Source organism: Strigops habroptila, chromosome 9 (genome assembly GCF_004027225.2).
Source record: "Strigops habroptila isolate Jane chromosome 9, bStrHab1.2.pri, whole genome shotgun sequence".
In the NCBI taxonomy this organism is placed as follows: Eukaryota; Metazoa; Chordata; class Aves; order Psittaciformes; family Psittacidae; genus Strigops; species Strigops habroptila.
In genome coordinates this window covers 24,473,046-24,594,941 of record NC_044285.2, presented here as the reverse complement: position 1 = coordinate 24,594,941, position 121,896 = coordinate 24,473,046, and the positions used below count along the sequence as shown (strand labels likewise).

General features: G+C 43.7%; 4 protein-coding genes across 7 annotated transcripts in view; 2 read left to right on the top strand and 2 right to left on the bottom strand.

Moving 5' to 3' along the window:
• Window positions 1-6,767: 6,767 nt before the first annotated feature.
• LOC115612833 (ubiquitin carboxyl-terminal hydrolase 12-like) lies at window positions 6,768-36,658 on the bottom strand. 2 transcript variants are annotated; one of them, XM_030497624.1, is made up of 9 exons: window positions 36,543-36,657; window positions 24,574-24,654; window positions 20,208-20,421; window positions 19,047-19,273; window positions 17,755-17,831; window positions 16,779-16,862; window positions 15,932-16,129; window positions 14,105-14,183; window positions 6,768-9,093 (listed from the first exon to the last, which is right to left on the bottom strand). In XM_030497624.1, exons 1-9 carry the CDS (start codon window positions 36,588-36,590, stop codon window positions 8,992-8,994), a joined length of 1,110 nt encoding a protein of 369 aa, XP_030353484.1. In that variant the 5' UTR covers window positions 36,591-36,657; the 3' UTR covers window positions 6,768-8,991. The 2 variants fall into 2 exon arrangements, with proteins under 2 accessions (XP_030353484.1, XP_030353485.1); XM_030497625.1 differs by lacking the exon at window positions 14,105-14,183 and having other exon boundaries at window positions 36,543-36,658.
• A 6,129-nt stretch (window positions 36,659-42,787) lies between these two features.
• On the top strand, window positions 42,788-53,982 carry LOC115613189 (ras-like protein family member 11A-like). Its single transcript, XM_030498342.1, has 4 exons — window positions 42,788-43,262; window positions 44,631-44,687; window positions 47,015-47,097; window positions 51,271-53,982. Exons 1-4 carry the CDS (start codon window positions 43,118-43,120, stop codon window positions 51,736-51,738), a joined length of 753 nt encoding a protein of 250 aa, XP_030354202.1. The 5' UTR covers window positions 42,788-43,117; the 3' UTR covers window positions 51,739-53,982.
• A 35,034-nt stretch (window positions 53,983-89,016) lies between these two features.
• On the top strand, window positions 89,017-117,837 carry LOC115613121 (ligand of Numb protein X 2-like). 2 transcript variants are annotated; one of them, XM_030498216.1, is made up of 10 exons: window positions 89,017-89,221; window positions 101,575-102,035; window positions 104,542-104,768; window positions 106,188-106,384; window positions 107,723-108,091; window positions 110,398-110,577; window positions 111,645-111,819; window positions 111,996-112,206; window positions 115,070-115,228; window positions 116,055-117,837. In XM_030498216.1, exons 2-10 carry the CDS (start codon window positions 101,635-101,637, stop codon window positions 116,188-116,190), a joined length of 2,055 nt encoding a protein of 684 aa, XP_030354076.1. In that variant the 5' UTR covers window positions 89,017-89,221; window positions 101,575-101,634; the 3' UTR covers window positions 116,191-117,837. The 2 variants fall into 2 exon arrangements, with proteins under 2 accessions (XP_030354076.1, XP_030354077.1); XM_030498217.1 differs by lacking the exon at window positions 89,017-89,221 and having other exon boundaries at window positions 101,374-102,035.
• Window positions 117,838-118,738: 901 nt separating this feature from the next.
• LOC115612702 (pre-mRNA 3'-end-processing factor FIP1-like) overlaps window positions 118,739-121,896 on the bottom strand; it is a 24,756-nt gene continuing 21,598 nt past the window's right edge. For both annotated transcript variants that reach the window (XM_030497307.1, XM_030497309.1), the window contains one exon: window positions 118,739-119,361. In XM_030497307.1, the coding sequence (XP_030353167.1) occupies window positions 119,229-119,361 (133 nt within the window). In that variant the 3' untranslated portion in view covers window positions 118,739-119,228. The remainder of the gene's footprint in view (window positions 119,362-121,896) is intronic.

Genomic DNA, 121,896 nt, shown 5'->3' with positions numbered 1-121,896 from the left:
TGAGCTGCAGCATGACTCACGGGTGGCGCGGGGACCTGGGATGCTGCCGGTGCAATACGGCTGCAAGCGCCCGGGAGCAGGGATCGAGGCTCAGCACGGGGCTGGCTCCCTCTGTCCCTGCCCGCCATGCCCAGCCCAGGGGGGACACACAACACCCATCCCACCCGCACCAAGTGATGGGGTGCAATGGGACACCCCCTTTGCTCAGGAGACACCCGTTTCCCCCCACACTTGTGCCTTTGGCCCAGCACAGGAGGTATGGAGGAGGCAGGAGGAGGCTCAGCCAGTGCCACAGCTCTGCAGCAGCCTGGAGCACCATTTAGTTGATTCTAGGCACGGTTTATACTGTGGGTGAAACTGCTGCAGAGATGACAGCGGAGAGCAAGGGCCGGGGTGAGCTGCAGAGCCACTGGCACCCCACAGCACCCAGTGCCAGCACCACAGTGGGTTTGTCCTCATGGAACCCACACTGGGCATTGCCTGGTGGCCATATGCCAAGGCAGCTACCTGCTGTCTGAACTGCACAAACCAGCGCCAAGGTCATTTTGATGTTTCATGCACCATATGTGCCTTAGTGCTACACACAACCCCCCTGGGATGTTTTCAGGCAGCTCAGGGAGAAGGATATGTGTGAATCCTGTCAACTCATCGCAGTGTGATGCTGCTCCTGTGTCCGTGCTCCTCTCACAGACCCCACTGTCCTCAGGGCCGGGAGGGCTGCTGCAGCCAAAACCACCCCAGAGAGCCCAAACCTCTGTCCTTTGGGAAGCAAGCAGCAGTTCCCATCTGCTTCATGGGGTGTCTGTCCCTGAATCTGCCTCATTGGGTGCCTGAGTCCCCCAAATCCTGCCCTGTTGAGTCCCTGCATCCCAAATCCTGCCTCGTTAGAGTCTCTTCCCCCCACATCACACCCTGTTGAGTCCCAGTGGCCCAGATCCTGCCTCAGCAAGTCCCTCACACTCAACACCTGCCTCTCTGGGTTGCTGCGCCCCAAGGCTCATGACCCCAGAGGGGACAGCCATGTCCACATCCCCCCCTGTCCCGTTAGGAGGGGGAGATGCTCTATGCCCATGCAACTAAATGATCATTATAGCTTAGTGCATAATCAAGTCTGATCCAAACCCACTGAGCTCAGGACAATGTGTGGCCAGGTGGCTATTTCAGCAAGGGAAAAACATCCTCCTGCCTTCCCCATCAGGTGCTTCTTGAGACACACAAGAGGCAAAAGAGCTGCTTTAAATAGCCGAGCACAAGCGGCAGCTCGCAGGGGGGAGCAGGAGGCAGCGGCGCTCCCGCTGCTGGAGCTGCGGCTCTGAAGGTCGGCTCCGCACGCCGCCTGCGCCCGCTTCCCGTCGGGATACGAGCGCAGGGCTATTTTTAGCCGCTCGGGCTTTTTAAGAAAACAAAACCCCATCCAGGAAAAACACCGCGGAAACATTAGGAAAAAAATAAGCCAAGCGCCGATCCCGGTCCCTGGGAGCATCCTGCGCTCTCCGGGGAGCATCCTCACACCCTCCTGCGCTGGGGCTGGGGACAGGACCCCCAGCCCTGGTTGAAATAGGGATTTCAGCCCAAGTGCAGACTGTTTGGAGTGCCTGTCTCTGTTTAACTGGAAACAGGGAGGTCGTCACTCTAACAAGGGTCTGACAAGGCCCTTTGGGGGTGTTTTGGATTTGAGCTGGACACCACCGGTCCCCATGCTGGTCTGGCAGCCACAGCAGAGGCATCACCAAGGTGCCTGCGAGCACCTTCTTCCCTCTGCTCCACTTATACAACGGGGCAAAACAGGGGCATCTTTTACAGCATTTTCATCCTCAAAACCTTTAATGGTGAGGGTTATCCTGGTGCCCACAGCATCACATGGTGTGACACAGTCCCGGTGCCAAGTCCTCACCTTCCCCATGTCCTGCTGCAGGATGGGTGCTGGCCCCTGCTGCCCACCCACAGGGGATGGAGGGTCTTTGGAGATATGTCCCCAAAACAGGGTGTTTTGGCTATACAAGATGCCCTGACAAGGGACAAAATCCTGTTGGGAGCAGGGCTGTGTCTGGGCAGTGCCACCGAGGGAGTTCATATCTAACAAGAGCTGCCTGGACATCCCTCAGCCCGACCATTCGGGTTCATCCCTCCATTTACTGCTCCTGGCTCATCGGCAGCTCCACTGCAAGGGCAGAGGGAGAAAAGGAAATGCTTCTCCCAACACCCAAAGAAGAGGTGATGCTGCTCGAGCAGCTCTGGGAAGCAGCAGCTGATGGTGCCAACCCGGAGAATTGGCTGCCGAGGGGTGAGCTGCAGATTGAATCCATCACAGACATACAAGTCAAAGGGAGACCTCCCTAAATGCCTCCCACCAGGCGTGGAAGAAAAGCAGGGCGGAAATAGATAAAACCCAAAGCAAGACATTAATCATCCCTAAACCTACAGAGGGGAGATGGAGAGGGGTCTGCGGGCCAGGAGAGCGGCTGCTCGGTGAGTTTGGGGCATCCCAGCTGCTGGCACGAGCGCTCAGAGGAGCCAGCTCCCTCCCAGCAGGATCTGCCAGCCTGGCGTGGTCTCTTTTTCAGTGCTGAGATATAATTAGTGCCAGTTCTTCAGGAGCTGCCACTCACCATCACGCAACGTTTGCTTTTCTTAGGGATATGACTAACTGGCAAATAATTAAACACGCTCTGGGAAGGAGGAGGAAAAAACCCAACTTCAGGAGCCACTTTGCTGTTCCAGAGAGTGGAATAAACTTTGACAGTGCTCGACGAGGATCCGTGAGCCACCCTCCCACCACAAGGATGCTCAGAGCCACGGCTGGTGTCAGAGCCACCAAGATGCTGCTCTGCAGGGATGCGATCACAACAAAGCCACCTTCCCACCAAGCTCCTGTTTTCCCCTTCCCGTTTTCCCCATCACTGGTACCCACACATGGTGCTGCAAAGGATGTTCTCTCAGCAGAGCCCCTTTAATGCAGCAGGTTTCGGCCCCCAGAGAGCCCGGAACTAGATCCTGCTCTTTCCGACGGGTTATTTTGGAGAGGTTTTATGTTTTGTTGGAAGGTATTTTTAGCAGAAGATAATGCGGTTGCAGCTCTCGCGGGAATCCTCCTGTCCCCAAGTCATTGCTGCTGCAGCGCTTGGCACGAAGTGTGGAGGAACAGCACAGAGAAACTGGTTTTCCCAAATCCAGTAACCTCCTCCTGACGGGGGATGAAACTTTGGCAAAACCAAAGCTCGGCTTTTCTGCCACGTCTGAGGCTCAAGAAACTGAGAGGCCCCAAAAGCTTAAACCTCAGTTTATATCCAGTTTAATACCACTCATGAGAAACCAGGCAAAGAAGGGGAAAATCTCAGTTCAACTCTTCACTTAACTGCACCTTAGAGATAAGTTAATGGAAACATCCCCATTTTGCTCTGTCTGGAGGCTTAAGACATCCTTAAACGTCCCTTCCTGGCCTGAAGACTCACTCTCTGGTCCTCACCACCCACAATATGTCCCCAAGCACCTGGCAGGAGGCTTTGGAAAGTGCCAGCGAGCACCCTTGGCACAAGGCTGCTTCTCCATCCCCAGCAGCAGCAGCAGGTACCAGCGTGGTTTGGCTCTTTCACTGCTGAATTGATGGCAAGGAATTTTGAAGGAATAAACTGGATTTTCTCCAAACCCGTGGCCTTTCGCTTGGAGAAATATTGTGACTCAAGATCTGAAAATGAACAGTGTAACATCCAAAAAAAAAAGAAAGAGAGAAGAAGTTGAAAAAGAGGGCTTGGAAAGGATTGCTGAGAATAACACTTTTTCCCCATCACCACCACATGCTCTCTCATGCTTCTCACTGCACCTCTGCCAGGGAGGAGCTGAGGGTTTGCTTCTGAGGGTGGAAGGCTTTGACCAGGGTCTATCACACAAAGACCTCTGAGATACCAACCCTCAGGGCACAAATGGCGCTGCACAGCAGAGCTTCCAGATGTGGTTTCCCTTCCCTTGGGCCATCCCTTCCCTCCCTCCATTCCTTCACAGCATGGTCCCTGCTCTGCCCTCCAGTGCTGCAGTGACTTGTTGCAGTAGATGCAGGCTGCTTCTCACAGAAGGAAACACTAATAGAGTGCTAATTAGGATACTTAATTGCAAATTAAGTTACTCAGCTCCTGCTGAAAACCACCTGCTATTTACTTGCATGTCTAGACCTAGGATAGACAGAAGAAACAGCTTCAGTTGCGTTTGACCTTATCTTCACCCATGGCTATGGTCTGGTGGGCAGCAGCAGTCTGAGGTTCAGTCTAGCTGGACAGCTTGTCCAGGGCTTCAAGCCAAGTAAATGTCTTTTTCCACCTCTATACTCCTCACACAATATGTTTTGCTAAAGCAGCTACACTCCAGAGAAAAAACATCTTGAAATGGAAACAAACTCTGGGTAGATCTGGGGATGTTCCTAACTCCAAATGCAGCTCTCAGCCCACATCCTTGCCCTTCTCCTCTTCTTTTGCAGGCTCCCTCTCGCACACTGCCTGGGAACAGGAAATCAGCAGGGAAGACCCAGCTGGGACACTACATTTTACACAAGTGGCAGTGTAACCTGTGCCTCCACTGCACGCCCCAGCTCCATGCACCTCCCTGCGAATGGGTCCAGTGGCTGAGGATGCTTCTTAGCAGCGCAGCACCAGAAGCATTTTGCCCTCAATAAATCTGGGCCAATGTATCTAGAGTAATACTATGGGGGCTCTGGTATTTTAAGGTGTTCATAAATCCTTTCTTAGCTTTGCCCTCCAGGTCCAGCTCCTCCTCTTGGGGTTTCTAAGCTATCCTCTACTCAAGGCCCCTGGGCTTCACTCCCACCCAAGCTGACATGGCTCACAGGTCTAGTCCCCACCATGGCACGTGGGTCTCAGACAGCATCTGGTCCTACACCCATCATCTGCCACCTTCCAGATCCACCTCCCCAGAAAAGCACATCCCAGCATGGCACAAGGTGCCCTGGCAAAGCGATGAGTTATCAACCTCACTGCTGGAGACTTCATTTTCATAGAGCCATGGAATGGTTTGGGTTGGAAGGGACCTTAAAGCTCCTCCAGTTCCAACCCCTGCCACAGGCAGGGACACCTTCCACTAGAGCAGGTTGCTCCAAGCCCCTGTGTCCAACCTGGCCTTGAACACTGCCAGGGATGGGGCAGCCACAGCTTCTCTGGGCACCCTGTGCCAGCGCCTCAGCACCCTCACAGGGAAGAACTGCCTAAGAGCTCATCTCAATCTCCCTTCTAATCCTAATCTACCCAGAATGTAGAAAGGATTGAACCGTTTTCCTTTACAACGCGTTGTATCCAGAATAAAAGTACAAGATGACCCTCACACCAACACTGTTTCATTTTTAACCATAGCTACCCTGAACTATCACTTCCAGATACCTAACCCCACTCAGCTACTGCTTCAGGAACCAAACAGAGCAGGAGGTGGAAACAAATTCTGTAGCTAGGGCTGATGCTGCAGGAGCTGGAGGGAAGCAAACACAAGTAGCCTGAAGGTTAATCAGTGCAACAGCAGCAAACACTGGCAGGACTTTACATGTTGAGAATTAATGATGTTTCAGGGGATTGTTTCCTTTTGATGAAGGCTGAGGACCGCAATGGGAAGGTTTTACTTGTCTCAGGGGCCTTTGTTAGTCTATTTTCTTTCTTGTACCAATCAAACATGATTTGTTTTAAGCACACGCTAACCCGAGCTGGCATGGTGACTTTAAAAGCTCCTCCTGGTAACCAGAACATGTCAAGCACAAGCACCAATTCATGAACAGCCTGTTCCTGAGGTCTTTAAGGCAGAATCTCACCACAAACAAGCTGTAGGATCTGCTGAAGTAGAAGGAAAATAGCGACACAGAGTGCACTTGGCTTCAGTTGCTGGTCAGCCAAGACAAGTCTTCACCCTCACTCCAGTTTTGGAGAAGTCCTGGAGCAACAAGAGCAGCCCCCAAATTCTACTATCAATCCTGCCTTACTGGTACACTCAAACCTAAAGCCATTTTGCTTCCAAATGTTCTGATTTTGGTTGTTTGCCCTCAACAAAATTAATTCAGGGTAATATGCTTTCTAAAAGTGACTGAAAGTCAAAATCACATTCACTGGAGTTAAAATAAGCTCCGTTTATTTATCTATCACTAATGTGTGACCCAGCAGGACAAAGACCAGCATTTGGCATTTAAAATGTGTTTTTAAATGCTGTCATTTCCCAATCTCATTTGCTTCTATTGCATTCTGACCTAGTCGCATGAATTCCTCCTCACAGGAGCAGCCTTTCATCAAATTTTCCCAATATAAAAGTGAACTCCCATGAACCACAGAGCAACGGAGACCTGGCCTGCCATGAACTTGAAAAGCTCCAAGCATATGGTGCTATTTTTGCTTTTAAATGTCTCTGTTCCAGATCAGTCAGATAATATTTGCAGCAGTCTTCTAGAGTCCGACAGCAAGGGGGGAAAGAGGGAGAAGGAAAAGGAAATCCCAGGGAAGGACAACGCCAGAGCTACAGGGGATGAGGACATGAAGGAATCCTGGCAGTGGGATGTGCCTGGGGTGTCCTCTCCTCAGTTTACCAGCACATCAATTATGTACAACACTGAATTAGTAATTTCTCTTGGTTTAAACTATTTATACACAGGTTATGAGCGTGCAAATACAACAGGGCCCACATCCCTCAGCCAGCACAGAGGGAGAAGCTAAGGAGAGCCAGCAGCTAACCGAGTCCTTTCATTTCTGCCTCGGATGGAAATGCAAGGAAAAGCCTTTGGGCCATGTGCATTTGATCATACATGACCTTTATTGGAGACAGGTGGGGTCATTTATTATACAGAAGTAACATCACACCATTCTCTTCCAATTTAATTCCTTTCAAGTCTCCTTATAAATCTGTAGCAAAAGTGCACTTTGTTTTTAATCTATAGTATATATCTTTCAATATTCTCTCTCAGTCAGGTATTTTTATCTGTAAAAATGTATCACCAGATATACAAAATACATGTCTAGTGTCCTACGTTAAGGTCTGTATTTACCTTTTAGATTATTTCACTCAGTGCTCTCTTTTAGTTTCATTTTTTGCAAGACTTGGTGATGAGTCTTCTGGGAGCGGCACCAGGAGAGGGCTCACAGCTTGTGAAGGGAGAAGACTCTTGGCCAGGAACAGTCTTCACACAATAGGAACAAGATGACAAGAACATTTGCTGTTGGTGAACATGTCTCCAAAAATGACAGTACTCTGTATAATAAAAAACAATTAAAAAACCCAACATCCATATTTTAACTTCTGGAAGAGGAGATGTGCCGGGAGAATGGAACCTGTACTCAGTTGGAATACAACGGTAATGGTTAATTTGCACTTTGAAGGCAGGAGTTAATTGCTAACATTCTGGTCATGGGAAGAAGAAACAAGAAACATAGAGCCACCACAAGAACCTGTTTGTGAAATGCTGTTTTCCTGAGGACAGTGTTTTGGTAAAATGTTTTCTATCCTGTACAAGCCACAGAATTGCATAAGTTAAAGGTCCTCAAGAACAAGCAGCACTGGTATACACCATGAAGGGCTGTGCTGGGAACAACCACATAGAGGACAGCTCTTGTCACCTAACAAGATGGAGAAAGGAAAATACTCATTTCCACTGGTAGTTTAGAGCCAGCTGCAACAAGCTTTGGCACGGCAACAGGACTTGTCAAACAGAAAGTTACAGAAGATCTTCTGAGATTCCTTACAAACTTCCTCAGTCTTTTCTTTCTAGTTATCCTTGAGATTATAATATATACACATGTAACGGAGAGTTACTTTTCATTTCAGTCTTCAAAAGACTAACAATTTCCCCTGTTAAGCAAGGCCTAGAGAGGTAAAACAATCAGAAGCATTTTCAGGGGGGTGTTGTGATTCCCAGATCAACACAAACATTAACAACAGATGATGAGAACACTTAGCAAGGGAAGGTCTGGGTTGGTTGATTGGTTTTCCTTCTTACATGTTCATTACCTTGAAGACTAAGAACAACTGGATTAGTGACATAAATAATGCTTCCCTTGGTTAACCCTTCACAATTAGTGCTGTTCCTGTGTATTAGCACAGATTCAAAATGCTAGTTGCATCAGTTTACTGCGTACTGAAATGTTGAACAGATCCTGTTTCAGAATGAGGGCACTTTTGGTTTATGCAATAGCTCCAAGAAATGCTTTAACTTCAAACTTTCTACAGCAACTGGTTGCCAGACTTGCTCTTCAAAAGGTAACAGCTTCTCTGCTCCCCTTAAATCTGCAGCAACATGGCTTTGAGTCAAAACCTCTGCTTCAAAAGAAAAATGCACAACATGGATAAAGTTCTATACCTTCTGAAGAAGAAACAGAACAGTAAAAACAACAATACAAGAAGCAGCAGTGCTGTTAGTGTTATCTAAATCCAAGATAATGCATAATGGGGGAGTTTACAATGCTGCAGAGAGAGTTTTTTGTCTGCTTTTTTATAAAAATTACAGACTTGACATTTCCAATACGTCTTAGCTTTGTACTGCTTCTCAAGTCTGAGTCACCAAAAATATCCAGCAACCAGCTGCTGCTCATATCCTAAAATATGCCTTCAGCTGACACTGAATATTGAAATCATTCTGCTAAAATACAGAAAAACGACGATGGTAGAAACCAAGGTATAGCCTCAGGCCAATATTAAATGGTAAAAATTCTACAATGCTACTTTTAAATCTCTTTTTCAGTTCATGAACAAATAAGCAGCCAGGTTTCAAGTAGAGGTAAGACAGATTTTGGAAGATAGCACGTAAAAAAAGCCCAGAAAGAAAACTGGAACAAAAGCTCTTCTTGTTATGGCAGTCAGCACTAATCCTCCACGAAATGGCAGGGAGAAACCTTTAGTCACCCCGCTGGATCTGTCCTGGTCCTACAGCAACAACGAGGAACTGCTTCTGCTGTCACAAATATGTTCCATTTGGACATATCTTGATCCCTTTTTTCTTTTCTTTGTATACAGGTATCTTTTGTCTTAGTCTCTTGACTGGTAGAAGAGGATATAGCCAGATTCTGAGTTTTTGGAAATGTCTGATGTTAACCCATAGAATTCTTCAATGGCCTGGGCATCAATTTTCTGGAAATTAATGAGAGTTAGAATTAGCCTCAGTAAAAACACCACCCTCAGAACCCCCTTCCCAGACAAAGCCTTACTTTCAGTTCTTGAAAGGGATGCTGGAAAGCCACGGACTATTAACATTTCAGTAACATTGAATCCAATCAAGACATATTTTCCACTTAATACCTTACCATTGAAAAAAAGGAAATCAAGATGAAATAATAAACCTCTCTGAAGTGGTGCACTCTTAAACTGGACTATAAAAGAGGGATCCATGAAAATGTATCCTTAAAAGAGTAAATGACATTTTTACATTAGCTTTCTCATTCAGACTCATGTTACCTTTCCTGACTCTAGGTTTCCAGTGTAAATGAAAAAAGCAGTCACTGACCATCATGATTCTATGATCATCAGCAAAGATTTTTGTATAGTTGGAAGTACATAAGGACCATCTTAAGCAGATTTAATATTCACCCAAAGTAACTCTGGATTTTGAAGTTCTTGTGACCCTTTTACATAGAGAAGTCCTGCAAGTGCCATTGGTAATTATACCATGAAACCTGTGGATCTCATCTGGTTATGATCTTCTGGTCTTACAAGAGCTTTCCTTCCTCAGGATCTGCTGGTAGAATGCCTACTGGAATATTACTACAAAGTTTCTGTTTTAAGAGAAATAAATTATTTGCCATATGAATAGAACTAAATGCTGTGCTTATATTTAAAGTTGTGAACTATGTGCAGAAAAGCAGTTTTTCATTTTACACTCCAACCAGCAAGGCCTGTAGGGCATTTGAAAGGGCTTTTAAAGATGCAAGTTTTACAGTCTTGATCCCACTCCTGAGAAGGACTGGCTTCACATTACTGAATTTGATTCTGCAGTCAGAGGAGAGCAAGCACAGAGACCAAACCACTGAAACAATATACTCCCAATGACCTGTGTTACTCAGCACTCCACTGTGTCTCAGTAGTTCAAAATACCTTTAGGACTCTGGATCCACGGAGATGAGGGGCTGAAGTAGCCTGAATTTGTTGTGGAGGACCAAAGGGAGACTAGCCTGAAGTTCTCCTTTATTCCCCAAGGAATAAAGTTGAGGAAGCAATGAAATGCTCAGACAACAAGAGGCTCTGGGCGGAACGCCTGCTTTGATCGTGAGAGGGAACAGCAGAGACCAACGCGTGCTTGTATCTTAAAAGAAAGGGACCACGCTACGACTCCACCAAGAAGCCTCCTCAGCTACAGAATCTATTTGGCAGTGAGCTAAATCATTGCTCACCAGACTTCAGCATCACCAGCTGAAACACAAGGAAGAAACACAAAAGCCCTGGTTTCTCTACGCAGCACTGCCAAACATGCAAGTTTAGTCCATCCTTTCCCCAGCCTTTCCGAAGCACAAGAAAAACAGACATAGAAGATGCTGCAGAAATTCTCCCTTGAATAGTTTCATTAAACACCTTCTGCTAAAATAAAAGAGAGGGGGGGAAAAACCCCCAAACAGATGTTTTGCCTTTCTCTCTTCTCCATTCAAGGACTTCAGGGAAGCTGAGGGCTTTTGCGTTTTCACACAATTTATTAACATAACGTCTACTACAAACTTAGATACACATTTTAACAGAAAAATAGCAAAAGAACATTCTTCAGCCCTTGCAATATATTTAGCAGACAACTCAAACATGTTTTATTTTAAGTGCCAACTAACTTGCCATGCAATCAAGCCTATTTCCAGGACTCATTTTGAATGCAACTCAAACATTTGATACAGATTAATTCATCCCACAGATATTTTTAGCTTTATCACAGCAAAATCAACTTCCTCCTTTATTTCACTATCCACAAAAAACACAGTGGAACTGAAAGAGGATTATATGGACTTTATTCTTCCCATCTTTAACTGGCCACATATATTGTGGACAGCAAATTTTTAACCAGTTGTAGCTTTAGAGTAACAACCAGTTAATGGTTACTTTTAGGATTCTCTAGCCTTACCTGGCATGAAGACTATCCTTCCTGTCAACTGAGTTTAAATATCCTTTGCTCATCTCCAGACAACTATACTGGTTCCCCAAATCAAATCCTTCTTTCCCATATGATTCAGAGCATTCAACTGGATGCTGCAGATTTCTGACCAAGTATTTAAGTGAATACATACAATCATTCTCCCCCTTTCCTCAATTTGGAGAGCTCCCTGGACGGACATTTTTCCCTGTTTCAGATAAACATTGTCACTGTGATGTATCACTTAGTTGCTCTAATGACAACATGTCAAATTAGCCAGAGATCATTTACTCGGGTTTCTCAATTAATTTTCTTGGCACAGGATCCCATTTGGACTGATTTGCCTCCTGGATTTGATGCAGCTCCTTTTCACATATGCTGTAATATGTTTGATTATCATCTATCTTCAATTTAATTGAAAGTTGGCTTTCCAACCAAATCCAAACAGATAAATAAACATGACTTCACTGCTTCTGACATTTACTGGGTAATAAGGATAAACTACTTCCTATTGACAGTTCAGAGCTATTAATTCATATCACTTGCCAGAAACGCAACAAAGCTTTTTAATGGTATTTAAGGGGAAAAAGCTTTCTCCTGGGTTCTCTTTCATTTGTGATATCTTTATATATTGGACTCATCTTCTGAAGTCTGCTAACTAATACCTGTTTTGCAGTGTAGCCAGTTCACACCTAGAACGTTAAAAGTGTCCAAGGATTTAAAAAAAGATAAAAAATAAAACCTTTCAGGTTCTGAAGAGTCTCTGAAGAGTAGAAAGCTCCTGTGCTTCGCCCTAAACCCACAAACTTATGCAGAACTCACATTTTAGGGGCTTTGGGGTGGTTTTACCCACTCCATTTTTGAGGACAACCTCTGTAATGTCATGATAGCAATATATTTCCTCTAGTGTCACCTTATGGCAGTCACGAGCAGTTTGAAAGCAGTACTTAGTCAACTTCAGAATAGGTATTTCAAATATCTAGGCAGCACATGAAGTGACAAATGTAGTTGTGGATTCACAGTTTCAGTGCATAGCCTGCAGCACTAGTAAGGAACTAATCCTCAAGAGTTGATGACTAAGTGGGATGAGAGAACAGATGAGTAAAACTGCAGCTACTTCATCGAGCAGGCTGTAGCATCAGGAGGAGAAGAGCAGTTTCCACTATTCTGTTCTCCTTGATCACTGAATCACCAGAATTCAGGTGACTTCTAGAAGGTAGAGGAGAGAAAAAGGGTGGTACTTCCTTGAGAGAGGGCAGCCAGAGGCAAACTTCATGTTCATCACACTTAGGAGGCTGGAGCAGCTATGGTGGATACTCAGTGAAAAGATCCTGTGGGAAAAACCCAGCAGGAATCCTTGTGTTACCCTCTCCAAAGGAGGTCAAGGAAGAGCTTGTTCATCAGAAAGGGTTAGGGATCTCAAATGAATTGTGCAAAACTCAGGTGCAATTTTTCATGCTCTCCTCCGGTAGGAAAAACAAAGCCTAAATTCCATAGAAAACAAACACCACATGCAAACACCAGCCAGGGGAGAGAATCTTCTAGCAGGAAAAGGAATCTTAAGCTTCCAGATCCACAGCCAGGACAGAGGTAGTGTTATAGGACAGAGCTACTGCTGATCATAATCAAAACAGTGAAACCATGGAAAGCACAAACAGATCAAAGAGCTTTATTTTTACAGCATTTTAGATAAATTCTGTAAAAGAAGATGAACTTAAAAAGAGCCATGATTAAAGTCAGAAAAGCAACTTAGAAGAAAAAAGAAAGCATCCCTGCAGGAGAGAGGAACTACATACTTGTGACAGCTCCCTGAATTTACTGTCCCGTAACAGGCAGTGCATATTTAAAAGCTATGGTTTGGCACATCTATAAGTGACAGGAGTGCTTGCAGATAAAAAGAAACTCTGTTTTGACCTAAATACTAAGATACAACATAGAAGTGACTGCTAGAAAACAAATATAGAACAACGAGATGGTTATTTTATATCTCCTTTTAAAAAGTTTAGTAAAGTTTATCTCCTGGATGGAAAAAGACAGTGAATATACAGATACAGTCTGTGAAATATACAGACTTGTATTTAAAAATATTGAGGTGAATGCTGTTTCCAAAATTAGCTGACACAATTACAGGCTTTGTCCATGACAGAAACAGAGGAAAATAACTCTCAAAATATAATAATGGGAGAAAGGCAACTGCTCATAGTCACACAAGCTATCCAAATTACCAGGAACTCACCTCTGATGCTCAAAGCTAAGAATAAAAAAGGAAAAACGGAGGATGTACTACATCTTATTTTAACACAAGCAAGGATTTTGCTGTATCTATTTAGATCAAGCCTTAACCTTTCCCATGAGATCTCAGAGGCAAACAGTACATTTTCATCTCTACAAAAAGAAGTTATACTGTCATATTTGTTCTACTGTTTGATATTTGCTTAATAATTATGTAAAAGACAGGGATCTATAAATAGTTTGGGTATTGGTCTTTACAGTTATGTTAGTAAAAAAGCTAAGGAAAAATTTGCTTGAGCAGACTGTTAAAACATTGCTGATAGACCAAACACCTTGGTACGCTCTCAGGACCTTACTACAGTTTCCCATATCTTTTTCTAACAGTTTTTCTACACTTGAATTTGTTGGGGAAAACTACCTACAAAAAAACGTCAGAAGTTCCTAGATGCACCACTGAAATGCAACTATCATAAAGCAAGTTAGCGGCAAAAAGGAGTCCTAAAGGTGGGCTGAAATTAGACCACGTCACATCTTGAATAAGACAATTTCAGCCTGAAGAAGTGCACACCACCCTGTGCCTGATTTGTCAATGCAGCCCTCACGTTTGTTTGCCCTTCTCCATACTAGTTCTACAACAAAGATGCACAAAAATGCCCAAGTTTACATTTGAAACATCCAGAACTATTCTGTGCACAGGTTTTGCTGAAATAATTTCACAGATGCAAAAGCTGATCCCAAACGTAAAAACAGAGCTGGACATTGATGGTGCCTACAGTTGTCTTCACCACGTCATAGCATACCTACCTCTACAATGTCATCATCAAACAGCAACCAAAAGCCATGGCTCTTCACAATGGTGATGTAATGTCCACGGTTTGGACCACTGCCAGAGAAAAGGATTGAAGACTTTATTACTCTTGTGCCTACAAAGGCAGGACCACTGCTCCCACATGACTCCGGCTATTACTGGCAGTTAGATTTCCCAGCTTCCTGTGTTGTCTAACATTACTCATACTATCATTTAAGTTCTTAGACTTTGCCAAATTGCTTGAACTAAAATTTCTGTCCTTGCTACTTGCCAAATACAATATAGCCAAAATACACAATTGGTAACTATTTTATATAGTCATTCTTATATTGAAAAAGCAACGTTAAAGCCAGTTTTTCCAATCACTGCTTTGTGGCATTCAGCACCCCGAGTACTTTGACCACTGTTCAAAAATTTGAGCTACCTACTAACCTCAAGTTCTGAGAGAACAGTCCAGGGATACAATGGAAAAAAAATAAATATACATCTATTCCCAACGTTCCAGCTTTACTTTTCACTTAGGATCGACATAAGGCTTTAAAACAACCTATATTTATATCAGCTTCAGGCCAAAGTACTTCTCTAGTCCTTCCTGAATTATTGTGTGTGACGTTACCTGTCACAGAATGAAACTTCTTTGTTTAGAGCAACTAAATGAAAAGTAAAACTATAAGGGCAAAATGTTTAAAAACAAGTTCTGAGAACTCAAAATATTTAGAAAAGAGTTCACCTTAAGCCTTTGGTAAGTTCCTAGTAAGAACTGAAACCCAAAAAAGTCACAGGACTCCTGAAAGCCCCATATAAGAAAATGGGCTTGAGAAGAAAAAGCAAAGCCATTTAATACATCTGAATTATTAATCACCATTGTTAAAACGTGCAAGTGTAGTTACGGGTATTGCAAATTAAGAATCTACAGAAGAAAATGAGCAAATTGGAAGGTGTCCCTGCCCATGGCAGGGGGTTGGAACTGGATGAGCTTTAAGGTCCCTTCTAAACCAAACCATTCTATGAAATCGCATAGGATGAAATCTTAAAGTGATAAATAAAACCAGCGCAACCGTACCACAATAGAAATCACCTAGAATTGTATGTAGTTTATTTATATTAAATCTGTCCAATATTAGCACCTTGCTTGCATTTGTGTTCTATAACAACTTATGACTTCAAAACTCCTACTTCCAGAAGGTAGTTATATATTTTTTGCCTTCCATGACTGCTTTTGTTTCCTAAAAGTGCATTAAAAAATTTCCTCTTTGCTTTTTAAAACAGAATTAAAGCCAATACAACGACAATAAGAAAATGTAATGAAGAGAGTAAGGGTATTTTAAAACCTCCGCAGTACACAGTTCATGCCACATGGTGGCACCAGCCTCTAAAAAACCTTCAATGGTTTCCAAAGTAGCACCATGAGAACTCCAACTTCATCCTATTTTAGTAAGTGTTTTTTCCAAGATTTGTTTTTATTTCACTTAACTTTCCTGTAAAGTAGGGTTGGGAGTCGGGTTTTTTCCTTGCTTTTGTTTTTTTAAAGACTGCTCTTACTTTGCTGCAGCTCAAAGGAACAACTTGTCTGAATTGCCATCATATTTGAAGGCTGATGAAAGAGCAAACCTTAGAGTGGGTACTCAGAAAGCAAAATTTAAACCAGTAAAAAAGTAGTAAAAAAGAGATGGAAACGTTGTTGGGCAACTAGCTCTGATGCTGCTCAGCATGTTCCCATACTGTCAGGCACCATGCTGGTACAAAATGGCACACAGATGACAGATTCCTTTGAAATTTCAAGGAAATACATTTAAGGTCCAGAAAGCACAAAACCAACGTACCTGCCACAGTGAACGACTACAGCCACGAGGTCATACATTCTGTCAGGATTTGTAGCATCTCCTGAAGTGTTAAAGAGCCGGAGCTCCAAGGGAAAGACTACCCGGTAGGAGAGTTTGGTGTATCGATGCAGCTGGTCCATGTACTTGAACCTTTTTAAGTGCAGAGCTAGAATCATGGGCAACTTTTTCACTCTCATTCTGAGCCACAAAAATATGTTAAACAAAGAACAAGGTGTTAGCAGATCACCTAAAACAAAGCTTTGCTCAAAACAGTTTCAATATGAAGCTTCTTAAAAGGCATCTAAAGTGTTGAAGATTTTCAAAAGGCTGCTTTTCTCATGTATATTCCAGTGAGAAAATGCAGTATTTATTCTGAATGTTTAACTACACAACTGGCATCTGAATGCAGGACAACTGCCTGTGTTGAAAACATCAGTTTTTCATCACATCGGTAGGAAGAGAGATGGAATAAATCTGTCTTGCTGCTCTGGCTGTGACCAAGTATGAGCGAAAAGTAACATTTTTGTATATAGTATTCATAGTGAAAGCAGATGGGATGGTTTTCAGTGGCTTTAAGCTGATTAATGCTAACTGGGGAAAATGTGAATGTCTGGAAGCACCAGATATAAGCTCTTCTGAGAGGAATACAAAATTAATCTCTTCCTTTCTCTCTGATAACATTGACATAAAGTTACTTCGTGTCTCCTCTTTTCTTTACTCCTTTCCCCATCAAACACAGACCTAAACAGTCTTAATGTTCTCTTTTCACTGAATTCACAAGGTGTATTTTTCCACCAGCTGCCCATTTTAAAGAACATTTACATTAGCCTGAATATTTGAACCTTACCTCTTCTGTGCTTCCTGTTTACTGCGGCACTGCTCACAATAGTATTTATATTCACTGCAGAGAGTTTCAGTATTACTAAATCCTCTGTGAAAATGAAAGAAAGGTCAGATAAGAAGGGATATTCAGACCATCCAGTTCAAAGTTACTGCTAATAATGCTGAAAACCACCAAAGTATACACAGAAAATGAAATTCCTCTTATTTATCTCTCTCATACCTCCCAAACACATTTTAGGTGTAGCTGACCCAGTCTTGAGATGTAGTATCAATGTTCAGCTGGAAAAATTACACCCTCAAGTATTAAGTGCATACTTTCTGGGCAGGAATCAAATACAGTATGTAATAAACAGCAATAAAGTGATTGTGTGTTGTTTCCAGAGGTAGCCACTCCATGTTTTCTTTACTGGCAGACATTAAATGTTAAGACTTACAGCCATTAGGAACTGACTAACAAAATCTGGATTATCTTTCAGCTCCTAGCAATTATACATCCATTATCAGCTATTAAAAAACCAGATGCTACATGCAACTCGCAGTTTCCAAGCATCTGATAAGCCTTGGAGCTAGCAGTTAAATACATAGGGCGAATTTCTAGCAGGAAAGAAAAAAAACATCAATCTGACTACAAACATCAGGACCAGGTAACTGAAATGCAGTAACGATGTTAAAATGAACAGTAATTTATTATGAAACCAAACATACCATGTTTAGTTTTGATAAAACCTGACTATATGTAACTAAAATCCCCATAAAAGAAAGTGAAATCAATCTTACATATCATTAAAAAATCACCATACTCATTAGCTACTAAAAACCACTGAGGAACCAGCAGCTTCAAAAACCCATGATAAAGATAAAATGAACATGGTTTACTGTAAGTCAAAGCCTAGAGCTGTCCACAACAGGTCAGCTACACCAGACTCTTTCCTTCTGACCAAGGGCAGGTATTTTTTCCATTCCCAAATACTTTCATTTACCTTAGACAGTGTGTAATTGATGTATTTTGTTCCACATCAACCGACAGATCCAGAAAGTCCTCATCTTTGCTACTAACCTTCAAAAAAAGAAGAAGAAATATTTCATAACAGTTTAGAACTGGCAGATTTCTTTTAACCCGTTGTGGAATGGTGCAATGTCCTCGTTGCAAGTAGAGAGCTTCGTGATAAAAAGTAAATATACACACACAGAGGCCCTTTCTTGAGGTGAACTAAAACTGAAGAAATAAGCTGTGTTGTTACAATCCAGAGAGGAATATTAAGGAAAAAAGAAGAAAAACCAATAATAAAACCAAAACAGAGAAAAAAAAAGCCACAAAAAATACAAGCCCCAAACCCCTTCTTGCAAAACATCTCTCCCCCTTGAGAATCCAAGACACATCTGCTCACTTCACTGGCAAAACCAAGTTTTTAACCACTCAGAGCTGGAGAAGCTTTAAGCGTATCCCACTCTGCTCTGCAGACTGATAGAGCTTCCTGCTGCATTTCAGAGTTTAACAGTAAATAGGAAGTGGAAAACCAGGCAGATGGGGTTTCATTTAATTGAGTTAGCAGTCAGGAAAAGCAGCTTTCCATTTGTGGAACAGTCACATTTCGTTTCAAAGTTCTTGAGACAATCTTAATGTCATTTTTAGAGCTTTTACTCACCACATAGCCCTAACTTAGATTGAAAATGCCAAGAACAGTCACTTCAGTTGTAATCACTCCTCTCTTTTTTCTCTCCCCATCTGGGTTTTCATTTTTTTTTTTAGAAATATTAAATCAGAGAACATGACTAACTACAATTTCCTGGTCTGAAGGTGGCGTGGTTCTTCTAATTCTAGATTCTGCAGCACTTCTTTTGCTCTCAAGTAGAGTGGTGATGGACCAGCACCAAGAAGCACAGATTTCCAGTTTAAGAAATTCAGTTCATCCCAGAATTAAATAAATAGTGAGCAACTCTCATGTAGAAACACAACATCAACTATCAATCACTGACACAGGAAATAACATGAAGACAAAAAGGCAGCTTATATCAGCCAGGTGCAGACTGCCTTGATGGAAACAGGGAGGAGGAACAGAAAAAACACTACGCTTTTTCTGAGAAACATACCTTAATGAGTATTGGTTTGAACATAGAGGTGATACAGTCATAAAATAGGCTATGCTCCATATTTTATTAGAGAGAGTGCAATTTCATCTATCCTAATAAATGAAAAAGTGTGCTTAGTATTAGGGAAAATGATCCAGGGCCTGTCAAAAATCTAAGAGGTTTGGTTTGGTTTTAAACGTACAGCCTCACAGTTAAGACATCTGGTTTCATTGGTTAGTGTTCCTTGGAAGATTTCATGGACCCACGTCAGATCAGGCTTGTCTCCTTCTTCACTCTCAATGCTGCCATTCTGGAGTTTGCCATTCTGTTTCTCCTGCTTTTTCTCTTCTTGTAGTAAGTCGGCAATAGTGTTAAGTAGGTAGTTTAGGAATTCATGTGCATCCTGCTGCATATAATTATCAAACAATTCTGCAAAGGAAGAGATCAAAGAGAATGAAAATACAGAGATACTTCATAATATCAATTACTGTGCTTTTAGCAATCAGTGCCTGCCCTTCCCCCTTCTCAACCATATCATACAATTGTGGGTTACGCTCTTTGAAGACTTGCACTTTGTTGTTCTCACAATAGATATTAGGTTACCCTCACCTATTCCTCAGCTTGCAAGAAATAAGCAGCTGAAAAATAACATAAAGGAAATTGAATTTGGGCATTTCTTGGAACTGAAGAAAACCATGATTGGTTTGAGGGGGTTGTTGTTGAGGCTTTTTCCTCTGGGGCGGGAGAGAACTAAAGAAATTCAGATGTGTTGCCTTGGGCTATTAGTTCATTAAGTCCAGTATCAAGGGGCAAAAATCCCCTACTCTAAGTTTGTTATCTTTCAAGTTCAAGCAGAGATGATAAATCAACACACAGAACTCTTCCTCACAAAGCAGCCCTGGGAAATAACCAGTTCTCATCATAAGGAATTCATCCCACCACAAATATAAGAGAGCAGGCTAAGAGTGGTTGAGCCTCCTTGAAGAGTTCAACTTTGCCCAACTCCATGACGTCTGTGCAGCCCATGACAATTTCTAGCACTGACTGAAGTGTGCTGACTTGCAGCAGACCTTCACAGAGCATGATGCCAATGGGGAATAACTGGAGCACCAAGACTTGTGTACATGCTCTGTACTTGGTCTGTGCAAGTAGAGAAACAAAGATATCCAGATAATCCTCTTTGACACAGCACAATTCTGATACAATCTCTGTTCCTATGCTACCGAGGTGGTAAAATTCACACCACAAACAGGAGTTCAAAAAACTTCTAGAAATCTGTTAAAACCTGACAATTTGGACTCGTTAGAAAGGAACTAGTGTTTACATGTTAAAATCTACATAAAAACATCAGTTACTCATTTACCATTTTCTTTCCTCAATCGGGAAATAAATTTCTTGGGTGGGATGACTCCCACCTTCTTCTTTTGCGTAGCAATACTGTTGAAGAGATCAGAGAGGCACGTCAGGAGGCTTTCCTTCTTTCGAGGCTGCACTTTGTATGCCAAAACTTTTTCCCGAAATGGACGACAAAAATAAAGTGCCTGTAAGACTGAGTTGCAGTAGCAGGTATTGCCGAACTGGTTGAAACAGAACAGAAAGGAAAACAAACGTTCTCAGATTAGGGGTCTGTTAAAAAGTGGTAACAGAAAGAGGCTGTTCTTTAAGAAGGTCACATACTGAAAATGGAAAAGTCGTCTGTTAGAGTTCATTTACTGGGGAAATACTAGGAGGCATCGTGTAAAAGACTCATCCTTGTATCTTCCCAGCTGGTAACAGCGAGAAAAGGGAGAGAAGACACAGCCACGGTGATACTGGGCACACAAAAAAGGCAGGAAACCACTGACAAAACAAATTCCAATAGAGGGCTCATTATAAAAATTAAAACTTCTGGAGACACAACATGCTGCTAATGCTGCCTGGGGAGATGCTGCTGATACTGATGTGAGGGGTGCCAATGGCACAGTAGAACAGAGGGACAACAGAGAAATGAAGAGACAGCATCAGTCAGCTTCAGTGTGTCTCAACTGTACTACAGCAACCAGAGGTCAGTGCATGAACTCGTATGTTAGATTTGCCTGTGTCAGATACACAAAGTACTTTCTAGAGATAGTTAGCAAGGTACATGTTAAATATTTCCTGTTTATAAGGAAATACGACGGGGAGTACATGATGCAGGCAAATTCAAAGAGCAGCTGGTTTACATCTGCCATATCTGAAGGCAGTGTCATTTCAGAGAAAGGAGGACAGTGATAACTTCCAGAGGCAGTGTTCCACATTGCTCAACAAGAAAAAACACTCAGAGCACGGACATACTAGTGCATCACCCACAAGAAATATACCATGGGTTTTCCAGTTGTTTCTTTGCAATTAATTGTGTAACTGCATTGTACAATGCTGCTGCATTAAACACTGAAACACATTCTGGGTTTGCCAGTCCCCAGATATTCTGGTGATGAGATTCTACATCTGAATAGCATTGAGAGCTAAATACTCTAAATAAACAAATTGAGCTTAGAAATCTGACTGCAGAACAGAGACTGTGTTTTTAAGTGGTGCTCAGAGAATATGGCCACTACTGTCCACCAAAATTTGGGGTGATCACTGTAAGCAGAATGATTTCAAGTTAATAATCAGAAACAGAAAATTAACAGTCCATACAGCTAAAAAGGTCACAGCATTATAGTTACATTAACATGAATTTACACCATACACAAACAACACAGAACAAGACTTAAAACTGATTGACATGAGGAAAACAAGTATGCAAGCTGAACACACAAGTGAACTAGGATAGAACCTAACTCATGTACTTGTTAGAGACGTAGGAAACAAACTAAACCCTAACTAAACAAATTAACTAAAACTAAATGCTAACTAAATTTAGCAAAGACAAAATAGGCAGAAGAGCTACCATAAATCAGGTTGTTTTCGAGGAAGTATCTAATGAATTTGTCTATAACAATCCCAGGAAATTAAGACAGTAGAAACTAGATATTAGCCATCTTAAAAAAAAATAATAATAAAAGAAGGTCACTGTGCATCTTAAGTCAAAGAAGTTTACAAAGCGAGTAGTTAATGAGATTTCAGGTCTGAATTCATGGAGAAATCATGTCAAAAAGCATGAAGTCAACTGCCTATACATGTCCTGCTGTGATGCTACCCACACAGAGAGGTACTCTTAAAACCAAACTTAAAAGAAGAATTAAAGGAGATAAAGAATTAAAATTCCAGCCAAGTAGCTTTGAAAATTCCTGCAAGATGCTTTGCAGCAGTCAAAGTGATAAGGCGAAAATTCACTCCATGGCATGCTTTAGGTTTTAAAAACACCCTTCTAAATAGTATTTCAACTCTCTGCTTGCTACCACCTTTACATAAAGTAATGTGGAAGACCTTTTATTCCTGAAATCAGTATCTTGCATGTCAGCATTTTAGCTATTGCACTGCATGCCAAATACTCTACAAAAAGACTGTGATGCATTGTATTTCAGCAATTCTGACTTTGTTTTGATGTTACAACAAAACCCTTCCAACTTTGAGCAATTCAGGGCCTTGGGAAACTTCTGAATACCTCGGTTATTGATCTACACATCTGAGTATTAGAGTTCTCCAGTATTACATAGCAGTGCCATGCTTTTAAACTGCAATCGGTTTGCACTTAGAAGTACAAAGCAGCCAGGTCTTTCCAATCATGACCTTAATTCTACTAGAAATGCTGCCTGGAAAAAAAAAGAGGGTTCTAATAACCCCCAAGCCCAGGCTGGCACGGCAGTTCTCATGGGCTGATGAGTATTTCCAAACCTGAAGCTACATGCATGCACAGATCAAATACACAAATAATGTACAAAGTCTAATGTGACCTTAAACACAAATGAAATACAGGTACAAACATGTAGGTTTTAAAATCTTTCTGTCATGGTTTCTCTGGTATAAACATTTTAATTCGATGCCAAAACATAGGGAGCTTTTGCTCCAAAGTGACTGTATTTAGAGTCAGCACTACCTAACTTCATGGGAACTTGTAAAATTGCACTCTGTCAATGTAAAACTAAAGTTTGAAAGGCTTATTTTAAGATAGAAGCTTCTTGAAATGAAAACTGAGATGAAATTTGGGAATGAAACCATTCTTCCTTCCCTCTTGCACTTCAGTTCAACATCACACATACCTATTTTAACAGGCTGTCACAGAAGGAACAGACAGACCCTTCTCCCATAGACTCTGCAGTGGCTTTAGCAATAGTTTGACTGCAGGAAAAGCTGGTTCAGCTCACTGATCCAAAGAGAAAATCACTAATAAGAAAGCAAGCCTTCATTGTCCATGGGTTCAACACCTCATTCGATCTGCAGTGCAACCACATGTACTAGTATTGATGCTGAAGCCACGAAACTGCCCTTTTTAAAGTTGCACTGATTATGACAGAACTAGAGATAACTTAGGACAAAGCTCTGCAGAACAACAGCATGAAAACAGTCATCCTAAAGAAACTGGTTGCAAGGAATAAGGCACAACAGTATTAGTCATATTTTGTCCTTCAAACCAGAGAATGGATGTGGTTATAATAATTCTGGTTATTTTTAGAATGCTATTTTTCCTCTTCACACTATTCATCACTGCTATTTCTGTCACAGTTGGAGATGTCTTCCATTTTTTCTCATTGTGGTGCAAACCCCAGCAGCTTTGGAATGGCCATTAACACCATACTTAAAGAACATAACTCAATGCGTTTAGATAGTCCGGTGTCTGAGAACGCAAAGTGCTAGAAACCCACACAGAAGTCAATTAAATGAGTTGGTAATGAGCTGCAATAAGCAACACATTAGTAGCTGTTAACCTTATTTGGTGTCAAAAGATAGGTCATTTGTCAGTGAATTCATGCAATGAAATGTACCTGGATGACCAGCAAACAGAAGTATACTTATGTTTCTAGTGAGCTTTACTGAATTGTATTTTCACACCATAAACATGATGCCACAGAACCACTGTCACTGTTCCTATTAACTGACTTCCCATATCAATTGGTAAAAGATGTCGTAGCACCAGCTGCCTTCTTCCTCCCAGAAGCACTGGCAGGATCAACATCAATGCTCCCTTCTCCCCAGAGTTAATGTAGGTAGACAATTGTTATTGCCCAACAGATTCCAGTCAAGTCAGATCTATGCAAACTGACAGATACAAAAAATACATCTTTTTAGAAGGTTTGTTACACAAGGCTGTCGAAAAATACAAACAGGAGTATTATTACATGCAAGAAAACTATCGACCAAGTCAATGTCCTTCATCTCCTGGCTATGCCCTTGCACACAGGAACTTCCACTAACTCCAGGAATAACATGTTTTTAGAGAAGTAATACATTTTCATTTTAAAACCTCAAGGCTCCCATCCACTGCAGCATCAGTGTAAAATCAAATCTCGCTTCTCTACAAGAGACTGTGAACAATGTACACACTTTATTAATGTCCTTTCCAGCTAAATATTAAAATCCTGTAACTGGAAATGTACCTGAGTAAGAAGGTTTCTCTCAAAGACTTTTAAATATAGTAAAAACAAGTATATTAAGATTAAATTTACATCTGGGTTAATAACAAGGCACGGCACCATGCTGCAGGATGTGGTGCCTGTGCGGAGTCCCACTTTAAGTTAGAAATACTCAAAGTTCTAATAGAGAATCTTCTTACATTCAGAATTAGGATGTGAATTTAAAAACATTTTAGCTATAGAAAATTCACTTACATTGACCAAACCAAAATAATGCTCATTCACAGGGAACTGTTCAGGACCAATCTCTTTCTCCAAAGCAGAGGCATTGGCGCCCTACAAAGAAACAGAACACTTAGGTCAGACAAAAAAAATCCAACAGAATTCATACTATCCCTATAAAAACAAAGCAGCTGAGAAAACAAGTTACTTCCATTGAGAATCAGCATCTCATGTTTCTTATGTTCTTCAAAATGAAACCAATATGATGCTTTATTATAAAAGGTACCATGATTACACTTCAAAACTCAACTTCAGCTGGAATCAGAGCTCTCTCATCTAACAGATGGGGGATTGCATTTGAATTTATTTGACATTTAACAAGAAATTTGTCCTCACTGAAGACTCCAGGTTAGTCACAGTGACCTAGAAACACCCATTTAAATTTAACCAAGAATGCATTGTAAAAATAAAGAGACTGTAACACACAGAGAACTACTAAACTTAGAAGACAGATACCATACGGGCTATAAATCCCATGAAAGAAAAGATGTCTTTTTGTGCTATGGACTGCATAAAAGCTTTGATGTGGCTGTTGGTTATCTGCATCTCATATAAAGAAGTCTTAAAAAAAAAAACAACTTGCCTTTACTGACACTTTACATTAGAAATACTGTAACTTTTCTAACTTTATTTCTGGAAAGGACTATGGACAAGCGAAACATGATTACAAACCCCAAAAAGAACGGAAAGAATTTTGTCAGACATTCCTCACACTCAGATCACCTACAACTGCTTTGGCTTTGCAACCCTTAAGGACTATGTATTAAGCTTAGAGTATATTTTGATACCTCCTGGAGTCTCCAGCAATATGAGGACTGCACTATTTTAGATACGACTGAAAAATACCACTACACACTGATATGGTCTTACCTGTCACATAAAACAAGAACTAAAGCATACCAACATTTTAGTTTCATTTTTACCTTTGTCCACTCCAAATTCAAAGCAGTTTAGCATCTCTTTCCATTCTTTGCCTTCTTTAAATCTACCAATACCCTATAGCTGAGCTCCCACTTGGGGTCTGGTATCTTCCCTCATCTTGTCCTCTTACATTTATCTTCCAACAGTCCTTGCTGCATCTGTGCTGTTATCAAAAGAGTTACCATCATTCAACACAGAATCCAAGCTCTTGACTTCTGTTTTAAACATCCAAGTCACACCACCTATAACCTTCTGCAAACAATAAGCAGAAATCCTTCTGCAGAGGTGAGTCCTCTTAAAACACCTCAGAAAAGCACCAAGCAAACAAAAATTGAAGCCCAGATAAATTCATCTGTTTCCCTGAAGCTCATAATGTTTTTTAATTGCTGAGCAAATATCTTAATCATTTCCCTTCGCATTCTGCTATTAAGATAAGCCACAGACAAGTAGAGACTACACACAGTTCATCTGGATTGTCATTAAGAAAGAAATAACCAAAAATGTTCTAAGAAACAGGAAAGAAAGCAAGAAATAGTTTATCAGAAGCAATGGAAACTCTGCAGTTGGATCTCCCACATTGGATTTACAGTGAATTACATATATCAAAACAAGACAGAAAATGAGGATGGTTCAAAATTGGGTACTATAAAAAACACAAAAACATTCACTAGGTGCTGACAGATTTACAAGCAAGACTCTTTGCAAGCAGCAATTACACAGATATTTTTCGAGGCACCAGTGCCAGCTCAAGCAACTCCTCCCATTTGTTTCCCTACAGCTATTCCCTGCTTCCAAGTACCTCTTTTTCTCTCTACTATCTCCCCACAGAAAAAAACAAAGCAAATCTAGACATAGGTATAGAGCTGTGAGGAAGAACTGCTGATACTGGTCTCTTCACTTACATTGCTCTGAGCAGCACTGACTTTGGCTAACAGCATAGCAGGCGACTATAACGTACATGCTTTGTAAAGCCACAGGAAGAGGTGATGCTGGTTTTGCAAAGCTTTTGGTCTTGAAATCAGAGCTGAGTGCTAAATGAGGTTCCTTTGCTCTGACATTCTGCATGCTTTGAGATTAAGGAAGGGATACACGTAAAATCTGCAGGCTTATGAAGCTTAGATTAAATTTCTCTGGACTCTTCTCACCTCCTCCATGATCTCTGATACTGTATTAGAGAAACACAGGAGAAAGACAACTAAAGCAAGTACCACAACTTACAGAACTAGTGAAACTAGACAACCCTAATGCTTCAGTCTGTAAGGCAACATATGGAATAAATATCTTAAAGAAAAAAGGCATAAGAATTTTAATAAAACTATGCTATGAAGAATTTAATAACCTCTCATAAACCAGTGCTGCAATTCAGCTAAACCACCAGCCTGTATTCCTCATGTATCCACCATTAACTTCACAGCTTACATGGGCCTTTCTTTCAAGTGCTTGCTTGCATCTACTGCCCAGACTTTGTAAATTTGGGAAGTTAACTGCAGGGGCAGATAAAAAGTATGAAGGCTTCTTTTATAAATTAAATGCTAAAGTCAAGCAGCCTCAGAAGCTGCATTGACCTGACATTTAGTTGCAATGGTTCTGAAGTTTCTTGCCAGAGAACATTTGAAATTAGCATCCCAAAATCATAAAAACTAAAACAAGACTCAAAAGTGATTGTAGGAGGAATCAAAACTCACAAACTAGTCATAAACAGTTTTGAAGACGCAAACTTGCAAATTAAATAACATGTAACAAACTGAAGAAGCTCTAGAATATGCACATGCCTGGCATACCACGATAAAGTAACTACACTGCAAACAGTACAGAGTGATTTATCATGGAGTGAACGTCCAGGAGAGCCACACTACACCAGGCAACGAGGATGTAGGGGGAAAAGAAAGGGTGACAGCACAAACTGGTTGTGTTTCAGGATGGAAATACATGATGTGCTTGTGAGTAAGGCTGCAGAACTGGAGTCAAATTCAGCTACACGCAATCCATGATCTTTGCAACTAAATTTGCAAATAGGAAGGAAATGCTCGCAAGAAACTGCTCCTCCGGTTCAGGAAGAGATGGTAAAACTTTCTGTCTGCAGCTATGTGAGCAGGAACGAAACACAAATTTATACAGGCAACACATAATTACCCATGGAGGAAACATCCCCCTGCTTTAACTACAGTGGTAATACTGGTTTACTTATATAATTAGACTCGGATTTATCACTTCCACGGTGGTGGGGGAGGTGGCAACTCAAGTTTCAGCAACTGGTAATGAGGATTTCTAATCTTCTAGAAATTACTGTGACTTCAAACATTGCCATGGAGGTTGGCTGCACTTCCTAAGACCTCTCCTGTTCCATTCACACCCCCACCAGCAGAACTGGCGTTGAATCCAGAGCCAGCACACTCAGCTCAGCGGGTTTCCACAGCTCCAGCACTAGTAGTCTGATAGACAAGTGGAAAGCTGCCTGGCCCATGTGAGTTGCCACCAAAAAGACCCCAACAGACCAACAATAAGGTATTTTCTGATAGCTGCAGTGATTTTACTTTATGTATAACAGCTAATTAAAAAGGGACCTATCCGGAAGTGTTTGTGTTCACTGATTCCCATCAGAAACGACAAAGAACACCCTTAAAAAAAAATCTCATATACTGAATTTTAAACTATTCAAACAAAAGCTCAAGGAATTGTTAATACTCAAATTTAAGGTTGAGTCAGACGATCACTGAGGTCCCTTCCAAGCCGGTATTCTATGAGGTTTTCCTCCATTTTGCATACTCAGTGAGGTACCAACATTACATACGGGGAAGACTGGGTAAATACTGGTTTTACTCAATCCTAACAACAACAAAACATCTCTAAGACAAGTTTTGTTGAGTTTGGTAAAGCAAAAGGGATGCTAAAGTAAAAAGCAATGCAAAAAGACCAGTTTCAAACCCTCTTACCTGAGGTAGCTGTCTAACCAAAAGTCATCACAGATGAAGCGATCCCACAGTAGAGCTGAAATTTTAACTGAGGAACTCATCAAAACCAGGGTAGAGATCTATCAAGTCTTCCAACTTGTAAGCTATGAGTCATTTTTGCTCAGTAGAAAAGTCTTAAAGATTTATTTCCAGTTCAATACACCATGCAAGTGGAAAAAACAGGAGTAGACTTCTATTTCTTAGCCAGATTACACTGCTAATTTATTGTATCACCAAAATGAGATAAAGAAATACATTCGGCATTACAGTCTCTTACAAGCTCTGCAGTTTGCGACTATTTCTGTAAAGAAGATAAGTATTTCGCCTGGTGTAAATTTAATTGATTTCAGAAACTGGAAACGTATCAACAGTTGCCAGGGGTTTAAATACTTCTATGCCCTTGAACTTATTTGAATTTGTAATTATTCTTACAGCAAGTGGCTTATAGATTGTGTTCACTTATCTGACAAGAGTTAGAAGAAGAAATTGTTGTTGGAAGATGAAGAGAAGTTATCACTTCTCTACTCACTGTACATAAGTAGCTTTACAGAAGAAATTCTATTAAGGCCCAGAGATGAAGAGTTCTGAAGCTATTGATGAACAGCAGAAGAGCTGGGAGTGATTAATGACAACTACATAGCTCAGAGTATGAACTACGGTCAGCTGATGAGAGCAATCCACGTCTGGCATCCACACAGGGCTCGCTTCGAGTTAGAACTTTCTCCCTTTTTAGTACTATGAGTTTTACCAGGTTCCAGTGAAATCCTGATCCTCTGCAAACCTTGGCTAAGAATAAGTGGAATATTATTACAGATTAACCAACTTCATCAGTCAATTTTTCACCCTGAATTAACATTTCCACGCTTTGAAGGAATTCACACTTCCATTTCCAAGTATCTACTTTCTGCTGCTATGAAGGTAACTTTGCAGACATGGGAATGGTTCTCAAAGCAATGTCATACAATCTTGGCAAGCATGTGAGCAGACCTTATGAGCATGGAGCAGCTGCTGCTACAGCTTCAGTAAGAAAAGGATCAAAATTAGCGCAACACTGGGTCAGTATCCTTGCTGTTATTGGGAGCTCCTGTCAAAAAGAATAAGCTCAATGCTGTACTGCTGCCTGAGCGAACAGTGAGCAGAGAAGCTGTAAAATGAGAGGGAAAAAAACCCACAAAGTGAATAATGAGAAAGGATTACAAGTGGGAAGATCCCACTGTCCTCTCTGGATCAGCCTTGGGATTTGGTGAGGGGAAGCTGAGTAGTTCATGGCATTTACCATTGGGAAGCTGCAAGTCTCTCAAGGATTAGAGAGCATATGAGGAGGGTGCAGGCAGCTGTCTCACACCATTTGGAGGGTGCTGGTCTCATCTGCTTTCACTGATGGTGGAGTGCCTCACATTAGCACAGTCACTACCTCTTAGCAACTGGGTGTACTTTCTAAACTGTACAGGTGGATGTGTAACAGTTATGGGACAGGCTGGAAGACAGAAAGTAGTACAGTAAGAAAACAAAAAGAAACTATGATAAAAGAAGATGGGTAGTAAGTGAAGATACAAAAAAAATCACCATTAAAACAGTCATTAAAGAAGGCTACTGCACAAGCAGCACGTCTGACATGCTCTAAGCACACAGTGCTTTTGAAATTACACAGGAGAATCCATGCAACAGCAGATTGTCAATGGATTTCTAACCATTCGTGACTAGCTCAACATCATGAGACAAAATACTAAAGATTTGGTTGGTTTCTTAGAAGGACATGGAAATTCAGACACACCTAAGCAGGCAGTGCATTCCCCAAACAAATGCTGCTAGCTTTTTAAATGCTACAGAGGATGCAGCAGTTGCTTGAAGTACAAGAAAGGGAAACAACTAGAACCATTAAGCCCTTCTCAGCTTTTCAAAACATACAACCACAAACTTGCACTTTCTGTTTTTAATACTAATGTTCCTGACAAAATCTACAAGAAGTCTGAGTAAGTCATTGCTGTGCTTATTTTGGGGTGCTCCAACACTTGAGATGCTGCATTTACAGTTCATTTGTAGACAGCAGAAAGTTTTTCAGAAGAGAACACTTAAAATCTGGATGTATATTACTGCTCTAGGAAGAATCCTATCTGTTCTCTGTATAATGTTTAAGCTGTGGTTTCCTATGCTTGTCTATACACTTCAGCTGCTTTCGCCCTATCTAAAATACACACAAGACTAATCTCATCAGCAGATTACTTTTAACAAGCTAGAGAGAATCAGTTAATGTAAAACACTCTCCATACAATCCACTGAAATCTGAAGATACAGTAATTTATCCTTGAAGAAAGGCTGGTTTTTTTAGCTCAGTGCAAAATATTAATTTCCCCATTAAATGCTTTTTACACAAGTCTTTTATCCTTCTGCCATTGCAATTAATACCATTCAGTTCAAATGCAGTAATTAAAGCATTGCAACTTAGGATCTCTCTCAACTTCCATTACAGCTGCACGCTCAGAAGCTGCAGAGCATGTTGAGAGAACAGCCTGTTGAAATAAAAATCCCTTATGATCTACTAGCTTGGGCTCAACACTAACTCAGCTTTTGGATTGGAACCAGCTTCTTCCCACTGAGCACACACATGTACCTGCCTGCAAAAGACATTTCCCTTAAAGAAAGGCAAAAAGGGAAAGATATCTAGGAGATACTTCAGTGTCCAGAACATATCTGGTACACAAAGTCTCTAACTACTCATTTGACTCTTTCTTTTTAACAAATTAGAGTAGATTAAGATCTAGCATTCAAAAAAAAGCTGGGAAGCAGCTTTCAAGTGGTGCAGAAAGGCCCCAAAGGACACCATCATGCAGCTCTCAGATAAGAACAGCTGGTTAAATATACTGCATGACTGAAAAGTGGTATTTAAAGAGTGAACAAACAAACTAAACCAAAAACACCCGAAAAGGGAGGGGAAAGAACAAGTTGGCCAAGCCAGAGCTACTTAAAACCTTTCAAGAAAGAAATCTGAATGAGACGATGCATTTCATGATGTCTGCCTACACTTACTTTGCTGTATTAGCCACGATAATAGTTCCAGCTCCAGGACTATGAAAATCACCATGTGGGGGAGTGCAGAAAGGAGCAGAGCTGGGGCTGTGCTTCTGAAAGTTCACAGAACGTACTGTCGTGATTTCCTAAACACAGAATTAGATGTTGCTTCCCCGCCTTCGAAAACACCTTGTTGTGTAGCACTGAAGTCAGATACAGAGAGCTGGCAGCTCAACCATCACTCACTATGATTTAGGGTATGAAATTATCCCTTTTCACACATCCAGGAAGGCTGCCATTCCAGGCATAACAAATTATGGTAAATTGAACTTTGGATTCTAGCACTTCCCATGCTTATGCAGGCAAAACAAACTGATAATCTTGAAAGGAGCAGGTATAACAGTGTCACGAGCTTTCCAAGACTCCACACTTCCAAATCAGAACCTTCTTTATCTGCACAGTCATTCTGTGCACACAGGAATGGCTGGTGTTGCCTGCTCTGCAACAGGGAGTAAAGCTTACAGAGCACTCTAGCTCCTGCCAGTATCATGGAGACCACAGTGAAAGTAGGAAGCAATGTATTTCAAAATCAGTTTACTACTACGAAGTGTGTAAAACCTGAAGCCTTAATTAGAGTGGTTTTAAATAAACTAATACAGAATGCTTTGTAAACTGTTTCACTAAATGTTTATTCAATCAGGAGCTGGTCTTGCAAGGTTCACAGGATCTGTGTCTCACAAAGGCAAAGCAGGTCATACACTTGTGAAATTCTGGGATTTTATGCCCTTTAAAATTAGATAGTAAAGCTAGGCTCCAGTAAAGAGAACAGATGGAAAGGATGCTGGAGTAAGGGAAGTACAGGCACTACTGCTTCGAGTCTCAACCTTTGTAATGTGGTCCTATAAGCAACCCACTTCTTAGCCACTGTCTCCGAGACCACCAACATGATCACAGCTGGTTCATCCATCTGAGAAGTGCTCCACGAGATTTCTCCTGACCTTGGATTTCTCTCAGATGACCTAGTAACACACATAAGAGTGGAGGTCTTCTTTGGTCAGCTCTCAGGTTATTTTACAGGTTTTTAGCCCTCTAAAAGAACGCACACGAACAGATCTACAGGCTTATTCAAGGCTCAGTGTTTACCAGTCGTGTTCTTTTGTGAGCTGGTCATAAGATTTTATCCTGACCTTCACACATCAAGTAACGGAGGAGCAACGCTGTAAAAAGTGAGGAAGTAGATGCTGTAAAATCCTAAAAATCCTTCAAAGGAAACCTGTGCACCATTCACCTGAGCTGGCTGTTAAGTGCAGGCTGGCTGCTTTGCCCAGGCTCACATCTCCAAACTGCTACAAGTCCAAAATCAGGAGAACCCATCAATAACTACCCATCACACACGAGTATTAAACTAGAGCGTGAACAGCACGTGGAAGAACCTTGCATGAAGTAACCTACTCAACTGTTTGCAAAGGGTTACACACCTTTTTCCCCCTAAAACAAAGCAGGTTATTCTCCAGCTGGGTTTTAAGTACAAAGATGAATGTTTGTTTCCTTCAGCTTAACAAGACAACCAAGTAGTTGTCTGGAGACAGACGTCTGCTCAGCTAGCTCTACTTTGATCCTCTCTTTCCACTTCCTCAGTGATACCTTCCCAGCTATAAATGCTATTTCTCCAGAAAAGCTAAAACAAAGTTCTACAAACACAGGTGAAACAGCAGTAAGGGAAACAACATACATCTGTGTCAGGAAAGCTCTGCTTGGACTGAACAGTGTAAATTATTCAGGTGGCAAATGGAAATGTATTACTTACAAATGATTCAGTCCTCTTCTCTAGCACTGAAGTTAATAATTACATCCAGGCCGTACTGATTCAGAGAGGTACAGTAAGACTGCCACCAATTTGTATCCTGGATTTGAGTTCTTCGGGCATGTCTTACTGGTTTAGCAAACAATGAGACATGAATCTAGGGGAAGTGTCCCTAATTAGCCTACCAAGGAACACCAATATTTCTCCTACCAGCTTACTACAGGCTTTTCACAAAATAAACTGTCAGAGAAGAAACAGTCAGATCCATGCTTCACACCTTGCTCCATTCTAGTGCTCTGCTTTGCTTCTGTAACCACAAAAAGAAGTTATTATCAATGCAACAAAAAACCTGACTCCCGACTCAAAACCTCAGTTCCACAACTGACTGCCTCAGCAGGCACATCCTGCATTAGATGACGCAGTCAGACCATGGAAATTCAGCCCTCTTTGCTCAATCTCCTCAGTCAAGAGAGGATTTGCATCTGTCTGTGACCATGTGTATTCCGCAGAACTACAAAGATATCGCTTCCAAATATTTTTGGAACAGGAGCTATGCATTTTTCATCAACGGTAACAAAGTCCCTCACGAGTGCTTTCTGTTTCACTCCTCCAGTTAATTCTGCAGCTGCTTGCAAAAAGAAAACAAGAAAATCCGGGAGTCCACAAGACAGATAAGGGCTGGGAAACAAAATGAAGTCAAAGGATAGAGCAGAGAACCAGAGCTCTGGCTGGTAGCTCTTGGCTATGGATGTGTCCTGCCATATGGTGCCAGCAGCCTTACCAAGCAATAAATCACATGCAAGTGCACAAGCATTTTCCTGTGAGTTTCCACCCTTTGCAAGGCTGTAGTTGCCACATGAACATTACACAATCGCTGAAAAAGGGACGGTGCTCACATCAAGGAAACCCAACAATCGTGAGGCACAGAGAGCTGATAAAAACCTGGAAGTTACTTTAGGGAAGGGGATACCATTGAACTTATTACTCCATGACTGTCTACTAATGAGATCAGGCAGTGAATTTGATTTTTAAAGAGATACTGCAGAAGAGTGAAGTGTCAGAGGTGGAAAGTCAGGAACACCCACCCCTAATGGTGCTGCTGATGGACTGAAGGGTTTGGGGATGTCAAACCGGTGCTTCCATTTCCAGCTTGAAGCACAGATGATGACTAGAAGTGCTGGTAAAAACTGCGTTTCTTACTAAAAAACAATTTAAAGTGCTGTTCAATCACTACATATTAGCATAATTCTGAAGTAGTTTCCCAAAGGGAATTTGTTAATGTAACTTGACGTTTTCATAAAGAAGGCTTAGGTTTTTCATGTTTGCATTATGACAAAGCAAACAGTACTCTTACTTATGGGATGTTAACTGAAGTAGATGCAAATAAACTAATTCAATTTTAAACTATAACACCCAGACCTTAATCCTCCTGGGTTAGCTGAAGGAAAAAGTAGTTAAGATTGACAGTAAGTTTAGCTCAGCTATACACACACCTAAAACACTGATGTTGAAAAACTCCATGGCATTTGATTAACTATCACCCCTATCAAAATCAAGGTAAGCACAGGAGCAAAACTGAATCCAAGACTGACTACGTATAGCTAAGGCTCTAAAATCATATCACAAACAGCAGGATGGCTGTGCTCAGGTTTGGCTTCATGCTCGAAGGAAAATGCATTGCCTTATGTTCACCCTCTTAATCTGAGGCTCAGTCAGCTGATCTCAGGAACGCTTCCAAAATATTCTACGGGATTGAGTCAATCACTTGCCTCTGGGGTGCAGAACTCCACAATGAAGTCATGATTCAGCCATCTTTCACCTGTGCTTGTGATGGGCAATTAAAAAATATAGATTATGTTGGAAAAAGAGAAAATCTAGGGAGCTTAGTGAAGTGTGGAGTTCTGGGAAGTCTTCTGCAACACCAAAATACCTGGTACCTACTGCCACACATTAGAAGAAGAAATAAAATTAACCTCTCTTGTTAAGAGTATCACTGCGAAACTCCAAACATGCCGCTTTGTACAGCATCACTGTGGTTCACTTCAGCTGGATCTCAAGTTAATCAAACCCAAATCAAGTTAATCAAATCCAGTCCCAGACGCGGGACAGAAACAGAAAACCCCTGCGCCCTGGTGAAAACCAAGCTACTAAAACTGAATTTTAGCCTGATTTGGTGCTGGATTTCAGCAACTCAAACCCCTGTTACAGCTCACACTGACTGAACTCCTTACAGTAAGAAGCCCTGTGAATGTTTGGATGGCACATTGTTAACAAGATGCAATATTTGACTATGAGTCAGTGTTTCAGTGCCAGACGAACCACTCACCAGCCTCTACACAGCAATGTACCTTCATTACAGATTCTGCATAATCATGCAATTATCAGTCTCCCTCTCGCTTACATTTCCACTGGCAATATGGGCAATACCCTGTTATATGCGTCCATGTGAGATGATTGCAGAGCTTTTATAAACTAGTATAACCACCTCTAACAGAGCCTGGTTATCACAACTAACCACTGCGAGCGGAGCCAGGAAAAGAGAGAATGTTTGACAACTCCTCTCGTTCTGGCGGAAGGCACCCCCTGCCCCAGACACGCTCCTGCATGAGGGGGGCAGCCGACACACCACAAGTGGGCAGTTCTCCTCCCCGCAGAGCCCTGTGTCCCCCCAGCCACCCTTCCCTGCCCGGGACTGGGGCATCATGACTCCGCACTCATCCTGACCCCGCACCCCTCCTGACTCCGAACCCCTTCCTAACTCCGCACCCCTCCTGACCCCGCACCCCTTCCTAACTCCGCACCCCTCCTGACCCCGCACCCCTTCCTAACTCCGCACCTTTCCCGACTCCGCACCCCTCCTGACCCCGTACCCCTCCTGACCCCGCACCGCTCACCCTGGCGGCGCCGAGCCGCGGCTCCCTGCTCCAGCTACCACCCAGCACCTCCCGCCCGCTGCCCGGCACGGCCCCGCCGAGGCCGCCCCGCTCCCGGCTGCGGCCCGGCCGCGCCTTCCCGGGAAGAGGCGGGGGGGGTGTGCGCGGCCCCCCCGGTGCGCGGTCGGGCGGCGGCGCCTCACACGAACCCGCTTTTTAACCACTTTACTGCTTCTTCCTGCGCCCGACCGCGCCGGGCCCTCCTCAGCCCCTCCGCGCGGGGCCGGGGCCGCTGGGGCCGGCGGCGGGGCGCCTCGCCCGCTGTGCCCGCCGCTCCCCCGGGCCCCGGCGCGGCGGCAGGGGCCGTGCGGCCGCGGGGCTCACCATGGTACAGATGGAGGCGAGTCTCCGGACCGTCATCAGTATTTCCATCCGCCCGACGCCGCCGGCGCCATGTTGGGACGCGGCCGCCCAACTGACAGCGGCAGGTGGCGCAACCGACAAATGGGGCCGGGCGCCGACGGTGCGGCTAGCAAACGGCGCCGGGTGCGCGCTGCGCGGGTTCCGCCGACTTTTTGTTCCCCCTCCGCGGAGAGCTGCGCCTTCCCCGCGTATCTCTCCGCGGATAGAATCATAGAATGGTTTGGGTTGGAAAGGACCTTAAGATCATCTAGTTTCAACCCCCTGCCATGGGCAGGGACACCTCGCACTAAACCATGTGGTTCAAGGCTCTGTCCAACCTGGCATTGAACACCGCCAGGGATGGAGCATCCACAACCTCCCTGGCAACCCATTCCAGTGCTTCACCACCCTCACTGTAAAGAACTTCTTCCTTATATCTAATCTAAACTTCCCCTGTTTAAGTTTGAGGCCATTACCCCTTGTCCTACCACTACAGTCCCTAATGAAGTGTCCCTCCCCAGCATCCTTATAGGCCCCCTTCATTCCCCGGCATCCTTATAGGCCCCCTTCATGGGGGGATGCAGACAGTTGGACCCTTTGGGGGACCCTCGCCCTGGAGGCTGACATGGCGTTGTGCTGTCAAGGCCTTCTGCAGGGTTACTGCAGCACCGGGCTGTGGCTTTCCGGGACCATGATCCATACAGCTGTGGGGATGGTGGAGCCAGATGTACACTGATTCGTGCTTCAGTTCCCTCAGCCCACGGAGATGGGATGGTGCCCTGGTGGGATGGGTGCTGCATGTGAAACAGGAGGAAGGCACCATCCTCACGGGCATGGAGCTGGGGGACATCGCTAAAACACCCAGCAAGGGAAACCACGGTCACCCTGGAGCACCGAAACACCTCAGATTGGATGCTGGAGCTCTGCATGTCCTGAGAGTCCTCTCAGTGGTTGTGAGCACCCACAAAAGGGTTTTATGATGATACCAAGGGCAATGATGGAGTGGGATGGTGGTTTTGCACCAAGTAATCCTTGGCTGTTCTGCACCACACATCCCCGTTTCAGCAGAATCACAAAAAAGGCTCTTTCAGAGCACAGCGCTATGAGTGACAACAGCATCTATTGTAAACCTGGAGGAAAAGGGGTGAGAAATGTTGCTGAGTTGCCATATAGCACTTCACGCAGTGCATACCAAAAGCAAAACACATAGCAGAGGAAAACATCCCTTGGGAAGCCAGGGAGGGGTAGAAATGTTTGTCATCAGGCTGATGAGATCTACCGAATTGTGTCAAACCTGGAAGCAGGTTTTTCATGTTAACTATAAATTGAACAGTGCTGATGGAGGTGGTTGGACACCCTCTACTCATGCTGTGCACACAGTCAGCAGCAATGGGACTGCTTCCTCATGCTGACCCCTACTCCAGCCCTGACCTTGTGGGAATATCTGTGGGGAAGGGAGGACTGTTCAGTTTCCAAAGCACAAACTCTTTTTATGAGGCCAAGATGTTTCCATTCTATTTGAGTTGCTCGCCTGCAGCGATGTTCTCTTACACACATTGTACTTTCCACGTCATCTACTACGGGCTCCTGAGGGAGAGGATTCAGCAACCTCAAAACCAGAAATCCTTACAGGGTTTCCATGAAGAGCAGTGTGACAAAATTAGGGACAGGAAATCCAGAAATAGAGGAATCTGTGCAGTGTTTAACCAAACTGAACTAAGTATTTAAATGACTGTCTCCCTTACATCCCAAAATAGGATCAGATATGATTTATCGTGTATGTCGCAATAGCATCCGAGGACACTTCCTTTCCTCTTGGCCTCAGGAGCAGAACAACTTTGTACTGGGTACAATTATGGTGCTAAAACAGCAGCCTTGTCCCCAGGCAACATCTTCTAAGGTTGCTGCTGAAGCATTTTTGACACATTATCCCCATGATCAGGCTCCACACAAGGTGAAATTTCAAGCCCACAGAGAAAGACTAGCTCTCTGGGCACATCCCACTCCAGTCTGTTCCTTTATCTCCTGGAAAGATGCTTTTATTTGCCTTTCCCACCTATTTAGGTACTGGGAGTAAAAAAGGTGGTTAAGCCGCTGCTTTTGCCTAGTGCAGTGGGAGAACTGGCCTTTGGGCCCCAAGTTTGCAACAAAGAACAGTCAGACAAAGCCCCAAAGATCAATCTGGTGGTGCTGGGAACACATTCAGGAGTGGGGACATGTACATGAGCCACCAACTACTGGTTTAATCACAGCATGCGCCAAAGCAACTGGTGTTTCCCCAGCACCACATTTATTGCTTCTGCTCAGAAACGAGCCGTAGTGCTCCAGCCATGGCACCACAACCTCACTTTGCTCTACAAAAGCATCTGAGAGGTACTCAAAGCAAATGTCACTGGTACAAATAGACTTCTAGAGGAAAGATCACTTTTGCCAGTGGGAAGTGGGAGTGTTGCCATCACTCTTTCCCCTAGGCAGAAGGGAATTGTAATTTCCCAACATGCTGGGGTCTTAGCAAGGTTGCTTATCTGTTACTCCTTTTGTAAGGTGGATGAGGAATAATTATATCGAGTTTTAAAAGCAATTTGACGTCCTTATATGAAAAGCACTATGGTAATGGCAAATATTTTTATTTTTAGAAAGCTCCATCTCTGAAGATGTGTTGGGCTGCCAACAACAACAAAAATAGCAAATCTTATCAAAGCCATAGCCAAAAGCAACACAGACCAGTAAATAAATCTGTGCAAAATTTGGTGTGGAAATAACATCATCTCTGCGCAACATGCAAAGGGGCAGATCCGTGCATGGAGCAACCCAAGGAGTGGGCAGCGAAATGTCCAGAATCTGCCAAATGTTTTCAAAGTTGCTCAGAGTTTTGCAAACATTCTCCCTCTAATTTAAGCTATTGTTTCTCCAAGAGAATTTGAATTTAAAACACGGGTTTCTTAGCTAAATATAAGTCCATTGTGCACAAACAATGAAAATCTCTTTTCAAAACAGTTCTTCCTCTACATGCCAAGGGTTATACGATCTCAAGTAGGGTGAATCCTTCTGCGTGGTTGCACTCAGTGGAAAGCCTGTTTTGACAATGTAGAAAATCAGATAAGGAAAACCTCTGGCTTTGATTCTGTATCTTGCTCTGATTCTTTCAGGATTAGAGCCTAAAAGGTATGATTTGGGATGGGGGAGCTGGAGAATATGCTGCTTTTTTTATTATTACTAAGCCCCATTCTCCCTGCTCAGAGGTTTCTGCTCACAGTAAGGACAAGCTTTGGTTGGAAGCACAAGAACCCTGGGTTAGGGCATAAGAAATTTAGATTGAACCATATTAGCAAAGGAACTGGAAAACGGTTGGTCTGCTTCCAGGGTGCAGACTAAAACTGCTTTCCCATTTGTTTTAAGCAACCAGAAGCCATCACATCTGCCAAAAGAAGCAGTTCAACATCTCCTCCACCACTGGTCTTTCATTCCTTCCCCCATGCATCTCCCTTCTTGTGCCAGCACCAGCATCCACCCGTACAGGCGCATGTTTAACAGCTTCTCCAGTCTCTCCTCCTGCAGGAGCTGCTCCATGGCCATGATCTGTTTTGCTGTCCTGCTCTGTACCTTTGCAGCACCCACCATGGTTCTGAGATGCAGAGAGCTGCAGTCTATGCTCCAAGGGTTCATGTAAGCAGCAAAATCCTATCCTACATCTCCTCCATTCCTCTTCCGAGGATACCCAGCAGTTTTTTGTCTCCTTTTGCTGCTGTTGCACATGAGAGTGAACTGCCAGTGATGACTCTAAGGTCTTTTGCTCACCTGCCAACTTTATGTGCACTCACTCACTTTTGTGAGATCCTTCTGGAGTTCCTCAGCACAGGCACAACATCTGGTTACCCAAAAGGACTTTAACTTCTGTTTCTGTTGACTGTGTTGCCTCTCTTTCAGAGCCAGCCAGCAGACCTGTATTCTTCTAGGAATCATAGAATCCCAGACTGGTTTGGGTTGGAAAAGACCTTAAAGCTCATCCAGTCCCAACCCCCTGCCCCGGGCAGGGACACCTTCCACTAGAGCAGGTTGCTCCAAGCCCCTGTGTCCAACCTGGCCTTGAACACTGCCAGGGATGGGGCAGCCACAGCTTCTCTGGGCACCCTGTGCCAGCGCCTCAGCACCCTCACAGGGAAGAACTTCTCCTGATGCCCAATCCAAACCTACCTTCTATGTCTTTGTTTATATAGAATATTCTCCATGATCTTGCTTAACTTATCTGGCTTTTTTTCCTGGGCTGGAACTCTTCTGGCCACGTAGAAGCTGATGGATATTTTCCTGTTTGTTTTCATAGGAGGACTATTGTGATGAATGCTTTTATATTACTAACATATGCTTTTAATAGCAGATGGAAACACAGGTTCCAACATCCTACACTGAGGTGGACAGTTACTTCTGCTAGCTAATCCCAAAATTTATGATGTGTCCAGCTCACAAAGTGCCCTGTTAACTGACCACAAGATCTTGAGCATTTTCCCATTCCTGCTCTCATTTTGCCTGTTCTTACAAAACTCATGTGAGATTAAAGCATCCTGCTAATGACATTTCCTGGAAAAGGCTTTTCAGTGTTTGGGTGTTTGACAAAATCCGGAAGCAAATTCACACTAGAAGATTTGAAAACCATTCACATAGAAGCTATGTCTCAAAAGACACATGATCTGGTGGCTCCCCCCGGTACAGTGAGCTGGGTTGCCCTCCAGACACTTTGTTCCACCTCTTCATCAGCTGATTGTCATGGTGGTCAAAGTAATAACACTTCTTGCTTACACAGCAACTCTGCACAAGTACTGCTTCAGAAGTAGTTTTTGGAGGGGAAACAGAGCCTTAGAAAAGTGACATGTCCATAAATCTTCTGACTTTGTGCTTATTTCACTGGGCTGCTGTGCACCAAAGCTGGATTTTTCTAAAGCCAGTTCACACTCAACACATCCTCGGTAATGCTGGCGTGGAAATTGAGGCTATTTGACAGCCTCACCCCCAGTGCTTTTGGAAGGGGCAGTGATCCAGAGACCTGACCTGATTTCCCATCCTCTTGTGCTAGCTCAGAACCATACCCCTGGCCACTAGAACCTGCTGGGTAGAACTCGTGTGCATGCTGTGATTGAAAGCAGTGGTGTGAAAGCAGCTGGGCAGAAAAGGTCCTTTTGGTGGCTGCAGCCTCTACGCAATGAGCCATGCCTACCTCCTGCCTACTAGAAGCATCCAGAAGACAGGAAAATCTGCATCCTCAGGTCTCTGTGTTCTGTGGGTGGATTAGCTTGTGGTGCCACTTCCCATTAACACCCAGGGCTCCCACACAGCGTGACAGAGTCCGTGTCTCAGAAGTTGCTGCCTGCACCAGGCTCACCTATTGCCACCGCTGCCTAAAGCTTCTCCTGCCCCTCACAGACCTCTTTCGAGACATTTGTCAAAGATGAATGCTCCAACTATATTTTCTGTAGTTGAGTTTACATCTGGTTTATATTATTTGCAGTGTTGCTTTATCTGGGCCATTCCCTCCCCACTGCTCATCCCTTTTTCTTCCCTCCCCATTATCCTTGAGAACTGAGAGCTGATTGTAGCTAGTGTACAGTTACATGCTGTCATCCCAACAGACCTTGCAGCCGCCAGCTGTCTTCAAACGACAAGGAGTTTTCCTATAGAAGTCATTCTTTCTTCATTCCCTCTGTCTGGCTCACCCCTCTGAAGGATACCAAGTCCTTCCCAAGTCTGTCGCCAGCCTTAAATTCACTTTTCCATGTTTGGAGAAACTGCAATGTCCCAACCCAATGCTAACCCACATTCCAGCAGGCCATTAAGACCAACAACGTGTATAAACCAGCAGATCAAATGTATCCTGGAGGATACATATGTGAGCTGGTATTCTGGAATAACCCACAGCTGCCTGAAAACTCGGGGGTGGGGTGGGGGGGAAATGTGTTTGTTTTCCTGGAGTATCCCATCAGCTTCAGCACATCGAAGGGGCCCAACTGCAGGATACAATAGGACAGGGAGAACAACAGAGCACAGAGTCGGAGCCAATTGAAAATGCAAGGAAACTAGACAGGCAGAACGGGATTATTCAGGGTGGAATTAGAGCGGAGCAGGGGGGTGCCTGTATCTTGCTGAAAACGCCACCATGGTGACTGTGAAACACAAGAATCTCGGTTTAGCAAAGAGCCAAGGGGCAGCACAGCAAACAGGCAGTGCGGAGAGATAAAGCAGGGAGCAGGGAGGTGGTGGATGGAGGCACACACTGGTGCCCGGCTGGAGGAATGTCATGGCTTCACTTGTGATTGGCTGGGGAATGGAGGAGTCAGTTTTCACGGGGGCTGATCAAAAAGTTCCCTTTTGCTTTCCCAAGTTGCTGTCTGAGCGGAGGCATGGGGAAGAGGAGCCCAGTCGCGCTAACATTCCCCGGGAACGCTGCTTAAATGAAATGAGGAGGTTTCTCCGTCCAAGGATACACAGCCAAGAGCAGACGCCGGGAAGCTGTTTTCCTTCTTTTCTCCCCCAACTCCTGCAGGAGTTGAGCAGCTCTCCTTCCTGGCATGCGTCTCATCTCTCAGGATACTATGTCACAGTATTCTACTAACTTTCTCTTGCTCCCCATACCCGAGTATCCCGTGTTAGACTGCGTGCCCAACAAAATCATCAAGCTCGTGGTGCTGGGCGGCAGTAGCGTGGGCAAGACAGGTAAGTCCACAGGTGTAGCTCTGTGCTTCTCTTGCTGCTGTACTTACAAGCTCATTTGCGGCTCAGATAGGCCCAAGGCTGTGAATTAACTGTTGTAGCTTGAACATTTTAAGTGATTTGGGTGTTTTCTGCCCTGAATAATCTGTGAGGCAGATGTGCTGTAGGTCTGCGTGAGCAGCCACCATAAGGCAGTTAGGAGGAGAGGGCACTGTTGGGAGCTCTGTGCTCACAAATGATCCTCCTGGTCCTGTGCAGATTATTTAGCCTTGTCTAAATTTGTACACCCCAAAAAAGTGGTCTTTATTCCCCTGTTGTAAATGTTTTGTGCTCTTCAGACAAATAACAGCGTACAAGATGTGTCTTCCTTATTATTCTCCAAAGAAGAGGAGAAGAGAAGAGGGTAATGTGAGAATTATTACTTTGAATATATGGTTCATGATTTCAGGAATTATTAGGGCTGATTCTGGTTTACTACACATGAGATTCCTCAGGATTCAGTAAAATGTTTGATTGTTTTGGATCTGAAGCCACATTTTCATATCGTGTTTAAGTAGTGTGTTGAAGAGAGCTGCACAGTCAATTTGGTTTAAGGGTACAAAAGAGGTGACCCAGTATCCATGTGAGAAAAGCATTATTTCAAATGAAATCTATGATAGAGTTGTTTGCAGAGTAAACCCGTTTATTTAGCTATTAACTAAATGGGTTTGCAAATGATTAGGAATCTGCTGAGATGAAGCACCACAGGAATATAAGTTAACGTTGCCACAACAGGATTTTAAGTGTTATATATTGAGCAAGAAAAAGGAAACTGTTCCAATTCAACAGTGTAAGGAGAGTGAATAGGAAGGCCCAGGGCGCTGCAGCACGACCCATGTGTGCAGAGCACAGGCAGTTTGTTTGCTGGATGTGATTAAGTTGCACTAATGGGTTTCATGAGGAGGACTGAGCAGTTTCAAGGCTGGGAAGAACCATTACATGCATTTGTATATGACACAGAGGTCTCAAGTGTGGTATTTGGATGAGTTTCAGTTTCCTGGCTTGTTGCTCTTTTCCCAAACCATGTCAAAGCAGAGGTCAGACTGTTGTACCTGCAGTCACAACAAACCAACATCCCAATCCCACACTGAATCAGTCTAAGGAGTCATTTCCAGTACAAGCTGTGAAAAACTCTGCATTAGGTATCACAGCCTGGCCCCAGATCATCTTCTGTGAGTGTTGAGAGAAGCATTTGCAGAATAATATGTGAGCAATTCAAAGATTAACGTGGTTTCATATTATCCTAACTCTTCCAGTAAGATGTGACACGTGTTCTGCAAAGATTGATTTTGGTTCACATTAAAGACCCATCTTTTCCGCGTTGTTTTACAGCCCTGGTTGTGCGCTTTCTCACAAAGAGATTTATTGGAGACTATGAGGCCAACACTGGTGAGTCTGCTTTGCACTGCAGCACTGAAATCTGCTCTGTTGTGTGACTGGTGCATATTACAGGAAAGCCAAGCAGTGTTACATGTCCATAAGGCGCATATTTTCAGTTAATAGCCTCGAGCTATGAAAGTAATAAATCAAAGGCTCATTATTTATGATCCTGTTGGCTGGGTTTTTTCCAGCTTGGTGGAAAAGGATCAGAGTAACAGGTTTGCTTGGGGACATACCTATACTAAAATGCAGGCTTAAGGAACAACTTGCATATGGACTTAACCATGGAAGCCCAACGCAGCTGTCTTTGAAACCCCAGGGAAGCCAGAGGAATTCCAATGTGCGTAAAAGGCACTTCAGATGTTTTTCTGTGTACTCCCTTTTTCTTTTGGTGGCTTTTATGACAAGGGAGACTTCCAAATTGAAGTCTTCTTCCCATAAAATACGTAAAATGACCATGCAGACTGCTTCTCCTGCATTTCTTGTTTAATCTGACACCCCAGAGGAGGTGTAAATGTGAACTGTTTAATTCACAGCCTCTGTTCCAAGAAAGTGCCAAGTGTACTGGCTGATGTTGTATGTACGCCGTGCTCACACCTACTGGCACATCCCACACGTAGACCATCTCACATTTTTGGGGTGAAGGAGAACAGGATTCAAAGCAGTGATTGCTTCACTTTGGAGATGCACTCTGAACTTAGAATGATGAGTTAGGAAAGGAGATGGCAGTAAAAGACCCCTTTGATCTCTGCCTATCTGACGAAATACAATCTGAAAGCTCCTCCTTCCAGCTCCCTCTCACTGACCCTACGTAACCTTGATGGTTGGCTGCACTATTGCTCTTTCTTTTCCTTCATCTCTTCTATGGGAGACTGTACATCAAGTTAGACTTCTGAGCTTTACAATGGATTGCTGCCAGAGACATTGCTGGGAACCACATGCTTTTCTCATTAAGTTACCAGCCCAACAGCCATGCTGTAGAAGAAATAAATATGCCAGAAATAAGAAGCAGGTGGCAGTGTATTTGTGATCATTCAACCATGCTTCTCCTTCACTTGGCTATCAGGCAGAGCACACTCAGCATCTGCAAGTACCTGCTTTTTTTTGCTGCAATGCATTACAGAGCAGGAACAATATGTTGTCTGGTCTTGGTTCAGGGGTACAGCATCTTCCCATAGAACAGTACCATCTTTTCAGCTGAAAATAGGATTTAAAAATTATCCTAGAAGGGTTAAATCACCTCACAGAGTCAGTGTTAAACCATAATGTGATAGTGTTGGATTCAGATGCAGCAAACTTTGCCATTTAAACATCCTCATATTGCTAATGTTTCTCTAAGCTCAGACTCCTTTCCACTGGAATAAACCCACCTGTTTCATTGAGCCAAAGATGATTTTCAGAGATGATGGCATTATCATCACTAACTGACCTATTACTCTGAATTTCCTGCTCTCAAAGAGATGGGATTTCTCTGTACATTGATTGAGATGCAGTAGTGACAATTGCATTTGGACAAGGCTGAAAGGCTGCACACGACAGCTGTGGATACAGCATTTCTTCACATATCCATGTGACTTGTATCAAGTTCTAAAGAAAATTGATGCTGGCATCAATCTCTGAAGCTGTCCTTATCACAACCACAGATAGTTCATGAAGTTTTTGTTGTCACTTAACCCACACTCCAGTAACAAACTAAAGTTCAAGCCCAGAACAGTGATGGTTTTATTAGAGCTGGGTCAGTCCTGGATGGTTCAAACTAGCACTTGGCTCTGAGCATGTGTCATTCAGATTAACCAGAAGTGTCCAGTCTTTGGGGATTTCAACCAAACTCTGACTGCTGAGGTTACACAAATCCCAAAGAGCATCTGGGTGATTTGTATAGAATCACTTACTCTGTGTCTGTAACTAAAATGCTTTCCTTTCTTATAAGCTTCCAGAAAAATGCAGTAGGACACAGCTCACCCCTTTTACAGACAACCCCTGGATATCTTGATTTGAGATTAGAAATATGGGAAGTCCAGATTTCAAAAACTAACAATGTGGATTGAAAACCTGGCTGGGATTTACACACCCACTTGAACTGTTCGAGTCTACACAAAGTGCCACCTTCCCCAGCTACCCTCCTATGTATGCATTCAAGACATCCACACAGCAAATACAAACCCACTTCACATAAGCAAACAGCCACACAACCACTCTGGTGCCATTCACTCTTCTATAAGCACCTACAAATCATAAGCCTCAAAAATGGGGGTTTCAACAGTTCTATTTTGCCTTTATGTACTCTTTCTTCTTCGTTACAGCCACTGACTCTAATGATGTTACTTTTCCACCAGGTGCTTTGTATTCAAGAAAGTTCACCATAGATGGGGAACAGATCTCTCTACAGGTGCAGGATACTCCCTTTGTTTCATTGGAGGTAAAACATCTGCTCAGTGCATTGTGCTTTACAACAGTCATTGCCTCTTGTTTGTTGCCAGCACTTCCATCTGTAAGTAACTCCACTTGGCAGCAGAAAAATACCTGGGCTCAAACCCAAATGAAGAGTAATGGGGGTCCCTTAAACTCCACCTGAATGAGCCCTTGGAAAGGTCGAATCAGGCTCCTTTAAATAAGTCAAAACAAATCTATTTCAAACACATCACTGCATCCCAAGCCTAAAGAGCATGAAGATCATAATCTGGCTCCCTCCTGCCAACTCCTTAGATGTTTTATTTCCTGTCAAATGGGTTCTGTCCCTGCATGGCAGAAAACTCACCTGCCTAGAGGCCCACGTAGGGCAGGAATCTCTCTTCTCTAGAAAGGTGTTTCTTCCAAGGGGACAGGCCGCACAGCAGTTGTCATTTCCAGCTAAGGTGGCTTTTCAGTGCTTTCCTTATTCTTTCTTAAAAGCATTCCTTATTTTTAAGGTGTTAGCATTGATCTACACCCCTCTTTCTATCAGTGTTTTAGATATTTTAATAGATTTAATATTTGACTAGAAAGCTGTTTCTAGAAATATTTTTCCAAGCAGGGTTTAAGGTTAAGATGTCTTTTCTTCAAGATCTGCTTCACATCCAGAACAAGAGGATGAAAACAGTGTCAAAGCAGCAGAAAATAATGAAATCTGGGTTTATGTGAATGGTGGAAATCTCATGAGAGTGATAATTCTTCTAGAATAGCTGAGATTTCATGATAAAGTTAGATATCCCCTTGTCACCATCAAAACCTTAACTTCCAGGTTTGGCCTTAACCTCAGTCTAAGCTCAGACTCGGCCAAATATATGCCTGGATGGGAACACCACCTTCTCTCATGTTCTTTCAGGCTAGCCCTAGACAACTTTATCCACCATGTTTTGTCCACACAGACCCGTGTATGGATGGCTTCATTTCTGTGCTGGACTGCTGTTCCACACTGAGTTTACAGAACAGGATAAGCAAAGCTCCCATAGCCTGTTTCCATTTCCATTTGATGACTAGAAGTAGATTCAAGTGGGAAGCTTTGAGTAAGGGCGGAGGAGAGGACCCCTCCTTTACTCTGGACACTAAAAGCAAACAAAAGCTGCTATGGAAGTCCTCCAGACATTCAAGTGGGACTTAACAGTACAAAGGCCCTGTGCCAGCTTACTTAGAGAGGACCCGCAAAGAGAAGCTGTGGGTGGTGATTAGGCACAATTGGGACTGCCTGATAAACACTTCACAAAGGGAATCCCCTCTCTGGTCTATCCCATGGAGAAAGGAGGGAGTGAGAGAATTTAATGCTCTCTTTCACACCAGATACATGTTTACTTTTCCTGTTTTAATTAAGATTGTGCCCTATAGTTGTGTGACTGTAGCCAAAGCTCCACAACATTTAGCAACGCCAACAGCTGAGGTTTCTTAGTCAGAAGCACTTTAAGTTTAGTTAGGAAAGAGTTTCATTTTCTTTGTCCCAGTCAAAGGTCTGCTCTGTTTCGCCATTTCCCACAGACACACTTATCTTAGCCTGTATCTCTGTTTGCATCAAATGATGTATCTGAAACATTCTGAAGGGGCTGTTCCTGAACAGGGCTTGTTAAGACTGGGAATAGTTTGGATTTTCTGTTAAAATCCTTAAGGAAGAGAGTGCCTTGCACTCTGCAGGCTGAACACAGTGTTTTGGGAGGAAGTCATGTGGAATCGCTCAGGATTGTGGCCACACCGGAAATGTTAATGTTTAAGAGAGAAACAGAAGCAACCAGATCGCTGGTTTTGTTCAGTGGTTCATTGCTGCTTGCTCTATACATTGCAAATGACTGTGTGTTCCAAAATTCATTCTGGAGCAGAGATTTCCATTTAAAAAGTAGCCCATTAGCCTTTGATTTTCCTGAATAAAGCATTCCATTTGGGATTATCCATCCATCTCACTCCTGGGTGGGCCTAGCTGGTAACTGAGAATTCCAGCTCATTAGGGCTCTCTGAACGTACACCTTCTCCAAACCCATTTTCCAACGCTTGCCAGAGCAATTAGTTCTTTTTCCCCATGAAAGGAGTTTGCTGGTGAAAAGAGGCTCGAAGGACATGGAGGGTGGCTCATTATCCACAGCTTGGATACAGCCCAGACACCACCAGTGCAAATTGCCCTTCTTCCCACAGCCTGCCCTGCCCAGGCTTGAGTTCACTCTCAGTAACCTTTTAAACGAGGCTGCTAGTGAGGAGCCCTCTTCACTCCATGTGCAAATCCGGTGGGGTTGGGGTTTGAGCACTTTGGGAGGGACAGGAGTGATAAGAGCATCTGTTAAACCATTTCACTGCTAACAGGATTTAGCATTATTGTGATCTGGCAAGGGCAAAGAACTACCAGGTATGATGAGCCACTGTCTCTACAGGCAATACTGAAATATTTACAAAGGGCAGATAGGCAAGGGGGGCAGTTAGTTAAGGGGCCCTACAAGAAACCTGGAGAGGGACTTTGGACAAGGGCCTGTAGGGACAGGACAAGGGGAATGGCTTTAACCTGCCAGAGGGGAGATTGAGATGAGCTCTGAGGCAGAAGCTCTTCCCTGTGAGGGTGCTGAGGCGCTGGCACAGGGTGCCCAGAGAGGCTGTGGCTGCCCCATCCCTGGCAGTGTTCAAGGCCAGGTTGGACACAGGGGCTTGGAGCAACCTGCTCTAGTGGAAGGTGTCCCTGCCCATGGCAGGGGGTTGGAACTGGATGAGCTTTAAGGTCCCTTCCAACCCAGTCTGGGATTCTATGATTCATTCCAGTTAGCAGAATGCCTGTTGAAATCTGTAACCCTAATTTAACTCTGAGCCTTCAGAAATTCTGCTTCCTTCTTCCCACAGAAGAGCCTTGTCAATAGTCTTTTTTTTACAGTCTGATCTACCATAAAAGAGCTGATCAGTTTTACTCATTCTTTTCCACCTCTGCTTCCTGCAGTTAGGCTTTATAATTCATATTTAGGTGCCTAAATAAAAGTGAGCTGTTTCGGAAGGCTGCTGAGCACACACAAGTGCTGCTAAAGTGAATGTGAATGGCAGATTTATATTCTCTAGATAAATGGACAATGGAACGTATGTTCTAATAGTCTTACTGAACCTGATGAAGATTTATTGAATAGAAATTAGCAATAATAATAAAAGTTTGGGCTCTGTATTCACAAAAGCCTCTAATTCCTATCAACTTCATCCACAGCTGAATACTGAATATGCTTAGTGCCTTGTTGGATATGAAAGAAATGACAAAGTTCCAGAAAGCTGTAATATTGACAGGAATGACAGTTCTCACAAAGCAAACACACTGGCAATAACGGCAGCAGGGATCTCCCTATCTGCTTGGGTTACACGCCAGCACGGGTAACAAAGAGTAAAGGATTAGCTGAAAATAGCTTCATCTTGAAAAGTGAGCTGATCTCTTTGCAAGCCCCAACAGTATTGTGTTCGCTTTTACATTCCCAAGGCTGGTGATTGTTATGGCTGTCTGAGTAGAAGTGGTGATGGACTGAACAAACGTGTGACCAGCAAGACATAATATAAACCCATTGCTGCTCTGCAAATGAGCAAAGAGATTTCACTGCATTTTCAGTCCCATTAGTTGGTTGTTTTTTACAAATTGCTTTTTAGAAGTAACTTTGCCTTTGAATATCTGGCAGAAAAACCTGTCAGGCTTCATCAGAATCAGTGAGAACCTCTGTCCATGGAGACATTGAATATAGACTTGGAAAAAGCCCTAAAACCCCACCTTGGGGGACAACCATTCACTTGCAGCAGTGTGATTGACTGGCCTGCTGAATTTTATAATGCTCTTATTGTGCCCATCACAATTTTATCCACAATAAAAATGTGGGTTTCTGTCACACTGGTTAAGTACAACAGAATAGAGAACAATCTTTTCAATATCAGTGTTTTGGCTGTTCTCTTCTTTCCAAGCAGTTTGCTCTGACCCCTCTCCACTGCTTACCTGTGATATGTTGCTGACGCAGTGGAAATCTCCTGTCCCTGGTACATTCCCTGGCAGTCAGAGAGGTTTCTGCTCGTATATTGAGAAACAGCCATGCTTTGAAACACAGCTCTGAGCAGCTATAACAGTGCTGTAGGACTGTCTGCTCCCTAATTCTCAGTTTCCTAACCTCACACCTCTTGGTTTTGATGGCAGGATGACACTGACAGCATATGTTGCCAAGAGCAGATAAACCGATCGATCTACTGGGCAGATGGCTTCGTTTTTGTTTACTCCATCACAGACTATGAGAGCTACCGAGTGATCCGTCCCCTGCACCAGCACATCCGCAAGATCCACCCGAATGCCAACATCCCCCTGCTCCTGATGGCGAACAAAGGAGACCTCCTGCGAGCCAGGCAGGTGTCCTCCAAAGAAGGGCTCCAGCTGGCCAGTGAACTGGGAGGTAGTTACTATGAAGTCTCAGCCCGGGAGAACTGTGAGGGAGTGCATGAAGCCTTCCAGCAGCTCTGCCAGGAGGTCAGCAGGATGATTGGGAGCTGCAATGGAGAGAAGAGAAGAGGCCTCCACCTTGTACGACCCAAGTCACCAAATATGCAGGACTTGAAGAGGCGTTTGAAACAGGCTCTGACTTCCAAAGGGAAATCTGCCACTACGCTTTGATGTAGCCAACAGGAATCGTTTTCTACAGCCCTGAAAAAGAAAAGGCAAGAAAATAAGCTGGTAATAAGGGGCATTGCTGTAATTCACCAGTCAGGTTGTGTGAGGGGCTCTTCCAGTTTGTCTTTGCATCTTCTGTACAAACCCTGCACACATTCAGCAAAGGAACTTACAGAGTTGGCTCTTTCGGGCAAGAATTTAGAAACTGTGATTTAAAAACCAGATTGTCCCAAATGATTTCCTTTTTGAAAGGGACATATTTGAATAGTTTAGGTTTCAAATGTGGATTTTATTAATAGGAATAATTAAATCCTACTCTTAAGAGAAGTGACTTCGCTGGGGGCTGGTTGTATTCCCAAACATAGGCAAGAAGCTACAGCAAGACATGAGGAGAGTGACGTGAGCTACACTGAGCAAGCAAAATTGATTAGATTTGCTTAGTCATGAGACTGGAAAATAAAGGCAAACAGTAAATGAAGAGCATAAATAGAGAAAAGTAGTAATTGAAAGCTTTTAAATTGCAGTTTAGAAGGTGTTCTTAGCAAGGTGGGGAGAGGTTTGTGCAGATGCGAGCTTTCAGCCTCATAATGTCTCTTTAAAGGGAGATGTTTAAAAATCACTATATTTGTCAGATTATTTTTCTTTAAGCACACATTGACTGTTTCTGAAAGGGATTATATGGGCAAAATACCTACTTATAGCAGCATTTTGTAGTCAGTTTCTCAGTGTTGTACTTATTTTTCTGTAGGTTTCCTACATGGCAACCAGAGAGGGACAAACTGAGCAGGATGGTTTAACACCTGCAAAAAATGGACTGTATTAACCAAGAGCAAGGAGGTGACCTAAAACTATTGAACTTTTTCTTTCCAAACTAGGTAGTTTTCAAGTTCAAGGTGCTGTTCGAAAGAGACAAAACCTTCACATAAAGTATATTTAATTCATTAGATTCTTCTCTCTTTTAAAAGAAAAGAAGAAAAAGTTTTATGATGCCTGAAATCTCTGGCTTCAAGAATTCATCATTTTGTTACTTGCCTTCAGACCAGACTTTACTCAATACCTCGCAGTGTATCCAAATAACTGGTCTATTCATACATACTTCACTGGCAGCATCTCATTGCATTGTGTCTCAGCATGTACAAAGGGATTTGAAGCTGCATCCTGTGAGCTGGCTGGTTTTATGGTAGCAATAACAACAACATGAAGCATTCTGTTCTTGATGAGAGTGGAAAGCAACTGGGTTGGACCATGTGAAACTCATGATGCAACCACCTTTGCTTTAAACAGACCGTATGAGCAATTCACAGGCCCATGAAATGAAGTAAAGCTCCATGATTTACACTCAGGAACAGAGGGAAAACCCTCGTCTGATGGATACAGAAAGATCCTCCCAGCTGCAGTTGCAGCTGGCAATACTGAGCTAAATCAACCTTTTACTCATTATGAGCAGTGAAAATGTAAATTGAGTCTGATGAGTATTTACACAGCTCAGGGCTTGAAAATGGGTTTTACATTTTTTCTTGCCCCTATATTAGAAAGCTCTCATCATGCTTTCCCTTATCACCTGGATTTGCTCTATCTACAGCTCACTTTGTGGTTTATTTATTGTTTTCCACAGCTGGTCAGCTGGGAATGGCTTGTGTTCTCATTGATTTAAACTGCTTTTCTTCACATAAAAGAACTGCACCTTTTTTAGCAGTTAGTTTCAATTGGTAGTAGGAGGGAAAAAGGAAAGTCAGATCATCCAAAGAGGGACTCGAACATATCAGAGGGTTTCTACTTTAGCTTTTGGCTATTTAACAGTTTTATGTTTAAGCAGTGCTATTATTCAGTGCAGGTACTTTGGGATGGTGTTTATTAGCACTGAATTTCAATATTTTAAATGACTAATAGCAAATATTGAATCTAAAGATTGCCTAACATGAAACAGAGCGGTTTGTGAGCCACACATGAACTGCAAATGGTTTACATTGGAAAAATGATCCCGTATTTTGAAGAGCAATTAAATGTTTTACCATCCCACCCTGTGTATCAAGGGCTAAATTTGCTGTAGACAACTTGCTGACAACGTTTGTTTTCATGAGAGCCAAAGACTATTTGGTGCTCTGGCTGTTCGATTTGGTTGTAACTTACTCTTGCAGCTCTAATCCTTTCTTATTTGGGCAAAAAAAGACCAACAGATTTCCAACCTTTCAATGTTTTATTTTCAATAGTGATTAATAAAAACATGCAAAGTCTTCCCTGAGAGTATAAAATGTTTCACATCTTTAAGTGTTCCTTGCTTACTCTATACTAACAATATACTTCTTTTCCCTTCTACAACCTAATGCACCCTGCAAGTATTCCTGCATTTGTATTCCTACAGAAGTAAGTACTCCCACATTCCTGTGGCACTGGTGGGGAAAAAAAAGTCTACATTTCAGCTAAGGCCAAGAAATATTGAAACATTTAAGTCTTCTTCTAACTACTAACATGTGGCAAACATTTCTTCTGCTACAGAAACTTTAGTATTTCCTTTGTTCATTGACCAGCAATACAAATCCTATAAGAGCTTTGATACTGGGTTTAAGCCAGGACATACCATCTACAGAAGACAATAGAGCTCAGGCTTTTTATAAGCAGAGCAGTATCCACACGCTAGAACACATCATTGGGCCCCTGAAGCTAAGCAAGTCTGAGGAAGCAGCATGGTAGCATGAAAAGCAGGGAGAAGAGAAAGCTATAGAATTAAATGCCTAAAAATAATCATATAAAATATCAAAGATTAGTCATGTAGAACCTGCTCCTGAATTAGAATCTTGAGGCTGCCAGGGAAAAAACATGTATTCTACTGGAGGTTTAAAATTAAGCCTCTAGAGAGAAGGTACTTGGCATAAAGTCAAGAAAGGAGAGGAAAAAAAGATTGGAGAGTGGGTTTTTGGGGGGGATATCAAGGCAAATTCTCTTCTCAGTTATATTAAGTCCAGATTAACTCCATTAGAAGCAATACCATCAGCAAAAAGCTATAAAACTCACTTTTCTTACCATCCCATCCCTTTTCATTCTCCTGAGCCGTTTAAATCTTGTGCACCATCTGGTTTTCAAGATGGTTTACAGCTGGGTTTACTTGGGCACAAAGCACTTGAGTGATTTGCCCCAAGGTTACACAGCTGAGCAAGTGCTTGAGAGGAACTCACAAACTGTGTCCTTTGTAATTAATTCCCAATGCCTTACAACAACTTTGCCAGACCATGCCACCTCCCCCAAGGTATGCACAAAGCACAGTGAGTTGTGTTACAGAAGAATGTAATTAAAAGTTGGGAAAAGTTACTTAAATTATAAGCTATGTTAGGAACTGCCTGAGCAAAACATTGCTGACATGCTGGCACTGGGTGCAATTACAGTAATAGCAAGCCTGGCTTTGAGTTATTGAACTTATTTGTAAATGGTTTTTTTCTGCAGTATTCCTGTCAGATGCATTTCTCACACATTTCCAGTGGTTCCCCATGGAAATACAGCGTGACTTGGGAAAATCAGGCTCCATTTTTAACTTCCACTGTGACTTGATGATCTTGGCCAGGTCTCTTAATCAAAGTTATGTGTCCATAAGGATGAGGAAGGATATTAACACATATTTGCTACGCAATTTAGCATCCACAAGAGAGACTCACCAATGAGAAATCAAGGATTTGCCTGCATTGGCAGTAGTGATGGCTTAAATCTTAACGTCTGAATTCAGATCTTGATTCTGGATTCCTTAAACTCAGAGTTTTTTGGATCCCATGATTACGTTCAAAACATAGGAACAAAATGGAAAATTTGGATCTGATTTCAAGGAAGAGCTCAGACAGAAATATTTGTATTGAGGGTCCCTGGCTACACACAGGATTTATGTTAGGTGCACAGGTGAAGAGGAACGAGTAACTTTCTGAGACATCAAAGAAACTGAGGCTGTACCAGAAAATGATTGTCTGATTGTTTTACAAGGCAAACTGGAAGGTTGCCAGCTCATTGTTCCTGCTGGATTTGCCTCTGCCCACTGCAGGCTGGAAGACTTTGGGTCAGAATCACACTGACACTGCCGGAGCAGCAGCTCTGTCTGCAGAGCCAGCACGTGACCCCGGAGCAGCAGAACACAATGACATATTTGCTAGGATTCAATGGTTCATGTATTTTCAGAGTTCTTATGAGCTGAACCCATGTCCTTTGGGGCTAGCACAGGAAAGCCATGCAATTAAAAGTGATAAAGCTCTCCAGTTTCACTCTAAAAAGCCCAAAAGCAGGAGCAATGGTGCTGGAAAAGATCTATCACCTCTGGAGACAAAGCGAGACTCTTCCTTTGATCATTTTTCACCCCTGTTCTCGCTGACTCTGCCCTTCCTCATCCCTCTCTGTTCATGCCTTTGTTCTCATTTAGCAAGCAAAACCTCCTGCAATTGTTCTTCCTTTGGCTTAGAAATACAAGTTTTGTTGTTTAGTTTCAAATATACTTCCAAGCATTTTAACTCCAAACATGGTTTATAGCAACAGAAGTGTGTCTACTCAGCCTTTTGACCTTATTTACCTAAAGCATTTTAAAGCACATCTAAATGAAGTCAGTCCAACTGTGTATTTAGACAACCCTTTGAATTCCTGCCATTTCTCCCCTAGTGCTCTCACTGGCTTAGCCCGATATTTCCTTCCCTTGTTTTGTGCTCACAGCGTTGAGCTCATTTGTGTTGTGTAGTCACTGCTTACTGAAACCTCCTCAGGTCTTGTAAAGTTCTGCTGCTCTTCTCTGAAGTCTCTTTGGTTGAATGAAGCAAGTTCCCTTCTCCAAGCAAGTGGTACCTGAGCTCAGAGCAGCTGCTGATTTCCTGCTCTGTCAGGTTTTGCCCATTATTGAAGGTTTTGGAATAAACAGGAGCATGGAGAACGATGCAGCAAACCCAGTTCTCATCTCCCTTCATCCTTTGGTGACAATAATTTTACCCATCATGAAGTGGGCAAGGTTCATCCTAAATAACAGTGTCTCAGCACGGTTTCCTACGGATGGAAAAACACCAAATATGAAGCAGAGTTGGTAGGCTCTGCAAACCCAAGGATCTAATTCATTCAGGAGCTGTCATACCAGTCTTCTTTTCCTTAGAAGATACATTTCTTAAATTTTCCTTTTTATCCAAATGGGTTTCAAGACCCAGGCTCTGGATCTCATCACACAGACACTTACTGACTGCTCTGCAGCAGGACAAGGGGAAGCTGCACACTCGCTAAATGTAATGGGTGAAAGTATGTGAGCCTCGTGCTGTTATTATGGGTCATTGTGGAGACTGTTCCTAAGGAAAACAGTTTTCCTTTTCCTGGGCACTAATGCAGAACACAAGCAATGAGTAACTGGTCATTTTGAAAAGGCATTAGTTCTGTTTGCTGAACCTGGAGACACGCTGTACCTCCTCCTGGTTAGAAAGCTCCCCAGATAAGCAGGGGTTGGGCTTTTTCTGAGGTAGCCTTTGAACTCTCATGACGAGAGTTGAATTATGTCACTTTCTGACTGCAATCCAGGTTTCCAGATGCTTGCAGGACCCACCACTCTCACAGTGTTCTGCACTGTATTTCACTTCAAAACTCAATATTTTCCTATGCTGTGATGTAAAAGAGAAAAACTTTGGAATATCACATCACAGTGCAACAGCCTATTCTGTTGCCTCCCTGTTTTTGATGAAGAGCATGGCTGTCTGAGCTGGTTTTGTATGTGTTGGGAACTGGAACTCATAGTCATGTCCTACAAGAAAAGGTGTTTACCATTTCAAATGAACAAGACTCTTCATTATTTAACCTGCAGAACAAGGTAACTCTCAGACACCTGAGCAGTTCTGTGGCTGTCCTTAAAGAGCAGTGGGATTGGGGAATGAGAGAGAGGCATCAAACCTTTAAATGATGCTCCTGTGTGCATTTGATTTCCACTAAGAGAGACTGACTCTCCCTCAAGCACTTGGAATGGTAAAGGGCTGTTGGCAGCGCTGAATATACAGAAAGCAGTGGTGGGAATTCTGGCTCAACAGCCTGTGCTCCCATCCCTCCATTTGGGGATGGTGAAGAAGGTCAACATTTGTGAGAAGAACCTCCCAAAGGCACAAAGGGGTTACTGGGAAACCCAAGGCAGAACCAACATGATGTTTCTGTGAACTTCACACCTGGAGGTGCTCTGCTGAAATGGAAACCAGAAGCCAGGTCTTGCAGACCATCAGCATTTCCCATCTACATCCCTTCAGAGCAGTGCTGAAACCCCCATGTCTTTGTCACATTCCAGCCCATGTGGTTCCATTATTCCTATGTCAAAGTCACTTCTCCTAAAGGACTATAGCAGTACTGTTGGTCTCAGTGTAGATACTGGTAGAGCTCCAGCAATGAACGGAGGGTTTGAGTTGCCATTCTTATTCACCCTTTTAACTGCCAAGACCACCAATGAAGTCCAGAGTCCAAGAGCTAGAATCAAATACCAAATATATCTGACTAGAGTTCATCAATCTGTGCTGGAGAGCAGTAACTGGCTCTCAGGAGAGCCCGAATCTGCCAAAATTGCAGCTTTTAAAACTCACAATACATATTTGTGTCAGGGCTGTGAAATGATCCATTTTCTGTGTAAGTGCTCTTCTGCTGGCGTTATTTATTAGGCAGCTTTAAAGTAAGCAAGCGATTTTGTTTCTAAATCCTGAGTGCTAATCATTGAGATGCCTCACTTTATCTATTTTTGTGTCTTTAATTTTAGCCATTTGCACTTCTGAACCTCACATTGGGGAATGAAGAGAAACAAATGGAGCCAAATGTTCATCTCTTATTATATGTTTGGCAATGCACATTTCCCCGCAATGCAAATACATCCCAACACTGGAAGAATCAAGAACCATGAACAGGGTTGAGAGAATACACTCAGTTTGCAAACTCTCAACCCCTGTGCTGTGGCTACTGGTAAAGCCACTAGTAAGACATGAATATACCTCTGAAAAGCATCAGTGCCCATCATCACCTATTTACACATGGTTTGCAAGGAGCTTTAAACCCGAGGCTTCCCAGGACAGAGAAGGCTGTCAAGGGGTTAAACATTTCCTGCCTTTAATCTAGAATCACGTAATGTGGAATGAATGTTTCAGCTCAAACTGCTTCCTCACTCTGACAGTTTCATGGTGTGAGGTCAAAGTGTGGGAGAGATGGGGAGAAAAAAGGGGGAGCATGGGGTGGTGAGCTAGTAAACCCAGAGAAACACACAGACGCCCAGAGAAATGAAGAGGATGGTTTCTCAAGCAGCTCCAAGCCAGCTGGAATGGCTGTGGTGGAGCCATAGGCAAAGTGTGTATGACTTTAAGGGCTTCCTGCTCCAGGCTGCCTCTGCTTCTCCCATGTGTTCGTGCTTCTGCTCTGGGCACAGTTCCCACGCTACATTGCAAAATGTGCCTTGAGTTTCTCACAGTGTCTCTGCCCAGACACAAACTGCAGCTTCAGCCCTTCCTCACCCTGCAAATGCAGGAGGTGGGACTCTTCTGGGGGTATTGCTGGCTATAGTTATCTTTCCTGCCTGTGCGGATCTTTTCCTGTGCTACCAGATCCGTTTCATACACCAAAAGGCTCCACCCAATGTGTCAAACTGCCATGCAAAAACTCATCAGACTGCAAATTAGTTTGGTTTTTTGGACCAACCTGATGTCAGCTCACTTCGTACACAAGGAGAGTCTGGTCTGGTTTGAGTTCATTTGCAGGGCTTTCTACAAGGACAAAGCAATCACCTGTTCATGACTATCACCATGTCAAAATATGTTTCTAGAGATCGATTCATCACATATTTGTCTGTTTTTACCTCCTCTACTGTGGGCAAAAGTTTCCATTTGGGAATTTTTACTTATTTAATGTCTGTCAATGGACATAAACCTCTAATCACTGATACAGGAATTGAGGAAAAAGGAAACATAAATAATTACACAAACACTGAAGTAAACACATTTCGTTACCCCTTGTGCTTAAGCCAAACACAACAGTCTCGACCTCCCTTGGTTACACTCAGTCCACCCCAATTCCTTGCTTCTCTTTTTTAAACACATCTGAGCAAGGGCACCACGTGCTCCTTTGGTGGGCTGATGTTTTGGCATTCACTGAGGTATTGTGTGAGTGTGAGAGCTGCTGGTGACAGGCACATGGCGCTTCATGGTCATCTCCCCCATGGGTCACCTTTGCAGCCCTAACTGGGCGCTTACGCATCAGTGTAGTAAACCCTGCAATTTATGCCCAATACACTCCTCCAAGTAGCAAAGTTAAGGACAATCCCCCTCCCCAAATGATGGCAGTAACACAAAGAGATCTGGTAGATCAGCCCACTGCTGAGAATAGTAAATTCTGCATCTTCCCACCAAATGACAACAGACGTCTGAAGGGAATCAGCTGACAAATCCTCTTGCTCAACACCACTCGCCCCTAAGCTGCATGAAGAAAACAAACTCCTTTCATGGCAGGAAATCCTCAGGCCAGTTTGTCACCAGGGTTCAGAAAGATTTAAATAACAGAGCTGCTAACAGTAGATTTGGAGTGGTGAATGATACAGCCACCAAAGTTGGTCAGTGAGCATTTCTGTGGGCTGAGGTACAAATCCTGTCTCAAGACTGTCAGGCAAACATGGGTTCTAATGCTCTCAGGATAAAGATGCAGGCTGCTGCAAGGAGGAGGACTCCAGAACTGCTTTTAGGAGTTCAACATGAAAACAATTTAGGACTTAGGAAAAGGTCAAACTCCTGCCTCAGCTCCAAACATTTTATTTCTAAAACAAGCCACAAGAAAATTCCCTAGGTCAGAGCTACCAGTTCTCAGCATCCAGTTTCAGCCTTCAAACTGAGCTGAAAGATCCTAATTTATCTTTTTTAATGCTACTATATGTATTTTGGAACGTCTTTTGTGGGACACTGTGAGTTCCTCTAGTCCCATACCTTCACACTCCCTGTCTCGGGGGCATCTTTTCCTGCTAGTGCAAGCCATGGGGTAATCTAAGGGACCAGGAACACTGCAGGGTGTTGCTCAGGTTGTCCCACCCCCCGTGGTTCAGTTCCAATGAAATGAAAATGCTACTTCCTTCCTTTGTAAAGTGGTTTGAGATCTATTGATCAAAAGCCAGGTGTCACGCTGCTTTCGATATGCTATTGCTGCTCCCTTGTGTGCAGAAGAGCTGATGGTTTGTTATTAATAGAGCAGGAAGTGGGGATTAAACTTTGCCCTCTAATTACAAACAACAGCTACAAGAGCTCTGTAGCTTCTGGGTAAACCTAGGAATGAACTACTGTTTCTAAGGCAAGTGAATCCCAGAAGTAGAAACCCAGATTGATGTCTCGCAGGGAGCTGAATTAAAACAAGGTCAGGTTTGGCAGACTGCCTCCTCTTCACCTTGTGAATATTCTCCAAGGGATGGATCTGGAACATAACTGTTTTGACGCAAGGTTTCCTGTTGCAAATGCTCTGTGCGGGCTCTGCATCAAGCAGCTGGGATTTTTTTTTCTATATGTGCCAAAGCCACATTTTCAAGTGGTGTAAATTGCCACAGCGCCCTGAGAGGCTTGTGGATCAAAAGAAATCCAGATGCCTGGTTTTATTAGCTGAGGATTCAACCCAACCTCAAAATCACCCACAGCAAAAGCCATCTCTGAGCTTAGGAAGGTAGTTTCACACATGCAGACCAAGTAGGACAATCATCATTTTGAAGCCCAGCTTACCTCTGCAAGTGCAGAGAAAGCTTTGCAAGAGGTAACCTTTGAGTCTACTGGTTGTGTCCATTAAGTCACATGGAAAATGTTTGGGGAGCTGTGTAAACAGAAGCTCTGCATGTTTAGCAACCCTCTGCTTTGCTTTAAACTCCTCATGCATATCTTGCATTCACTTTCCAGGAGCAGCCCACTGAGATTCACCCTGGCACAGAGTTCCTAGTGACCAGGATTGATGTCTTTGGCATATCAAGTACGCTGTTGTGCAGCATTGGACTAACACGATGCATGTGGGAGTCCTGTGGGCTCCCAGACTATTGTAAAACAAGTATCCTATTTGCAACAAGCAAATCGATTATTTATAGATGCCCCAGTACTTTCTAGCATGGTAGAGGAGGTTGCGAGCTATCATTGGCCATGCTGGTACGTCCAAACAGCAAAGCAACTGCCTCTACAGCCATGCCAGACCCAGAGCTGAAAGCAGCAGAGCTCTGTTAGCACTAAGCAGCATTCTAGCTCATAATCCCTGCTCAACTACAAAAATGTAGCACTGTGCTAACACAGCCCCGCTGCTTCCAGTTTGGGAGCTGGTTTGGTCAGCATTGGCTGAGGACTCACTGCCCCACACTCTATTGTGTGATGGGGACATGCTCTCAGTGTTATACAGCTGGGTATTTGTTCTGGAAATGCTTGTATAGCACTGGAACAATGCAGTGTGATGTTCTTCTAAGTGGTCATAATGAACAAAGCACAACCCATATAATCATAGAGTGCTGCTCAACATCACAGGAGAAATACAGAGAAGAAGAATTACCTCCCCACTGCTCTTGAACAGCACAAGAAAGTAAATAATCTTACCACAAGTATTCAGTGAGCAAAACAAAGCCTAAATTCATCAGCAGTGTCATCTCCCTGCCTTTAAAGTTCAAGCAGTGTTTAATAAATGCTCTACGGTATGAGCAGCCTTTCCAGTTGCTGCACACTTACTGTGCTGTGAATTGGAGATGTGACAGACATGCTGTTCTCTAAACATCTAAGCTCACCAAAGCATGTTCATGGATTATAACATCAGTGGTGGCAGTAGCATGGCCAGAACTCCAGCTCTAAGAAAGCTATCACATAAAAATAAACAGGAGTCTCTGGTCTGGTTATTTAGCAGGGCATAAAAGCAATTAAAGAGATACTGAGGAAACCAGTCATGGAAAATTGAGGTCATACTATTTAAATTCGGTTTATGGTTATGTTCCTTCTTTGGTGTGTTTCCCTCCCTATGCTCTACTGTTGTTTCTAATGATGATGACAGCTCCACAAGCATCAAGATCTTCGAGTGCTTGCCTGGCTATCAATGCCCAATTTACCTTTCAATGCTCCAATAAGTCCAGATGCCCCATTGCTTCCTGTAAAGTAAGGAGCAGGAAATAATACGAACTATAAGGAGCTACTCAGCCTGGGCCCATTATGTGAATTTTATGAAGTCCAAATATTTCCAAAACAAACCATCAGTTTAACACCAGCCTATTTCAAGCAAATATAGAGCAAAAAAAGACCCTTGTCACTGTAAACCTGCTTTTCTGCTACTAATACTCCTGTGTACACGAGATTTTCCATTTGATTTCAGTGGAGCAGCTTGTTGAATAACTTTTTTTCCTTGAAATTCCAGCCTCTTTTAAGGAAGATATTTTAACCTCAATTCTAGGAAGCAGGGAAAAGCAGCTTGAACACTGCCTAGTGCTGTAGCTGTGGTTCCCAGATCACATCCCTTGGTTTACAACGCCATGATAAAAGACCTGCAGTTGCTCTGCAGAACCACACTGCCTTTTTCCACTGAGAAATGCCAGGCAGGTGCATGGCAACGTGCAGTCATTTCCTTATGGATAACAGCACTTTATAGCCTCACAAACCTGGGAATTGGTAATTTAAAGCCTTCCTTTAAAACCTTGGCTAGATAAGGTTTTAAAGGAAGGACAACAGCGAGTTATTTGTGCATTCTACTAAAGCAGTTAGTATATTATATACTAAATGATTATTCTCAGTTCTTTATTTGTAGCTCATTTCTTCAACATCCTCTCTATGTACTCTATGGGGGCAGTTACGTGTCATTGACACTTGAGTGACAGAAGGGCTGTGTGGAGGGGTATGCTTCATACCAGCCTTTGAGGGCAACATTTTCCACTACCAAAGTCCCAAACTATGTGCTTTAGCGGCCCCCACTCGGGCATCCAAATAGGCATCTGGGTATTTAATGAAAGAGGATGGCTCTTCACCAGATATCTGTGGACGTATAACTGATCTGTCTGGGCATCAGTGCAGGATCTGGCAAAATAGTAGTTAAACCACAGAAAACAAGGCTTGGTTTAAGGATTTTGCTGTAGATAGAAAAAAACTATTTAACAGAGAAATGGTGACAGAATGAACCAAAGAGGTTTCGACTGGTATGGACCAAACACTAGAATTCCTGAGGAATCACACTTGGAGCCAATCTTGTTAAATATTTGTATGTATGACCCTGGCACAAACTGTCAGAACACACGAGTAAAACTTGCTGATGATGGGAAGCTGGGAGGCACCATCGATATACAGGAGGGTCAGAGTGCCCTGCAGGAAGAATGGCATTCCTCTGGGGAATTGCACCATAGTAATTGGAGCCAAGAACGAGAATTTCTCTGCTAATTAGGCAGAAGCAACACAGGAAGAGAAAGGCTGAGTATATTACAGTAGCATGTATGGATATCAATGTGTGGCAGCTATCAAACACGAAATGTGATCCGAGGATGTGTTGGGCTAAGTAATTGCAGCCAAGGCTGAGCATAGGAGTGGCTCTGTACACACTTGTCTGAGGCCTTCCCCTCAGTACTGCCCACAGCCCTGGTCACCCATATTCCTTATAGGACAGGAACAGGCAGAGGAATTACTGAGGGTAGGAAACCTGTCATATCAGGAGAGACTGAAGCTGTGATTATAGTTCTATATCTCTGACCTCCAAAGATCCTGGAGCAGGCTACAAATGTGGTTTTGTGTCCACATGGCACAGCACATTGCACACAGAAATATTAGCTCAGATGTGATTGAACGTTCCTTCTTGGAAAGAGCAAGTCCTAAGGTAAGTGGGAGAAGGGCATATCCTAATCTTTTATGCTGAACTATTGCACCACATTCATCCCTGTAGCATTCTTCACTTCAGTATTAAAGTTTTCCATCCTGGTCAGGTTGACTGCAAGGGTTTTAAATATGCAGAAAAGAGGAGTTGGCCATTATGGCTAAAAAGAAATGGATGTAATAAGGATGACTGATCCTAAACAGAGAAAAATTCAACTCAGAATGATAGATGAGGGATAAAACAGGATTTCCTTCTGCACCACCCTTAAGCTGCAGCATGAAGTTGGGGCGATGCAGAGGCTTCCATAGTGCATGCATCCAAGAAGCATGGCCATGGCCTGGGTGCATGTCACCAGTGCTGGGGCCCCAGTGAATTCCCCCTGTCTGCAAACCTGCAATGACACCTACTGGTAACCAAAGATGTTCCTGCTCACAAGCTGTGAGCGTGCCTGCTTCCAGACTTCAGAGGGTTAGGTTTTTGCCATCATCAAGGTTCCCCACAGTGGTTTTGTACATCCCAGCCTGGGAAGCCGGGCTCTGTTTAGCCTGGCTTATTTGCAAACCACTCGTGTATGATTTTGGTCTTCTGTTCCAGGCTGGATAACCCATGCCGGGATACAGCTGTGTGTGTGCCTAAAGTGTGTGGGCATTGGGACCTCTTTACTCCTGTCACCTCGGGCGAGGTCAACCAGGTGTGTATGGCATGGAGCTTTCACGGGCCACTCCGATACTTCCACACTAATAGTTCTGTATTCCTGCAGGACAGTTGACCTTAAACCCAGCACCTAATCACCTGCTCTCTGAAGGCCTTGGAAGGTGACCACTTTATCTGTGTTGTCAGCAATAACACCCAGATGATCACCTGTGAATTGGTGAAATGAAGCAAGAGTCACTTCAGATAAAATAGTCCCAGTGCAGACAGCAAAGGAAAACAACAGTATTTGATAGAAGTCTTGGGTTAGAACCTAACACTGGAAAGTTTCAGAGCCAGTGATAGCACATTTCCTTCAAAAGCCTTTGTTTGCTCACCTGGAAATGAAGATTTGACAACATATATCCACAAAATCTGTGGGTACTGATGGTGTGCTAAGCACTTCCCAAAGCAGAGGAAGGCAGGAGATGTAACCAAACTGTGAAAAGGCTCAATCCTCAGCTCGAAGTTAGCATTAAGCTTTCTAGTTTTGAAGAACTAACGTGGAAAGAAAGAGAGGAGTGGGGAGGGAGAAACCACATATATTCTGGAAGCTGATAGGGTTTAATATGTATTCTGTCACTGCAGAATGATTAATGTTTGTACAGGCTGCCATAAATTACAGGAAAATGCAAGCAAAATGATTAGACTCAGGAATCCCACATGAGAGTTTTCTGACTGAATTCCTCGGATTTGTCCCAACTTTCAACTTTTCTAACATACCTCTGGATGGCACCACAGCCATGCACAAATCATGACAGGTCCCTAAATTACCTCTGAGACTGTAACAACTGAACTGAAATAGTTCATTTGCATGAAAGCAAATCTGCAGAGAGAATGTTCTGTATTGTAAATAGGTGAAGAGTTGGACACACAGATTATCTGTTGGCATCCCTGAAGAGCACACAGCCTAGATTATCCTTTTAACTTTGGCTATCTACAGAGTAGACTTAAATATCCGAGGGCAAGTTTTCCAACTTCTCTCTACAACTAAGAGAAATGAGCACTTGAAGGGCACACTTTGTCTCACCCTAGACATCGGGGAATATCTCTGCCAGGGTGAGATGAATTGTGCCTCAAAGAACCTATTTTTCCCTTATATGGAGACACCATGTTGTATGGAGACATCATATATATCAACCTTACACAATAAATATGAAAACCTTGTTTGGAAGATCCTATAAGGAGAGTCTGGACAACTGTCTGGTGTGGCAAATACCTGGCAAGTATCTGGCGTGGAGATATGAACTCTCTCCCCTCATGTGAAGAGAGAGACCTTCTTACAACAGCTTTTGCTGCACATAGCATCAACTTCTACTGCAAAGGCATAATGAGAGGCCTTAATTCCTGTCATGAAGGGATTGCAGTTCTGCAATTAAATATTCAACTGAAGTAGGTGTTACGTTGTGATATCTTACGACCACATTAGCCCACATATATTAAGGCTTATCTTTACCTCTTTAATGGGACAAGGAACACCTATGACAACAGATGCTCCAAGACTGGGCACCCAAAGCCCCTGGTGCCAGTCACAGTCGCACAAACCTACTCAGCCGAGGCTGTACCAGTGAGTTGTCCCAGTGGCAGCACCAGTGCCTGATGGGGGGTACAACTACAGGAGTCCATTCTGTTCACATCATATTTGTCCTTTTTTTCCTATCAAATCACCCCATGGTTGAGGGTCTCTCTTGTTTGAGACATCACAAGCAAAGTCAGCTGCAGGTCGAACTTCATACAGCAGTTCTTGTGAGCTTTCCCTTGCACTGAGCACAGTCATTTGGGAGCCACACAACTACAGTCACTGAGGGGTGCAGGAAGCCATCACAGACTGCAGAGCATCATTTGAGCCCTTAATTTGGGCATAAGTAGCATTTTGCTCATCCAAAACTTGCAATGGTGAAATAACATGTAGAACACACTATCTTTTTATGTGTCTCCAGGAAGCATTTTAGCTTCCAAATGGACAGATTTGTCCATGGCTACAACAGGCAGAGAGCTAATACAGCATTTACTTAATTTAGCAAATTTTGAAAGCTTCCTTTAATTAGAGCTAAATACAGGCTGTTCTTGAAGTTCCTTTATTTATACCACTCGGTGTCCCCACTGATGGAATCAATGAGAACTCTGCCTGCAAATATGTTTTTCCTCCTGTATTTAGAGCTCAGGGCATTCCACAACACTTTGAGGCCAAAGTCTGCGACTTAAGAGAACCAGTTCTTTGGCTGGAGTCACTTCTTGTGAAAGTATTTTTGGCCCAGAATGACAAGGCTCGTGTAGCTCCCTATCACTAAAATACCACAGGCTATTCTGGAATGAAAAGGAGTCACGAGACTAAGCCAATGTCCTCTGGATCACTAAGAAACCAAGAGGCTGATCCAATTTAAGTCTGTCCTAAGAAAAGATGGATTTCTTTGTTCCGCAAAATCCCAGTATCATTAAAGCTTCTCTAGTCACATTAAACAATAACATCTTGAAGGGTGGGAGACTAATACTACCTGTTACCTCAGCTGAATTCATGATGAGCTTCAGAATTCAAATGCTTGTTTTCCCAGCAACAGTTAGCATGAAAATGAGCAGTCCCCATCCAAACCCACTCAGATCCACAGCGTGATTTGATTAGCTGCACATAAGGACTGGATTAGCAGCTGATGAGCTATTACAACTTGAGCTGCTGCATCCCCACTGTGTGCAGACTTGAGCTTGAATTCCCCTCTCCAATAGCCTGGCTGGTGCAAGCTTGAAGGACCAATGAGTTTGGACTGAAGCTTAATGTGGGGACAGGGCAAGGGTTGGTACTAGAGCCAGCTCGGGTACATGCACAAGCCAATTCTGCCAGGGATTGCTGGATAAACGTGAATGACAAGAGTGTGACAGTGATTTGGCTGTGTCAGGGGGCTGGAAAGAAAGTGGATTTAGTCCTAATGTCACTTCAATGAGAGCTGAAGATCTCGAAAAGGTTTTTCCAGGGATCTACTAGGTGTCACTTGAGTGTTCTCAGGGCTTAAGAGAGATGTATCCTTCACACAAAACTCAGCAGCACAAATGCTGCCCAAGAGTGAAAGCACCTGGATGAGGGAAAAACCTCAGTTCTTTATAAGGCTGCTGCAGAGGTGTTTCTGTCTGGATCACTTCCTGAAGCACGTAAGCAGAGGGATGCCCAGTTACCATCCCTGCTCATGACCTGGATAACCAGGAGATACTAGTCTCATGGATTGACACATGGTACCGGCATTCCTACATATACACCAAGGCTGCAGGGAAAACCAGGATGTTTCTTATTGCACAATGCCCTGGAATGTGGCAGACACCTCCAAAGAAACTCTGTGACAAGTCTTATTAAAGGCAATACAGCAATTCATCCTGAGGCACACTATGGAAACAAACAAGGAAAGGCTGGGAACTGATTCAGGAGAACTGGACTTTACTTGGCAAAGCACAGAGTGCAGCACATGCCTCCAACCCTTTCAGGCATTTCTTCCTCTCAAGCCCCAAACCTGAGCATTATTCTTTTGCTTTGTTGTAGACAGAAGGATGGTGTCCCTGGATGCTGCCATATATAAGCAGTTTCTGGACTTCCTCAGGGTGCAAGACTGGACACAGAAAAACCTAAATGCAAGAGTCCCTTTTCCTCCACCTTTCATAATGATTTATACCTCTGTAAAGAAAGGTGAAACAAATGGAATTTCACCAATCCAGCACTGCAGCATTTACAGCCTTTTAGTGGTGTTAAGTAACAGCAGAAAGTTTTGGAAAACAGAGACTCGAAGCTGCTGGATGCCAATATGCAATTAATCTGTTTTCATTTGCTACTTTAAGTTTTATTAATATAACAGAAGAAGAATCAGGGGACCAGAGCTGAACCAAACCCTTCACGCTAAGAAGATTCAGGAGGTTATTTCTAAAGTCTTTTCATTTTCAAGCACACAATAAAACCCAAATGTCTCCATCAGGATTAGGCCAGAAGCCACCCCCAAAAAATAAGCATTGCAAATATAAACTGTCCCAATTCTTTTTTCTTCCTGTCAGCAAACAAAACACCATCAGCCTGTACACAGAACCAGCTTTGCAATTAAATAAGGCAAAACCTCAGCAACTGATTTGCATTATTTTCCATGCAAATGGATTATTTATCAAGGCAGCAGAAAGGTAGGAACAGCCAATTCTCTCCAAGGAGCAAGGCACGACGGGGTAAATTGCATTGCTTGTTGATATATATATAAAGAGGAACCACAATAAAAGAGCAATGCAGTATGAAGAGCCAACCATTTCCATGTTACTCTAGGAAGCTATTAAGTATGAATTAGAAGCTGTTAGTCACTGCTATGTGTGGGTGCAGGACAGAGAAGAACTAAGGTCACTCACAGTGAGAGCTTTCCTAAATCCATAAATAGCTTTATTAAAAAGTTACCTCCTTACCCAGCACTGGAACTACAGAGCAAATACCAACTGCTTTGCATGTGATTGACCCTGATACCGTCACTGGGCAAGGCACAGGCACAGGGACTTGTTCTCTTTTTAAGCTGGTAGCTGCTGAAGCCAGGGTTTGTCCCCACCTCAGAACACATCAAGCCCAGTGTTGGTGCTCATATAATAGAGATTGATGCTTAAAATGAAAAAAACCCTACTGTAAGTATGAGGGAAACCCCATTTTACACAATGACAACTGTGTACTCATAGAATTGCAGACTGGTTTGGAAGGGACCTTAAAGCTCATCCAGTTCCAACCCCCTGCCACGGGCAGGGACACCTTCCACTAGAGCAGGTTGCTCCAAGCCCCTGTGTCCAACCTGGCCTTGAACACTGCCAGTCATGGGGCAGCCACAGCTTCTCTGGGCACCCTGTGCCAGCGCCTCAGCACCCTCACAGGGAAGAACTTCTGCCTCAGAGCTCATCTCAATCTCCCCTCTGGCAGGTTAAAGCCATTCCCCTTGTCCTGTCCCTACAGGCCCTTGTCCAAAGCCCCTCTCCAGGTTTCCTGTAGCCCCTTTAGGCACTGGAGCTGCTCTAAGGTCTCCCCTTCAGGAGCCTTCTCTTCTCCAGGCTGCCCCAGCCCAGCTCTCTCAGCCTGGCTCCAGAGCAGAGCTGCTCCAGCCCTCGCAGCAGCTCCGGGGCCTCATCTGGACTCGCTTAAGCAGGTCCATGTCCCTCTTGTGCTGGGAGGCCCAACACAAGAGGGCTTTGACTCCTTCAAACATAGATCAGCCAACATGGGAAATGACAGCTCAGGGTCAAAGTCTCTTTAGTTTTGAACATTTCCAAATGTGATGCATTAGGACTTGGCTTATTATGGAGAGACTTAAACTGCAGGCAAAGATCTAAGCACAGTTTCACATTTGGATCAATCTGTTGGATTAGAAATGTTTCCATTATTTCCAGCCACCTTTTCATGAAGCCTCAGTTCTGTGGGTGTTTGCTCAGTGTATTTTTAGGTGCATTCAGGACCAATTTAAGATTATGACACATAGGTGGCTTTGTGGAGCTGCATATTAAGGACATATTGCTTTTGTTTGGAGGAAAGCTTATTCACCCTATTTAAAATAATCCAGCAAGAAGTAAATCAACATGGTGTTAAGAAAATTTCCGTTTCAAAAGATGAGATCATGTAACCTTAACTTTCCTGCCTGTTATTCACAGTGGGTAGGCAGAATTATTGCACTTGTGCTTTTGACAACCTTCATATATTTAGTCAGAAATCTCTGTTTCTGGAATCTTTCCGTGTTGTCATGGAAATTATCACCATGTCCCTAAGATTAGGATAACAATTTTATGACAAATTACAGGAGATAGGGAAGGGGAATATTTTGGCAGAAGACAATACTTACAAGGAAAAATCACACAACATTTTTGCACCCTTAAAAGGCTTCCAATCAAAGATTAGTTTCTAATCTCTGCCCATTCTTTATAACTGGGCAAGGACAAAATCTAGCAATCTGCTGAAGAGATTTTTTGGTAGGGTTCAATACGGAGCAGCCCATGCAGTCCCATGGCCAGGCCATCTCAGGCTGCTTCCAACTATTCATCTTAAGCACCATACACCAAACTCTAAGCACAAAGCATAAAGATCTCATTAGGATTTCTGACCACTGTAATACCTGAATCTTGCAGACTGTCAGAGACACCCTGTGCAACCACCAGGTTCCTAAACCTTTATAAAACTGTTCCTACATGAAAATCATCTGAATGGCACCCAGCATAGATTTGTAACAACAGGGGAAACTCTTATTACATACACAAGGGGATGGGAAAACTGATTGTAGCAGAGGAGAGAATGATGCTTTCTCCCCTATTGCTGTCCTATCAAGTTTGCAGAGGTGTCCACGGCATCTGGCAAGTAAAGAAGAAAGACCTTCTAGAAGGCAGAGAACTGTCGTTCCAGGCTCTATTCTAGGCTAGATATGCTGCCCTGCTAGCTCTAAAGAGCCAAATGCAGGAGGATTCATTAAAGGGGCATTTTCTCAAGGAAGGTGATTCCCCTGCTTTGAAGGAACCATGTTCACAAGCAACTTCCAAAGCAGAACGATTTGGCCAGGTTTTCACAGCGGGTCATTTTGAGTTGCCAAATCTAAAGCAGGTTTCTGCTACTCCACAAATGAAGCAAGCTCCAGAAGTCAGAGCTGAAAACCAGCTTTGCCTTCACCAGACCTGTGGGCTATGAGAACCAAAAGGTTGATCACAGTGAGATTAAAGCCCAGATACTAAACAATCTCTTTCTAAAACTTCAACCCTGCTGCCTTTCACGGTTACCTGCACTCACTGACTAGAATACTAAAGAATGCAAAATCTCTGCTACTTTCCATTTAGGGCATAACTAACTGACCTACAAACAAAAATAGCAGTTCTGCAGCTGTCTAGAAAACAGAAATACCCAAGATGATTCCTCTAAACAGAATTGATATTGCTGATAATTTTAAAGTGAAAAACAAATTGGAAAAATGAAACTTGGAAAAATGAAACTTAGAAATATGGCCAGAATGTTTCTTTCTTTTTTCTTTTTCCACCTTTTGCTGGTTGCAAATAGCCAGAGCACAGCTTTGTGTTGTGTGCATTGGAATGGGCTCCCCAGGGAAGTGGTGGAGTCACCATCCCTCGAGGTATTAAAAAGACAGTAGCTGTGGCACTTAGGGGCATGGTTTAGTGGTGGCCTTGGCAGCGCCTTGGTTGGACTCAATCTTAAGGGTGTTTTCCAACATAAACAATTCTATGATTCTATGTCTGAGCTGCTTTTAGTCCAGTTCTTGCAAAACCTATAAGCAGACTCGATTAATAGGATCCTGGATGAAAAAGCTCTTAGCAATGAATTGAAAATATTTTATTGCTGTTTTTTTTCTAATATTGATATTCAGAACTGTAACTACATCAAGAATTTGGAGCTTCAACATTTGATTTTCCTCCCTAATTTCTCATTAGCAAAATCACGTCTTTCATTTATAAAATAAAAGATTATTCACATTGAGAGATTTGGCAAAGTGGGATGGTCCTAAAACAAGCCACAAACATGCCAGGTGCTTTAGTTTCTTCTTTCAACACCACTTAGCGTCCAAGTAGCAATTTCAAGCATTTATCAGTAGAGGGCAGACGCTGACAATAAGTTGAGGCTGAAGCCCTAAAGCCACAGCAATATTTTGGTTAATTAACGCGCTGAAGCTGAGAAAAGGAGTAGGATGCAACATAAACCCATCACTTACTAATGTGGAAGTGTGCTAAAAGCTCTCCAAATGGCAATCATTGCAGCTGACATAAAAGAAGGAAGCTTGCTGCTGAGGGACGAAACCTCCTGCTTGAAAAACAAACCAATTCCCTTGTGTTCTTCCTGTTGGACAGTAACTAATTTCAGTCCAATTATTTATTTCAAAAGAATAAAGAAACTTCCACGTCTGAAAACCACACAGAAAAGTGGTTCAACACAAAACATCCTAGTGCTGGTAATGGTGCCAGCTCTAAAGAAGCTGCACCTTTGGGGTTAGGACGGCTTTGAAGATTCGAATGGCTGGTTAAAGGCCTGCACAGAAGGACCAGGAAAAGACAAACAAGCCTCAAAGGCACAACACCCCCTCCCCAGGCCTGATAGCATCCTTTAGCCACTTCAAAAGAGCGCAGGTCTGTTTGATATTCACTTTTCCTCCTTGAATTTGGAAACATGTAAACAGAGCGCTGGGACAGCAGCCTTGAGCTGAAAGCAGGATCCGAGGAGAGAAGTAGGAGGGGTCGGTGGCACAGCTGGCCAGGCCTGGCTGTTGTCAAACGGGAAGGTCTATCTGGTGCTGGCCCCTGCAGATCAAACACAAGATACAGCCCCTTTGAGAGTGTATGACCAGATACATTTGGGTACTTCCTGGCCTGGCCCAAGGTTACTGTGTAGGATTTCATGGCAGACCTCTTTTGCTTCGTTGTAATTCTTGAGAGCTGTCCAGCTTCCCTGAATGACCCCACTCCTGGGATCTGCTGAGCTTGTGTACAGTCCTCAGCCTTCGGAATAAGGAGTAGATGTTCAACAGCCAAACAAGAAACCCTAAAACCTGTAACCCTAAAGGATGCAAATACAGGAAGAAAGCAAAAATAACCCAGTGTTTATTATTTTTAGGTTAGTGAGAATTTTATGAACCATCTCATACTTGGGTGACTGACTCATGATACTTAAAAGCCTGAGGATGTCAAACCTATAATTATTTACTAGTGGAAAATCAAAGAGAAACACCAATTTTCATAAACCTCAAGCTTCAGAACAGAAGCCAATCTCTGCTTGCACCAAGGGCCTCTTTTTGAAGTAGGCTATTTTAGAAAGGCTCTTTATGGCAATTCCTCTGAAACACCCTGTCCTGGTGTCTGTTGGAAATGGCAAACAAGAGCGAATGAGCTACTGGTCAGACGGATTAGCAGTTCCTCGAGCAGCAAGGTGCCTGCTGACCAAAATATGTGGTCAGCAAAGCATGTGAGTAATTCCTCCATAGGCTGACTGAAGCCAGCCCTGTCAATCCTGTGGTGTCACCACTTCTGTTGCTACTCTGTTAGAAAATAAGAGGAAAAAACACCATGCTTGAGCTTCTGGGAGTTGGTATTTCCCCCCAGAGCCCTTCACCAGCCTGTCTTTCAAGTACCTTTGTACAGGTCCCACACAACTTTTGCAACAGCTCTTGCTCTGCAAAACAAACTCCTGTTGCCCTCGCGCCCTTGCTCTGCTCTCTGATCAGATCCCACTTCCTTCCTTCTCACTTAAAATTGGGGTCACTTTGCCCATTTCCTAATATTGACATTGCAGAGGGGTGGTTGTAAATCCCATCACTGCTACCAAAATGACTCCAAAAAGTCAAGGAGAAAGCATCTTTGGTTTGTGGTTTTCCCTTCAGAAATCCAGGTGGGATGAGCTGCCAGGCTCATCTCTGAATGCAGCACTTGTGCAAACAGGGCTCTGCTGGAAGGGAAAGAAGCATAGAAACAAGAGATCTAAAGGCTCCAGTCTGTATGCGCTCAGGCTCCTTCCCTTTGCTCTATCAGGGTGCCTTGCATTAAAAGGAACCTCGCAGTTTAAAGGTCGTGTCAGTCTGCAGCTGGCTATGAAAGGCTCACCAAGAAAATGCTTCACCAGTGAGTGAGTGGCTGGGTGGAGATGGCCTATGCACAGCCCCTGTGCTGCTATTGTTTGGCATCTTGTCTGAATGGGTTTGGAAGCCTCTTCCATGAAGAGCTGATCTTTTCTCCTCCTCTGCTACTTACTTTTCCCACTTTCATGTTTAGTACTTCAGAGCCGTGCTGCTTCGCTAGCCAGGGTCAGCACAAGGTCATGACTTATGACATGAGGTTAATGTAGTTGTTAAGTAACAACATGAGTCTTTTCAATGGCATGAATATTCCACCCCACCCTCTCCCAGACACACACACGCTTTCTGTCTCCCGGCTGAAGCCTCAGTTGAATGTAAAGGGGATCCTGAGAGGCTCTTGGACAATATCCAGAGCAGTTACACGTATTTCAATTAACAGCAGCAAAATGAGCTATTTAATATGTAGCATTGAAAGGTTTCCAATCACTTTAAAAAGTTGGGCAAATACTGGGACTGCCTTTTGATAGCAGGAAATGAATGATAAATATTGACTGTACCGTTGACACTGCATTGTGCACAAGAACAGAAAAGAGCAGGTTGATCCAAAGCTCTACATGTGCTGGGCAGCTGCAGTATTCATTTACTTTAAGGGTGGCTGCAGATGCTGAGGAAACAGTTTAGGTGATCTGGATGAGTCTTTTGGAGATGGAAAGGCGAAAATCATGGAATTGTATTTCAAGTTTGCAAATCTTTGCAGTCAGGCACTTTGAAGTGGGGGCTCCCTTTGGGAGGATGGGAAGGAAGAGGGAGATGAAAGAAGGTTTTAGGAAGTGTCAAGCCAAGATGCACCAAATTTTCTTCCTACCCTCTTCTGACTAACCACTAACAAACGCATTACTGGACCAATACCTTAACAGACATTTCCCATGTCTATTTTCTGTACTTTACGTGAACATATTCCATGTGGTCCGTAACCGTCCAAGATAAATGACAGCAGGATACTGGATCAGATATTAGCATCATAATATGGTACAAGGCCCCTGTTTGATAACCACATGCAAGTGTGAAAGGGGCCATAGTTAGGGCTGGAGAAGAGAAATCCTACCAACTGTCTGCTTTGCTAATGACACAGCTTTGTCTGTGTCTCTGAATTCTGAGGGGGTCTCAGAATAGCTCTTTACCTACCTCCCTTAATCTGATGGCAACCTTTGATCTCAGCTGGATCTGACCCCTCAGTTTACAAAGTACAATTAAAGACAGATAAAGCCTCTGGAAAACAAATCTTTCCAATCAGAAGACCCTAGAAAAGAAGCCCAATGATTTTAAGTCAAAACCCTGCAACTTCAACAACTGAGTTTGAATCTAGGATCACTCGTGAAAGAAGAAAGGGGCTGAGGCAAGCCATGCCTTATGGCTCTAAACATGAATCAGAGCAGCAAGGCAAAGCAAACCAACAGTAAAAGTTCCTTTCAAGAAAGAGAAACAAAAATCCAAGCATCTTAATCTAACAGACTTTATCTGCAGTAATCACACAGTTTCAGACATGCAAACTCTCACTGCTGTGTCTGATTTGTAAACCACCAGGTATTTCACAGCTACTTTTCACAGTTTGACAGAGCTATCGGGAAAAGAAAGCAGATCTCATTTCTCCAGAGAAGTAGATGTCAAAGCATTTTGAAATGGTTATCATCATCAAAATTGGGAATACAATGCAATTTTGGGCTGCAGTATAAGCTGCAAAGCGATGGCTTCACGTTCATAGCAAATGCTACACAGAAGAAGCACAGACATGATGCAAGTCCCTCTGGAGGGTGCTGTACTCAAGAACTGCTGTTTCATAAGGTGACACATCCAAGGAGGGCCATGTTAGTCGTCAGAGATTCCCCCGGTGTCAAGGACGGGAAAAGAAATCAAGCTGTTGCTTTTCTCTTCAGTTGTCACCCCATCGATGGGTGCAGTGATGAAGCTATGGAATGAGTTGCAAAGGACGAGCACCTATCAAGCACTGCCTTGTTTTTGTTTCAGAACTCTAAAGGGCTATTTGAGAGAAACACAGAAAATAAATACATTTCTTTACTCTTTTGTGTACAGCCCAAAGTGTTATTTCAGAATCTCTCCTGCGTTGCTTGCTCAGTGATAGCTTTATTGTTCTAGATGGGTGTGATGTTTTAAAGAAACCAGAGGTGCCAGAATTTGCTTTAGGCAATTGTCACCAAAGTAGCTTTAAAAGCAACTGTCATGGTTTTATGTGGGTTTCAATGAACTTACAACAGCTGTCCAGTTATAAAGCAGCCTACAAAACATCTGTGAGAGGCCCCAGAGGGGGCAGTTGGTTCCTATATGCCAGAGATGCATAGACAGCAGGAGTTAAACACAGCAGGACAATTAGGGCCCGAGGGAACTTGGGCTTTTCTTTCATAAAGATGTAGTGAACTGTTTATGAGAGAGAATGGTCAGAACCAGATATAGAGCAAACTCCAGTCAGCACCATCTCTGTCTCCTCCCTTGCCCTGCAGGGGATTTCGAATCTTGACTTGCACCTACTCCTTGCTTCCAGCTATGCTAACTTGCTGGAACCTTGTATTCAACCCCAAAGGGCTCAGATCCCATGGTCTCCTCTCTGAATTCCAGCTAAGAGTGACAGAACAGGGCCTGCATCCACCAGCCAAATAGTATTTCCAGCCCATGAGAAGTTTTTCTTCCAATCTTTTCACCAGAAGAACATTTCTTTTTTGCTATTTACTTTCTGGGTAGAAAATAAAACAATGATCACACACCCCCTTGTATTTCTGTTGCCAGATTCTTCCTCAAGACTCCCACCACTGATCTGTGATCCCTGCAGACTGTCAGCGTCACATGTAACATACATCAAGTGTACCAGCACTTAAAACCAAATGATAACATGTTTTGTCTAAATGCTGATTGTTGGGGGAAATATTTATGTCAAGGATCTAAAGACCAAGCAGGGAAAGAAATGGCTTACAATGAGCTGTGTGTGTCATACTGTGATAGAAAAAGTGAATATTTAGAACAGTAAAACTTAGTACATTTCGAATAGTGAAACTTCACTAAAGTACAAAACTGCCTCTGAAGGAGCATCTATCCCTAACAGTGTTCTGCTGGTGTTTTGAATGGCATCTTTTCTAATGTAGTAAGGCACCACCAGACTTTGAACTAATGCAATAAAATACTTTATATACCCCTAATGAGGAGAAACAAAGAAAGAAAATAGCTTTTAATCGTGAATACTTTAAATAAAGACAAAATTTTGTTACTGAAATGGATTTCCAAAAGGAGTATGAAGGGATAAGGGTAGCTGGATCATGTGCTATGCAGTGATACAGCCACACTGAAGAGCTAGAGGACAGAGCCTACTACAGAAACATGCCAGCAGAGGGTACTCACACTTTGAACATCCCAGCGCTGGGGTGCACTGCAATGCTCCTGAGGGCTGGAGGACAGTAGGGCACCTTCAGGAGTAAGCAAAGTACCAAAGTGAACGAAAGAATGCCCGTACCTGCTCACCACTCACCTCTCACTAAAGGCTTCATAGGAGCGGCTGTGAGTAATGTAGCAAGAAATAGAACATAAATAAAACTTTGAAACTGTTGCTGAAGGCAATGATTTATAGGTAGTTTCCAAAAGCTGCTCTTCACCCTCGGTTGAGAAGCAGAAGGTCAGAACTATTACAAAACAGGTAGATGGATGAAACTATCATAAACATATTTGTTACACCTCTGTAGGTAAAATGTTACACCTAAGGGAATACAAGTCCAAGTGTAAGTAATATTATCAGTGTATATGTGCTCGTACCAATACAGGGTTGGAAAACAACAGAACAAAAGCATGTTTTACCTGTGTATGCCTTAACTGATACAAAAAAACCCACAAATCTCTTTGCTGAAGCAGTGACACCACTACAAAACCTGGGTTTGAGCAGGGCTCAAAAAAGACCCTACCTTCCACCACATGGGTGGATGAAGAGCAAGGAGTAGGCAGGATATTCAGCAAATAACAACCCCAAAAGGCAGCCATTCCACAGGGAAAAGGGAAAATAAGTCTGGGATTTTTTTTTATTATAAAGGCAGCTTGAGAGCAGAGAGCAATAAGAGAATTTCATGCTTCAACTATCATATATTCTATATCTTTAAGACCACCTTGGAATTTAGCTGCCACATTTAGAGTAACCTCATCTTAATTTGTTGTAGCCTGACCACACATGGTAAGATCTCAAGGGTTCTTCTTCTAACTTAGCTTGGTGTCATATAAGGACAGGTACCAACCTGCTCCTGAACTTACTACCAAGACTTACTTGCAATGTTGTTTTAGTCAGGCAGAGAACATACCTGTTGCAGAGGTACTGCTGTATTGAACAATTTGGCAAATTCTAATCTAAGAGTAGCAGAACTGGAAAGTAGTAGCGCTGGAAAGAAGAGCAGGGAACCACGTAAGTATCAGCATTTTGTTTTGAACATGCACAAATAAGCATAATTAATACAGCTGTCCCTTTTTTGGTCATATTATTACCTTATTTGAACCACAATACTACTTGGATTCCTCCTCTCCACCTTGGTTTCTGCTTTGGATTGCTCTGTGCTGAGTTACATAGAAGCAACATCTGGACACCAAGAACTCCTAGAAAAAAGGAGTTTCCTTATGATGTATTTACGAGGTAGCCTTTTAAGAACTGAAATGTCATAACCAGTACTTAATAATACAAAATTACTGAATACTGAGTTGCCTTTTACTTTGTTTTGAGCCCTAAGCACCAAATTAACTGCTACTGTAACATCACCACTGCAACTTAGAGTCATATCAGAGATAAATATAGCACGCCTCGGTTTGACTTGGGGCCTTATCTGGCAAACCCTTCAAAAACTTCCACACAGAAGCCTTCCTCTCTCCAGCAGTAAATGAAATGATTTGGGCAGTTCTCCTTTTTGTAGAAAGCAAGACAACTGCTGGACCAGTTTTCACAATTATCAGGGTATAAAGAAATGTACAAGCTGATGTAAGTAAGAATAAAGCAGCCCCTTGAGTTCTATTAAACACGGACTTGCTTTGTAGTGCTGTAGTGACTAAACTTCTGCGTGCCTCAGTTTCTAAGTCTGTACTATAAGTTGTAAACTGGGAGAGTGCCAGGAGGCAAATCTGCAAATTAATATCTGCAAACTGCTTTTCGATGATTAGGTAAAAAGAAATTAAGAAGGGCTGAATGTTGTGAGTAAAGAAGGCGAGCTTGCAAGCGGACTCACCAGCAGAGGGGAACTGCCATGGAAGATGAGGAATGTGGTTAGACCAGAAATCAAAAGATGCCATGCGAGCTGCAAAACCGAGAGAAAAACATCTTCAGCCACAGGAGGGAACTGCTGCACCCAGGAGCTGGAGCAGCCAGCTCAAAATGCTGTTTCTGGTAATTCATGTTTTGAGATATATTTCAGTTCTACAGTTGAGGAAACTAACTAAACCCTGGTGTACAGGTAAATAATTTACATAGAATGGGGTTTGGATTGGAAGGGACCTTAGAGCTCATCCAGTTCCAACCCCCTGCCACGGGCAGGGACACCTTCCGCTAGAGCAGGTTGCTCCAAGCCCCTGTGTCCAACCTGGCCTTGAACACTGCCAGGGATGGGGCAGCCACAGCCTCTCTGGGCACCCTGTGCCAGTGCCTCATGACCTCGCAGTAACGAATTTCTTCCTTATAGCCAACCTAAATCTCCCCTGTTTAATTTTGAACCCATTACCCCTTGTTCTATCACTACGGTCCCTGGTGAAGAGTCCCTCACTCAAACAGGGATGCAGCATTTGTGGTTTGGTTGGTTTGTTTGTTTTTAATACAAAGATCATTATTTTGACCACTGAATCTTCTGGGAAAAAAGTAGAAAGAATAGTTCTAGAAGTGAGCACTGATTTTTGGTCTTGATAATTGAATAGATTTAACATCAATTTCCTTTATGTCAGAAAACACACTGGGATATATATGAGATTATATTCCCAGAGCAGCTGGTTCTTAAATACATCTTCTCTGAGAAGGACCAACAGAGCAGCTATTGCATTTCTTCTGAACTCAGAGCAGGGCTTCCTATTTCAAACAAAACAAAATGTTAAAGTGGGCTATGACCAAAAGAGCCATTTTAATTTGAGTGCAAGATATGTGCTTCAATGTACATATATATGTACTTATATGAATATTTTATGATAGGTCTGTGTGCCATTTTACCTGACGTCCTGTGATTTTTATTTAAAGTATTATTAGAGGTACTTCTTGAGTCCAAGCAGCAAGTCTTGTCTTACTGTATGCACTAACAAATCGAATTCAGGACAGAAGGACTGATCTCATCCCTTGGCATGGAGTAGCTTCATATCCAAGTCAGATTCCTTCACTTTTCTGGTAAATATATTTCTACTTTCAGTATTCTGAAGCTCATACAAGTATGGATGCCTGAGCTGGAGGGAGTTGTGCCTTACCCACATCTCCTTTACTATGTTCACACTCCAGAGTCTTAATAACTTGAGCCAATTATTCGTAGTTTAAAAACCCTTAGTAATGCTTTTGCTAATGTTCTGTGGAAGTCATGTGTTTTCTTATGTTAACTCACCACTGGAATGTGTTTAACAAGGTCCTTCTTCCTAAGTCATGCATAGCTCAAATTCAAGGCAGGCTGCTAAAACTGGTCAGAACAGTCTCTCAGGGCTGCTTACATTGTTTGACAAGACAAGCCTATAAATACAGGTGAATATTTTTGTGAAAAGAAACACAAAAAGGTTGGTTTTCACAGACAATATGACTTGAGTGTTCAGGGAGAGAACTGGCTGAAAGAGAATTAGTATTGGAATGTTCTGTGTTGAATGGAGGTACCTTTGTTTAACTGAACTTAGCACCATCTCCTGGATCAGAATTCAGCTTAAGGGTGAAGCACACAGAGGACTTTAATTACTGCAAAGATTCATAGTTATGGTCAAGAAACTCATTTACTGCTCAATTAAAACTCTCCAAAAATCTGAAGCATCTGGTCCAGAATTTAAGGTGACAACTCTGCAGAGTTACATTTCTCCAGAAAAGAGCCTAAAGCACATGTTACACAAGCACGTAGGACTGAATGCCTGGGTCTGCCAAAAACCAGCCTGCCAACAGTTCCAAGTTGTGGCAGAATTTGATTTAAAATTAAAGTATTCCCAGGAAAGGTTTGCTCTATTTTCATAGCTGTATTATTGTTGTGACACTTTAGATTTCTATTCTGCAGTTCACCTAAAGAAGTAATCTACAAGTACTGAAACGGGGTGTGCTGACTGTAAGCTCTCCTCCCACCTCCAGTGGCACTGCAACAAGCAGAGAGCTGCAGGTCCCCTGGGATGGGCTGCAGAGTTCCTAACTGTCAGCTAAACAAATGTAACCTCATGATTTGGATATGGAGAAGCTTGGTCTAGGAATGTGAGAAATAACTCACACCAGATGCCACAATGGCATTTCCAGAGAAGTCACTTTAATGGTATAATCATACTTTAAGAGGCTCTATTGCTTATTTCCCTGATCTCTTTCTCAGTGCTGTGGCAGAATGACTTTTTGTGGATTAATTTGTTAATAGGTACCCCCATTTAGTGGGTATCTTTGCTGTGAGGCAGTTCTTGGCTTCCCACCCATTCACTTTGGAATGTTTATATTTAGCTGTTTACTGGAAACACAGCTCCAGCTGCAGCACACAGCAATTACTTTGGATGGGTCTTGGTTTTCCTCAGGACATGTCTTTTTCTTGTTGTAGACTGAACAGTCTCACTAGAAATACGTCACTTTGCCTGAAGAGAGTTTTGAAGAATAAGTATGTTTAACTAGTACGGGTCCAGATCTGTGTTAGATCTTGATGCGACTTGCAGCCATCCCATGCTGTTCTTTTCAACCTCTTTGGATGTATATTGCTGTTATTAAAAATTGATTATTGTAAATATCAAAGGTATTCCAGGGCAATTTTAGCAACTAAAAGCTCCAGGGAGAAAAGATACCAAGGTGTCTCAGTACATTCTGCCTCTCTAACACCCTGATGTTGAGATGCTTCTTCACTCTCTTGTAGGGTGATGCTCTAATATAGACAACAGATGGACACAGCCTCATCTTCCATTCCGGTGGGTTCAGATCAGGCAACAACACAGTAATCCCTATGGAGATATTTTCTCCATATGTATTTAAATGGCTTTGACTCCTGCTGTGCTGAATGGCTTGCAGCAAGCTGTTGGTAGAGAACTGATGAATGTAACCTGTCAGTTTTTATGAGGTTTAGGATCTTCAGTTTTATACTTTAACGTACTTTACTCAGCTATCACAGTACTTTGTCCCACTGATGATCGCTAGTTTGCCACATGGGACTTGATGCAGTATTTTCTTCAACCTAGGTGTAGGTTACACGTGTATGGCTGGATGAAATACAACCAAATATAGATGTTTTCAAAGATACTGCTCTTGAAAAATGATGTAGATGTCTTCCTAGCAAAGAACATTGTATGTCCAAGCAGAATACAAACAGCCTTTGTCCTAGAAGCAACCTTGCTGAAGCAGGCAGCACACATCCCAAGGCTGGAGTGCAACTGGCCCTGTGGTTATCCAAAGATTGCCCACCAGCAGACAATTCAAAATGAAAGGTGGTTAAAATCCCCAAGCTTGTACCTACTGAGTATTTTACACTGATGCTGGAGAAATAAAAGTGCTCTGTCTGTAACCTTGAAATGATTAATGGACAAAACCTGAATGTACTCCAGAAATAGCACACTATGCTCTATAGTCCATAACCCTGACATACTCATTGCTGCTGCTACTAAACCCTTGTGACAGGGAGTTTATGTACACTAGGAGTAGTGCTGCAGACTTCCTGTGACTCCTGCTTCTCCAGGAAGACAGTGGTAAGCTGTTGCAGTCTCACTTGGGACGTTAAGGGGAAGAATTTCCTGTTAGGGACAGGATAATAACCCCTGACATACGCAGCCTTTTCCTCTCACCCAAGTGTCCAAGAAGCAGCGTTCATAAACACAGCAGAAAGTCAGCATTTGCTTTTCAACAGCTAAAAGAACAAAAGTGGCTACAGGTAGAATTCTAAACCCTGCAGAAACACATTATTTAGTTAATACTCTGTATCAGAGAGCAGCAGTACCTCCCAGGCACAAAATAATACAGATAATGTTCCCAAATTGGATCAAGTCTACTTATTATCTGTTATCAGTCTTAACTAAGAGAACAGTGTTGCAATTAGGGGCTATCAAGTAAATTGAACATCACTCTTGCTTTATGAAGATAATTGCTAGAAACTTGATGGTACCTTATCTCCTTTCTTCAAAAAGTTAACATGGGAGGGGAGTCAAGGCATTTGGGCTGAGCATCAGAAAGATCAAATCCGATCCTGTAAAATAATAATAGAAAATTCAGTGGGACCTGAAATTGGCCTGATGAAATGTTATTTTATCGCTTGCTACAATATCTTTCTTGGTAGGTGTTATGTTTCTGAAGCCACATTTAAAATCCTGCAACAGAAGCACTGTGATAAAAAGAAATCCATTTCGGTTACAAAGCAGCTGCAAGATTTCAACAGCATCATTTAAAAGTTACGAAATAGCCACTGATACTATTTGCAACAGCAAATCAGGGAAGCAATTTGCTTCATGTACCTTAATTTCTTTTCCTCATATTATCATATCTGCTCCAGTGTAAAAAGCCAGATGAGTTAGTCCCCTGCTAAGAAAAGCCAGACGCCCTCTTTATATCTGCCAACACACGCTTTGCCATAAGCAGAAAATAAATGTGTTTACTTCTGATGAAAACATTCTACAGATCCATCAAATAAAGTACTCCAACATTGTTAATAACTGACCACTGGTAATAAAACACCCCAAGGAAAGATAATATAAAATAATCCTATGTTATTAATAACATGCACAAGATTCTTGTCCTATATTTCTTACTATTCTCTTTGCATCTATAAACTTCAAACACTGGGACTCTGACTACTTGCTATAAATATACAGTATGAACCCATACGTAGCAATAATTTGCAGCAAAGGTAATAAAATACTGCAAAAGGAACAAATGTACTGCAGAGCCTGGCAGGATGAATCCAAACAATGTGCTTAGGGCCTTGGATTTACCATAATCCACTGTGCCTCCATGCACGCGAATGTCCATTGCTCTGCTTTGCACAAAAGGGAGATTCCAGGCCATTTAATCATGAATTCCTGGGATGACTCTCTCTCCGTGTTTGTGGGATTTGTTTTTTAATTGTGTTTACATTCTTGTGTGTGGGTTGGGAATTTAGGTTTGTTTGTGATGAAACATCAAAGTTGAGTCCCAAATTAATACTGTGCGCTCGTGTATTCTTTGCACCTTCCCACAAGAGGACAACAGAAACACACACAGTGACCAAGTTTTATGCAACATTAATGGGATTCAACTAATGTATAAACCTTTGTATGATGTGATTTTTGTTTCCTCGTTCAATTTCCCTACTGTTATTTTTCCCACTGATTTTCTATTTTCTTTTTCAGATTTCACCAAAAAAGCTTTCTAAATCTTCATGTGAAAAAAACAATGAGTAACATTCTGTGAACATGCAAGCAGGTTTAGTTGATATATCTAATTCTGTTTGTCAGAAAGTGCCATTTGAGTCCTGACACATGCACTGCACAGGTATGTGACCCATAATCTTTCTCCACATAGCATCACAGCGGTGACTGTACAAATTACACCATCACACGCGGGGCATTATCGGCAGTTAGAGCAGAGAAAAGCTCAAATCGAGGTTGCTGTATTTTTTCATAGAGCCTCCTCAGTTACCAAAAGCTTCACAAGTGATTTAGAACTACTAGTAAATAAGAAGTCCTCAAGTTCTGCAGAGATTTAGTGTTTCAAAACCAATAGAGAGTGAAGATCAAATTGTGGGGTTTGCAGGAGGTGCCAGTGAGGAGACAGCAGAGTGAGATTCTCAGCACAAGGTTAACCAAAGTTATCATGTGAGTGTTACCAGAGAAACTATTTCTCTTCCAAATGCTGGGATGTTTTTCAGGCAAAACGTTCACATCTGAAGCAGCATGAGCTGCCATTCAGATTTACACAACGCATTAACTGCTAGCACAACAATCCAGCGGAGCAATCCATTTATGCTTTCAGACTGAATATTCAGCTGTGGTTTGGGATCCTTCTTCACCAGGATCAGCTTCATATTTAGGCACTTTGCTCTTTTAACTGCTTGCTTCTGTACTAGTAGGGAAGATTATCATCCACACATAACCTCTGAACCATACACTTGATCGGGGAACTCATCCATCTGTCTTCAAAAATATATTCATTATTTTAAATATGGTCATATATTTTAAATAAAATGTATTTATAGAGAATTTCACCTGGTTTATTTTTTCAGCTGGCTCAGCATCCTGACCTGGTTCACAGTCCAGCCACACGAAGAGCTGCAGACACAGCTAAGGGTTGGTGTGCTGTGTTGCAAGGGCAGGAACAAGGAGCAGGTAGGAACCAGTAATACAGCAAAGGCTTCATATCATCAAGCCACAGCCTTATTTACAATGTGGCTGCTTTTGCCTGGACTAGGAAAGAAATTAATTTCAGTTCCTTACATTTGTGTTAGCTCTGCAGAAGAGACCTGTATCCTCCATGAGTCCATTTAGTAACCATGACTCAGTGGGATTCCTTTATTGCAAAGCCAAACCAAAATTCCAGCACACTTATACAATAAACTTTCACCATATCTTAATTATACATGGGCACGCTGTCCACTCAGAAAACAGGTCATCGCGCATGATAAAAATCTCCAGCGAGTGCTAACTAGACAGAATTCCTAACTTTAAAGATTTGCATCCATTTGAAATTTCCCTGGGGTTTGTCTTCCTAACACCCCAAGTTCACCCACACATTTCCTGTCTTCACCGACTGAGCTGCAGGCTGCACGAAGGAGAGGCTGGTTCTGCACTGAGGTTTAAACCTCTCCCTCAAGAGTGCTCCAGTTCCATAGAGCTTAGCTTAAGCCTTTGCCTGTAAGTTCTGGCTTAATGGTACAGGCTCCGGTGTGAGGTTGGCTGACAGCACAAGTACTGTCTGATGTCTCTGCACCAGGACCTAGTGCTCGTATCCAAGCTGGCGACTTGCTTCCAGCCATCACACAGCTCCAACCTGTCGCTGGTTGGACTTGATGATCTTAAAGGTCTTTTCCAACCTAGTTGATACTATGATTCTATGATTCTATGACTGCTCTTCCTTCCCCAAATAAGAGCTTAACTGCACAGACTCAGACCAGCCAAACACTTTATTGCTAAAGTATTCTTTTGTTCAGAAGGGTCTGAGGATGCGATGCCATCCATCCTTCCAACCATCTCAGCCTTAGTGCTTCACAGGAAATCCTATCAAACAAATAATTTAGACTAACAAAAACCAACTGGTTTGCAAGTCTAGCTCACAGTTATCAGCCAAGCCCTATAAAAAATACCTTACATTTCATGTCCTGTAGTAACATGGATCTCATTGAGCAAAGACACGTTGCTGGCATGCCTCAGTTCCATTAGGTTTCCAACAACGATATGAATGAAAAGAAGAAAGGGCCTCGTTGCATTTTTGGTAGATGGTGCATCTCTGATGGTATCACCTTTGCAACACAAAGATCCTCTCACACCAAGCCTAGCTCACAGTCCCTCAGTGGAAGACTTCAACAGACAAAACAAGGGGACAGAAGGATTTAGTGAGGTAGCAAAGAACCAGAAAGTTTACATAGGAAATTTAACACAGTATGGGTAAATTGAGCCAAATCCATCCATGTCTGAAATAACAGACTACATCTTCTCTCTGTCCCAACATTTCCCGAAGAGTCTTACTTGAACAACACAGATCCCAAGCCCTACTAAAGCAGAGAAGGTGTTTTCAGGGCATTAAAAGCACTTACTCCTCTCTCCATTTAGGTCTACCTTAGCAACTATGAGACACGTCCAAATGATCAAATGTCAGGCGTGTGCTAGTTCCGCCTGCACTGCATATTACCCACGTTAATGTACAAAGGTTTCCTTCCTAATGAATCCTTCTCTAAAATGATGGTTTAATGTTCTTTTTTTCTTTATTGGCAGAAATGTCATCTACTTTATTACTTCACAACCCTCTTGACTGCAGTAAGACTATTTAGGGGGGTTGGACTAGATGACCTTTGAAGGTCCCTTCCAACCCAAACTATCCAATGATTCTATTTCCAACGCTCTGTAATGAACCAGAGAAGGAAATTATAACCCAGAAAATACTGTTGTTGGTTTTTGGGAGTTTTTGTTGGCCTGAAACAGTTCTAGTTCACTATGTGTACCCAAATGCAATCTGGCACAAAGAAAGGCATGATACACATCCAGGATGGTCTCTTGCTTTGGGAGAAATGCCTCCCTTGGATATTAGTGCTAACACAGATCCCTCCTGATTTGGCCTTTTGCTGGTTTGAAGCATGAGTGTTACAGGGAGCTGCCCAAATAGAAACACTGGAAGCTGGACCTGTTTACAGCTCATAGTAGCAGCACAGAAGCTAGCACGGCTGTCTCCAATGCCATTCCTTCTCTGGCTCTTACCAGGCACAAAGCAGTGTGAAGTGGCCCATTGCCCATCAGCACCAGGGCATGGCATGGCGATGAGCTCCCCAACTCCCTATGGAGTTTTTTTTACCATTTGCCAACAAATCCAACTCAAGCACAAGCTGAATACTTCCGATCTCTTGGTATTTCTGTTTATTGCATGGAAGAGCAGCCAGAATGTAAATGTGAAAAGTAATTTCTCCTCAAATTCTGTGGGTTTTCTCAGCCGGCTGAACTACAATTTGCTCCTTGCGCCCAGAACAGCATCAGGTTTTGCTCTTTGTTCTATTTTACAAAGGTTTTTTTTGAAAGGGGCGGAATCATCCTCAGGGTGCGCAGAATCACCTCAGAAAGCAAACAGAGATGTCTCTAACGAAAGGAGCCATTGCTCCCCACAGGACCAAGCCACCCCGGCTGACCAGCGGGGTCTTTCCCACTGTGACACCCCAACTCCCCTCCATCCCCTCACACCGCGGACCGGGCTGAGCGCGGCCCCGCCGCCCGCTGAGGTACCCCGCGGGCCCTGAGGGGAGCGGGAGCCCCGGGGGCGGGAACGTGCCCCGCGCCGCCGCGGCGCCTCCTGGCGGACCGGGAGCCGGACTCCGCGGTGTGGGCGGCCCGAGGAGGAGGAGGAGGAGGCGGCGGCGGAGAGGAGCGCGGTGAGGGCAGGGCAGGGCCGAGCCGAGCCGAGCCGTGCCGGGCGACACCTGGGCGGCTGCGCTGCCTCCTCCTCTCACGTAGGTTTCGACTTTCTTCCCCGCCCGGAAACTTGGTGGAAGGAGCCGCGCTCGCCGCCGTCGCCGGCCGGGTTGGCGCTGGGCTTCCCTCGCCTCCTCCTTCCCCTTCCCCGGGGGCCAGCGAGCCACGTCCCGTCCCGCCCGCGGCGCCGGCAGGTGAGCGGGGTGCGTGAGGGGCGCGGGGTGCGGGAGGGCCTCCCGCCGGCGCTGAGGGGCCGCGGAGGAAGCGGCTGAGGGCGGCAGCTCCCGCCCGGTTCCCGCCGCTGAGGGTTCCTCGGCCGTGACGGCGCGGGGCTGGGGAGCAAATGGACGTGTTCTATCGCTGGCCGGGGCAGGCAGCGCCGGCGGAGGCTGCCCGCCCGCCCCGGGCCATTAACTCTTCAGAGGTCGGTCTTGCCCGGGCCTGCGCAGGGCACCCCGAACGCGGCGGTTTGGCCTCGGAGAGAGAGGCTTTAGGGCAAAACTTCTGTGCTGTGAGTTGGAGAGGTGCTAAGTTGTCAAGTTTCTGGTGATTAATGCCGAAAAGACCGTATAAATAGAAGTCGAGGTGACAGGCAAGGCAGAGGAACGCGACGATGTGGATGTTGTGCAAATGCCTTAAAGGTAAGAAATACAGGTGATGTTAAACGCGAGGAGAGATTTGTAAGAGGCTTGGAAAGGGATATTATACAACTGGAGTGGTTTCTATTGAATGCAGTTCTTCATAAGGGGTTTACAGCGGGGTGGGGCGGTGTGCAGCCGAAAGGACAATCCCACCCCGCTCCGCTGCTTGGTTGCATGCATTTGACATCTCTCTGCTCCTGACATTGGCCTCGCTCTGATGGGAATTGAACAGAACAGGCAGCAGCCAGCTGATGCCAGCGCAGGAGGTGGCAGGGAGGGCGGGACAGCCCCTTTCGGTGGCAGTACAGGCTTAGTTTGCTTTAAGCCGTGCTTGAAAAGGCGCTTTTCAATTCCTTGAGCTATTTATTTAGTCCTACTTTACCTTGGTAAGGTAAGCAAAGGGAAGTGTGTATTTCCCTGTCAGTTACCAAACAAAAGAGAGTTATATTTTCAGCTTCTGCTCCACTTTTTTAGCCAAGGCGAAAGGACCAGAACTGTATAAATGCCCCATAGGAAACATTATTCCAGCTCAAGTGCAGATAAGTGCTAGGGGAGATCTGTGCTGTGCAAGGGGTATGTCGGGCAGGGTCACGCCAGACAAGCCTGTGGAGATAACAGGCAGCCCAGGGAAGTATCTGTCACTGTCACACGGCCCCAGAGTTGTCCAGTCTAATCCTTTAGCCTCTGGAGACTCCGGAGCAGCCTGAGGTTTGGGTGGTGTGGGGTAGCTTAAAGAGCTGTAGTTATCCTCCCGCAGCAATGCCAGTTGTGTGCTGTGCCTTTGGGGGACGGCACTGACGTTTGTCCTTGATGCTTGAAGGCCAGAGCTCTTTTGGCAGTTCTCCAGCAAAGAGAATGCAGATTGTGCACATGGCTCCTTCAAAACAAATCTTCCTCTTAAGTTACACACTCAAACTCTTTTACAACATAACTAAGCAGATGTAGCCTGTCTGCTGCTGAGAGGGGCTAAGGTAGTGGTAATGTTTATTCCCTCCCCCAAAGGGATTTGCTCCCTGAACCAGCTCGTGGAGTCAGAACAGCACCAGTGCTTGTGCAGGGGAAAACAAAGGGGTCATATGGCTGAGGATGGAGCAGAGAAATGATAAACAGGAGGCCAACCTTTCATGGGATTCACTAGCTGTTGGAAAACTCAGCTATGCTTCCTCTCATTTATGTGTCTGCTCTAGCATGCAAGCTTGATGCATATGTAACTAATTTAAATAACGGAGATGCATTAGCATAAAACGCCAATGAAATGAAATGGAGAGAAGGAGCTGTGGTGAGTAGTAAGAAGGAACCTCATCTGCTGAAAGGCAAGTTTCTTTTAAAGTTTCTAACCCGATGAATAGTGAGGGAAGGGAGCAAGAGTTAAGAAACAAACCCAACCATATGGCCTGGGGAATGAGAGCTGTAATACGTGTAAGAAACAGCTCCAGAGGGGACCTGGCAGCTAAATGACCTCCAAAAAAGACCATGAAGTTCAAAGATATCTGATAAATAGGTCGAGGATTATTCTGGGTAACATTAGTGCTACCTGAATGGTGATTCCAGTAACTTCAATTAGAAATTGTAATTAATGGTTTTGTAAACCATGGTCATGCTGTACTCACCTAAGTATGGCTAATAGATGAATTTAAACAGGTTTATGAGATCTTAGACTTAATAGTAGAAGAAGAATAAACTTAAAAGAATAAATATAACTGCAGAATAAAACATCTGTAGTTTACAAAGCACCCCCCGCTATAATTTGTTTCTTTTCCTTGTGCATTGCCATATATTTCTTGTTTTCTGCATTAAACTGCTATATTGATTTCACTTTGAAAATGAAGCTGCATCATTTCATTCTGCTCGTGTGTATCTTGCTAGAGTAGTCGCAGCTGTTGTCTTACTCACAGGCCTGAGTGTGTTTTGCTGGTTTAATACAAAACCCTCTTGTTTGGCTTTTCCTTCTCAGCTTACTTTAGTGGTGCTGTTCATACAGTTGTTAGGAATTGCATTTGACAGCCCTGTCCCTCGTCAGTTTATGTTCGCTGATTTATAACACATAAAATGTTGCTCTTGGCTTAGAAATTTCTCAGCACAAATTGAATTTGAAAATATGAAAATATCTGGCAATTTTTTCTGATGCTTTGGGTAATAAGTTGCCTGTGAGCCTGTGTCTCACAGACCATCTCAAGTGTTAGAGGGGATTTAGATGAACATGAGTAATAGGAATTACTCTGCTGGTCCAGGAAAAAACACTTAAGGCTGGAAGGAGGGAAATGGAATAAAGCTGGAGGAATTTGGAGAGACAATCAGCAGCTTACAGGCAAAGGCTGGTTTTATGTACATATAGTGGTCCCCTGAGCCTAGAGGGTCTGTGCAAATTTTGTTTGAAGACTGTAGTCTTCCTTATTTGGAATATTCTGGAAGGGAAGCACTGGAAGGGATTATGGATTTAAAAAAACGTGTTGTCTATCTTTGTCTATTCTGCCGGGGCCTTAACTCGTGCAAGTTTTGTAGGCAGCTGCAGCAGACTCTCTCTTTAAAAGCTGATTTTCTGACAGTCAAAAAGGGGTTGAGATAAAACTTGACCTGCTCCTCTGAGAGTTGAAAGGGCTCCCCTGTGACATTAGTCGTGTTGTGGTTGTTGAAAGTCCAGTAAATCATGATCAGCCCTATTTGTAAAGTTCCCAAACTTATTAACTTCCCACCCCTAGACTCAATAAATGATAGATTCTCACCCAATAAGCACTATTGCAGGTCTCTGACTAGAAAAGAAATAAATAATTAGCACAGTCCCTGCCCTGGGAAACTTAGATCTGAGGATATCCTCTTTGACATGATCTCAATTGGTAGTGAACAAAAATTGCCCTATGATTATTTCAAGTAGGATACCTAAAAATAACCATAATGGGTCTTTTGGGCCTTTTTGTATTTAGGATAAAAAAAAGTTCCCCGTGAGGTTAACACCTGGGGCTATTTTACTCATAACCTGAGCAGGCTGAAAACTGAACAGAGAAAGGAGATTGCTTCCCCATTCCTACTGAAAGCAGGACTTATCATGTGTGGCTAAGGAAGAATGTGGTTGCTGCATTGATTTGTGGCTAGTGGAAGGACTTTGGTCAGTTATTCCAGCTCTTTAACTGGTGAGGCAGCCATGCCCATTTTAAGGTTATTTTTAGAACAAGAGAAAATATAACTATCAGTTTACACATACTGTAACTATGTGCCCAGTAAGGTAAGATAACAATGGTTCTTAAAGACCTGTTTCTGACACCTGCTTGGATATAGGTTTCAATCAGGGTAAGATTTGGTTGGGAAAGAAAAAAACCAACCCACAAAGCAAATAAAGAATGCCTCTTGCAGTTTTGTTTTCCCCTAGTTGTGAGAGTTCAGTCTAAAGTCAACAAGATACACCAGGAGAAATAGTATGATGAAAATGCGTCTTAAATTACATGTGCAACTGTACTTAAGCCTATGAACCAGTAATACAGATGTCTTTAGCAGCAAAATGTGTCTCAGGTCTTTTAAAAATGAGCCATGTTACTGTTCTGTAAATCTCTGGGGGAATGTAATTCTTAATCCAGAGATCTTTTATTTTCTTTTAACTACTTCTATAGTACTCACAAGCTGCTCTCTGTGGTGAAGGGTATTTCAGCTACTGGTTGCAGCAGCTCTGCCTGCCCACAGGCATCGGTGGGAGTTTAAGCTGACTTCAAACTTAGCTGCATGCCACCCTCAGGAGCTGCATAACATAATTATCTGAGAAGATGTGGGCTAAGGGATTAAGTGTTGGGTTTTTTTGTTTAAATGGAGGTAACTTGTTTTCTTTCTTTCCCTTTTACCATGATCTGATGGCAAGATGGAATGTAAAGGGGAATTACAGGCTTAATTATCTTTTAATTGAGCTTTTTTAGTTGGTGGGAACAAGCTTGGGCTGGAAAGTACTTTGCCCTGGTTTTGATATAATGCCCTCTTACCCTGTGAAAGGAAGTCTGGGGTATTGTATCCTGAGCAGGATGATAGGCCCTGCTGTTGCTGATGGCATCACACACGGGCTGGGGCTGCCTGGAGCCACTGAGAAAACAGAGCCAGGACTGGGGGAAATCTGATGGTCCCTCTAGAATAACATTCTCAGCCGTGCTGCACGTTTGTCACTGACCACTGGTTTTATTTTGCAGAGTTTAGCTCCAAGGGCCTATTGGTATAAAGGGATGCTGCCACAGATTGTGCCAAACTCTTTAACTTAAAACAGAGCACTGTTACAAAAAAACCCCATAGTGTTCCTGTAACTGAGACAGAACTTGCCTTGGTGTGGGTAATGAACATTTCTGTGCTACTTTATCCAGCAGCAAAGCCCTAATCTGATGTTTCTGATGTTAACAACTGTATCTGACTGTTGATAGGAAAGATTTCATCACCAGGTGCAAAACTCTCCTTTCATGCTGCTGGATTGCTTATGGTAAAGTTATGTAGAAAACAGTATTTGCAAAGGTGGTGTGTGTTTGTTTTGTCTTTTTTTAACTAACCTAGAAGATTATTATTTCATGCTTACGGTTGGCAATAGCCAAGATTAGTTTCTTTAAACTGAAATTAGTTTAATTTTAAAGTAACACTTGATGGAGTGTGATAAAGAGTAAAGCTTTGTAGGACTTTCTCACAAGACAGGCAAGGCTAGAGCTATATAAATACCATATGTCTACCAAAAACAAGAGTCTCTCTCTTCCCTTCTTCCCCCTTTCTCACATTAATATATATGTGATGATGACTGCCTTGGTAAGGGTATTCAAACAGTGACTTTTAAAACCATGCAGTTATATAATGCACAGTCTGCTTCTTCCCTTGTGCACTTCAGAAATTCTCTGATAAGAAAGAATCTGGTTTATATTACAAATACAACACCCAGATCACAATGAACAATGTTTTACAGGTTTGCTTTCGTCAGGCTACTGCTGGAGTAACAGCTATCAGGGCTGGGTAGTTACGAAGGCTTTTGCCCCAGACAAGCCTCTGCACATTCCTATTTCAGATTCTGTATACCGTGGCGCTACTTTTGCTATAAAAAAGGAATTTACAGCTAGACACACAGACCATGATGTGCTAAGAGCATCTAGTGTTTGTGTATAGGCAGTGGACACATGATCTTTATCTCCTGTCCTCAAAAGCAAACCCAACTCTTTGAAAAGTAAGCGTGTTACCAGATATTTAGATGAACCTAGATCTGAACATCAAATCTCTTAATCCCTTTTTGTCTTGTTTTTGGGCTTTTTGCTTTAAGCTTTGGTTATTAATTACAGATTAGGTCCTTTATCCTTAAATTATAGTATTGGATTCCTTCCTTCTTTGTCTATAGAACGCTTCTCCCACAAACATCAAACTGATTTTTAGGGATGGAATTGCAGATAGCTGCCAAATTCGAAATGTAGGTGAGCTGAGGTGAGGGTGGAGGTGGGGGTATTAAATTTCCTAGAGAGAGGTGATTAAACACAATGGAAAAAAATAAGGAGCACACAAAGAAAATCAGCGTGGGCAGCCAGTGATGAAACTTCTGTAGGAGTCTTTGAGTCAAATTCTGCAAAGAAGCAAATTGATTTAAGTGAATGGTACTACAGAAGAATTCCTGCGAGCATAAATGGAGCACCTTGCACATTTGTGTGGAAGACAGGGTGTGGAAGGGATGGTGGATATAGCAGAAGTATCTAGCAAAGGTGAGAAAGCAGGGAGGAATATAAATAAACCAGCTTTTTCTGCAGCACTTCACTTCTATTTGATAGCACTTAATGGATCCGTTTTTCAGAGCAGTATGTTAAAATAGCCAATGCTTAATCCCTTTGGAAGAGAAGTGGAGGTGGAAAACATCTTACACCACTACTTCATTCCTTAGAATGGAGGGAGAAGAGAGGAAATTTATTGGTTCTTGTTTCCCAGATAATATTAATGGAATGATAACACCAGAATCTCTTGCTCTGTAGAAAGATTTGGGATTAAATGTTGGAATTACATTTGTGTAGTCCTGGTACTTTAGCCTGCTGGGTCCCTGGTGAGAGAGTTACTGTTCTGTGGTGTCATTAACAGAGCTGAGAAGCAAATGCTCTGAGCATATGGTAGGGAGAGAAATTAATTTGAAGTGCCAGCTTCTTAATTTTTCAAGTCAGCTCCTAAAATTAGGAGTATGTTTGCATTTAAGCTCTTGATTGCTTAAAGATTTTTAAAGTAAGACAAAACTAAAATATCTTTTTTTTTTTTTATACTGAGCTTTCAAATATACCACCAAAACAGGTTTTAAAAAAAATAAATCTATCTTGAAGTGTGTTTTGTTAAACATAGAATCCATGTACCATGCTGGAGAGCTGATGTTGCAAAGATTGCTCAGGAGAAAACTCCTTGGGCTAGTGTTAGTCAACCAAGCCTTTTAGCACGACTCTCAGAATAGGGTTTCCTGGAATGATAAGTCTTTTCTAGTAGAACAGGATAATGGTTCTGGTTATGATTAACAAGAATACAAGTAGTTTTCTGTTTTCTGCTTGAGAAAACAGATACTTGCCCAGGAGTTCAAGCAGATCAAACACAAAACTGTCCAATGAGCACAGAAACACCAAGGAGTTAGAATAAAACTTCAGATTTATGGTTAAAGAATGGGCATAAATGATGGGAACAATGAAAACTTGTGAAATTTACAATCTTCCTGTATACTGAGTACAGTAAAGTAGCTTTGATTTGGAGTTTCTCAATCACAGTGTTTATCTAAGTGCTGAGCAGTTACTTTTGGAGGTGGCTTATTGGAAACCCTTTGGCTTGAAGGCAAGGTCAATTAGGGAAAGGGTTACTTCTTATTTAGATATCTAAATTTACCAACTACAGAAGCTTTGACTTCCTACTTTTACAGTGACCTGATCTTCAGCAATATCAGAAAATAATAAAGATAATGGGACCACCTGAAACTATTCTTGTATCATCACCTGAAACTGCTCTTGGGTTTGGTATTGTGGTTTTTGTCAAAGTTGACCTACTTGAAGTATTGCTTTAAAAAATCTTCTGATACTTCAACAGTGTTTTCTGTGCCACTGCTGTAAACTAGGGACAGTTTACTCGTGGTTGTGAAACACTGCATTTGATATATAAAACCTGTCCCATTTCATGGACGTGAAGCCCTCATTCAAAATAGCAATAAAATTCTGCAAAAAACCTGTTAGAGAACACTTTCACAATGTACTTCTCTAGGATGAAAATAATGCTATTCTGTGAAACATAAAACTTCTAAACCGAGTGAAAACTGTTTGAAGCAAAAGTCCTGCCACTTTTTCTTATGGTTTATTGCTTAAGCACTGAGTTTGCTGCATTAGAATCCATCTTCAGCTTGTTTTTATGTAAGCAGGTGGGGTTTGGGTCAGTGCCCTGCTGCTGTGTGCCCTCAGCCATCTTAACCCAGAATGGGCTGGCTTTGTCCACCCCCCAAAAATTAATGAATTGTTTAGCCTTTAGTTGGAATGTTGTATTTCCAGTCTTCCAGGGAAATGCAGTTATAAATATAATAACTGGCATAATTATTGCAGTGGACTATTACATAGCAGTAGATGTAGGGCGCGCGCCGTGCTCTCAAAGCCAACTTTTACATTGGGGTTTTCCATAACACAGTCTATATCAACATGTAAGTGTTAACCTACAGGTGCATAAAAGCATAAACCAATTGTAGTTCCAAAATATTTTCCAGGGTACAAGTAGTTTGATAATATTGAGCAGGAGTTATTTGACAGATTTCTCCTTCTTTTAAATGATTTTAACTGAAGCAGTGTGAGACATTCCTCTAGTCATCCAAATCTGTTGTGTTTTGTATCCTTACTGCAGACTGGCTGCATGTTTCTTTATTTTGCAATGTGGAATGTGCTCTGGCTCACTCACCACACTCGTGGTTTTAGAAGTCAGTCGGTGAATAGAAACAGTCTTGGTTTTTCTTTTTATCCCCAGGAGGTTCCAATGTGATCTTGGGTCACTTGAGATCATATTTAAAGACATACTAGAGCATTAAATTCCCATGAGTTGATGCCTCTGTGGGTCTGTATTTTAGCCTCTGGTGATGTTATTTCTGTCTTTAAATGGGAATAGCATCAATGTTAGACCTCAAAGAGATGTCATTAAGGTAAATATGCTCATGACTGAAAGTGATTTGTAACCAATGCTGGCATTGTATGAGCAGGCAGGCCTGGACTGAGTTGTGCTGTAGTTTGTGCTCTGTACTAACAATGGCAGAGTGAAATGCCTTAAAAACAAGGAGCAAGAGGAATGCTGAGATTTCAAATGATAAGTTGGAAACAGGGATGCTGCTCTTGGGGTAGCCAGGTACCACAGTTCCTTCTGAGGCACTGCAGAGCACATAGAAGCACAATGTTGGAAACATTTCTTAGCTATTTATGCTTTTTTTTCCAAGGATGTTTACAAATTGCTATAGAAGTAATTTATCAGTTCTATTTATAAGGGTGCTCTGGAGAATGGGACAGTTTGCCCATCAGGAATGGTGCTGAGTGGTTTGCCGTCGGTGTGGTTCTTGGCATGCTCCTTACTAGAGCTATTAACAGTGGTGTGGATGTGCAGAGGAGGTGTATATCTGAGGCTCTGTGCCCTAGCAGAATTAAAACAAGAATAGGCAATGTGCTAATACTGTCAGGAATAGTCTTGCTTTGGCAGGAGGATGGATTAGATAGGCTGATAAGTCTTACTTTAAAGAAAATTTTAAAGGCTTTTCTTTGAGTCAGTGTTGCAGTACAAGGAATCCTACTTCAAAAAAGAAAAGCCCACAGTGGTTTTTTAAATTTGAATACAGTAGTGATAAAGGTGATCCCAAAGAAATCTTTTCTCTAGCTCACACATGGTAAGAAACAGGGATTTCTGCTGGTTTATTTCCTTCAATTCTTTGTCATGTATAGGAATGGGGTGTATTACTTTCTAAATAATTCAGACTCCTGAGGCATTCCTTGCATGATGTTTTTACAACAGCAGAGTCCATTAAAGCAGCAACACATGTCTATGTTAGGCTTAAATGTTTTCATGTAGTCAATAAGTAGTAACTAGGGACCAAGCTAGATCCTGATGTTATGGTTCCCTGGTAATATGTGCATTGTGTGTAAGCCAAAACATATGAGGCCTTGGGAGAGATCCCAATACTATGGAGAAAGGCAGGAGCAGCGAATGTGCTACTCGGTGTCATTGTTGGAGGGAAGCAGGAGAGGGGGAATGGTACAACAAGAAGAGCAACACAAGAACATTAGGGGTTAAAACGAGTAACTGGAAATTGATGGAAACTGCATAAGATTGAGTATATATCAAACTTCCCCTCCAAAGCTAGGATCCCAAGGACTTCACACTAGTCTGTTTAAGCTGAGGGGAACCATGCCTGATATGTTTAAACAATACATTTTCTAGACACTTCAAATCTCCCTTGTTGTGCTGAAGTAGTCATCTTTGCTGAATAAGATGTTAGCAATTTTCCTCTTACAGAACATCTGCTTTCTGACTGAATCACCCAGCAGTGGCAGGCTTGTTGGAGCCTGCTGTCCTCCCCACCGCTCACCGGCTCCTGCCTTGCCGAAGGCTGTGGGCTGGGTTTCATCACAGAGGTGCGGGGCTGAGGTTCCCTGGTGTCTGCAGGAGTGTCTGTCTTAGTGGAAGGACGCTGGTGTCAAAGTAAAATTTACCTTGGTGCTTTGGAATGGAATCCTCACCCCTTGGTTTTGATGATCCAGAAATGAGAAGGCAGAACAGCTTAGGGTTACAGGGAAGAAAAAGGCAACAAGACTGTGGTAATACTTTTATCTTCCACAGGGTTTGAAATTACTCATAAATGGGATTCATCTTGTATAACCTTTAAACACAGAGAGCAGAGAATGAATTTGGTAAATAATCTGAAACCCCCCCCATATAAAAGTAGTTTATCAGCAAAATTACCGTGGGGTTTGTTTTTGCTGAGAAAGTGGATTTGTTTCATCCCCTGCCAAAGTTTTATGCAAATAACTACAACCCGAAGCACCAGTATTTCTTATTGGGAGATGTTTGCCTTGGAAGCTCTGTGATTCCTTAACTGCTGGTGCTGAGCTGATTGATTAGAATGGGTAGGTGACATCAGTGATTGTCTGGTGTTGAAGTGGTTCCTTTTCACTGGTGAAAGAATTCAAGATCAAATGGAGACTTTTTATAAGGCAAACAGTAGCGACGCCTGTTTCAGGTGTGGAGGTAAGTACCAAAGAACAGGGCTAGTTCTAAGAGAGCAGGACATGGATACATCTGCTTTGATTTGCTCGTGTGCTGGCTGTGAGCTGTGCTTTCTCTTTTGGGGAGCACCAGTCAGTCACGCAAGAGTTAAGGAGTGGGCGCAAACAGAAGAGCTGGGTATGTACATCCAGCCCAAGTGCTTTCCTCAAGGGGAAGATGCTTTCTGGCACTGCAGCAGCAGGAGGAGAAGCAAACAACTCATGCCCTGTACCCACCTGGAACCATGACAGTACTTTTGAAGTGAACAAGTTTCTATGGCTGGGTAGAAATTCGCCTGTAAATGGCTTGATTCTGTTGGTGATACGTTATCCCTTTAATTAAATAGCTGACTTGTGCTTGACAATTAATTGGAGTGATGTATGACTTTTATTAGAAACCCATGACTAATTTTTTCTTGCCGTTCTTGCTATCTTATTGTTCTTGCCTACCCTCCTCCAAAGGTGCTGCTGCTGTGTGCCAGCCATGTCCTCCAGGCACTGGTGCAGACCAGTGTTCACTCTTGCTTGGGCTTTTACCTGTTCCAGATAAAGCAATTGTTTTCAGGTGTTTTCCATGTCGTCTTTCAGAGATTTTTCCATTTCATCACAGTTCTGCAATTCTTTTTGTTTTAAAAGACTCTGGGGCTATTCACATGAACTTAAAAAATACCAACCCCAAACTCCCTCCCAAAAGCTCCCCACCACTGCACTACAGAGCATTATCTAGTAGCACATTTCCTACTTCATTAAAATAACTGCCTGCCTAAAAACATCCTTCCTGCACTAGTCTCTGTGCCTGTAGCAAACTCAAGTGAATTCTATATTTAATTACAATAGGTGAGATTCAAAATAGATGTGACTGGACGCACCTCTATTAATTTTAATAGAGCAGCAGCTGTAAAGAACTCAGTTTGTGCCTTGTTCTCCCTGTCTATAAGAAACTGAAGCTCAAACCTTCCTATAATGTTACTGCAACAAACCGATGTGGACAATTCTTTGTGTTTTTTCCACTTAGGAAGCTTTAGTCTTTTTATAGGAAATTTGTTTCCATGGGTGAACTTAGGCATGGATGAGTGGGGAACAATGGATTGTTTGTTAAAATTAACTTTTTTGAAGGGAGTGGGCTTGAAAGGAAGGAAATGTGCTTTAGATTTAAGTTTCTTTTGAAATTTCTTCCTCTTCTTTTTCCTCATCCCTCCCCAAACCATGAAACAGAAATCCAAACAACTGGAAGTCCCCAAACTGAGGTTTCACCATACATAGCTTGAAAATAATCAGTATAATCTGGATAGCCAGAGAGAAAAACCGTCAGTTGAAAAATCACAACCTTGGTTATCTTTTCTTTCCCTTTCTTTCTCTCCCTGGGCTGTTCTCCCTCAAGAACATGCAGCTTTTGTCTCAGGTTTCTAGTTCATACATTTGGCAGGGTTTTATATAGTCTGTGTTACTGGTGTGTGTAAAGGAATTTAAGCTTCAGTTTATCCATGTGCTGAAGCATTTTGCTGAATGACATCCTTGCATTCTCAGATCCATGGGTTGATCATTCACAGGGTTGCTCTGGAAGGAAGAACCTTAAGGGCATGAAGATACCAGGGGGGAGTTAAGGCAGGAATACCATTTAATGTTTAATTGGCTCTATCCAGAGAGGACAGTTGCTGGAAGTCTTTCTTTCCCTTTCATTAGAGCTCCTCTGTCAGACAGTGACTACGAGTCAAGTCTCCTTGCTGCTGGGCTGAGTGCCTGATGCTGGCTGTCATGGCTGATCCCACAGCAGAAGAACACGTGTCCCAAGTTAGTGAACTCTGCTGCGAGTGTGGTCAGTTCCACCTCTTGCTGGACAATCATCTCTACAACTTCCAGGATGAAGTGGACGATGAACTCATCTGCCATATCTGCCTTCAGCCTCTGCTCCAGCCAATGGACACCCCCTGTGGACATACGTACTGTTTCAAGTGCCTTGAGAACTTCATGCAGGAGTATAACTTTTGTCCTATGGATCGGAAGAAGCTCTCCTTCCAGCAGTGCCACAAGTCCAGCCTTCTAGTACGAAACCTGTTGGATAAGCTGATTGTCTTCTGCCCCTTCAAGGCTGAGTGTCAGCAGACGATGCAGCGGTGTGAACTAGAAGCTCATCTGCAGAACAGGTGTGTTCCCATTCTCATTATCTTATTGCTGCTTGTATAACGCCAGCTGTCTGTTGTGCTCCTGACCAGAAAGAGCCATTCACAGAGCAGTTCTTAAACTGGGGCGAGGTGGGACACCAAGAGATGGCAGAGGGTGAGGCCAGAGAAGTGGGTGGGTGAAGACAGTGTAATTGTGCATGTGCGTGCTAGGGAGGCCAGCTCAGATGTGCCACAGAGCAAAGGGCAAGGTTCTGGCCTCCAAGCTGTCCACAGACACAAAACACATTAACTGAATATACATTTGTGTGTCCTGAGCTGGGGCACTTGACTCTAAAATTATTACAAACGTGCTGCTTCTTGTTTCACTTGCACAGCGCAGAAAGACAGGCACAAAGTCAACACTCTGGGAGCAGGGATCGTGCAGTGGTGCCAGTTTAATTGGGCCAATTAAGATGTGCAATACATAACTCTTTGATCCAAATAATGTAAGTCCCTCCAAGCTGCACATTATGCAGTTGCTGAATCACCTACTTATAATTCCATTATCTCCTCTCTTTTTTTTCCTGAGAAAGAGAAGCAAATGGAAAATACTATTTCTTTCCCCCTTGTGCAGAAGGAGACACCTTTTTTATACACAGCAGAGATGTGCTTTGGTGCTTCCACTGCTGGTTGGGCTGTTGGCAGGCAGAATATTGTTGCTTTAAAACAAGTGCAGGTGACAAAGAGCCCTTGCCATGGCGCATGAAGAACACTTGTCCCTACCTAGTTAATGATTGCAGAGAGGGAGCTAAGTACAAGCTGTACTGCCAGCGGAAGCAGACCTTCCTTGGCAGTGCATATGCTGTCAGTGGGCACCCAGAAATGCAACAGGCTTCCTTCAGCTATGTCACAGCTTTTTGTGGCAACCACTATGCAGGGAAGTTACACACAGGATACCTTTGCAGTTCCAGCCGTGGATGTAGCCTTGTGGTTCTTGCTTGTCTTCAGTACCCACGAGATGAGAGCTTGTGATAGAGCCAGGGGAAATGACCGAACATCATACAATGGTTTGGGTTGGAAGAGACCTTAAAGCTCATCCACTTCCAACCCCCTGCCATGGGCAGGGACACCTTCCACTAGAGCAGGTTGCTCAAAGATGCTCGTGTGCCCTTCTCCCTCAATCTGTGGAAGCTGATAATCTCCTTTTTCTTGAGCCACCTCTTGGCACTGCTGGCTTGTTACCAGGCAGGGCTGAATGCTCCAGGGACAGGGCTGCTCAGCTGTGTAGCTGGGGCCGTGACCCACACCAGGGCTGGGCCTTCCTCTCTGCTCTGTAAATCTCCCCTGCTATCAGTAAACTTCTGTCACTTGTTAATCCCTCTGGCACAGGAGTTAAAACACAGAAGAGGGAGGCACCTTGGAATGTTTATGTTAGAGACTTGTCTGGAAACTGTATCATTCTCTTATACATTTCATGGTTCTTAATATCTTCCTCAGGGAGATACCTAAAAATCACCTCAGCTGTGGGCATAGTTAGACTGAAACATGGGGGAAACGAGAAAATAGTTACACTGGGATTCTGGTGTTCCTGGTTTTTAGTTTTAAGCGAGGTTAACCAGTAGCAGGAGACTTGAGGAAATAAGAAGCATTTAGAAGCTTGTTTTCTTGGAGGATTTCTCTGCCCTTTGCAAAATGAATTTGTTTCTCGACATCTTCAAAGGGATGTGCACAAGTGGATCAATCAGCTTCTGTCTTTAAGTTTCAGGGTCATCTTCCTGCTTGGAGGATGAATGACTAGGAATAAGCCAGAGGAAGTTATACTGGGATGAGACTTGTTTAGCCAGAATGTAAATGGTTGAGTTTAATTTGAAAAGTGACTCTGGTAAACACCCAATACTACTCATGTCTCTGAAAGTGATGCTTTTGCAGTCATCACCCTCCTGACCTGCCACCTGTTTTATATATAAATTCTCTTGATAAAGAGCTTGGTTTTGCTGAGCTGCAACACAGCCACACTGAGCACAGTTTGTTGAATGTAGAATTACTTCTTGGAGTAGTTGGTGGGATTGTATCTCTGAATTGCTCCTGGTCAAGTAGAGCCATCACCCGGGTGGACTGGAGGTGGAGTGCCATCTGAGAAAACAAGCTTTGCTGCTCTTGCATGTTACTGGTGTGTTAAAAACAAAGCCTAATTCAAGGCTGAGCTTGAAACTTGAGCCACTTCCTTTGCATGAAGATACAATTCACAGTCATCTTTAAAAGGTCAGAGCTAAGTATTTGCTTGTATTTTAACAGGTATTGCTTTCTTCAGAGAGTGTTTGCCAGGTAAATATTTAGCAAGGGAGACTCCCATTCCTATTACATTCTCTTTGAAAAATAATTTGCTTAATAATTTTGGAAGTAGTAAAATACCAAACCCACTCTGAAGCTGGTACAAGTGATACAAGCCTTGCAGCAGATGAGATCTTGAACAAGCTTTGTCAGAGCTCACATGTGCAGGGTGAACCTCGCAGGCAGAGACTCACTGTCACTCACAATCTCTCTCCAGGTGTCCTGGTTTCAAGAAGTACAAATCTGAATTACAGCAGAAAAAGAATCCCAATTCCAAAGGGAAGGAAGATCCTCCTGCCAGGGTGGACACAAACACGCCCAAGGACCCAGAGGTACCAAGTGCAGGATCCTCACTTGTGGCAGAAAGCTCTGCAGCAGCTGTGGTATCACTGGGGACTGCGGAGCCTGGGCTGGTTAATCCAGCTTTTGAGGAGACTGAAGAAGGTGAGAGTTTGGTACAGAAATGTGATGATGTAATTACGTTTTCTAATATAAAAATGAGGTAATTATCTGGAACAATTCAGATTTTAAAGTGTCCCCAATGTTCTTAGAGAGCCTTGGTGCTACTCAGGCATTAGTAGCCGTCAGAGTAATCTCTTTCCTCAGCTTGTCCTTGAGCAGACGGGAGACGTACTCATGTGCATGAGGTGTGGCAGGATCTGCTCACAAGCACAAAGCTGTCTGTGCAGAACAGTTCAGAGAATCTCTGTTAGACTGCAGTGAATACTCAGTGTTCTTTGCAGAAACAAAGGCTGTCCTTGTCAGTGTGAACATGGAGCACTTAAAACACTTGCAGAAGCCAGATAACACTTAGGAAATGTTCCAGCTTCTTCTTAATCTTGTGAAGAAGGTTAAATATACAGTCAGTGTCCTGGAGTGGTCAGTACCTCCCTAATGGTGTGCAGCAAGTGGGGGTTTTAGAGCACAACTTAGTTTTGGGGGATTAATAGTAATGAAAGCCTTGCAGGTAAAAGTAACCATCTCCACTTCAGCAGAGAGCTGCTTGTCTCAACCCCTGTTAGAAGGCAGCAGCGTGGAAGTCTCTGTGCCTAGTTTCAAAGTTAGTCTGAGTTTTCCAAGCGTGCAGGTGCTGGAGCTGGCAACCGCTGTGCTTGTGTCAGAGTTAATACAGGGGTCAGTTGACTTCTGAGTTGGCTTTTTCCCCAGATAAGCCTGGGGCAGGTTTTGCATCTCCTATGTGACAACTGCACTTCACCCTGACAGGCTTCATTAGTGTTGGGCCACTAATGTTCCAGTGCTGGTAGATTTAATATAACTTGCTAACAACAACTTTCATCTTCAAAGTGTCTGAGAAGCATTGCTTAACCTTCAGGATGCTGTGAAATAGGTAAACATCACTCCTGTTTGACAGGGGGGGTGGGAAAAGAGGAGGAAAGGAAATTAGAGGAGGGAAGTTGCAGTGAGCTGCCTGTGGTAAAGTCACCGCAGCGGCAGAGCAGTGATTACAGCCCAGTAGTCCCCTTTGCTAATGGGCTAATGGACAAATGGAAACTGGCATTTGTCATGTGTGCGCCTCTAGTAGGTCAGCTGTCACCACAGCAAAATAAATCTCTAACTAGTAAGTGAAACATATTGAATGCCCTTTAATAAAACTCAAGAATTAATAATGGAAGAGTTGAACTTTGCCATAAGCTAGGAGAAAGTGGGAAACATTCTGGAGAAGCTGTAAAGAAACAGGGGCTTTTTAAGCTTTGAAGCTGACCTATTCTTTCCTCTCCTGATAGCTGCTTTCCCTCCAGATGCTGCTTTGAACACAGCCCGCCAGTGCTACAAATCTTGTGGTTCTCTGTGCAGGGAAATTCTGTTAATGTGTTGTTTTTCCTCTTCCATTTCCCCAATCAGACCTTCCTCAGAGAACTAGTCTTGTGGCTGAAACAACCACAGTCGAAATTCACCGAGAAGACCCCGAGGAAGAGCTGGGGATGAGGATCGTTGGGGGTAAGGACACCCCCCTAGGGAACATCGTTGTTCAGGAAGTCCTGCGGGATTCTGTCATCGCTGCAGATGGAAGAATAGCACCTGGAGACCATATACTGGAGGTCTGTAAAACCCCACTGGTAGGCCCATTGCTTCTCTTGACTTGAGATGGGTGCTGGGGGAGCAGAGCTGCCTAGAAAAACTGGGGAATCTCTACAGCTGAGGGTTTTAGAGCACTGACAGACTTGTATGTCAGCAGCATTGTGTATCCACTGGGACTGAGGAGCAGACTTGGGAGCTCTTTCCAGTCATACTCCCAGTTACCTTGCATATGTGATAGCTTTCTGAAATCTAGAGCATTTTGGATAAACTAAACAAGGTTTCTATCTGATATATTTCACTCAGTAGCACCATTTCTCTCCAGAGCACTCTGCTCTAGTTAGGAAGTCTTATAATTGCTTGCTCTGCTATGTTGCTTAAGCTGCATATTCTCAATGGGCAGGTCCAAAGTTTAAGACCTTACGATTTGAAGGAAGCATCAGATATGTAATGTGAGTAATAAAAAGCACCAACTTCACACTGTGCTGACCCAGGTTTGGTTTCCAGGTTCATCACTCTGCGTGGCAGTGGGCTAAGCAAGGGGACAGAAGCTTGTGTGCAGCAGCAAAGCCTACACACAGTGAGAACTGTTACCACCTCCTGGCTATGGCTATGGCTGCCCCATCATTTGACAAGCCATAAAGACCTAATTACCCTCTTGGGCTGTGGACTTCAGCAAGGACGGGCAGCCCCACGTGCACAAGAGGCTGATACAATCTCCCAGTTGGTTTCTTACGTAGACCAAGAGTAACTTCTCTTTTATCCAGTTGAATTGTACATGTCTAAGCCTTGTTTGGGCTGTAAACAGGGCAGGTCCCCACACTTAAGAGCCCAGTTAATGTCCTAACAGAGGACTGCACGGTTTTCTCTGACAACAGACAAAGCAGAATGTAGCTTCTCAGAGTTGCCTTGGTAAAAGCATGGTTAAACTGATGATTCCAGAAGCCTGTAAACTATGGACCACTCTTCAATTTAACAGTGAGGATGGGTAGTCTCCAATTGGAGTCTTGCCTCCAAGCGTGTGTGGAAGTCTGGAAGTTAAGGGAAAGCAGTTCTGCGTTGCCATGGGATGGGTGTAATGATTTAATGTTTTGTAGTTTCAGATTCAATAGTTGAGTTAGCCTGTCTTATTCCTCTCCTCAGCTATTCCCCATCAGTTATGGTCTCATTTCATCTGCTTTCTTCTACATTCTTTCTTAGACAACTCTGCTCTCTAAGGTGCATCAGAAGCAGCTGCTTCAGTCGCAGCACTGCACAGGGAGTTGCCCATCCTGTCTCCAACTTTGTGATGTTCCACACTGAGGACAGTGCCTAAATTATGTAGGTTCTGATTAGTGGCTCTGGTTTGTTTGTCTTTCTAGGTGAATGGCGTTAACATCAGCAGTGTGACTCACTGCCAAGCTGTCTCCTTCCTGCGCCACCCAGGTCCTGTTCTCCACCTCATGGTCCTGCAGGAGAAGGGTTTTTCCAATAAGACTGCACAGCAGGATTCCTCTTCTGCTACAAATCGGGAAGTGATCCACGTTACCTTGATAAAGAGAGACCGATCCGAACCCTTGGGAATCAAACTGATCAGGAAGACAGATGAGCCAGGGATTTTTATTCTAGATCTGTTAGAGGGAGGTTTGGCAGCCAAAAATGGAAAGCTGAGTCGGAATGACAGAGTCCTGTCAATAAATGGCCAGGATTTGAGGCAAGGAACACCTGAGGCTGCTGCACAGATAATCCAGGTAATTTATGACATGGGGAGGCTGTATGGTTAATGACTGCAGCTGCCTGAGTTGATGGCAGGGCTCCTGTTCTGACCCAAGGGCTAACAGAAAGCACTAGAGCAAACTGCATTCCCTGAAATATCTCTTTGGGAAAGTGACCTCCCTGCTGACGTGTGGGAAGCACCGCTTCCAAACGAAGATAAACATGGAGAGTGGGAATCCATCGTGAGTCACCTCTGACTCTGAAGCCAGGCAGTTGCTCGTGGCACCGCAGTTCAGCTGAGGCAATGGGATCTCCTCTCTGGGGTGGTGTTTGGAGCTGTTCTTGCAGGGTGAATGTTTGTATGCGCTGTGTGGATGCATGCAGCAGAGACAGAATGCTTGGGACAGCTTCTTCTGCTTCAAACAGTCAGACTGAAGGTGGTGTTGGGAGATGTGATAGGCTGGCAGCACAGAACAGAACCTCTTGACCGATTTGAAGCCCTCTCCCCATTTTGCCTGTATTTGGAAAGGGAGTCTTGAAAACAACATAAGGCACCTCAGGCTAAAAACCTTCTAAAATACTAAATGAGTAGAAGAGAGGTGGTCTTTCCACAGGAACGTGCTCCTGCTGCAGCATGCCAAATGTTTTGGTGAAAGGAGCGGGCAAGGAATTTTGGTTAAGGATTAAGGGTTGCTACGTGTGCAGCAGATATCATGTAGATCAGGTTAAATTCTTTATCTCCCTAGGCAGTGACCTCCAGTTTCTGTTTTTATCTAAGGATCCTGACACAATACATCTCATCACATACTGTTTATATCCCGGAAAGGTTCTGAGGTCAGCAGTGAGGGAGAGCCAGTTCTCTTCCTGGTAATCAGCAGAGGAGTGCAGTGATATGGGAGAAAAGAGCAGAGTTTCAGCACTGGGATCCTTTTTTATGTTATACATGTGATTCCATTCTATGGAATTTTGCTTGTATCCCCCAAGTGCTGCTGTATTTCTGTTGTAATGTGCAAAGGTAACTCTCATATGAGGAATTCCTTCTTTATCGCACTGAAATCAGTAACCAAAGTGTCAGAACTGGTTTCATTAGGGTTGGGGATGGAATTCCTTTTGGAGTGACGTTTGTGTAAAACCTGTGACAGTCCTTCCAAGCATCATCTGTTCTTCTGAGGGCTGATTCAGATTCCTGGTTAAGTGTGATTTTAACTTTGGTTGCAAACCATTTGCAGAAGAGAGTCCTTCTTCCTCTCTTGTAAAGTACCATTTACAGCTCTATATATCTGCACAGTCATATGTACTGTACATAGTCTGGTACTCCTGGTTGAAGGAGAGGGCAAATCCCCACCTTAGGATGTGATGTTTACAATACATGTTATGAAGACATGGATGTGTGCCAACTTCTCTGGAAAAGAACTGCTGTATCTGAAGTGACTTTGGGGGCAGGAGGCTTTTAAACTCTGTTTCAGAAAACAAAACTCTACTAGTTTTCAGAGGAGGAAAACCCGAACAGTTAGTGTGGTCCCTTTTCCAAAGCCAGGGAATTCACTGCTGCCAGGATGCTGTGGCACCAGGGAAAAAGGGTCCTGTGTCAAGAAGGGAAAGTGGCAACTGTGCTTCTCCTATCCATTGCAGGAAATGGCCCAAGCAAGCACACACACCTTACCCCAGTGGAGCCCTTCACAAAGAGGTTTTGTCAGATTATCTGAAAGCGTAACCCAAATGAGAAGAGCAGTAACAATAGCAACTCCTTTCCCTGCAGTTCAGCCAAGGCCAGACATGCAGCTGGTTAAGTGTTTAACTGGCAGCAATTTAGACAAAAGGTCACGTTTTCAGGTACTCTGGGAAAAAAATGGGTGGGAGATGTGGAACAATAGCTGTGGTACATAAGCTGGGAGGGAAAGAGCTTTAACAAGGTTCTTTATAATAAAAGAAAAAGCATCCAGTACTCATATCGTGGTCATCCATCGTGGGCCCAGTCAGCATCCTGGCTCTGTTCGCTCACCACAATGTGCTGTTCTGGTTGTGTGTACTCAAGTGGAGGAATTACTCACCCTTTTCCACTTTCTCTTGGTTGGCATTTGTTGGGGAGAGAGGCACAAGCAAGGCCTCTGCTCCTGCTCCTTCTGACTAACATCTGCTGATGCCTTTCTTCTTTTCACCACAGGATTCTGTGCCTCTTCACAGAAAACACTGCATCACATTGCATAGCCCCATTTCATACCCTCTGTAGAAACAATTGCCAACCCTTCTTTCTTCCTCAAGAACATGACAGGGGCCATCCCTAGTTTCTAATGTATTTGTCATCCTATTTTATTCACCCTCTCTTTGTTTCTCCTGGCAGACCACTGAGTCAAGAGTGAACTTTGTGATCCTGAGGCAGCCAGGCATCCAGCTGCCGGAGCAGGTAGAAGACGGCAGCACATCAAACAGCAGCAGCAGCAGCAGCAATGGGGGAAGCCCCGTGCACCATCGGAGGCGAGTAGACCAGAACCACTACAGACGGAAATCCACCTACCAGAAGGTGAGGTTTGTAAGTCACAGCAAAAGCACTGGTCATTCTTGGTCTGACAGATCTATCATGTTTGCTCTGTGCTGGCCATTTATCACATAAGACTGATCAGTAGCTCCAGTTCTTCTTGAGCTATTGAAAAGCAGCAGGTTTGTGGCTTTTGGTACTGGAGAATTGTGTATTTGTCACCTAGTGGGAAACACAGTCAAAATTTCTTCTAATGTTGATGCAGAACTGGTGTTTAATCCTTTCTTGTCTGGAAAGACAACAGGAATTTACCATCCATGAGAGGCTTTGGACTTGCTTCTCAACATCCATCCAGTACACCACGTTCAGGGTGTTGCATGATGACACTGAGTTATGCTTCTGGTTTGGAGCTTCACAGTACAGAAGTAGAAACTACACAAATTACACTGTAGTGCTTCTGTGACCTCAGTGTTGTGTCTCCATCCTTTATTAAAAGGGATGGCATATTAAAAGAAACAGTATGAGCAAGAGGAGAATCACCAGTCTGCGGTACCAAGAGAGATTTGCTCTACGTTTACAACTTCCATTTGAGTGAGAACTTGCTTATAACTGCTTAGACTTCTGTGTTTAAATGTGTCTGAGTTTAGGAAGTAGCTGTCATAAATGGCTGGAATGTGGCTCCTCGATTGAAATCCTGCAATTTCATGTATATATTGTTTGTACAGCACATGCTACCGTGTGTTGCTTTCACAGCAACCTAAACATTTAGTAGTAGTCACAGGGAGGTTGATGGCTTGAGGTGAATGGCCTTGAAATGAGTTCATGGCTTGTTCCTCAGTGCAAAATTGTTCTCCTCAGTGAACATCTCTACTGCAAATGAATGTGGGATCATCAGGAGAGCAGTGCCTCAGTTGTGGTGGTGTCACTTTGGAAACACAGGGTAGCATTTCTACCCAGAGCAAGTACATGAGAAGCTGGCTTTGCCATCCAGCAGCACTGCTGAAATGTTCTGGATTAAAGACACATGATGGTCTGTTATTTTCTTCCAGATCTGGGCTTCTCGTGACAATCGTGTTAATGAAGCTGCATTTTGTACTGTCATTCCTTTGTAGGATTTACCTCAGGGATATGCAAGTCATGAAAAGACAGTTGCAATAAAGAAGGAACCAAAGGAATCTTTAGGAATAACAATTGGAGGTGGAAGGGATAACAAAAACAAGCTCCCTATATATGTAACGAGTGTGCAGCCCATCGGGTGCCTCTTCAGGGATGGTAGAATCAAGCGAGGTAAGGAGGCTCTTGGACCCTTTATCCTTTAGGAAGCAGTTTGTTTGGGGTTTTTTTAGTGGAAGTTGGACTTGGACACTAGAGTGAGGCTGGGAACAGGGTTCCACATGAGACCTTGAGGGAAAAATGGGCTTCACAACAAAAGGTCTGTAATAATCCTATCCTGTAATCAACAGGAGATGTACTTCTGAGCATAAACGGCATTGATTTGACTCATCTGAACTACTACGAAGCTGTCTCAGCACTGAAATCTAATGCAGCTTCCCACTCAGTGGTACTGAAAGCCTTGGAAATCATTCCACTGAATGCAACAGAGCCCTCTCTGGACATGAAGGAGCAAGGATTCAGCTGGTCTCCCCTCTGGATCACGTGGCTTGGGTTACCTAGGTACGTGGGTTTGGTGACTGTACAGAGATCTGTTCAGCCACAGAGCTGACTTTCACCCAAACACTAGAAACTAATTGCTTTGTTGGTTGTCTTGGAAGCGTTGCTGGTGTTCTCATTGAGCTCTAAGGCAGTGGCAAGCTTTCTTTGTTAATGAGATCACTGCATAATGAATGCATAAGAAACTTCTGCCTTTTATGGTGTGACCCATCGTTCCTCCTCTTCTGTTGGACAGTAATTGTACCTCAGAAGTTCCTGAAAACCCTTTTTGCCTATGAGAACACACACAAAACATGAGAAGATTTTGGCATCTGAGGCACTGAGTTAGTGTATAGTCAACGTAGATACAGCCCCTGCTAAAATATCATGAACCAAAATTGCTCTGTGGCTCTTTCTGGATCACACAACAGAAGCCAGCAGATACCTGTGCTGGTTTATAGTTTCTAATATGATCATCTCCATTAGGGACAGGCATTCTTTCAGTCTCACTCTTTCTGGCTATCATAATTGTGTTATCTTCAGCATGAAGCAGAAGTGATTCTGCATCATTGAGTTTTCCTGCTGCTAAGCTTTGGACCATAGACTTAGCACAGATTTGAGCAGCAGTATGGAAAGTTCCAGGTGATAGGGTTGGGCTTTTGAAACCCTGGATTTCTATCTCCTTCCTGAGAGCTGAACCTCTGGTTTGCTCACTGCTGCAGTGTCATCAGATACATTCAGCTGTGAGAGGCAGAGCCTGTGTCATTCCAGCTGACCGGAGGAGGGAGATGCACGTGGAACAGTAAAGCCAAACCCTCCTGTGGGAAGCCTGGATTATTTACAGCTTTGTTTCTTGAGGCACCTGAAAGAAAAAACACTAACAAAGCCTCTCTTATGTTATTCTTGTGTTACTTAGCAGCCTGTAAATGCTAAACAAAACAGCCCAAGGAAGGTGGATTTTGTGTCTCGAGTGACTGTAACTTGGCTTGGACTCAGCAGCCTCCTGCCAGCTCCTCTGCTCTCCCAGGGAACCCTGTCTGTTCTGTGCAGACCTGGTGCAAACCAGCCCTGAGCTGCACCAGGGCAGCCCAAACCTGAGTGTGAACCCTCAGACACTGGCTGCTCTTTGATCACTGCCTTCATGGCAAGAGTATAGTGACGTTACCTGCCATTTAATACACTGCTTGAAATGCCTTTGCTGCTGGTATTAATGCTGCTCCCCGCCTTCATTTGTGTCTGCAAAGGGACAGTGTAGTGATATTTTTCCATGTAACCTCAGGCAGCTGGTGCTGAGGCAAGTGGCTGGGATCTTCCTTGCATTTTTTGTCTTGTAATACAGCTGTGGGTAGCTCTGCTGTCCTTGCAACTTACTCCTTCCCCATTCTTTGTTATTAATTGGTGGTGGGGAGTGTTCCAAGTTAATTGTATGCTACTACTTATTGCTACTGCTTATTGCTACTGCATGTTCGTCATCATCACTGTGTATGTCACAGAAGACATCACAGGAACTTTGATTTCTTCATAGTATTGCATTAAATCAATAATAGTATTGATTTCAAGATCTCAAACAAGATCTCAAAATGCTGGTTTGGAGGAGGAGGGTGTCCTAATTCATTGCACACGAAGTCCTACAGATACTAGAAACACCAAGTTTACAGATTGACTTATCTGTTACAGCTTTGACTCTTCTAAGCAGTAACTGTGCACAGTGGGGCTGAGGAATGTGTCTAATGGTTTTATTTATGTTCTATGCTGACACAGCACTTACCGCTCTTGCTCTCTGGGCTATTTATGTGCACAACCTGCTACACGCATCTCTCATAGCTGTGTTCCTACCCTTGTGTGGTACCAGGAGAACAAAACCACGGAGGCATCAGTAAGGTAGAGCTGAGTCTTCCAGCGTTCGTGTGTGAAGAGCTCTTACAAGAGTAAATTACAGTCTGAAAGCAGATAATTGGATCTTTCTCCTAGTGAGAAGTAACTGAGGCGGCTTTTGAAATCTGAAACTCATCTGCAACCAGCTCAGGCAAAGCCCTTGGGGCCAAAACGTTTATTGGGAGAAGTTTAGCTGCTGGAACACCTCCGTGGGGTGAGCAGCAGCAGTTTCACACAGCGGCAGCTCCTGGTGCCAGAACACAACCTGACTGTGTGCCAGAGAACACGAGATGCTTGCCCAGGCTCCTGCCACACCTTTCCAGACGCCTCACAAGGGCTCTGCGTGTCTTTGTGCTCCAAACTCAAGGAGCAAGTGCTGTTGGCACTTACCTGTCGCGTTCTCCAGGGCAGCCCTAGTGCTGCAGCAGCCCCGGGCTTGCTGAGAAGACATTCCTCAGTGGCTGTGGTTCAGAAAGTGGCCTGTGAGGTGTCCAACTCCTTAAGTGTGCACTGCAGTGCTGGGTGAGATCCTGCAGGGAAGACCTCTCGTATCCTGCTGTGGCAGTTAGGAGGAGGCAGGCTGCCATACCTCACGTTTGCTTTCCATCAGCCATGCATTGCTGCTGAATGCCTTCAGAGGTGCAATTCAGAATTGCATGGGTATAACTGCTGTACATGATTCAGTTGGTTTTGTCACTACTACTGTGCATGTTCATCAGTAGAATTCATCAGTCTTTCAGGTCACCAACCCCTTTAGAAGATGGTGATTTTCTGTTCACTCTTCAACTAGCACTGACAATACTGAGAGAGGATTCCTAAAGGACTGGCATCTTCACATCTGAAACTTATCCCTGCAAAAGAGTTGTCTTAAATCCTTACAACAGTAAAATAACCATGAGGCTGTTACATAGCTGTGCTTTCCACAAGGGAAAACCTATATTTGTGGTCAGGCAGTTTTCCTTTACACACACTCCTGAGCTTACTCTGGTTTTGCCTGTGCCTGTCTTTGCAGCTACCTTCACTGCTGTCAAGATATTGTCCTTAGCAAGGGTAACCTGGAGAGCTGGGGCTTCAGCATCGTCGGGGGCTTTGAGGAAAGCAAAGGAAACAAGCCATTCTTCATCAAAACCATAGTGCCTGGGACGCCTGCCTTCCGAGACAGGAAGCTCAAGTACGTATGTCTGCATCAGAGACACTACTCTTAGGTCAGTGTTTTAGTGAGGGGCTAAAGGTTGATGACTTGTGACTCTTGGACACTCACCTGTGCAGTTAATGCTGTCACAAATGTTGTACCAGAGCCCTCTATTAATGACTGGTTTTGTCTCTTTATGAAGGTGCAACTAAAAGGAATTAACAGGTACATTTTAAAGGCTGTAAAGGTTTTATCTGAGTAGTTAAATAGAACATTGTCCTTTCTACAAGGGGATTTTGAGACAAATGCAGCACTGTGAAGAACAGAAGTGAGGCTGCTGTGGGGCAGGGAGCTGGGCTTTGCTCCCCCAGAGCTAAGGGTCAGAACCTTATTGGGAGGACTGGGGGCAGCTGGGCTCCTGTGCTGTCCCTGCTGGACACCAGGCAGGCAGTGGGCTGCCTTTAACACCTCACATCATCACCACTGACCGTCAGCAGGGAGCTCGGTGCACCACAGGGGCGGGCAGAGCAAGCAGGATGCCAAAACCTCTGTGAGCTAGAGCCTCATGAGCACTTCACCTTAGTGACTGCCACTCATGTAGCTGCAGGAGTGACCTTAAGTGTGTTTATCAGCATTAATTTGTTTTGTATAACTTCTCCCTCTGCTGAGCAGGGACCTTCGCTGCTGTCCCTCCCTCCAGTACCAGCAGTGTCCTTTTCCCTCACCCTCTGCCCAGAAGCGACAAGTTGCTCCAACAAGCAGCTGATGATCTTGCCTGAGGGTGGGCTCGATGACCCCTGGGGGTCCTTGGGCACAGCATTAACAGTAATTAAGTCCTGACGAGCATTTCCCTGTCTCTGATTAGGTGCGGAGATGAAATTGTGGCAGTAAACGGAGTGCCCGCGATAGGAATGAGCAACTCGGAACTCATCCCGATGCTGAAGGAGCAAAGGAACAAAGTCACACTCACGGTGGTGTCCTGGCCAGGCAGCCTCGTGTGAAAGCTCAGACACCACAGTTCCAGGGATCACCAGACAACCCGAGGGAATACTGAGCTCTTGCTATTGCCATGGAAGACTTTTTAGCTTCCTTTTTGCAGGAAACATTTCTTTACTGTGCTGAGGTTATCTACACATCTGGCTCTTGGATTCAAAGTCAAGGCTAATCTGAACAGTTGTAGCTCTTTAGGATTGGTGCAGAGGAAGCTCATCTCCCAGCATTTCTCTACAAATCACTTTTGAGGCATTTTCCTCAATTTTGGAGCTCTGCTTCCCATTTACTATTCTGAACAGATTAAGACAGGCACCACTGTCCCATTGCCCTGCTAGTTTAGTTCTGCTGCCTGGTCTGGCTGCCATTCTTGAACATGGAGTCATTTTATATGTGTTTTTAAAAGCCACTAGTAAAACCCCAAGGACGGGGACCCAACCGAGCAGTTCCTACAGCCCCCAGCCTTGATGTTTTTAGGTTACTGAAACCCAATGAATGTGTTTGTACATTAAAACCCCAATGGTAACTCACTGCTGAGGAGCTGCTGGGTCAGCGTGGTGGAGCTGTCTGTGAATGCTGATTGTGAATCCTCCCTCCGGGCCAGTGTGCCCGGGGTGGCTGCAGTCCCATCCAGAATGAAGGCATGGAAGCCAAGGCAGGTTGGTTTGACCTTCACCACCCGCTAAATTCCTACCTGCAGACTCCGATGAAGCAATTCCCTCCTGTTTTAGAAGGCTGTTAATCACAAGTGGCAGATCTATCTCACACCAGGGTGCACTGAGAGATCTCTCCTCAGCCAGTTCCTGCTGTGCCTTTCACAGGGCCAGCTCAGACCATAAGAATCAAAAGAGCTTTTCCCTCCCCTGTAAAAATGCTACCTAGAATGAATGTGTAATTCCTTGGAGTAAACTGACTGCAGGGAAGTGCCTGTCATTGTCTAAAGCAGCGCTTTTCTTAGGGCTGGCTACTGTGTAATTAGCAATTACTACAGAGTGGAATTGTTCCTCACTAGGTGACTGAGTTGTTTACACACAGGGTGACTTCACTTCCTTCGGCTCTTAGCTTAAGGCAGCGTATAGCAGCGCCTGTTATCAGAGCCCATTAGACAGGAATAGCCCCGGAGCCAGGCCCCAGAAGCATCCCCAGCACACAGCGTGGCCTCTTTGCTTGATAAATACCTCTGCAGCCTGCCAGCAGGAGCAGTGCTGGGCTCTGCAGCCTTTTGTGCCTGTTGTTCTACTGAATGCTGACAGCAAAACAATTCCAAACTCGAAAGGTGCCTGTGGAAAACCAACCCTCGACCCTCACCTGATGCAGAGAAGATCCTGAAGTGGGTTTTGCCTCTTTCCAATCAACGTGCAGAGCCTGTGCCTGGCATGGAACACTGAACAGTGGTGTAGGTTCCTCCTGAGCACCACCAAACCTCACCTGGATGAAGGGCAGCAGGAGGACGCCGTGCCGCAGCCAGACAGTGTGAGGGAGGAGGATGCTGCAGAAGGCAGCACGGTTTTTACTCTTGCTCCATCTCGTTTCAAGATGCCTTCACCATCACCAAAACATCCTGGTAATTGAAGTGGTGTTTCCAAAATCAGCTCATTGTTAATAGATGTTGAATTTGTTTTGATGCCTTTATAAATTATTGAAATGGTACTGAAAAACATGTGTGGTAGGTGTGTTTTTAACCTTTCCTTCCAGCTATTGCCCCCAGAACAGGTCACCTCAACTCCAAGAAACTCACCTTGGGAAGCAGGAAACGGTGTCATTGTCCTCTGCTTCTCCCAGGAAGGAGCTGGACTCTTCTAAACTACACTGGGCCTGAACAAAAGCAAATCCCAAGTCCCCTGGGATTTTCTGCAGCCCACTAGTGCCTCCAGGGCTCAACACTGACCAGCACGAAAAGCAAAGCCAGGGGCTAAATAAAGCTCTGTTTAACAAGGCTCAGCACCCTGGTTCAGTGTGCTGCACAGCTCAGCACTGCTGGGGCTGCTGCTGCTCTCCGTGGGTCCTGTCTCACCAACAGCAGTGCAGGATTCCAAGTACCAGATGTACCAAAAGCCCTCACCATTATCTCCCCAGTTCCTCCCATCCACAACCCTCTCTGCTGCTGCCCCCTAAACCCAACACTAAGTGCAAATAAACTTTGGAATTTGAGTTTATTTGGAGGTCTAGGGGCAGGAATGTGGTGCACAGGAGTGTTGGGGATAACCAAATAGAACTAAGCCACCCCCCTAAGGGCAAACTGCAAGGTGGGACTTCACAGTCACTGCATTATTCAGCTCAACTCTTAGTAAAAACAAAAGTAGTGAAGTCAAAGGTAATGAAAAGAAACTCATGCTCTTACTATGGGCCTTCTGTTGATTTCCCACTTGTAGGTGTAAGATAAGACAGACTTGTTTTTGCAGTGGGTAACAAAAAGCAGCTGGGTTCGAAGTCTCTGCGCACTGTGTGAACACACACAACAGCTTCTTGAAGCCCTGGTCAGACCAAAGTGGAGCTCCTGCCCCAGCAGGACACAGGGTTCCTCTTCACGCTTGGCCCCAGAGAAAGCAGAAGATCCTGTTGTAGCTATAAAGAGATTTATTTGGGGATGGGACTCTGCACTACTCGAAGCCAGGCTCTAAGCTGGCTCTCGGGACCTAGGTCACACTTCTCTTTGGACAGTAAAGTTCAAGTCGCACTCGCTGTCCTATTCTTCAAAAAGGAATGATGATGATGACAAAAAAGAACCACTATCACCTAAATGCGTTAGTTTCAGCTGAAGCCATCTTCCATCAGAAACCATAGGATCTGATCCACCACAGTCCTCCCTAGGGATGGGCAGGAGTAGCTCAGTGCTCTGTATACTGGAACTGCTGGGTTGGGTCTTGTATCAAAAAAGCAAACCAAAGAGAAGAGAGTTGAGCTGCAGCTCTCACCCGCTGCAGCGGCGGCTCCACTCGCCCAGAGTCTGCCTCTTCCCATGGAAAACATGGAATACAAAATGAACCCCCAGCCCAACACATCCCCAGCGCCACGCTGGTTCAGAGATGTTCCTCCTGAGGGCTGGGGGTCACTCCTTGGTGTCCTGCTCCTCTCCCTCCTGGGCACCGTCCTCACTGGTCTCCTTCTCCTCTTTGCTGCGCTTGTTCTTTTTGTGCTTGTGGCGCCGGTGACTCTCCCCCTCCTCGCTCTCGTGTTGCTTCCTGGGGTGGGAAGAAAGGGGGGAGGGAAGTCACAGCAGAGCCTGCATGGACCAGACACCCAGACACACTGACTGCTGCTCTGATCTAGAACTGGAGACATGAGAAGTGCCCAGGGCACCGCGATGCCACTGCAAGGGTTATGTGGGCTGATGTGGTGACAGCACACGTGGCTGGAGCGAGGGCAGGTGATGCAAACCACTGGAGCTGGGTGCTCTGCACCACACGGGTGGGCAGGACAGACAGGCTGCTACCAGGATTCAGTGTGGGATAGTTTTTATAAGGAACTTGTGTGTCCTTCCCGCTCCTGAGGGAGCTCGAACAACTCTGACACATCTAAAGCTTCAACAGCTGAGAGAGAGTCCTAAATCTGAGGTGCTTAAAACTTCTGCTCCTCTGAACATCGTGTGGAATTCCAGACTGGTTTGGGTTGAAGGGACCTTAAAGCTCATCCAGTTCCAACCCCTGCCACAGGCAGGGACGCCTTCCACTAGAGCAGGTTGCTCCAAGCCCCTGTGTCCAACCTGGCCTTGAACACTGCCAGGGATGGGGCAGCCACAGCTTCTCTGGGCACCCTGTGCCAGCGCCTCAGCACCCTCACAGGGAAGAGCTTCTGCCTAAGAGCTCATCTCAATCTCCCCTCTGGCAGGTTAAAGCCATTCCCCTTGTCCTGTCCCTACAGGCCCTTGTCCAAAGCCCCTCTCCAGGTTTCCTGGAGCCCCTTTAGGCCCTGGAGCTGCTCTAAGGTCTCCCCTTCAGGAGCCTTCTCTTCTCCAGGCTGCCCCAGCCCAGCTCTCTCAGCCTGTCTCCAGAGCAGAGCTGCTCCAGCCCTCGCAGCAGCTCCGGGGCCTCCTCTGGACTCACTAAATCCCTGGACTAGAGGTAAGAGAGGGATCGATGCAGGTAGATAAAGGTGTTTCCTAATGGGAAGCAGATCCTGTTTCTACCCCTGCTTACGCATAAATGACCTGGCGCTTCCCTACCTTTGTGCTTTAAACCTCCTCTATCTATCTCCTCACCCACTCCTGCTGCCTGACAACATCCCCACGCAACAATCAGCCTCGAGCTTCCACCAGGAAGCAGAAAGGTGGGAGCTCTGGTTTTGCCCACTCTGGTTCATGGCACCTCCTGGGAGGAGATTTTCTGCTGCTTCTCCAAGATGCATCATTTCTCCTCACAGGCTGCAACCCAAGCGAGCTCTCCAGAGCTGACCGTGGCGTGGAGGGGGCGGAATTAATGCACAGCATATAGAGTACAGGAAAAGGAGATCAATGGATCACAGGGTAAAACCAGCACAGGACAGTCAGTGCTGCACGAGTGGGGACACCATCAGGTGTAGCCCAATTCCTGCCACGACTGGAATACCAGTTCAGCAGCACACACGTAACTGGCCGAACCACCAGAGCCCTGCCTGGAAAGCTCCTGCCCGAAGTGATTTCCTCCTTGTTTAATAAATGGTTTCAGAGTCATTAAAGGGCAAAAAAAGAAAGAAATACAAAGGTGCTGCCTCTCCCCAGCACATCCTCAGCCCCCTGGGGACAGTGGTTTATGCCTGAGCAATGCAACTGTCCTTTAATATTGGAACAAGTGTCAGGGATTTCCTTCAGACTGGTCAATTCCAGTAAACTGGAAACTGCAACAAAACCCTTTCATCTTCCTGCCAGTGCCCTCCCCTGGCTCACATCTCAAAGCACCTCGAGCAGGGATCCGATACACACTGCAAGTGGCCATAAACAAGTACTCCTCCATTTGCTGTCGCTAACAAACACTTCCCATCCTACCACTTTGAGCAAGACAGGGAGCATCTGTGTGTGGTCTGAGTAGCAGAGGAAGTCGCCTCATTCCCACCTCAGGCAGTGGCCCAGTGCTGTACATGGAGCTCTCAAGCAGATCCTGACACCACTTGGTGAGCTCCATCCTGCTCATGCAGTCAGGTATCTAACCTCGACTTCAATTCTGAGTGGAGGAAGTGGAGAAATAACCCTTCAAGGCATCGGCTTGTTAGTCTGGTATCAGCTCAGCTTCCACTTGTTTTCTATTCAACTTTGATTATGGGCCTGGCCTTTCTTCCCATCCCTTTGTTTCCAGCCCTTCAGCAATCAATCCTGTCTTGAAATCTTATTCACCTCCTTTAGGGTGAGAACAGCCTTTTACCTCCAGCCATTATGTAGGAGTTTTTCTGATACCAATTTCAAAACACGGGTAATTACCTTCGGAGCTGACAGAATTTCATCTCCAAGAAGGAAGTAAGTTAAAGCACCAAAAAACAACGAGCAAGTCAGCTCAAGTCATCACCAGGATGTAAACTGCCACAGCAGCAGCACTGCCCTAGGCCAGGGGCCAGATGTGTTCCTTTGCTAGAACACCACTCACAGGAAGAGCATCTGGAGCAAATACATTTACTCAAGGAGAGCTGGGATTTTGGGACATCCTGCTCTGCTCCAGGTGATCTTTGTCCAGATCATCGCTATCGGAAGCACTGGGCACAGAGCTCTGACAGAGCAGTGCTCAGCCTCCTGCTCCAAGAGGACATCTCAG

Bases quoted from the DNA above. Each gene is read 5' to 3' on its own strand.
- LOC115612833 (XM_030497624.1), bottom strand. From the start codon at position 36,590: ATGGAAATACTGATGACGGTCCGGAGACTCGCCTCCATCTGTACCATG. The intron at 16,863-17,754 runs GTAAATGAAAGT...TCATTTTCACAG, and splicing joins TCAATTACACACTGTCTAAG to AGGATTTAGTAATACTGAAA. The intron at 16,130-16,778 runs GTAAGGTTCAAA...TTTGTGGCTCAG, and splicing joins AAACAGGAAGCACAGAAGAG to AATGAGAGTGAAAAAGTTGC.
- LOC115613189 (XM_030498342.1), top strand. From the start codon at position 43,118: ATGCGTCTCATCTCTCAGGATACTATGTCACAGTATTCTACTAACTTT. The intron at 44,688-47,014 runs GTGAGTCTGCTT...CTTTTCCACCAG, and splicing joins AGACTATGAGGCCAACACTG to GTGCTTTGTATTCAAGAAAG. The intron at 47,098-51,270 runs GTAAAACATCTG...TTTTGATGGCAG, and splicing joins CTCCCTTTGTTTCATTGGAG to GATGACACTGACAGCATATG.
- LOC115613121 (XM_030498216.1), top strand. From the start codon at position 101,635: ATGCTGGCTGTCATGGCTGATCCCACAGCAGAAGAACACGTGTCCCAA. The intron at 102,036-104,541 runs GTGTGTTCCCAT...ATCTCTCTCCAG, and splicing joins GAAGCTCATCTGCAGAACAG to GTGTCCTGGTTTCAAGAAGT. The intron at 111,820-111,995 runs GTAAGGAGGCTC...TGTAATCAACAG, and splicing joins GGATGGTAGAATCAAGCGAG to GAGATGTACTTCTGAGCATA.